Source organism: Acipenser ruthenus, chromosome 1 (assembly GCF_902713425.1).
Source record: "Acipenser ruthenus chromosome 1, fAciRut3.2 maternal haplotype, whole genome shotgun sequence".
NCBI lineage: Eukaryota > Metazoa > Chordata > Actinopteri > Acipenseriformes > Acipenseridae > Acipenser > Acipenser ruthenus.
The window spans coordinates 39,732,043-39,876,221 of NC_081189.1; the positions used below are offsets into that span (position 1 = coordinate 39,732,043).

Consider the following 144,179-nt stretch of genomic DNA (forward strand, 5'->3'; position numbering starts at 1 on the left):
AGCACCAACCGGTGCTATAGCACCTGTAGTGAAAATTCTGGTGGTGCTATCATAGCCAATAGCACCACAAAAAATAATGTTCCATTTCAACTATGAAATGTAACCATAACCTCCTAAAGACCTGAAACCTGAATAACCTGCTCAGCGTGCCGGTGGCGCAGTCATGGCCTGTCCCCGAGGGTACAAGAGGACAGCGCTCGCAGATCTCTGTGCCATTTTTCTTTCAAGACTGACTGACCTGACTGGAGAGCCTTGTTCAGATAAATACTTGTTACTTCTATCTGCTATATATTTTGCATTTATTGTGTTTTTACACAAATCATATGTGATATTAAAATAATCGCTGTAATAGTTTTTTCTATTAACGCATATTTTGTGCACTACAGTCTGTTGCTTGGTATGTCCCACTGCGACCCCAACCCCAGCCCTAAAAACCTAACCTCCAACCCAATACCTAACCCTAAACTTAACCATTAAAAATCCTCTGATGCCCTCAGGACACTTTCTAGTGGATATTCCTTTGTGCTGCCCGCACAGAAGTGAGCAAGAGAGCTGGTTTCGGGTCAACCAGTTTGATTTTGTGTGAAAACAAGTGAGGTACACTGCCTCGGTTGAAATGTCAGTGAGTGAAGTTTTTTCAGTTTGCGCATAATTCCGCAGGTGCCTAGTTTGCTTATGCGTTAATCCGGCCCTGCCTTCCCCAAGAAGCAGTGCCAGGATTCTGAGGGGATCCTCGAGCGTGCCTATTCTTGGCAATTATAATAGGATCCTGGTAGTGCCATTTGCTGAGGTCCCTTTCTGAGAACCACAGGCCCTCACCACACCAGCTGGATGAGCTGTGCCTGGTTAACAGGAACCTGCACCGTGTGTCCAAGCTGAACATGCAGGCTGTGGGTAGGAACCTGCACCGTGTGTCCAAGCTGAACATGCAGGCTGTGGGTAGGAACCTGGCTGTGCTGGTAGCTGCACGTAAGCAGCTTTGGCTTTCCAAATGTTTGGTTATGAATAGTTCTGTTTCATAAAAGCTGTCATACATTTTGAGAATTTTCATATTTGTTCCAGTTGGTACGATACCACTGTAGCGAAATATATTAAATATATTACAACACATATATTAACCTCATAATGTATTAGGCTAATATATTATAAAATACCAGCAATGGTATCAGGGGGAACACGGCTGGCTTGCAGACCACAAACAAAAACAAATAACAGTATAACAATCTCCAATCCGCAGTCCCATGCACGAAAGTGTGCTCTTCAATCTGCAGGGGGGTGCTCTGTTTATGTGGGCTGGCTCCGTGGCTACAGCCCCTGGCTCCTTACTCCTCCTCTATGAACACAAAACAGCAAGTAACAAAAATAAACAAACGCTCTGGCCGGTGATTACATTCTCAGCACAAGGCGGCGTACTGACGTAGCTGCTTCTCTTTTGTACCGACAAACCCCTCCCTGCAATCAACCCGTCGCCATGGTTTCTCCAATAGAGGGCCGTCCCGCAGCTGATTGCAATAGAGTCGTTCCGGGTACTCGCAACTACGCACCCCTCCTAATATGGTTACCTTCCGGTTTCCACCTACCATCAAGGTGGCCCATCTAGGAGGCAGCATACCACCATCCTTACACAGCGCCCTTTCTGGTTGTGAGGGAGATTTACAACATTGATCTTTTCTCTCTTTATCACAGTCATATATACAGGTTTTAGTTAACAATTTCATCCCCCTTGACTTTCGCTTTATGTAAAAAAAAAAAAAAAAATGCAGTTTCACGATTTTATTTTAAACATTAAAACATTAGATCAAACATTAGGTATGGTAATAATGACAAAACTCATACCTCTACTAAGTGTGATTTAGTATTATTAAGTTGGACTAATTTAGAGAAAAGCATAACCTAAGTGCACACAGATTTTGCATTTCTGTGAGAATCATGTGTAGTGTGCTAGGAGGCTGTGTGGTCCGATGGTTAAAGAAAAGGGCTCGTAAGCAGGAGGTCCCGGTTCAAATTCTGGTTCACTCACTGTGTGACGTTGAGCCAGTCACTTAACCTCCTTGTGCTCTCTTTCGGGTGAGACATTGTTGTAAGTCACTCTGCAGAGACACACCCTAGTCTCTGTAATAATAATTTGCCACCAAAACATTATTTTGTATTGTGAATTGTTGCTAGACCGTGATCATGGATGTAAGTAAAAGAGATAATTTACCATAAAATTCCGGAGGGCCCAGCACCGTTGTCACTGGAGGAGGAGCTTGCACCGCTGTTGCCACTGCCAGCATGTCTGCTGCCAGGGTTGCCTTTGCTAGAGGAGCCAGCCTTGCCGCTGTCAGCATTTCCGCTGACAGCATTGCCACAGCCAGCGTTGCCACTGGCAGCATTTCCACTGCCAGAATTGCCCCTGTCAGAGGAGCCAGCTTGTTCGCTGTCAGCATTGCCGCTGCCAGTGTTGCTACTGCTGGCGACACGTCCAGAGGAGGCAGCATTTACGCTGCCAGAGTGTACCACACCCACTGTCGGTCTTTTTGCTGCCAGCATTGCCAAGAGAAGAGGGTCTCGCACCGTGGCCGACCGTGGGCCCATTAGTACCACCATTCAGATACCAGGACCCAGACTGAGACTTTGGGGCCTTTTAAGCGGAGAGGTGGATGTTAAGGCCATGTGTGCTACGCACAAGGGGGGAAGATATAAGAACATAAGAAAGTTTACAAACGAGAGGAGGCCATTCGGCCCATCTTGCTCGTTTGGTTGTTAGTAGCTTATTGATCCCAGAATCTCATCAAGCAGTTTCTTGAAGGATCCCAGGGTGTCAGCTTCAACAACATCTCTGTGTAAAAAAGTGCCTCCTATTTTCTGTTCTGAATGCCCCTTTATCTAATCTCCATTTGTGACCCCTGGTCCTTGTTTCTTTTTTTCAGGTCAAAAAAGTCCCATGGGTCGACACTGTCTATACCTTTTAGGATTTTGAATGTTTAAATCAGATCACCATGTAGTCTTCTTTGTTCAAGACTGAATAGATTCAATTGCGTTAGCCTGTCTGCATACAATATGCCTTTTAAACCCGGGATAATTCTGGTCGCTCTTCTTTGCACTCTTTCTAGAGCAGCAATATATTTTTATTAACGAGGTGACTAGAACTGAACACAATATTCTAGGTGAGGTCTTACTAATGCATTGTAAAGTTTTAATATTACTTCCCTTGATTTAAATTCAACACTTCTCACAATATAGCCGAGCATCTTGTTGGCCTTTTTTATAGCTTCCCCACACTGTCTAGATGAAGACATTTCTGAGTCAACATAAACTCCCAGGTCTTTTTCATAGATTCCTTCTTCGGAGTTACACCCCGCTCCTGTGCGTATTTAGTTTTGTGTTGTATTTGCATTGTATTATTATTATATGATTTAAATGTATTTTATTTGCACAGTTGTTTTAGGTTGGCAGGGAAGGGTTAATTGCCTCCCCTGCCAAATCACTTCACATGTAGAATGTGCCTGAGCACAACTGAATGATTCAACAAGTTATTGAGCTCAGGCACAGCTGCATAAAAAAGGCAGGAACCTCTCAGTCTGGGTTGGGTGTTGTTCAGAGGAGGAACGTAAGTTAAGAGAAACAAATAACAATTGCTACTCGTGCTGGCTTTACATCAGCACAATACTTGTTCATTGTGTTCACTTATTGTCTGTTTGTTTTGGCCATCGTGCCATTTCTTTTGTATAACTGTGTGCAACCGTGCTTCACTTCACAGTACAGTGTCTGTCTCTTCCTGGTCTGACGTCACATACAAGCCATCCTGGTCACAGTGAGTGCTATAGTGCTCGTGGTGCAAATACAGTTTAATTGTGACACAAGTGCAGTGTTGTCTGGGTTTGGTGCTGGCCTTTAGTGACAGCTCCGGACCATGTTAGCTGTCTAATAACAACAAAAAAACAAACACTCACGATTACAATATGGGTCTCCTTCTGGTTTAGCGTTAACCATAACAAAGGAACAGATCACCTCGCTACATCCCCTTATATACCGTCAATCATGACCCCTTGGGTTAACGATTGCAACAGCTTCTCCAATCCACGGCTGCCACATCATTTCCCTTCCGGGTCAATGATTTAGTGTACCGTAGCTCCACCCCCTTTTTAGATGGCCGACTTCTGCCTAACCCTGGGAATGAATTGTCTGGCCATCCAGTCCAAGGCATTCTGTTCCCTTTACACAGCACCCTCACAGGTCGGGAGGGAGATTAATCACCAATAACACCGTGTAACAATTTTTTTTTTTGATTGGTTCCTGGGTAGTAAGTGTTATTTCCTAATTGCTTATGCCTCAAAAGTATAGAAAATGGCCATTATTCCCCACAAACTTTGCTTTTGTGACCAGGACATTGATATTTTGAAATTTACCTATTTTCAATGAGAAAACGGGCGAATTTGTGTCTTTTCGTTCACATAAAGTCAGAAAAAAACAACATATGAATCCAAATTAACATGTATTTATACTAAAGTAATACAAAAATGACTACAAAAGATTTAGAAGTGAGTAGTTTTTTGAGATTTACGATTATACTGTAAATCACTTTCACGAATCAGCCCCCAAATGTAGCCTCCCATCAAGTTCTCGTTATACTGTCCTTGGTAGCGGCGTTCAAAGTCCAGTATATCCTGATGGAAGCGCTCGCCTTGCTCCTCCGAGTATGCTCCCATGTTCTCCTTGAATTTATCAAGATGAGCATCAAGGATATGGACTTTGAGAGACATCCTACAGCCCATTGTGCCGTAGTTCTTCACCAGAGTCTCAACCAGCTCCACATAGTTTTCGGCCTTGTGATTGCCCAGGAAGCCCCGAACCACTGCGACAAAGCTGTTCCAAGCCGTTTTCTCCTTACTAGTGAGCTTCTTGGGGAATTCATTGCACTCCAGGATCTTCTTTATCTGTGGTCCGACGAAGACACCGGCTTTGACCTTTGCCTCAGACAGCTTAGGGAAGAAGTCTTGAAGGTACTTGAAGGTTGCCGACTCCTTATCTAGAGCTCTGACTAATTGTTTCATAAGGCCCAATTTGATGTGCAGTGGTGGCATCAGCACCTTCTGGGGGTCCCAGCCGTACTCATCATACTTCAAGGCGTCCAGCAAGGTCTTGATGCTGTTGTAATCCTCTTTGAGGTGCACCGAGTGAGCCAGGGGAAGAGACGGGTACTTTTGTGGGGAATAATAGCCATTTTCTATACTTTTGAGGCATAAGCAATTAGGAAATAACACTTACTACCCAGGAACAAAAATTGTGTTACATAGTGTAATCATTCTGTGTCTGTCACAGTGTGTTACATCAGCAAGCAAAGGTTTTAGAACAGGTGGTGTTAATTGGTGTCAGCTTTTTTGATGATTTTTATACATACATACATTTTGATACAATTACAACTTTAAAGTACTTTAACAAGGAGCTAAATAACTACTATGGGGTAATGCGACACTTGGCAAAGTATACATTCTGTTGTATGTACTATGAGAAAATATGTTAATGAAAAGAGCCGCAGTATAATAATTTAAATATTTATTGCTTCTTCTTAGTGAGATCTCTATTGCGAGAGTTGTGTGACATTTTTTCAAATAAATAGCGGGAGTTGACTTGTGGTTTGCCCGAAGGATAATGCCTATACATGCAAGGGTGCAAGAACCAAAATATCTGTACAATGCATTCTGTTCCGTCTTCATTTTACCTATTTTAATACTGTTATATATACAGTGACTATAGAAAGTCTACACCCCCTTGAACTTTTTGAGTTTTGAGTTTCATGCATTTAAATGAGGATTTTTTTCCACTTATCTACACACCATACTCCACACTGTTAAGGGGAAAAAAAGTTTTTATTGAGAAAAAAATTATATATTAAAAATACAAAACTGAAAGATCATAATAGGATAAGTCTCCACCCCACTGAGTTAATACTTGGTGGAAGCACCTTTGTCAGCAATTACAGCTGTGAGTCTGTTGGGATAGGTCTCTACCAAATTTGCACACCTAGATTTGGCAATATTTGACCATTCTTCTTTACAAAACTGTTGAAGCTCTGTAAAGTTCCTTGGGGAGCGTTGATGGACAGCAATCTTCAAGTCATGCCACAAATTTTTGATTGGATTTAGGTCAGGGCTCTGACTGGGCCACCCAAGGACATTTACCTTTTTGTTCCTTAGCTACTCCAGTGTAGCTTTGGCTGTGTGCTTTGGGTTGTTGTCATGCTGAAAGGTGAACTTCCATCCCAGTTTCAGCTTTCTTGCAGAGAGCAGCAGGTTTTCATCAAGGACTTCTCTGTAATAATAACAATAAACTTTATTTTGTATAGCTTGGGATATTGTTGTCACATGCACACCAGTCTTGGACATAAAAGCCTGTAGCTCTTGCCATTGGCCTCTTGGTAGCCTCTCTGATCAGTCTCCTTCTTGCTCGGTCATCCAGTTTGGAGGGATGGCCTGATCTAGGCAGGGTCTTGGTGGTGCCATACACCTTCCACTTCTTAATAATCGTCTTGACTGTGCTCCAAGGGATATTCAAGTCATTTTGATATTTTTTTATACCCATCCCCTGATCTGTGCCTTTTAAGAACTTTGTCCCAGAGTTCTTTTGAATGCGCCTTGGTGCTCATGGTTGAGTCTTTGCTTTGAAATGCACTACCCAGTAGAGGGAACCTATAGGAACTGCTGAATTTATCCTGAAATCATGTGAATAACTACAATTTAACACAGGTGTTTAGGGAGGTTGTGTGGTCCAGTGGTTAAAGAAAAGGGCTTGGAGGTACCCGGTTCAAATCCCACCTCAGCCACTGACTCATTGTGTGACCCTGAGCAAGTCACTTACCCTCCTTGCGCTCCGTCTTTCGGGTGAGATGTAATTGTAAGTGACTCTGCAGCTGATGCATAGTTCACACACCCTACTCTGTAAGTCGCCTTGGATAAAGGCATCTGCTAAAATAAATAAATAAACTTAACTTGGTGTGTGATTTTGAAGGTGATTGGTTACACCTGAGCTAATTTAGGATTGCTATTACAAGGGGGGTGGACACTTATCCAACCAAGCTATTTCAGTTTTTATTTTTAATTAATTTTCTATAAATGTCTAGAATATTTTTTTCACTTGGAAGTTGTGGGGTAGGATGTGTAGATAAATGAAAATATATATATATATATATATTTTAATGCATTTAATTCCAGGCTATAATGCAACAAAAGGTAAACATTTTGAAAGGGGGTGTAGACTTTCTATAGTCACTGTATATATGTATGTGAGAGGCAGTTTAATCCCATCAGATTCTTTAGTTGGGCCCCCAGCTTTACCCCTAAATAAAAAATGTGTTTCTGTCAAAAAGTTTTTCATAATCATGCAGTAGCCCCTCGCTAAACTGTACATTGTTGTACAATGCAAATAAAATATTTTAAATTAAAACTAAATGATTTTAGCATTTTTAAAATATATATATATATTTTATTGTTAATATCTTGGCAGCCCAGACAGTTTTCACAAAATAGATCATGGTGCTGCATTGACAAGTAATGATACTTACAGGAGGACAGTCAATTCTCGTTAATACGAATTTCAAAGGACCAGCAACACAATTTGCATTATACCACTGACATAAAGATGGCTGTGAGTGGGCGTGGGTGGTGACATCAGCATCCAGGAAGCAGTACACACCAGACTGAATGTACGGGGAAAACGACCACAGTCGTATATTTATTTAAATAATAAAACAAACAGTTTAAACCAACACTAAATACAGAACACAGAAGAAAAGGGCACATGGGCCAAAACAAAACCGGCACAGACAATTAGTCTTTCTTAAATATAACGAGTACCTCTTGGGATCTCTCCTTGGTAGCATTCATATTTGTTCTTGCTTGTCTCTCGCTCTCTAACCCCTCAGAAACTCCTCAGAAACTCTCCACCTAATGAGCCTGGAGTGTGTCTGTTGTATTATATGGCTGGAGCCTTAATTATCCATGAATTCAATAATTACCTTAAGGCTCCAGCCACATTCCCACAAGATTTCTTGGGACGGGGATCTAACCCCATCCACGGCAACTATACTTTATGAAACTGGCTTTTTTGTCGGTCTCAAATAATAAATAATAATGACAGATGGTTTCCATCCACCCGCACACAAATACATATAATAACAATACTACTACTACTACTACTACTAATACAAATAACAACAATATAACACAAATAATAATAATAAAAGGTCATTCCACCACTGTGGGGCGAGGGTGAAGGAGCGGGCTCTGGAGGCAGGGGAGCGTAGAGGAGGTACAGCCAGTCTTCTAGTGCAGGAGGAGCAGGAGAGGTTGAGTGGGGGTGTAGGGAGAGATTAGGGTCTGGAGGTAGCTGGGTGCAGTCTGGTCAAGGCATCTGTAGGCGAGTACAAGAGTCTTGAACTGGATGCGAGCGGTGATCGGAAGCCAGTGGAGTGAGCGGAGCAGTGGAGTTGTGTGGGAGAAGCGAGGCAGAGAGAACACCAGGCAAGGAGCGGAGTTTTGGATGAGCTGGAGCGGACGGGTGGCAGATGCAGGGAGGCCAGCCAGGAGGGAGTTGCAGTAGTCTAGGCGGGAGAGTACTAGGGCCTGGACCAGGAGGTTGGTTGCGTAGTTGGTGAGGAAGGGTCGGATTCTTCGTATGTTGCTCAGGAAGTAAGTGCGTATTGGAATAATGGGAATAAGAGAGACGGGTCCAGGGTGACTCCAAGGTTCTTAGCGGAGGAAGAGGGAGAGAGTGTGGTAGATTCCAGAGGAATGGAGATAGAGAGATCAGAGGAGGAGGAGGAGGAGGGAAAGAAAATGAGGTCAGATTTAGAGAGGTTGAGTTTGAGGTGATGCGAGTGGATCCAGGAGGAGATAGCAGACAGACAGGTAGAGATACGGGAGGGGATGGTAGAGTCAGAGGTGGGGAAGGAGAGGAAAATCTGAGCATCATCAGCATAGAAATGGTATGTCTTCTCAGTATTAGTATTAAAATAGTTCTTTACTATAAGTTGTTTTAGTAAGCTTCTATATTTAGTAATCAGAATTATCTAAAAAAAAAAAAAAAAAAGTATTGACGAGCATTACAGATACAGATATTGATTCTGAAAGATTCTATTCTGAGTGGTTGTGACAGAGAGCGAATGAATCCTAGTCAACAATATCCCTCCCGATCTGTGAGGGCGCTGTTTAACAGGAACAGGGTTCAGGGTTGAGGGTTGGTCCGGCAGTTCATTCCAGGGTCAGTCGGAAGCCAGCCAACCAGGAAAGGGGCGGAGTCACAATGCCCGAAGTAATCGCCCTAAAGCAGTATGCGATGTGTCAGTCATGGATTGGAGGAGACGTGACTGGACTAGCTATTGCAGGGTGCGTGACTAAGGGTATAATTGGGAAAGTGACGATGTAATCTGTTCCTTTGATGTGGTTAAAGCTAGGACTGAGAAAGGAAACAACCTATTAGTACTCGTGAGTGAAGTGTTTGTCTTGTTTGTAACTGTATTTGTCTTTGCCAGACAGCTAATACAAACCCGGGAGCTGCCACTTCAAGCCAGCGCTAAAACCAGGACTGCACTGCACCTGTACTTACAATACTGTTCAATCACTGCACCTGCACCTAGAGCATGCACTGTCCGGAGACGTGTCTGTATCTGTGTTGTGTGTCTGTGTTTTGTATTACTGTTTTGGAACTGAAACCCCTTGGTTCATATGCTGGCAATACCCTTAGTTGGGCAGAGCCACCATTCTTATTTCAATGGTCAAGCTGACCAAAAAGAAAATAAAAGCACTGTTTGAACTGTGAACTTTGTGTCTGTCATTGTCTAGCACATCTGCATCACCACTACACCTGTGCACTGCAAACCACTCGTTCACAGTGGTGTATAGGGTACTGGCGTTTGCACTACACCTTGCGACGTGGTCAAAATTTTGCCCTTTATAATTTGTATCTGTGACGAAGTGCCCGCCCCTGTGTGTATTTTCTGTTTATATGTTACGTGTTGTGTGTAAATGTTGGTGTATAGCGATGGCTGCACGGGATATAAATGGGTGTGTGCAGCACGAGTATTTAAAATGTATAGTTGTATTTAGGCACAAGGATTGCACATCACTTCACGTGCAGATAAAATGTGTATAATGTGTGTCACGGGATTGCACTTAATTAATTCACGTGCAGTTGTACCGAGATTCCAATTGAATGATTGACTAGCAATCGAGTCTCGGCACAACTGCATAAAAACAGCATTTTTTCACTCACTCGGGGTTGGGTGTTCGAGAGTGGAGAACGGGTGAGGAGAAGGAGGAAAGTAGTCAAGGAAAGTAAATTAAACTAAAATAACCATTTATTTCACTCACCGTGTTTGTTTGTCTCCGTGCACCGTTTACTGTTTAGTCCGTCTTGTTTATATATTTATTTTTGGCATAAGTGTCGTGTCCTGTTTTCTGTTCTGTCTGTTTAAACCTTTTATTTCGTTTAATAAACGCTGAGTGCCACCATTGCACTCAGCATTACTCATCACCACCGTCTGTCTGTGTATTCCTTTCTGGTCTGACGCCACCCACTCCGGCCGTCTTTGTGACAGTATCCTATCTTTTCTTAAAAAGCACTGCTTTTGTGTTAACACAGTTACTTTGGCATGCTTATTTAATGCTTGTCTGTATTTTGTTAAATCCAATGACCAGAAAAAGAGGAAATAATGATTTGTAATATATAAAAAAAACAATATTTAAATATAAAAAAATAAATACTGTTTTATATTTTTATTAAAAGCGAAGCATATAATACATTATAATAAATTATTTTTATAGACAAATGAGACGGCAAGGGTTTGAACTTCATTTTTTATTTCAAAGTTAATTTACAAGATCTTAGATTGTAAAAGCTTCAGTTTTATCTCTCCAACTTGCTGTTACTTATTGGTGGTCATGCCCTAAAATAATAAGAAAAATCATTATTAAAACATAAAAAAAGCATTTGTTTTCTAAATTTACTTTTAAAGTGCAACAAGTAAAGTACTTCTTTCTGGGTGGGATATTGGTCTTGATTTTCCCCCAAAGAAAATAGTTTCAGCAATGATGACTGACAAGACTGGATCCAGTGTGATAACTTTTTTGGTCGCTCCCCTAGGTATTCTTGAAAAATGTATCACATTTTGGGGATTGACTGCACTTTTGAGAAGGCCTTTTTATTAAAGTACTTTGCTTATATTAATGAAGAGGATTAACTGTTCAGTGTTATCAAGATACTTGGTAAACAATGGGCAATACAAGCCCCACCCATAGTCATCCTTTGTAATAACTGGTGTCCCAATGCTTTTAGTGGAGCTGTGTAAAGCTGTTTTTAATATTGTTTAAGGTTAAACTTACTTTTACAGATGCCTCCTAGCAGTAGTCAGAGCTGGAAGTGTCCCCTTTGCAAGTGCCCCCTGACCCCTCTGTGTTGCACGTGCGAGTGCGGGTGCGCTTTCTGCTGCTACATTGAGACCAGGCAGACCAGCAACCCCAGTTTCCTTCGGGGGTGGTACTTTGAAAAACATCTGCAAATAAATCAAGGTTTTTATTTACATTTACCCAAATTTCTGAAAGGCATCACTATAAAGAATGAGAGTTCCGGATGAAAACAGGTATAGACATATGAAAAGAGCAAAACTACAAAAAAAGCATAACATGATACCATGAGAAATTCACAGTGTAAAAAATGGAATTAAACAGGGTGAAAGGCTATTTAACAAGCTACTGACCCAAATTGTCAGTCCCTCCATCATACAACTCTGAGGAAAGAGGTACCGTCAACCAACCACAATAACCTGATTTCTCTACATGGGCAACTCCGGTCTTGGAGGGTAATTCTACAGTAGGTTTAAATAGAGGTTTAATTTGTTCAATTAAATGTCATGAATGACCAGTTTGTTAAGACTGAGGGTGGAACGAGTGTCAGATTTCAATTTGTTTTTAATTATCATGTGCACTGAATATTTAACTTTTCACTGTTATTATTATGAATGTGTTTTGGATTTTTAATATTATTGTGTGTATCACTAAGTTATTTTCTTATTTTTATTATCACTGTGTCTTTTGCTTTTATTTTGTTCACTAACTGCTGATTTATGATGCTTGAGCACCAACACCTGATACAGATTGAGATTGCTGACGCCCGACTCTCACATTAACTATCACAGGTGTTTTCACCTGCCCTAATCTACCCTTCACAGACAATAAAAATAGGCCTTTGACTCACAGGAACAGAGAGAAAAACAAACGAACGGTGCTAAGGGAAGAGGAATATAGACCAGCAAGATCGACCCGCGTACTAGTGGATCACACACCTTTAAAGACCAGGAGTACGAGAGTACGAGAGAGGAGCACGGAGATTGGAAGAGACACAATCAAGGCAGCAACGGGAAGTACCTTACAGGAAGAGCTGTGTGTATCTGTGCTCATGTTTGGCTGCAGAAGATGCTGACGGGTGTCTATTTTCACGTACTCTGTAATACTGTGGCTGCCGTATCCTCTTCTGAGATAAACTGGGTTGGAATGACTAGAGTAAGCTGAGACTGTGTTTCTATATTTTTGATAGACAAATATTGACTATCGAGTGAGCCAGTATTGGGACTGAAATCTAATCTTATAACCAGTTGTGCTGAATAATTACTCTGTTGCTTTGTTGCGCCAGAGCCCAGTTGTGTTATCAGCAGAAGCTTTATCACTGCCGCATGGGAGAATCTGTGAGCCTTCCTGGAGGCAAGAGGGAGTTGATGCTGAATATGGACTTTTGTTTCTAAGCAACCTGCAAACACATTTGCAATCAGTTGGAACCTCCACCCCCCCCACACCCCACACTCCGCACACCCCCTATAAAGATTTACAGAATTAAGATAGAGACTCGTGAGACCGAAATTGACTTTTTTTGTTTTTCTTTTGGCGAAAGATATAGCCAGTTGCACTTGACTATGCAGCAGTTGCATTTACAATTGTTAGATTTATATCTGTTTTCAGCACATTTTGATGAATTCTTTTTAATTGCTAAACCCCAGCTATTAAAGGATTATTGAATAATGTGTTTTAAAAATGTTGCTAATTTAGACTATTCTGTGTTTAACCAGATACAGAAAGGATATTGTATGCTGTGACCTATGAAATGCCACTGTTTAAAGAAACTGGTGTATCAAATCTATTTACAACTACCTTGTGTTGTGTGGTCCTGGGATCAAAAAGAACCTGCAAAGAGGGATCTGAATGAAAGTGTTACCAAGTACTAGATTCCTAATTAACTCGTACTTTTCACGAAGTGGTGTAGTTTGGCTACCTATTGTAATTAGAATAAATATACTTGCCCACTATTTACCTGTCTATCGTGACAAACAATTAAGAACATGGTTAGGAAGGGCCAGAGTTGCCCATTCCTGCTGTACACTGCAGCCAATATTATTATTATTATTATTATTATTATTATTATTATTATTATTTATCATTGCCAGTATGAAGTTTATTTCTCTGCCTAAGTTTTGCAACATCAGTTTGTATACTAAGGATGTAATTATGAGCCTATTTCTGCATGGCTGGTTTATAAATGTCAGCATTTTAAATATGTAGAAATAGAAGAATTTATAAGTGTTCAGCGAAACTGTAGAACTAGATTTATTCCATGAAATGTGCAACTACTTACCTTTTAAGTCAGTCTTTTTTAAAGTCTGGCAGGCAAGACCTTCATAATTTATGGGGCAAAGACAGATGCATTTCCCATCCAGCAGTGTTACTGTGCCACCATTTTGGCATGGCTTGCACTTGCACACATTGTACTCCGCGATGTAATCATTAAGGGCTCTCTCCATATTTTCTTTCTTTATGTTTGCATGTTGCATTGTCACTGGCACTAATGTATATATTGGAGTTGGCTGAAGAAAGAGAATACACAGTATGATTCACAAAGGGCGCACCAACTTCATTACCGTCACTTTAAATGTTCCATAACTTGTAAAATGGTCCAACGTTGATAGCAATGCACAGTTGGATGTATAGAGAGATTTCACAGCAAACCCACACCACTAAACATTAAATGTGTGATCATCACAACCATTGTTCTCCACAAAATCCTCTACAGAAAACACCTCCTTTGTTTATATAGGTATAGTATGATTTGATAAACATGTAATTACAACTAACCCTAACCCTCACCTTAAAAGTCTGATTGTGTCTCGGCTAAAACATACATTTCCACTTGTTTGAGATTTCAGTGCAACGCTCGGTTTATTGTGTTGCACTAAAGAAATCAGCCCTGTGTTAGGCCTTTCATCAATATAAACAAGCTTGTTTATTGCTGTGAACAGGCTGGCTTGTGTGGTGACGTCAGGCCAAGAAATGCAGGACACTGAATGATGGGTGAATGTGCTGGTGCGCCGATTTATTGTAAAATAAATTTTTAAAAAATTTGAACAAAACAAATACCAAACAAACAAAATGGCACATTGGCCAAAATAAATAGACATAGAAACAGTGGACAAAACAAGTATCGTGCAGGTCCTCCCACATGAGTAGCAATTGTTATATTTATAATTCTAATTCTTTCTCCTGACTCTCTCTCTCTCTGCATAGCCCACATTATACCCTGTGCACCAATATACATCCACACCAACAATAACACCCCACATAAAATACATAAATACGCACAGGGACAGGGCACCCCACCACAATTACATATCATGAGAGATTGTTTCTGGACAATCACTGAATAGTACCTTCCGTTACTTACTGTAGTCTCAATCAGTACAGGAGCATCCGATAATGATTTGGCCCACTCTATATAGGAAGACACATCTGCCACACCCTCCTCGTTAATCTGCTTTCTGAAGGAAGCAGCATATGCAACAGTTCCTCCATGGACTAAGGAAAGAGTGTTCTCAATCACACCATTAGTAGTCTTCGTACCTGAAATTATACAATGTTAAATATATGATCTACTACAGTATATTTGATTCCTTATCACTCCATGGGCAGCAGAAAGGATCAAAACGAAAACTACAGTAGGCTCCTAATACTTTTCTACTTTGCTATCTCTTAACACAGGGCAGCAGTGTGGAGTAGTGGTTAGGGCTCTGGACCGGAGGGTCGTGGGTTCAATCCTAGGTGGGGGACACTGCTGCTGTACCCTTGAGCAAGGTACTTTACCTAGATTGCTCCAGTAAAAAACCCAACTGTATAAATGGGTAATTGTAAGTAAAAAATAATGTTTAAAAAATAATGTAATATCTTATAACAATTGTAAGTCGCCCTGGATAAGGGCGTCTGCTAAGAAATAAATAATAATAATAATACTGTATGGCCCCTTCCTTACAGAAAGGCCTCTAGGAAACACGCAAAGGGACCTGCTACAGTACCTCACACAGGTGCCTTTCCTGGTAGGGTATATGCAGTGTATAGTTTTAAGACTTGTATCAAACACTGTTGTTAGCCAAGAAACCTTTGGTGTGCAGCTGCACCTGTTTTATACATTCATTTTCAATCTCATAACCAGCTGTTAACCAGTCATATATTTTATCAGCAATGCATGCTCATGAATAATTTAACATGTATTTCATGATGGGACTATTAGATGTTTTGAGATTCATTGAGCACAAGAGGTCTCCATGAAATTAATTCCAATAAATTAAGAACAAAAAAAATTAAATCCGACTTACCAGTTGTTCCATCTTTAGTTTTCTTGCAGAACTCGGGTTTAATATTAGTTGTGAATGTGCTCATGCTCGCTGCATTAATGTCCATTCCCAAATTAAATCCAAGGCAGTCTTGGACATCTTTAACTTCCATATCTGAAATGATTACGGAACTGTAGTTTGTATGCGTTTTGCTTAACTGATATCTTGATACCGATCCTACATAGTAAAACATGTATGCTAAAAAATTGGGCCCATTGACTCATAAAAGCATGACTCTATTGCGCTGCATTTTGCAACTAACCAAGAACTCAGAACTCTAACTATTTTCTGGTCTGACACTTCTCTACAATAAAACTTTCCATAAAGCAAATTTGTGCTACAACAGCAAGTTGCCATTCAAAACCATTACATTTAAATGGGAATCTTGGCAAGTCAGAAAGAGTTTAGATTACTTTGAACATGTTAGAAATGTTAAATATGAGGAAAACTTACTTCGTCTTTTTAATTCCTGTTTATTTATCACAAAGACAAGATCGTATTGGCCTCCTACTTTCCCAGAAACAGCATAGTGTGTACCATAGTCCTCAAAAAACCTGAAGTATTCCCCTTTCTCATACTCTACTGGTAGAAATTTTAAGTCTTCCACGAATGTGTCTGCAAGCATAAGGTCTCGGCTCCGGATTCTGAAAGTACCCAGCTGAATTCTACCTTTCACTCGCAAAAAGGATTGTGTCTAAATATAAACAAAAGTGGAAAAAAACATTGAATTGTTAGAAAGATCTTAAAAATCTAATTTGCTATATTCATTTGATTTATTATGAGATGACAATTTTAATAATTTGGTGCACACAAATGCCCAAGAGAAAAACAGGACACCTCAGTGACTTCCACATCATTTATAATATCACTTTACTGGTTTAATGCTATTCCCACTAACTCCCCAGTGACTTCTGATGTCACCATATTGCTTGTAGATTTTTAGGAGCTATGTTTGGCTCTGTCTACTCTTTTGTGACACTGCAAGACAGTGATTGGTCTAGCAATATTGTAGTGCTCCATTACTTAAATACTGTGCAAATCCACAAATAGGACAGTTAGTTTAAAAGTTAGAAAAATAATAAATGATACATAAGGTTAGACTTTGTTGAATTACATGTATTATTTAAAAATGATTTTACCTTTTTAACAGAGTATTCATTTAATGTGTTCAAGGTTTCAATCCTATTGAAATTGGCATCCAAATTGATGTCAACACTGCCATTAGCAGCACTGATGGGACCTTCTGTTGGCTTGATCTTGAATGACATCCCCACTTCAAATCCAAGAGAGGTCTCTGTCAAAATATCTTTCACCAGAGAATCTGAATTTTCATATACCTCTTTTGAGAACGATTCATCTGCAAATGTCTTTAAAGGGAACAATATATTCAACCATGCATTTTTTATGAAAACAGACAATTATTCAGACAATTTAGTCTATTTTAATGGTAAGAAATTGGGCTATATTTATAAAGCTATTCAATATAGACAATTGTGCCATTCTGTCAATGTGATCGACTGTCTTGTTTTGATTTTCTGGATAAAAGGATCTGAAATGTAAGACCAGCCTTACCTCATATAATAGAGTTGCAACATTCCAAGGTCTGCGATAATACTGCTTGGTATTTCCATCTCGAACTCTGTCACAATTTCCATTATAGTATTCATTATCAAAAGGATTACTTCTGGGCTCCATTCTAAGCACATTGACGCTATAAGAATGAGAAATTACACCTTTGTTTAATAGTGTTTTAACAAACAATATCAAGTTAAATTACATTTACAGGAGGGCCATTGATTACTGTAAATAGCTAGTGTCTAGTCTGAGCTAAAAAATATATATATATATATATATATTTATATCACTTGGATATCAACGGTATTACACCAGAGCCTAGTGCACTGTTATATAACTTCAATAAATCCACAGCAAAGATAGAAAAATAACTCCTAACTCCTAATTAATCATCCCTGTAGGGTACACAACTGCATTCTATGATTCTGTAGATATAGTTCAATTGTGGATATCACAAAAAAAGAAATTTTCAGCAGTAACTTTGCAAAGCTGCACTGTCAGGTGTCAGTTCATGCAAACCTTATTGGTTTGAAAATGATGCTTGCCGTGTCAGTGCACTGCTATGAATGATGCTTGCCGTATCAGTGCACTGCTATGAATGGTGCTTGCCGTATCAGTGCACTGCTATGAATGGTGCTTGCCGTGTCAGTGCACTGCTATGAATGGTGCTTGCCGTGTCAGTTCACTGCTATGAATGATGATTGCCGTGTCAGTGCACTGCTATGAATGGTGCTTGCCGTATCAGTGCACTGCTATGAATGGTGCTTGCCGTGTCAGTGCACTGCTATGAATGGTGCTTGCCGTGTCAGTGCACTGCTATGAATGATGCTTGCCGTGTCAGTGCACTGCTATGACCATGTTTCCTAAAGTTTACCCATATCCTGCTGTTCTTCCTAGCTCTGACACTTCAATATCACGGTTCTGACAAGGAGGCCTCTTTGGTTCCTCATCACAGTTCTCATCAGAATGATCTCCACAATCATTATCTCCATTACACTCCAGTCTCTTTTTAATACAGCGACCTAATTGTACAAATGAACAAGAGTCACAACCTCCCTCTAATACAGTAATCACTTCAGCTATTAATTGTAAAATATACAAGAGCAATTCACTTTCATTTACCTGAATCACACAAAAAATGTGTTTCTGAACACTGGGGCTCCTCGTGATCACACACAGCTTGAGTTTTGCAGGATTTACTGTCTCCTATTGGCTGAGTACAGACCAGCCCCTTAAACTGCCCAAATGTTTCAACACTCCTTGAACGAAACTGGAGCAACAGCAAAGAATAAATTGATAATTACAGTGGGAAATCATGTGCTGCAAGCATACTGGATTTAACATTTAAAATGAATATTTATGTGATTATCTCAGATAAAATGGTTATTACCACTTTACAAATACTTCCTGAATTGCAATGGGTGAGTTCTTAACTTTTCTTCTTGTATTGATTTTGGAATTTGAGTCTGTTCGCTCCACTGATACAGGTTGATGCTAGGCACACTTTTTGTGTTAGAGTGCTCTGTTAACTAGAAGTTGTAAAATGGACGTGCACAGTTGACTAAATGCTTTATTAGTTGAGAGGTTTGATATTAAGGTCCAACAGTAAGTGCGAATTGACATGTTATAAAATGTATTCAACAAACAAAACTGTCAATGAATATTGTGAGTAGTTTGTTAGAAGATATATGTATACATGACTGAATCTTTGATAACTTTAGGAAGAACTTGCCAGACCAATGCAGCTCCCCATTAAACATTTTCAACCAAAACATTTTCCATATTTAATCTAATGTGGCATTATTATGAGAGCGGTTGTTCTTGTCTTTCTCTTACCATTTTTTTCGAACATGGATCACATTCACTCCACTCTGACCAGGGGCTCATTTTACAGTCTACAGCAGCAGGGGCATTGACCTCTCTAACCGTCCTTCTCAAGGGTTTGGATTCCTGGTCATCCCTGTAACAAATTAATATTTTCAGTCATTAGATATCAGAGCGGAGCAACTTCACATCATTTTAGTTAAACCATTTTTGTGGTAACAATAACAATCATTATTTGATGCATTTACTTGGTAAAACCTACAGTATTCTGGATGTAAAGGCTTATGGTAAGCCAAACTGAACTCTATACCCACTCTGTATATTTGATGTTCAATAGTTTTGTCCAGAAAATCTGAAATCTGTGCAGCTTAGTCGCCATCAATCAGAATACATAATGTATTAGACACAGCCTGAATCATACAGGTTCTGCATTAGGGGGAGTAGGTAAAACTAAAAATACACCAGAATGCTGGTGATGAGTCATGCTAAATACAGTGCTCACCTGTTATAACACGCCTCGTTATAGTGCAGAATTGGTTATAACACGTTAGGGTCATGGCTCCCATTTGCTCCATAATGCCATTACAGTAGCCCTTTTATAGGCAGAACACAAATAGCACAGTCTTGTAATTATGGCTCCCCACTACGACGTTATAAAGGGTGAGCACTGTAAATACAGATAATTATACACACTGATAAATTACTAAATATTGTACTTATTCCAACTACAGTATGTGTAAATGGGTGTTTTTTGTATTAAACTGTATTAAGGAATGTGTTTTGTCAAGGGCTGATATTATATCCTTTTTTAATCATTCAATTCAAGGATGTAGTTTATGAAATCTTTTTTATATATAAATGAGAAATATAAATTATTGTCTTTTGCATATTCTCAGGACTCTCCTTTGCTCTTCTTTGCTGTAACGTCAAATTATTTATGTATCAAACCACAGTAAAGATGCTAACAGTATAAAACAGTTGATTTATTAAAAGATGTGTTTTTAAATAAAAGCTTTTGTGCCACAAAAATACATATTAAAGATTTTTTTTTTAAAAGATAACATTTGATTCAGCAAGGTAAATTAATGAAATCTAAAAAACTACGTACAGTCTAGAGTAATAAGTGCTTTGTAAATTAATTAAAATTGATTTTAAAAATGTGTATTTCTTTGTGCATTGATCTATACACAATATATTTCAGATTACATTGCACAATGCATTGCATTAAGGAACTTAATTTCAAAACTATTTTTTTAAAGGAGACAAATCGGTTTTAATGATTCAAAATAGATTAAAACATAACTAAATATTAAAACATAGAATAACTAACTACTCGCCAATGTTTATTAGAACTGCATCATAAAATATTAAAAATACAAATACGTACGTGTCAGGGTCCCCATAAACTAAGATACTGCTTTGCAAAATGCAAAGTGTGCAAAGAGAAACACAAAGCACTATTAGGCTTGTCATCCTTGGAATGTATTGGAAGCAAAAATGTGCTGCAGTACTTTAAAGACAGTTGCCTTTTAATTATTAACGCAAAGCAAACATTAAGATCTCCGCGCAAAAAAAAAAAAAAAGTTTAATCTGAACTTTTTGAACAAGAACTGCTTGTATTTCAAAATGTGACCTTCTGTTTATCGGTAGGCCTGTCTGTTGATATAGTTTATCTACAGCATTTGTCAACACAAAACATTTGTCAATTTTAAAGTCACAGGGCCCTACTACCCTGTAATAGCATGGAGTCGAGTTGCTTTGTGCTAATTTTATAACGTTAGAATCGTACTGTATAAAACTAGTATTTTTTTTGTAAGTGATAATGTTTGTATTCAAGACCTACAACATATTTTGTATGAATATCGTTTATAATGTATTGTCTGCTGACTACACAGGATTCCCTTGGAAACGAGATATTGCAATGTTTTTTTTTCTGATTAGTTAAATTTAAATTAATAAAAAGTGATTGATAATAACAAGTTGTGAAACCCATAGACCACAAAGGCATCATCTAGGCTTACTATAATATTATTATTATTATTATTATTATTATTATTATTTATATCTTAGCAGACGCCCTTATCCAGGGCGACTTACAATCGTAAGCAAATACATTTCAAGAATCACAGTACAAGTAATAATACAATTAAGAGCAAGAATATAGTTTGCTGTTAGTTGCGTAGAATTCAAATAAATTCAAACACAGAACACAGAGCACAGAAAGTTGGCCATCTTGACAGACGTCGAGCCTGAAGGGAGCTAAATACAAGCCTTACATCGGGATAAACAAATGGATTAGAAGGTCCTTGGATCGGTCACCTTCAACTTTATATTAACTTGTTGATGTTTCTACCGGGACAGTGTTTGGCGACTTGGATTAAGTACAGGACCTACAAACTGAGTTTTATAGGCCTGAGGCCCAAGTGATTTCCATTACACGAGAGTAGATGTTAAAACTTCATGCTGATTTGAACTCGGCTCTCGCCAAGATAAGCACCAACTAAGACGTAGCTTTACACTAAACTAATGTGATCCATATGTGTCTCCATCCATTTACGTTTCCTTCCATATGATGATGTAGATATCCTTCTGTCTGGTGTTAATGGCTGAAGTGTAATGCTGGCTCCAGGGATCAGCTTATTTGCCTCCCTGGCGCATCAGCACACACAACGGCTGTGATGTTGGCTCCGGGGATCAACCACAGTGCGGCCTCCCCAGTGCATCAGCATGACAACCGTCTGGATTGAGCTAAGTAGGGTACATCTCTGGGGTTTTCAAGTGGGCACCTTCCATCCTCAGTGTTTCGTCGACTAGCCCACGACACCTCAAGAGGGCTCGACGGTGATTCTGGCGTCCCAGCATCACCCCCCTCCGTCCCCCACTCAGCTCAGCCCAGCTTACTTACCTGTACATCAGCGTTTCTTTCTTTCTATTGTGCTTGAGATCCCCAGCCAGAATCTTTCCGTCTCAAACACAGCCAGTTGCTGCTCCTCTCTGCTGCTTCAGATAAGTTCTTCACTGTGCGACGCAACTCTTGGCCACTGAATCCGACGTCTCTGAGAAACCGGGTTGTAGAGTGTGCCACAAATCCTCGACAACCCACTTGCTCTGGGTAAACCCGAAATCTCCATCCTCGCTGTTCCGCTTCAGTGGCTAGTTGAGCATACCGTTTCTTCCTCTCATACGCCTCATCTACAGCATCCTCCCATGGCACTGTTAACTCTACCAGGTGAACAAGGCGTGCTGATCCAGACCACAAGACAATATCTGGTCGAAGGTTAGTGGTGGCAATCTCAGGTGGAAAAATAAGCCGTTGACCAACATCTGCCAGCATTTTCCAGTCTCTAGCAGCTTCCAGTTGTCCTGGGCGAGGATTGGTTTTAACACCTTTTCTTGGTGGTTGCTCGCCTGGGCGGAGGAATGTTGTCTTTTGTGTGTAATGTTTTGATGGAACAGGTGACAACTTATTGGTCATGTTACGCTTGTCTTCCAATGCTAAGGCCAAACATCGCAGCACCTGGTCATGGCGCCAAGTAAACCGTCCTTGGCTAAGAGCCACCTTACATCCTGTCAAAATGTGCCTTAATGTTGCAGGTGATGAACACAAAGGACATGAGGGATCCTCTCCTACCCAGAGGTTTAGGTTCTGTGGTGATGGGAGAACATCATATGTTGACCTGATGAGGAAACTGATCCTGCTCTGTTCCATTGACCATAGGTCTTGCCAGCCAATCTTGCGTTGTTCCACACTCTCCCATCTCATCCATTCTCCCTGCTTGGCCTGGGAAATGGCCTTTATACACCTCATCCTCTCCTCCTGCTTTTGCACCTCGTTGACTACCAGCTTCCTCCTTTGAGCTGGGGCTGCCTTGTGCCATGTAGGAGGAGTTGAACTGAAACCAAGACCCCCTCTTCCATGCTGAACTTGCCCCATGATATCACCAATTCGAAGGGCAGCCTTTGCATCTTCCACAGCTTTCTTTGCCGCCCACTTTCTTCCAGTTTTCAACACAGGTGCTGCCTCCCTTACGCATTTATCGCGTGACTCTACTAATGTCATTTCCAGTCTGACCTTGGCGCACTTAAACTCTTCGGTTAGAGCAGAGACTGGTAGCTGCAGTATTCCTTTACCATAAAGTCCCACTCTGCTGAGGCAGCGTGGAACTCCCAACCATTTCCTGATGTATGAACTGATTAAAGCTTCCAGCTTCTCTACTGTTGTCAAAGAAACCTCGTACACAGTCAGTGGCCACAGCAACCTCGGCAGTAGACCAAACTGAAAGCACCAGAGTTTTAGTTTACCTGGTAGAGCGCAGCTGTCTATGCTCTTCAACCCTTCCACTGCTTGTTGTCTAACTTCTCCCACACGAACTGTGTCCTTTAGATCCCCGTCGTACCATCTCCCAAGACTCTTCACTGGCTTCTCAGACACTGTTGGTATTGCCTCACCATTAATGAAGAATGTTTTATCTACTACTTTGCCTTTAATTATAGAGATGCTCCTTGATTTAGTGGGCTTGAATTGCATTCGTGCCCATTCAATGTTATTGGTTAATTTGCCCAATAATCGATTAGTGCAGGCTACTGTTGTAGTCATGGTTGTCATGTCATCCATGTATGCTCGAATTGGTGGTAGTCGCATTCCAGAAGCCAAGCGCTCTCCTCCTACTACCCATTTTGATGCCCTAATGATTACTTCCATTGCCATGGTAAAAGCCAGTGGAGAAATGGTGCATCCTGCCATTATTCCAACCTCTAGGCATTGCCATGTAGTGCTGAATTCTGAAGTTGAAAAACTGAATTGCAAATCTCCAAAATAGGCTTTCACTAAATTTGTTATTGTCATCGGTACACTGAAAAAATCAAATGCTGCCCAAAGTAGTTCATGTGGCACTGAACCATATGCATTAGCCAAATCCAGGAATGTCACATGGAGCTCCTTCCTCTCCTTTTTAGCTGATTGAATTTGTTGCCAGATCACACTGATGTGTTCTAAGCAACCTGGGAAACCTGGAATGCCCGCTTTTTGTATTGAAGTGTCAATGAAGCAGTTCTTTAATAGGTAAGCTGACAATCTCTGAGCAATAATGCTGAAGAAAATCTTGCCTTCTACGTTTAATAGGGAAATGGGACGAAACTGACTGATGCTTGTAGAATCTTTTTCTTTAGGTATAAAGACTCCACCTGCTCGGCGCCATGCTCTTGGTACAACCTGTTTTTCCCATGCCACTTTCATCAATTTCCACAGAATTCGTAGAACTCCTGAAGCACTCTTGTACACTCTGTACGGAACTCCATTAGGCCCTGGAGATGATGAAGCCCTTGCTTTTTTCACAGCTTGCTCTATTTCTTTCCACTTAGGTGCACAGTCCTCCATTTAGTATTCTGGTGGATTGATAGGTGGGATGTCTGACGGAATTGACATAGGCTCCTGCCTTTTTGAATCTGTATGTGTTTCCTCCAAATATCTCTCCAGCTCAACCTTAGATGCTTTTAGTGTGCCATTCTTCTCACTGGTGAATAACTTCTTTACAAATTTGAATGGGTCTTTATAAAAGTTAGCTCTCGCACGCTCCTTCTTTTTGTAGCGTTTCCGTAGGCGCTCAGCTCTGCGCAATGTTGCAAGCTTATCTTTTATGACCCTTTGTAAGAGATTGAGTCCCTCCTTCTGACTTTGTTCTGCTCTTCTCCATTGGTTCCTCAGCTGTCTCCTTTCTCTAACTAAGCGTTCAATCTCCTGCTGCCGTCTAGACTTAGTTTGTACTTTTTCCTTCCTTTTTTCAAGTCCAAACCTCTCACTTCCATATGCGTAGATGATGTCCCCAAATTTATCCAGCTTCTTTTCAACTGTTCCACTTAATCTTTCCAATGCAACGCAGAGATCTGTGTTTACTGTGTCCCATGCAGTTTTCTCACAAGCTCTTGGCCATTTAACTCCAGGCTTGTGCCCGTTGAGGTTCTTTTCTCTCTTATGCTGGTTTGTATGACCGGGTTCACAAGGATCATTAGGTTCATCACTAACTGTGTCCACGCAAGTCCTCCTCACATCTATGACAGGGGTGCTGATATCCTGCGAACTGTGGTTTGCTTCCTGTCGCTGGATTTCATTCGACTGACTTGACTGACTTCGTAAGAAGTACTGATCAATGCGAGGCCCTTGTCCCTTCTCCCTCAAGCATTTCATTCTCCCTTGATGAATCTTCAAACCCCTGACCGTTGTCGCCTTGCTCCAGCCGCAGACACAAACCTGGAGTTCCATGTCTTTGTTAACTGCAGATCTTGAACTAGTCTTTTGTGAAGTACTCTCCATACTCATATCCGTTTCCATTCCTAAGTCGTTAACCGTGTTGTCCAACGTTGAGTCATCTTCCGCCCCCGCTCTCGCAGACTCTAGGGGTATTTTTCTCTTTAATTTCTTAGAAGCCATGGGCGGGTGTCTCCAGCATCCTGTAAACACAGAGCTGGATACTGCCGACAAGGGTAGCTAACCCTTACCAGCCCCAATGGGGTCTCTTTCCTCCTGTCAGCTGTCTCTCCAGGCTGTCACAAGGTCTATCCCCTATACTGGAACTATCGTTTTATCAACCTGCTGCTTATTGTCTGGGACTGTTGTGGTAATATATTGTGTGGAGTTGAATAATTGTAATAATAATAATATCCCCCTGAAGTCACAAGTAGCCTGCTAACAATGTTTAATCAATGGTTTTACTTGGTGCACAGTTTTAGGTGTTTTTAGAATAGGTTTTGTATTGAAATACCATTCAAGGTCATTTTGAAAGGGGGGATTTTACAAATTGTCTTATAAAAATAAGTTGTAAAGGTATGTGGTGTAGCAGGAGTGGCAAGAAGTAGACAGACTAAGTACAAAATAATGAGGGATTTATTCAGCCTCAGTTGAAATGAACAGCAAAACAAAAATAGGCAAATTTGTCACAAAAAATGACAATAGAAATATACAACAAAAAATAAATAAAAAGCAAATCAAAATAAACAAGGCACTATGCCTAGTGGACCCAGAGGACTGTTTTGACCTGAAAAAAGAAACAAGGACCAGGGGTCACAAATGGAGATTAGATAAAGGGGCATTCAGAACAGAAAATAGGAGGCACTTTTTTACACAGAGAATTGTGAGGGAACCAACTCCCCAGTAATGTTGTTGAAGCTGACACCCTGGGATCCTTCAAGAAGCTGCTTGATGAGATTCTGGGATCAATAAACTACTAACAACCAAACGAGCAAGATGGGCTGAATGGCCTCCTCTCGTTTGTAAACTTTCTTATGTTCTAGTATTCAGTATACTTAAACTATACTTTTTGTTATTTTCTAGACAGACATTTTTCAAAGCACACTGCTACTAACTCACACAGCTATATACAGCCAACCTCTCTCTGAAATGAGCTACTGCTAGCTATATACACCTTCTGGCCCCATAACTCCTCCCCTGGGCTAAACCTTTCAATAACCTGAAATAAAGTTTAATTTAGAATTCACATTAACTTATTTTAACCAACAGTATTGTCACAGCACAATATCCATGTATCAATTATCAAATCAGTTTCCCATTTAATATGTTCCCCATATACATGTATTGTGCATGTCCACGTCTATATCAGGATACGTACTGTGCGCGCACGCCCCTACTGTGGCTGCCCTCTGCTGCTTCGGAAAGCGCAGACACATTTCATGATATGGTAAGTACGGTTTTAAAATAATTAACCCAAATTGACTGGTAATAGTAAAGAAATATATATATATATATATAAAAACTCTTAAATAACAACTTGCTAGTGCTTGAATATATCCATTGCTCAGAATATGTGCACCTACTCTGCACAATGGACATGAGCAAGCACCGCGTGCAAGGAAAGAAAGAAAAACATTTTTAAAACCGGATTTGTTTCACTCCGTCACATAAGTTGCATTCAATTGTCTCAAATTTCCTGTAGAAAAGAAATCCTTATTTTACTTAACTGTGGTTCCTGTAAACTAATTGGTAATGTCCGGGTGGTCAGTCGAATTCCAAAACAACCTGTGGGCAAAGGGTTATTGTGACACTGACAGAGACAGAATGATTCTTGGTGATAAATCTCCCTCCTGACCTGTGAGTGTGCTGGACTGGATGGCCAGACAATTCATTCCCATGGTTAGGCGGAACCAGGCCTTCTAGAAAGGGGGCGGAGCTACGGTACACTAAATCATTGACCAGGAAGGGAAACTATGTGGCAGTCGCGGATTGGAGGAGCGGTTGCACTCGGTAACCAAGGGGTCATGATTAACGGTACAAAAGGGGAAGTAGTGAAGTGATCTGTGACTTTGAATGGTTAAGGAAACCCGTTTTGTTAAAATTACTTTTGTTTGTTTGTCGTGTCTAAAGAATTGCTTGTTTGTTATTAGACGGCTAACATGATCCGGAGATGTCACCAAAGGCCAGCACTTACCCGGACATCACTGCACCATTGTTCACAAATAAGTGCACCACGAGCACTATAGCACTCACTGTGGACTTGTGTTCACACTGTGATTGTGTTTTGTGTTACGTGTGGGTGTATAAGATTGGGACTATTACGGGACCAACCCATGGATTAGAACGGAGCAATACACGTCGCTGTATTGCCTGTTGTCATTATTTACTGTCTTGTCATCAGACCATTAGAATATATGAATAAAACATCATTGCACCTGGATTATTGTTTGTCTGTTTATTAATCACCACAGCACTCCTGCACCTGCACACTGTTAACCACTTTGCCACAGTTATAAAGAATTATAAAAACTTATGCTTACCTGGAATTAACAGTATTAGACCCTGACAAACCAGCTACCATCAAAACAAGAAAAACTGAAGGACATCAAGAAATAAAGTGGAATTCTGAACCTCTTTAGACATGCTTTTTCCCAGCAGTAAATATGGATAATGACCAGCTTTTTTTTTTTTTTTTTATTACGTTACTGAACTAATATTTACTCTTGGCAGTACACCATTAGTTAGGTTCACAAAGGTTACACAGATTGCAAACGCAAAGTCGACAATGCATTTAAGACACTTGCATGTTTTAATTAATAATATTTAAATCATATAAATTGTATGCATCATTTGCGTGCATATGAGCCTTGCATATCTTCTACAGTGATGCAGATTGATACATGACGTACTCGTAAACAATGAAATGAATGTGGTTTATTTTATTTTTTTTGAGACTTGCACCAAGTGACTGCGGGAATGCTTTATGTATTTTTGAGGAGCGCTGCGGATTCGCTGACGGAGTCTGTTGGAAGGCGTGGGCGTGGTTTAAGGACTGGCTCGCTAGCCTGGATTATCTCTGCTTTCTGAGCTGGAGGATACCGGAAATGTGAGAGCTTCTATGGATTGGCCTGAAGGGGGCAGACTCGGGACAGCTGCAAAAGATAGGATATTTAAGACCTTTCATCACCTTTAGGCTTTCCACCACATAATATAAAATGTATGAGTCTTGTTTAATTGTAGAAGTGGCTGAAAAATATTTCCAAATATCTATTAATCACGACACACGGAAAATAATAAAGAAAAAATACCATTTAATAAATATTAATATTGCGATAGGTAATGTTTTCATACAGGAAGGGCCTGGTTTGTAGAGAGAGAGACATCTTTAAAGTGGAAATCAAAGAGAGAAGATGCAGTTTCTTAGGCAGAAAAGAGACTAGATTTGCAGCAGTAATCAGCAATAAAATAGATTTTTTTGTGAATTGAGAATTGCAGAATTTTATATTATTGAATTTCTACTTTGTAATGTAATAACTATACTTGTGTAGAAATGAAATTGCAAAGATAATAAGATAATGTATTCACAAAAAAAAGTTATTTTTATATAATTATTTATTTCTTAGCAGACACCCTTATCCAGGGCGACTTACAATTGTTACAAGATATCACATTATTTTTTACATACAATTACCCATTTATACAGTTGGTTTTTTACTGGAGCAATCTAGGTAAAGTACCTTGCTCAAGGGTACAGCAGCAGTGTCCCCACTGGGGATTGAACCCACGACCCTCCGTTCAAGAGTCCAGAGCCCTAACCACTACTCCACACTGCTTAATTCAGCAATCCTTTAAAAGTAAAAGATTGCTGAATTGAAAATAAAAATCCCAGAGCTTCCCCGTAGCTTGGAAGTTGGAAGTTATTCACAATATTTCCATACTGTCCCAGGTTAAGGACTTAAACATCTGTTCACCTTATTTATACAGCTCTTAATTACTCACTTCTACAATGGTTTGCACCTTGTAAGAAGTGGTGGAAGGTTTTTGGAGGGTCAGCAATTGCCCAAGTGCAAGGCAAAATCCTTACATCTCATTGTAATGTTTGCTCCCTCTTAGTATTGCAGATCCCCACCCAATGTTATGCTCTTTTCTTCATTTGAATGCATTTCAATATCATTTAAATGGATTATGATGGCAAAGTGCTAATTTGATAGCGGGTGCAGAACGGCAGGTGAAAACCATTCTCTACATACGCCACATTCTTAGTGACTACAGTCCCACTTTACTCCAGATAAACACGGTTTTTGGCAGCAATATGGGTGTTTTGCAGCCGAAAATTATTTTACACGTATCCTTACATCGGCCCTTGTATACTTACACCCATAACCATTTTCTAGCAACAGATTAGAAAATATCTATTCCCATGTACCACTCCCAATTGTCTTTTTAACAGTATATCCTGTATGTCTTACTGAATGGTAACAAACACTGTGAACAGTATTGTCAATTTTACATGGTTTTGTATAAAATGCTTTTTTTTCTGAAAAGAACAGTATTGTGTAATATCAGTGACAGGGAAGCATACTTTATCTATTTTTGGTATTTATGTCTGAATATATAAAAGAAAAATGTGTTAAAATACTAGATACTTATCCCAGACCTAGTGCATTTGTAGCCTTAATGGATAAAAAAAATAAATAAAAAATAGCCCTGTTAAAGAAAATACAAGACAAAAACCACACAGACATAAATTGCAAAATGTGAAGTAATTCTATGAGTTGCCACAAGGTGGCACTCCAGCAATCAACACTATTTGTGAGATGAATGCAGTCATCCCTATCGCTTGCTGAATGAGATCTGACTGTCCTGTGAGTCTTTAAACGGTACTCTTTTCCTCCAAATGGTAAGCCATGAATGACTCTCAGAGTTGCTTTATACTGCATATAATGGTCCTAGTCTCTGCTGACTCTATTCTAGCTCACTGTTTGATCTTGACTTTCACAGTCACCAGTATAGAAAAAAAAAGAATCAGTACAAGGCTTTAGCCAGCCATGAAGTCACAGAGGCACTACTTGCTGTAATTGACCAGGAATGGAAATGATGTGGCAGCCACGGATTGGAGGAGCGGTTGCACTTGTTAACCAAGGGGCCATGATTAACGGTACAAAAGGGGACGTAGCGAAGTGATCTGTTCATTTGAATGGTTAATGAAACCTTTATTGTTATCATGAGTGTTGTGTGTGTTTGTCATGTCTAAAGAATTGGTTGTATGATGTTATTAGAGAGCTAACACGATCTGGAGCTGTTGCCAAAGGCCAGCACTTGCCCGGACATCACTGGACTACTGTTTGCAATTAACTGTATTTACACCACGAGCACTATCGCTCACTGTGGACTTGTGATTGTGTTTTGTGTTACGTGTGGGTGTTTAACTAAGATCGGGACTATTATTACGGGACCAACACGTAGATTAGAACGGAGCAATACACGCAGCTGTATTGGCTGTTGTCATTATTATTTACTGTCTTTTGTCATCAGACCATTAGAATATAAAAATAAAACATCATTGCACCTGGGTTATCATTCTGTCTGTCTATTAATCACCGCAGCACTCCTGCACCTGCACACTGTTAACCACTTTGCCACAGTTATAAAGAATTTCTAAAAATGTATGCCTACCTGGAATTAACAGTATTAGACCCTGACAAACCAGCTACCATCAAAACAAGAAAAACTGAAAGACATACAAAAATGAAGTTGAATTTTGAACCTCTTTAGACATGCTTTTTCCCGGCAGTAAATACGGATAATGACCAGCTTTGTTTTTTTTGTTTTTTTTTTTTGTTTTTTTTGAGAGATTACATTACTGAACTAATATTTACTCTTGGCAGTAAACCATCAGTTATCTTCACAAAGGTTACACAGATTGCAAACACGAAGTCGACTGAATTCATTTGAGACACTTCTTGCATGTTTTAATTCAATAATATTTTTAAAGCATATGAAATGTATGAAAATCATTTGCGTGCGTATGAGCTTTGCATGTCTTCTACAGTGATGCAGATAGATACATGACGTACTCGTAAACAATTAAATGAATGCCTTTTTGTTTCTTTTGCAAGGTGGTCTTTTAAGATTTACACAAAGTGACTGAGGGAATGCTTCATGTATTTTTTTGAGGAGCGCTGCGGATTCGCTGACGGAGTCTGTTGGAAGGCGTCGGCGTGGTTTAAGGACTGGCTCGCTAGCCTGGATTATCTCTGCTTTCTGAGTTGGAGGATACCGGAAATGTGAGAGCTTCTATGGATTGGCTTGAAGGGAGCAGGCTCGGGACAGCTGCAAAAGATAGGATATTTAAGACCTTTCATCACCTTTAGGCTTTCCACAACATAATATAAAATGTATGAGTCTTGTTTAATTGTAGAAGTGGCTGAAAAAATATTTCCAAATATCTATTAATCACGACACACAGAAAAGAATAAAGAAAAAATACCATGGCAGGGTGGAGAAGGAGCGGGCTCTGGAGGCAGGGGAGCGTAGAGGAGGTACAGCCAGTCTTCTAGTGCAGGAGATAAGAGTGCAGGAGATAATTAATATTGAGATAGGTAATGTTTTCATACAGGAAGGGCCTGGTTTGCAGAGAGAGAGAGAGAGAGAGAGAGAGAGAGAGAGAGAGAGAGAGAGAGAGAGAGAGAGAGAGACTTCTTTAAAGTGGAAATCAAAGAGAGAAGATGTAGTTTCTTAGCCAGAAAAGGGACTAGATTTTCAGCAGTAATCAGCAATAAAATAGATTTTTTGTGAATTGAGAATCGTGGAATTTGATATTATTGAATTTCTACTGTGTAATGTAATAACTATGCTTGTGTAGAAATGAAATTGCAAAGATAATAAGATAATATATTCACAAAAAAAGTTTTTGAAAATAAAAGATTGCTAAAGTGAAAATTAAAATCCCAGAGCTTCCCCGTAGCTTGGAAGTTGGAAGTTATTCACAATATTTCCATACTGTCCCAGGTTAAGGACTTAAACATCTGTTCACCTTATTTATACAGCTCTTAATTACTCACTTCTACAATGGTTTGCACCTTGTAAGAGGTGGTGAAATGTTTTTGGAGGGTCAGCAATTGCCCAAGTGCAAGGCAAAATCCTTACATCTCATTGTAATGTTTGCTCCCTCTTAGTATTGCAGATCCCCACCCAATGTTATGCTCTTTTCTTCTTTTGAATGCATTTCAATATCATTTAAATGGATTAATGATGGCAAAGTGCTAATTTGATAGCGGGTGCAGAGCGGCAGGTGAAAACCATTCTCTACATACGCCACATTCTTAGTGACCACTACAGTCCCACTTTACTCCAGATAAACACGATTTTTGGCAGCAATATGGGTGTTTTGCAGCCGAAAATTATTTTACACGTATCCTTACATCGGCCCTTGTATACTTACACCCATAACCATTTTCTAGCAACAGATTAGAAAATATCTATTCCCATGTTCCACTCCCAATTGTCTTTTTTAACAGTATATCCTGTATGTCTTACTGAATGGTAACAAACACTGTAAACAGTATTGTCAATTTTATGTGGTTTTGTATAAAATGCTTTTTTTTTCTAAAAAGAACAGTATTGTGTAATATCAGTGACAGGGAAGCATACTTTATCTATTTTTGGTATTTATATCTGAATATATTTAAAGCAAAAGGTGTTAAAATACTAGATACTTATCCCAGACCTAGTGCATTTGTAGCCTTAATGGACTAAACAAAAAAAAAAAAAAAAACGACAAGAAAAACCACAGACATAAATTGCAAAATGTGAAGTAATTCTATGACTTGCCACAAGGTGGCACTCCAGCAATCAACACTGTATTTGTGAGATGAATGCAGAGTCATCCCTATCGCTTGCTGAATGAGATCTGACTGTCCTGTGAGTCTTTAAACGGTACTCTTTTCCTCCAGATGGTAAGCCATGAATGACTCTCAGAGTTGCTTTATACTGCATATAATGGTCCTAGTCTCTGCTGACTTTATTCTAGCTCACTGTTTGATCTTGACTTTCACAGTCAGCAGTATAGAAAAAAAAAACAGAATCAGTACAAGGCCATAGCCAGCCATGAAAAGTCACAAAGGCACTACTTGCTGTAGTCTGCAATGACAGTAAAGACTTTGAAGAGATATCAGCGGGACTTGGGGATTAATGTGCGCACACAACGAGGGATGAAATGTGTTTTTATTTGCGGCAAATCAACGTGTAAAAGACCTAAATATTTAATTACTAGTATGATTTTAACTGAGGCCTGTGCCTCGGGTGCCTCATAGCTGGCTACAGCCTTGCAGTATCATTGTAAATGCATTCAACACAAATGGACGCTACCTCTATAAAACTTTTCCATAGTAAAATAAGTTATAGCATGATAAAGCATGGGTAAGTATTGTAAAGCCCAGAAAGGTATGGCAAATCTTATGAAAAAAAGAGACATGGCAAAACATGGTTCTGTAAATGTATGGTATAACCATGGGGAAAGCATGGGAAGACTGCAAAATTACTGTGCAAGTGTACCATGGTAAACATTTATAAGGGTAAGGGTAAATTTACTTACTTCACACCCTACTTTTTGGAATAGAATAATTATTCAGCTGAATATTAATACAGGGTCAGGTTTGTATTTTCTAAAAACAATTCTGCCAACCTAGCGTTTCCCCCAGTTGATCTGAAAATCTTAACAGTTAGCCAGTGAAATTACAAGCTAGGTCTATGTATTCTAAATTTCATCATTTAAACCTTGCAAGCCGAACAAAACAAAAAACAGTAATACATTTTTAAAGATGTGATAGATGACATTATGAGTTTTCCATTTGTTTAGCACTGTACAGTATTGTTTTTGTGTATATACTCTGCACAAAAATATCAATACAGGGGAAGAGCTTTAAACCTCATGTGAAAAGTAAGGAAGCCACATAAAGAACTTTTCAGTTGATTTACTTAATTGATGCAGGAAAAGATTCAAGTAAATGGGGGGGGGGGCTTGATTGTAGTCTTTAAAATATTAAAAGGAGCTGACAAAGTTCATCCTAAGCAATATCTTAAGCACAGCACAGAAGCCAACAGAGGACATAGTTGGGGGAAAAAAAGTGGGTAGGAGACACCTTTTCACATAGTGGTGAGGGGATGGAATGGGTTACCTAGTCATTTTGTCGATTCTGAATCACTGAGATCCTTTTTATTTTTTTATTTTTTTTATTTTTTAGGTGAAACAGCTACTAACCAGATCGGCCAAGTGGCCTCCTCTTGTTCGTAAAAATGAAGGGGCCCGATTGTTGGGACCTGAGCATTTTCATAATGCAACAGTGTAGTTTTGGATAATAATAGGAATGGGTGTAGGACAAGTAGAATTCTTTCCAACTTTTTAGTCACATACAGTGCCATGAAAAAGTATTTGCCCCCTGTCTGATTTTCTGCATTTTAGCACATTTTCCACTTTATATTTGGTCAGATTTTTTTGTGGGTTGTAGTAGTATATAGAGGGAGTCTGAGAGAAAAAATGACACCAAAGTTTGGTGCTTCTTTAATTTGTTTGGTGTGCAAGGTAATCAAACATGCAATCAGGTGTGAAAAAGTTATTGCCCCCCTAGTTAACTCAACCCAATCAAAGGGATAATTAGGGTCAGCTGTTTGAGTATTTTGGTTAACAACCAGGCCTGATTTGGGCCAGCCCTGCCCAATATAAATCTGACTAACTTTGGCCCTTACCATCAGAGTGAAGTTGTCAGCACACAGGTTCTAGAGGCACATCATGCCATGAACAAAATAAATTCAGTCTGGAAAGGGTTACAAAACCATTTCTAAGGCTCTGGGGCTCCACCCAACCACAGTCAGAATCATATTGTCCAAATGGAGAAAGTTTGGGACAGTAATGAATCTTCCCAGGAGTGGCTGTCCTGCCAAAATCTCTCCAAAGGCAAGGCGTAAAATCGTCCAGGAAGTCACAAAGAACCCTAGAACAACATCCAGGGATCTGCAGGGCCCTCTCGCCTCTGCTATGAGGTCAGTGTTCGTGACTCCACAATCAGAAAGACACTGGGCAAAATTGGGATTCATGGCAGAGTAGCAAGGCGGAAACCATTGCTCACTAAGAAGAACATAAATGCTCGTCTCAAGTTTGCCAAAAAGTACCTGGATGATACTCAAGAGTTCTGGAACAATGTTCTATGGACAGAAAGTCAAAAGTGGAACTTTTTGGCCGACATGGGCCCCGTTACGTCTATATATATATATATATATATATATATATATATATATATATATATATATATATAAAGCATCAGCGTATTGTCTGGTGTGATCAGATTTGCATGTTTTATGTTGAAGCAGATAACACTTTAAAGAAAACAAACTGTAACCAACAGCTGAAGTTCAACAATACTTGAGTTTTAGTTAAAAAAAAGGACAACCTGTTTCTTCATCATTCTATTCAAATCATGTAACTTTTTTAACTCTGCTAGCTCAAGTTCCTCTACATATACATATAGAATAGGACACTAGAGTGCTCCAGACAAGCTTGAAGCAGCTCAAATTGATTTATTTAACTTATTAAACCATAATATGGATGATAACTCACCAATAATGTGTAAGTAGTTTATTAAATTACTACACTGGTTTATTATTAGAGGAAAGCATGATATGTTTTCTAATTGTGCTATGAATATGTATAATTGATAATTGATGTAAATAGTGTTTGACCTGTACTTTTACCTTCTGTTACTTATGACCAGGGCCCTTTATTTTACATTTTTTCTTTAATAGTTAAAATAAAAAACAAGGTGGAAATCCAAGGTAATATTGGAGGAGGATGAATGACCATGTAAAGCTGATGAAGTTAACCAAGGCCTCAATTAAATCACAATTATGGTGGTGTCATACACAGTATAAAGCATGGTAATCATTTCACTGAGGCTCTGAATCAGTACTAGAAATATTTGCTTCACATTTTCCTTGGTACTGCTTCTTACAGTATACTTCCAAAAAGTTAATTCTCACTTGTTTGCTTTCCACGACAAATTCAAACCCTCAGACAGTAGAAAAATGCAGTTGGCTATGATATAAAAAGGAAAATCTACTTTAAAGGGTCACATGGGAGCTGTTAAAATTAGATAAGAGCACAGACCTTCCTTTAGGATGTGAGGGATTGTGTACAGGAAAAGAAGCCTGCTGATCAAGCAGTCATGTGACCTGTTACAGGAACCCAGATGAAGTTTTAGTGTGGAGCAATGGGATTTCACTGATTCAGGGGTGAAAACATCTGAAATCTCAGTTTCACATTGAAATATTCTCTGGATTTACAGCCACAGATAGAATTGTACAGCATTGCGAATTTGGAGTGCTACAGGGTGAGGTAATTATGGACCAGTTGATAGAACAAACGTGCTGTGTACAACTGAGAGAGCGCTTGTTATTGGAATCAGATGATTTAACATTGGGGAAAGCATTGGAGATTGGAAAGCAAATAGAAGCTGCATTAGCAGGGACGTGTAAACTATCAGGCACCTCAACTGCACAATCTTTTGACATTACAGCCCAAGTACCAGTACAAAAAGTACAGGATAACCCTCAACCACGTTCCAGGCACTGCTCTAATTGTGGATCACTCAGACATGCAGCCCAGTCCCCTGGGTGCCCTGCAAGAGGCCAGCACTGTAGGAACTGTCAAAAACTGCACCACTTCACCCATTGGTGCCAATCATGCACCCACCCCACCTGCTACCGCACCCAGCACTGCACCCTCATCACCAGTAGCAATTCATTCAGTGTCCCAGCCAGCCACTTTATTCAGAACATGTGCTTGCTACGTGAATGATACTAAATAAGGCAACTTATGGTGACTTTTTTCACATATTCCTCTGCAACAGACACCCAGTCTCTCTCTTGGCTTACGGCCACACCAAAATCACAGTTCTGGGCACTGTCTGCCTCCCGGTATGATACAAAGCCCACATTGCTAACCTATCAGTTTTTTTACATCACCGTCGCTGGTACCAACCTGATGGGACTGGGCTGGACTGGATTTCACAGCCTTAACTTCAAGCTGTCTGATCCCTGTGGTACCATATGTTCCCTGCATTGTTTGAAGGCTTGGTGCACATTACTGACTTTGTACACCAACCAATAGTTGACCCTGCTACACCACATGTCATCCAGCCCCTACAGAGGCTGCCTCTTTCTCTCCGTGACCAAGTCTCTGCAGAACTGCAGTGCCTTCTGGACACCGACATCACTGAACCCATTAATGGGTCCCCTTGGATTTCAAACCTGGTCCTTACCCGCAAAAAATATGGGGAACTGTGCGTCTGTGTGTAGACCTACGTGCTGTCAACAAAGCCATCATACCAGATAAATATCCCCTGACAACGACTGAAGAACTTACCACACATTTCCATGGCTCCACCGTTTTCAGCAAACTGGATCTGCAACATGGTTATCTACAAGTGCCACTGGCACCTGTTAGCAGAGACCTCACAGCCTTCGTCACACACACATGGGGGTTTTCAGATACAAATGCATGCCATTTGGCCTCAGCTCCGCCCCCAGCTGCTTAAAAAAAAATTATGTCCCTTACCCTCGATTTACTTGAATGACATTCTGGTGCATGGGTCTACGCAATCTCAACACGATACTCATCTACTACACGTTTTCCATCATCTATCTGCCCATCACGTGACTCAGTACTGAGAAATGTCTGCTTGGGGTTCCAGAGATCGAATTTGTGGGGTATAAGCTCTCAGGACAAGGCATCACCCCTATCCTGTCTCCCGTGGACGCCATCCTCGCCCTCCTTGACCCACAGTCAGTATCTCAGCTGGTTTCTTGGAATGGTCACATATCACCTCTGTTTCCTCCTACAGTATGCCTCCACTACGTCCCCACTACGCCACCTCCTAAAAAAAGGATGTACCTTGGGAGCGGACCTATGTTTGTGGACAGGCCGTCCAAACCATCAAGCACCAGATCACATCCATACCTACGCTCACACACTTCAGTCTCACAGCTCCCACAATTGTTACCTGTGATTCCTCAGCAGATGCCCTGGGTGCTGTGCTGTCACAGCTACATGTGGTTTTTGCTTCACACGCCCTCACTCCAGCGGAACAAAAGTATTCTGTGGGCGAGAGCAAGATACAGCACCACTGGTCAGCTCCTTTACAAATTGTCAAGAAATTGGGACCTGCCACCTACCACCGGCATGATGGGTCACATTGGCATGCGAACTGACTGTGAAAGGTTCCTGCATCCACAGAAATGTTATGTTCAGGGTTCACCTGTTTGAGATTAAGGTCACGGTCGTAAGCCAGGTTGTTAGTGTTTCCAGTGTATAGAGAGAGACAGCTAAGTGGATTGTAAATGACAAAGTGCAGTTACAGTTACAACTGACTCCTGTGTTTTCACTATATCACAGGTGTCAAATTCGAATGATGAAACACGTGCATTATTATACTGGGATTTAAATGTAAAAAATTGTTGACAAATGCAAACAGGATGTAGAAAATGGGCTTAAATGAACAGTCATAAACAGTATGCAAATAGGATTAAAGCTAAGATGTCTGGCTGCCTTGCACTTCCTGGTACTGTTCAGATTAGGTAGGATAAGCATCCTAAGGGAGTGGATTGTGAAAAACAAATAGGACAAACTCAAAAAATATAAATAAACTTTCTCCAGAAGTGAATGAAACAACCATTCCATTTGCACAGACAGCTTGTTACCAGTGACCCATTCATCGTGATGGAAACAGCATGCCCAAGGGAGATATATTTAACGCAGCTGTATCCCATTTCAGGAACCATAAGGTTTATGTCTACACTATTTGACTGGCGAAATTGTTAATTTTTGTATTTATGGGTGCAAGCTTGCAGTCCACATATCTTAATGAACAGATGGTTGGTTGTTTGCATGTTTGTTTGTATAACTTATGACTTTTTACTTGGGAATAACTTATTGGATTGATTTGATAATTTGTATACACTTTAATGGTGGGGTAGCAAAACAGGAAGAAGCAGATTGTTATCACAAAGTGTTCCCCCAAAACACTGAAGACACCCAATCACCCATTTGCCCCATAATGCCATTCCACTATGACTTGCATTCTCATTATAAGCAGGACACAAATAGCACGGTATCTTACTTGTGCCTCCCAACTACATAATTACTGAGGCGACTAAATTTAGAGTTGCAGTTTTCTAATATTTCCTAAATATACAGATTTAGAAAATGTATTTTTTTTCCTGCCATGTTTTATCACTTACATATTCTTAAATAGTTTTTTGCAGTGACAGAAAGTGAAAGCCAAATGTCTCTTTGTTGGAGGTGATTTATGTAGTAAAGGCCTAGGTGTTTACTGTAGATATATAGTAGATGTAAGTTCCAACACAGCTTCATAAGCACACACAGAAAATAAACACTTTTGAGTAACATACAATACATTCTCTTTATGTGTGTAAAATATGGGTCAACATACATATGTCCAAGATTCATCAAGTTTGGTTGTTCATATGATGTATAACCTACAATTGTTTTTCTTACTAAAGGGGTAAATATTTAATTTTAAGAAAATATCAATGATACAGAATCAAGCATCCTTTGATTGCACTATACAACAGTGAACTTATATTAGATGAGAGAGATAATAATGTCATTTAATTAATTCATTTAATAGCAGAATATTTAATTTTCACTCAAATGAGGAGAATGGCAGGAGATATGAGCATGCCAAAAGAATATAATTCTGCTCAATGAACAGCAATAGCATCTCTGTAAAAATAAAAAAAAAGTGCAGTATGGACAATATGTAAGCTGCCCTTTGCTGACACGGCTTAGACCTTCATTTTTCTTTGTGGAAAGTTCGCCAGCACACAAACATGTGCCTGACACTTGTGGTTAAATCCTGACAGTCTACAACCAGCATATATGCTTACATATGCCTGTTTGCTTCCCCCAGATTGAGACAGGAAGGCAGGGATAATGAGAAGGGATGCAGTGTGTATACACAGGCATACCGTAGTAATTTCAAATTTCACTGGAAAGCCTTCCTGTTTTTAACATTGTTCTGGGAAAAAAGGAGGCTACAAAATTCAGCTGATTTAGAGCAATTGTAGATACATATCTGCCTGGGAGATAAAAATTGAAAAACAAAGCCACTTTGTAATTTACTGTATCAGATACTCAAGAAACATCACTGGAAGAAATTCTGTTGTACAATTTAACAAGTCAATGAAGATGGAAGTATCGTATATAACTTACTAAAAATGTAACACTTCACTTATAGAAGTTTTCTATAGTAAAAGCATAGCAAAGTGTGAAAAAGCGTAATGAAAGCATAATTAAGCAGAGGTAAGCACTGTAAAGCCCAGAGAGGCATGGTAAATCATGGTAAGAAACTTGACCAACCGTGGTGAGACTATGGTAAATACATAGGATAACCATGAGAATAGCATGAAAAAACTGAAACATTATAGTGTAAAAATACCATGATAAACTTTTTATGAGGGCTCATGCTTGGTACGCATACGTATTCTGTGATTCCTTAGGTTCAGTTTGCTCATGGATGTCATGCTACATAAATAAACCCTTTTGTGACAGATTTTTGCAAAGCTGTTGCAGCCACAGTGTCACCATTTGAGATAGTGATTTCATATTTGCAGGGTTTATAGTTAGTTCACAGTTGTGTTCTATGATTTGGCCAATACAGTTTCATTACAGGTGGTGTCCATAGACATTAACCTTTTCACTTGTTTTTTAACCTCTGGGCATATCAATACAGACCAATAGAGATTTCTTTCAGATTTCCATTTTAATTAATATTTAAAAAACATTCAATCTTATGACATTATACAGGGACATGGGCATCCGCAGGGGAGGGCAAGGGGGGGGCACTCTGCACGGGTTTTCCAATTAGTACTGGCAGAAGATGAGCTGCCAACCTCGCCTCTGCCAGAACACATTTAACAATAACAAAACAAAAACGCATGGCTACGCCGTCATATATATACACATAAATACAATAAATAAATCATAATACAAAGTAAATACAAAATATGCACAGGGGTAGGGAGTACCCCGTTCTAAAATAAACAATACAAAATCAAAACAAAACAATAACATGGCAGATGGCACCTCGCTCGTCCTCCACATACAAAAATACAACTATACATAGGGGCGGAGGGGTACCCCGTTCTACCTTAAACACAAAAATAAAACTAAACAAATACATTTATGGTAGGGCTTTGCCCTGCCCCCTTCTCATTCGCAGGGCTCCTAGCCCTGTCACAACAGGCTACCATTAATATATTAGAATGCAATAGTATTATTCTGACTGAACTAAATTTGACCCCTTTTTCTGTTCATACAAAATCCAGTTGAAGCAGGTTTTAAGACAACCTACCTTCTGGCCTATTTTTAGTGTTGATTAATATGAAACACTACCATAAGCATTTTCTAATACTCATTATTTTAGACCACATTTTGGCTTAATTTAGTAAACCCGTCCTATGCTATGTGCCCCCATCTCTTCTTGTCAGGTTCTAATCAATTTTTGTGATATATAGAAAAATATTTATTTTAATATAAACACCTACCTTGTGTTATTCAAAAGGTATTTCGATCGTTAATATTAACAAGATCACTCATTATAGAGAGGCACTTGGCTTTTAAATTGCTGACCATCAGAAAAAAATCCTCGCTTCATCGGCCAAAACCAATGAGTCATTTCCAGCCTGCTTGTACTGCAAGCAGGTAAGAACAAGGTTACACAATTAGTTGTATTCCTGCAGCAAGTTCACTATTAAAGTTACAGTTTATACTATTTCGACTTATTGTATTGCTTTTCCAAATATAACAATTCTAATGGCTGTATTATTTCAGTCTTTCTAGAATATTTACTTGTAACTCAAGGGCTCATTTTAGATCAAGTCTTAACAATAGAAGCCCCGCGGCGGTCATTTTGGCGGTTTTTGGTTTTGAAATGTAATTTTCTCCAGTCGTGTAGCACATATGGGGCTGTGCGTTCGTGTACCTTTCTGTCAGTATGTATTAAATATTCTCACAAAACATAAGAACATAAGAAAGTTTACAAACGAGAGGAGGCCATTCAGCCCATCTTGCTCGTTTGGTTGTTAGTAGCTTATTGATCCCAGAATCTCATCAAGCAGCTTCTTGAAGGATCCCAGGGTGACAGCTTCAACAACATTACTGGGGAGTTGGTTCCAGACCCTCACAACTCTCTGTGTAAAAAAGTGCCTCCTATTTTCTGTTCTGAATGCCCCTTTATCTAATCGCCATTTGTGACCCCTGGTCCTTGTTTCTTTTTTCTTGAATCAGATCACCTCGTAGTCTTCTTTGTTCAAGACTGAATAGATTCAAGTCTGCATATGATATGCCTTTTAAATCTGGGATAATTCTGGTCACTCTTCTTTGCACTCTTTCTAGAGCAGCAATATCCTTTTTGTAATGAGGTGACCAGAATTGAACACAATATTCTAGATGAGGTCTTACTAATGCATTGTAAAGTTTTAACATTACTTCCCTTGTTTTAAATTCAACACTTTTCACAATATATACGAGCATCTTGTTGGCCTTTTTTATAGCTTCCCCACATTATCTAGATGAAGACATTTCTGAGTCAACATAAACTCCTAGGTCTTTTTCATAGACTCCTTCTTCAATTTCAGTATCTCCCATATGATATTTATAATGCACATTTTTATTGCCTGTGTGCAGTACCTTACACTTTTCTCTATTAAATGTAATTTGCCATGTGTCTGCCCACTTCTGAATGCTGTCTAGATCATTTTGAATGACCTTTGCTGCTGCAACAGCGTTTGCCAATCCTATTTTTGTGTCGTCTGCAAATTTAACAAGTTTGCTTAATATACCAGAATCTAAATAATTAATTTAGATTAGGAGTAGCAGAGGACCTAATACTGATCCCTGTGGTACACCACTGGTTACCTCGTACCAATTTGAGGTTTCTCCTCTAATCAGTACTTTCTGTTTTCTATATGTTAAACACTCCCTAATCCATGGGCATGCATTTCCTTGCCTACTGTGTTCAGTCTGAGGATTAATCTTTTATGCTGGACTTTGTAAAAAGCTTTCTGAAAATCTAAATAAACTATGTCATACGCTTTGCAATTATCCATTGTCGATGTTGCATCCTCAAAAAAATCATGCAGGTTAGTTTGACACGATCTCCCTTTCCTAAAACAATGCTGACTGTCTCCCAGGATATTGTTACCATATAGGTAATTTTCAATTTTGGATCTTATTATAGTTTCCATAAGTTTAAATATAATAGAAGTCAGGCTTATTGGTCTATAGTTACCTAGGGTAACTTCAAGTAAATATATATTTATTTGAAGTTACCCTAATCCTGAAGCAACTACATACTGAATAGTCGCCTATTCACTTTGCTTTCAGTCGCTCAGTCACTCGCGTGTTATTGTTCAAGGGGTTAACTGACATTTTAGGGGGTCTGGTTATACCTTCATGTGGTCCAATGCCCTCACTCACATTATATTTATCTTGGACTCTGCTGTTTCTACTCCACCAAATGGAGTAACAAGTTCCATATGTGGATTTTTTTTTTTTTTTAACACATTTTTTTAAAGCACAGAAATGTTTTGATGGATTGGAGCACAGAGCGGCGGAATACCGTTATACACCTCATTTAGTGTTTGACAAGGCAGGCACTGTTAAAAGCTGGGCATAAGGCCAGCTTTCTCCACCTAATACTGCACTAACTAGACTTAGAAAAAATACAGAGTTTTTACAGTATTGTTTCTGGGTTACATAAATTTGGAAGCCAGACTGTTTTTGTGTTCCCTTGTGAAACAGCAGCAGAGGAAAACACACCGTAAGCTTTGAATCATTGTGAGCTTTTATTCATCTCTTTGAAAGGAAATACCAGGAAAAAATAACACAAGGGAATAATATAGCACCTATACCAGTGTATTGGGAGACTCGATCAAAACATAGATAAGGTAGGTAGAACTATTGTCATGATCTGTGCAGGTGTTGGGTTGTACTGTGTTTATATCTTAAGGCTTGCGTTTCACAGCCGGCACCTACACAGTCTTAAGGCGTTTTTCCCTTTTAATAACAAAATAACTTTGAATGATTTTGAACAGTAGTTTTAGTAGGACATTTTAGTGGCACTGGAAACAGAACTCTGTTTAGTTTAGGAAAATGTAAACCTTGCTTGTTAGTCAAATAGCTTTGAAAAAAACAACGTACAGGTTCTCATTATTCATTACTATTTATTGTATGTATGCATATATGCATTTAGCTTTCACTTTTTGTCACTATTAATTACAAAGCCAACAATACTCTATAAAGATATTCGTGAACAAGGAAAACACAAATGCAAAAGGCAAACCTCTTTAAATATAGGTGTGTGAAGTAACAAAACTAGTAAGACTAGTAAGAAATAGGTCTTCGTCTTAAAGCTATGAAGATTGTCAAGTAAGATTTCAAGTCAGAAGTGCACAGCATGTGTTTCATATTTTGGAACAACATGCACTGCCAGATATCATTGAGATCATTTTATTTCCTTTGTACCCTGGCTGGTTACCAGAGAGAGAGAGAGAGAGAGAGAGAGAGAGAGAGAGAGAGAGAGAGAGAGAGAGAGAGAGAGAGAGAGAGAGAGAGAGAAGAGAGAGAGAGAGAGAGAGATTAAATTCATAACTTAACCATTCATATATTATTCAGTGTGGCAGAGTGTCTCGTCCCTTTGTTTATTATTTATTTCTATTTTGATACACACACATATATATATGACGGCGAAAGCCAGTATTATTTGTTATTGATTGTATATATATATTTTAAAAACCTTGTGAGGATGCGTGACTGATCAGCTACTGATTATTTAACTAGCTGACAGTCACGCATCCTTATTAAGCTCGTGCAGACTCTGGCCGAGGGGTAATAAGATAATATTATTATTATTTATTTCTTAGCAGACGCCCTTATCCAGGGCAACTTACAATTGTTACAAGATATCACATTATACAGATATCACATTATTTTACATACAATTACCCATTTTTACAGTTGGGTTTTTACTGGAGCAATCTAGGTAAAGTACCTTGCTCAAGGGTACAACAGCAGTGTCCCCCACTGGGGATTGAACCCACAACCCTCCGGTCAAGAGTCCAGAGCCCTAACTACTACTCCACACTGCTGCCCTAGTTAGTTATCCCCTCTGCCAGAATATAAAAGACCTGCAGATTGGCTGCACGATGAGAGACGAGAGACGAGATCCGAGATCAATAGAACAATTGCTATATTTCGAATATACTTGTTTTGTTTTGGCCCTAGTGCCCTTTTTTTGGTGTTTTGTTTTGGCCCTAGTGCCCTTTTGTTTGCTGTTTTGTTTTTGTATGAATCTTTATTTTTGTTTATTTAAAATAAACGCGCTGGACCTGGCAGCCATCAATTCCTTCATTTGTACAAGGAATGCACCGGGGAAAATATCAGTAGGAGAGATTTCATCTTGAAACTAGCCACAGCGCTTCGCCGAAACATTTCGATCAGAAAACTACAAGGCAGCAGGCTGCTGTAGCTCAACCTAGATTCAGTGCTGCACCAAGTGACACACACAAGAGAAAACATGTTACTTTCGTTTTTACAGTTTTGTATGTACATATACCTATTTACACAATAGTTTCTTTTGAAATGTTTATTTCATTATAGTTTTTCATTTTTTGAAGTAGTGCTTTATATGTGGGAAGTTAGAAAATAAACCCTTTTATGATTAATTGTTCATTTAAATATGCGTTTCGGCTGTGCAGATGTTTGATATGACGTGCTTGAATAATGAGTTGTATCTGATAGTTTGTCTTTCATTTTAGTATTGATGTTGTTTAAAACATAACCGTCGTAATGACTGCCTGCGACGGTTTTAGGTACGAGTATAACAACAGCAGTTCTAGTGTTAAGGACCAAGTGTTTTTCAGTGGGTTACTCCCCCAGGACCAGGGTGTTTTTTTTTTTGGGGGGGGGGGGGGGGGCATATTTGACTCTCTTATAAAAAAATCAATTTTATACAGTAGAATCTTGAAATTGGTGTCCTTTTTTTCAGAACACTCTGGGGAACATTATAAAGTAGAAACCATAAAAACATCTTTTTTTTCTGACACTATTTAGTGTTTTGTCTTTTTTCTTTTAAGAATACTTCTGGAAAGTTTTGTTGAAAAATATTGATGTTTGGGCCAATTACAAGACATTGTTTCACATAAGTGATTTTATAACTTTAGGCCTTTTGTTAAAAAACAAACACAACACATAGTTTAGAACAGAACATTTATTTAAAACATACTGAGAACACCTATATTATATAAACTGAATCACTGTCAAAGAATTCTGATTCACCGGAATCAGACGCCAGTATGTCTGCCAACAATGATCTAATCGTCTTGCCATCTTGAAAAGAAATTCTGTAGAGTGGAAATGTTTATGTTATTGTGTGGATATCAATTTCTGTACATAAACAAAGAACATATACACAGAATATTCTATTGTCAAAGCAGTATTTTACAAACAGCAAGAACCACAGAATAAATAGTGCTAACTACAAAACGCTAACTATTATAAGCAGTAAAATTGCAATGCCATAATAAAATGTTATTCTCAGGATCTTTATAAGCAGTAATGGACACTACTCTCGATTATTTTCTCAAAATAAGTATGTATAAATAAAAATTGTTTTTCATTACTTTATCAGTAATACTGAGAAAATGTAACTGATATAAATTCTGTTCATGAAACATCTGCTGCCCGATTGTTTCTTATATTTATAAATACAGTGAAAACATATATATATATATATATCTATATATATATATCTATATATATATATATATATATATATATATATATATATATATATATATATATATATTAAAGAATAAATGTTCTAATATAATTAAGTCAAATACATAGTATTTACAGTGTTTTTTCTGTTTTATTTTCTTATTTCTAAACAAGTTCCGGTGATGTTTTGTTCTGCATGCTGCTGAAAACTTTCTTTCACCCATTAAAATGTAAATGTCCCTCTTAGTGACGAAGAAAGGAGTTTCCCACGTATACAGCAAAGTATGGTGGCCCAGAAAGTCAATACAATGAAGTGTGTTTATTGTGTTTACCTGATAACAGGCCCAGAAAGACACTTCAGTATGTTACACGATCATGGTCCTGTGACGGCACTCAACGCCCCTGTGTATTATTATTATTATTATTATTATTATTATTATTATTATTATTATTATTATTATTATTATTATTTATGTATTTAAAATATGACCGTAAAAAGCCCTTTTGTTTAAATGTAGGACGGGCGAAAATGCCGTCCGCTATTTGTTTTGTTTTGTTTTGTTTTGTTTTGTTTTAAATTCCTCGTGAAAATGCGTGACTGTCAGTGACTGATTATTAAATTAGCTGACAGTCACGCATCTTTAGTAAACCCGTGCAGAATGTGACTGAGGGATTGAATAGATAATTAATAGCTGGTTAATTCCTCGGTCACCACTAGGGGGGGAGTGATTTGGAAAGTATAGGAGAGAGCACAAATGTTACTGGTGTCTGTATGAAAAAGGTACTTGTGTGTTTGTGTTTGCTTTGTTTTGGCCCTTGTGCCTGTTTATTTGTATTTGTTCTGAAAGTCTTTATTTTGTTACTTTGGTATTTACTTAATAAATACGCTGCACAGTGGCGTAGTTATTGCCCCCGCATTCCTACCTTTTGTGTTATCCTTCCTGGTTCTGACATCACCACCCACACCACACCCCTCACATCTTCGTGGGACAAACAGCGCCTCCGGAGGAGTCAGGCCAGGACTGGTAGTTTGGGTGTTTTTCTTTATTTTTGCATTTTTTTGAAGGAATGTTTTTTCCCCCTTTTTTCTTAAAAAAAAAGAGAAAATGGGAAGAAAGAGAGGCAAGAGACGGCAGCAGCAGCGACCGCAGCAACAACAACAACAACAACAGCAGGAGCAGCAACGACAGTAGCAGCAACCAGAAGACCTCTCCAGCATCTTCCCCTGGTGCACCTGGTGTGGGGAGGTGGACCATCGCTGGAGGGAGTGCCCAGATGGTCCACCATCGCACTGGTGTAGCCGGTGTGGGGAGTTTGGGCATGGCTGGCCGGAATTCCCCTATGCGCGGGGAGCACCTGGACCAAGTGTTGCGGCTGGATGAAACCGTGTCCCAAGCGCTATGGGCAGAAGGTGGCCTGGACGCATTTGTGGAGGCCTGGCAGAGTAAAAGGGGACGGTGCTTGCTATGCAAGGAGTATGGGCACGGCGTTGCTAGCTGCCCACTCCCAGAAAAGGGGGGGCCCGTGTGTCCAGCGCCCAAGAGGGGGAAGTCTTTGTTTCCAGTGCCCAGGAGGGGGAAGCTCGAGCGTCCAGCACCCAAAAGGGGGGAGACCGAGCATCCAGCACCCAAGTAGGGGGTGGCACCAACATCCAGCACCCAAGAGGGGAAAGCACGAGTGCCCAGTGCCTGAGAGGGAATCGCGCCAGTTCCTGGTGAATAAGGGAGAAGCCTCACCACCTCCAGGGAGAGAGAAGGGGGCTTGCTGTCTCCAGCACAGAGATGGGACGGCCTGCTATGCCTGTCTCAACTGCCAGGTGAAGACTGCCTGCTGTCACAGTCTCCACCTCCAGGTGAAGACTGCCTGCTGTCCCGGTCTCCACCGCCAGATGAAGACTGCCTGCTGTCCCATTCTCCACCACCAGGTGAAGACTGCCTGCTGTGCCTGCCTTTGCCGCCAGGTGAAGACTGCCTGCTGTGCCTGCCTTTGCCGCCAGGTGAAGACCGCCCGCTGTCCCAGCCGTCAATGCCAGGGAAGGATGCCCTGCTGTTTATGTATGCATCTCCAGAGGGAAGTCACGGGCTGATCTCGATTCTGACTGAGGAAGACAGTCCGTGGGGTGAAAATCTGTGTGTTTGTATCTGTCAGTACAATCACACAGATACTGTACTGTACGACAAAACACTTTACTTACTTTGTGTAGTTAGTATAGCAGGACTTGTGGTACCGAAGCTCTTCTATAATTATGTCCTCTCCATGAATTTTCTTTAGTATATTTCCATTGCATATTTAGCCTGTGCAATCTCGAAGTTTGGCAGCTTGTTGCTGGTTTGACAGCAGTGTAGTTTTACTGTATTTCTTTTACCACTTCTGTCGGTCTTCCATTTCGACTTCCCACAGAAAATGCATTCGTTCTGGAAGAGGTTGCCTTGAGAAATGTTCACATCACCTTTTTCACAAAGGGTTCTTTAGACAGGTGAACACAGGTTAAGTCTTGATCCTTTGCTTTACAAATTCGAGCACTTTCGATCACAGTTTTTTTTGTGAATCTGCCGATTAAATGCTGCATTACCTTTTAGAGCAGGGGTTCCCAACGCTGGTCCTGGAGGGCTGGTGTCCTTCCCAGGTTTTTGTTCTAGCTTCTAATAAGTGCTTAATTGGTCCAATTAAGTAATTTAGAGTACAGCTGGAACAAAACCCAGGAGGGACACCGGTCCTCCAGGACCAGAGTTGGGAACCCCTGTTTTAGAGGCTTTACGTTCTCATCAGCCACAGAAACAACGTGAAATGCACTGTGGTAGAGAAGCATCAATGAGCGCTGCCATGTTGTTTACTATTTTCATGCGTGGCCTGTGATTATTTCATTTGACTTAACCACCAAAACAAATAACCTGAGAATATTGTTGTATGTAGGAACTAGTCCCTCTGTTTAAAGTATGTTTTAAATTTTATGTGCAAGCTAATTAACATAAAAAAAATGTTTTTGACACAATATGAGATTTTGGCAACCGCAATATGAGATTTTCTGTCGGCATCTCTGTTATGCCTTTATTAAGCTCTGTACGCAATCCTGTTAACCTTGTAGTGTCTTATGTTGTATGCTTGTAGGCAGACCACGGTACCCGAGAAAGTAACTGTAATATTATTACTCCCATTAAAAATCAAACTAAAAAATATAGCGTTACACATCCCCACGTGTTTCTACAACTGTTTAAATAGCATACCTGTAATTTTTCTTTTCATTGTTAATATCCTGACAACATTTTACACTTATAACTTTAAAGTCTGTTTCAAAGGTCTTTTCAAAATGTCTGCTCTAGTGCACTGATAGTGTAAGGATTATGGCCCACATTGTCAAACAGGTAACACAGCAATAACGATCCATGATGTTGTATGGAACAGAAAAGCCTGAGGACATGTCGTTATGTTGTTGTTTTTTTTTAATCACTCTTCCTGCAGTGATTTAGAGCACAGATCTCGCACCCCAGTGCACTAGAACGGACATTTTGAAAAGAGCTTTGAAACAGACATTAAATAACCCTGCTATTTACTCTTTAAGTAGCACATTACCCCCAGCTCTGATAGTAAATATACATGAAACTGGTAATTATTTGTGCCCTATCGAAGATGGTCATATATTTATATTTGTAACTAGTTTCTCTCTGTTAATAGTTTAAACCTTCCCAGTTTCATGTTATCCATTTATACAAGATCTAGTTTGGTTTACACATCTTTTGACTTGGGTCTACAATAGGCATCTGAATCCTAACAATGCCACTAATCCATGGTCGTCAGGGCATGGTTGAAGTTTTTTTTTTATGCTTTAGAGCTATATTTCTAAGTACTAACAAATATATTTTTGCATTCCACAAGCCCTCACATATTTGTCATACCCCAAGACTGTGTTGTTGCCTTTTGTTTTATAATTGTTCAGTTCATCTTAGCTGTTTCCAGACAGGAAGCATGTTCTCCTTTAACTTAGTTATCAGGGCGTTCACCAGACTACGGTTTAGATGTAAATGATGTGGGCTTCCTCTAGCTTGGCAGTTCTAATTGTTTTTGCTAAATCTGCATTAATAGAGGGTGAGAGCAGATCACCCCCAGCTGGTCTGCATATGCTGGTTCTGACCCACAGCTCCAGGAGGGGGACATTCAGCCACTAGCAGCTCTGGCCTGAATTCTTAGTTCATGAATGACCACAAGCACATCCTGTTTAGTTTCTCCTTAAAACAGAAGTTAAAACTTCAAAAGGAGTTACCTTATTTTCAGCAATGTGATATGCAAAATAACTTCTCCCTAAATTTGAAGCTGAATTTTACTTTAACACACTGAAAAAACATTAATCTGGATACGAACCAGAAAAGAAATGTTTGAAATGTAATAATAAATACTGTATGGCTTTCAACTCTGAAAGCATGAGTTCTGTTCCATCTTATGTGAGACTGTTTTGTGCCTTGTAGCACTGCAGTTCGATTAATTTTTGTATTGAGTTCTGTGGTTGTGGCAATTTCTGAGTTTGAATTATACCAGCTTCTTTTTCTTGGTGATGGGAAGGCAATTTCTTCATTTGGGCAGGAACAGGATATCTAACTGCATCATTTTAACCCCCATATAAGGTTCAGAATGTGGCTATAGAGTTGAGATTTTCTGTGTATATCTTCATTACCGCAAATTAGGAAAAGCAAAAAAATATATACAATTGTAACATGTGTGCTTACTGAGGTTATTAAGGCTCTTGGCTCATAGGCCTCAACAGATGACAGTACCATTGGTTATGGAGGAGCCATATAAATATGCCTTGGGTTATTTGAAAAACAATAAAATAAAATAAAACAATTCCTAAATGTCACTCCAGACTATTTTAATTGAATTTTGACAAAACAAACATGTCCTGAGATCGGAAAATACTTAGAAATCAGGATACATGCAGTCTGGATGCCCTTTCTCATTGCTGGATTTGTTACTTCAGAAGTATTGATGATGAGCAACCCTATATTGTCTTTATCTTTGTTAATGCCAACATTCAGTCAGTGTTTTCTTTTTTTTTTATCGTTATCGTTGAGCATGGCCCCACCGGGTGGGTATGATATAAACAACCTCATGTACATATCGTGGGTGGTGTGTTGACCATGGGGTGAGGTAACAGTGAAGAGCAATGCCAACATCAATTGTAACTTGTAACTGGAGCTAGCCACTGGAAACAACCACAACAATATAAAATGATCTGCAGAGGATGTTAACCTCCTGTAGTCTTTTGAAAGTGCTGATGGAGAAAAGATGCTGAAAATGTATACAATTCTGCACACAGCTAGAGGATCACCTTCTTTTTGATGAACTGGCTGAATTATTTTCTTACCAGTCAGTGCCCCATGCTTTTTATAGTTATTATTAGTGTGGAATTGTTACACAGTTTATAGTGAGAGACAGATTAAGTTCCACTATGAGGACTGTTCTGTGGCCTACAAGCCGTGTTACGTTTTCTAAACAACCTTTTTCTTTATATATGTGCCAACGAACACCAAGAGGCCTGACTTCCTAAGTATATTGTATTACAGCACAGCATCCAGACAGTACCGTAAGCTATAGAAAGGCTGTCAGCTCTCATTGTTAGACTTTCTGAATCATGGGGAAAAAGCACTGCATGATGGTTTATATTGGGAAAATGTGACACTGATGGACAGCAGAGTGCTGAGCTGGAGGATGGGGATATCATAGAGCCTGGTTAGCTGCAGAAGTTTTCACTGCAAGTCCCTGTGGTGGAGTTCTGGCCCAACGCTGGAACATTAGAGCTGCTTTTGCAGCGACCAGTGTTTATAGTTGAGGGAGCCCACAGCTGGTTCTAAATGAGCAAGAACGGGAAGAAATGATGCATAATGCTCTGGTATGGTGCCCTGTCAACTAAACAGATGCTCAACTCAAAATGATTACTAAATCATTTTAAATAAGTGATAACATATAGTATACAGCTATATTGTTTGAGTGATTATTCTTTTCCTCATTGAATACACTGAAAGCTACATTCAAAAGGCTTCAGTTACAGTGACCTGTTTATGTTCTTTAGTGAACTTGGTCTATTTTGGTACATAAGGCATAACATTGTTCAGCTTCTAGGCATTTTGTAAGGTTTGAAAAAAGGGCACAAAGTTTAAGATGTTAAAACATTAGTTTTCAAGAAGCTGCACCCTCAATTATGTTCAAAATAAGTAAATTATCTCCTCTTGCATGTGGTATATTCGAATGTGTCCTTTTTATACTGAAAATTAACATGGTGGGCTGGTTTTGATATCCCCTGATGTGGGTTCCTTTTTATTGGGGTTTCAATCAGCCGTGTTGCTATTAAATCCCTGGCTGAAAACTGGTTGACTCATCACTCAAATATGAATGAGTAACAGTCTGTAGCTCATGAAATACAGAGGTTATGAAGTGAAATTAAAGTCAGGTTGGTAATAATCACAAGTTTTCTGCTTTGGCTAACTACTGCTGAACGGTGGGTGGGGGTATATACAGGAACTCCCTGCTGGTCCTTGATCCAGAATGTACTTTCTAACTTTGGATGAATAGCTCCTCAGGGACTACTGAGCAAGCGCATTTGTGCAAAATAGAGCAGTTGTTTTGCCATCATTTCTCCACTGATTGTAAACACTTGCTGTGTAAAATTCTGAGTTGTGACCTTTGCCTTTATCCAACAGGGGACACAAAGACTGATTAAAACTCAGGAATTCAGCTAACTCTGTAAGACAGTTTTCGATTTGCAAGATACTTATTGTATAAGTTCAAAAGAATGCAGAGGATGTAATGTATTCCTTAACCCTTTTCAACTGGACCTCTTTTGTAAATGCCTTTAGTTGCCTTTTGGAAATACAAAGGCAGGACATTTTTAGAGAAAGTGTATCACGTGCCTCTCAGGGAGGGGAAATCCGGAAATGGTTGGAGGGTGCGGCTGCACAGGAAGTAGTCCAACTACGTTAGTTTGAATTTCACCCAAAGATATTTATATTATTTTACCAGCTGTGTTTCCACAGCAGCATGTCAGTTCTTTACATTTGGAAGGAGGAGGACAGAGAACAAGGTATGCTATAATCACACACAACGGACCACAATATATCAAACAAGTAATTTATTCAAGGAGTTTTCATTTTAAAATTAAAGTCAGGGCAGCCATTATACACAAACTACAAAACTATCAAATAAAAGCAAGGTCAAAGGACTCATGCTTTAAAGTGTATGTGACAGAGAGTGAATGAATCCGAGTCAACAAGCTCCCTCCCGGCCTGTGAGGGCTCTGTACAACAGGAACAGTGTGCCCCAGACTGGATGGTTTGACAGTTCATTCCAGGGTCAATCGAAAGTCGTCCATCCAAAAAGGGGGAGAAGCTACAATACTAGAAGTCAGCGCCCTACTGCGGTAGGCGATGTGTCAGTCATGGATTGGAGGAGACGTGATTGCACTCGCTACCAACGGGGGCTTGACTGAAGGTATATTGGTGTGTGTCTGAGCGGTCTGTTCCTTTGTTATGGTTATGGAAAGCCCTGTAAAGGACGAGCAAAACTGAAAGTAACAGTGAGTGCTTTGTATTTGTGTTTGTTATTAACTGTTTATCTGTAATTATAAAATGGCTTGGATAAATTAAGTGCTGTGATTGGCTGAACAAGATCACATGACCATGTGGTAATAATTGTCTTTCTGCACGGCTATGACATCATAGACCAAAATACTTAACTGATCTATTAATATTACTACGCCTTAATAGTAACAATTACCTAAAAAGTATTTCTGTAGGTAAAAATGTCAACATACAACTGAAACAGCATTTAAATCACTCAACAATCTATTTTTTTTCATCTCTGTCACTAAGTATTACAGAAAAATTGGCAAATATACTGTGGTATTTATTTAGTCAGAGAACAGAACAAAGAAAACTCTGAGGCAAGCAGCCAGTAGCAGTAACACTATTCAAAAGCCATCTGAGAAATCACCATGCAAGTCTCACTCAGCATGTAATATGCAGCAGCAGCATCTACTTATTAAACGAAATATCGCCTTATAAAACTGATTAGCGAGTATGCAATGTTTAAACTCGACACAACTGATACATCTCACCACTACCCTCCAATTTCAGAAACATATTTAAAATAAAATTAAAATCTCTCCTGCTCTCTGCTGACACAACCGTTGGGCTTTTAAACAAGGTCGGTTTCAGTATAGAATTCTATTGTGTTCACCGCGGACGGGAAGGACTGCAGCACTGTGCAAACTGACACTGAAGTCATTTAGTCCACATACCATCTAATGCTGGTTTACAATCTAGGGAAATTATGCCGGTTACTGCCCATCGGTGTGAAAACAGCCTCAGAAATTACTGGTCAGCTTCTCTTGAAGGCCGCAAAACCCATCGGGCTAAACTAAGAAAAAAAACAAAAGTAATAAATAAAACTGGGCACCTGTGCGGTGTTGTCAAATACACTTCTGTCTCCTGTGTCAGTGAATACCCACACCCTTCCACACAATTTATAAGCGAAATAACCCACTCCAGGGAGTGCAGTAAGACAATTTTTACCGCACTTGCTGGATGGTTGAAGGGACTCGGCCTGCGGCCACATGCCTCACAACGCACCCAGGGCGTGCGGTAAGAATTGTCTTACTGCACACCCTGTCATGAGTTATTTCTTACTTATTAGATGGCTAAGTAAACCGGGAGCTGTCGCTGTTAAGCCAGCATCCAACACGGATTACCATCACTGAACCAGTCACACTTAACTGGAAGCGGGTAGGAGATGGGTAAATGGAAAGGGAGAGACCTTGTATTGTTGATGTGGTTGTCGGTAAAGTGAGTACCCATGCATTAGTGGGTATGAGCAGACCTTAATTCGGACAGCTCTCTTGGGCGGTGTGTTATGGCAACCACAAGGCCATGTGGCGATCTCCTGTATCCATGGAGACACGGCGACATATCCCATGCTAAAAACATATAGTATATCGGTAGGACCGATGCAGCGTTACCTCGTAGTGGGAGTAGTGGAAAGGCTGCCACATCCAGTAATTTGGGGCCGGGACTGGCCACAGTATAAACAATTAATTAAAGATGCAGTACCGACCGCACATGTGAATGTGGCAGACAAGCAAGGGGAAACGATTGGTGAGATTTTCCCCTTACTGACTTGTTTTCTTCCCATTTCACCGCGTAACATTTTTTTTTTTTTCGGTTCCTGGGTAGTAAGTGTTATTTCCTAATTGCTTATGCCTCAAAAGTATAGAAAATGGCTATTATTCCCCACAAACTTTGCTTTTGTGACCAGGACAGTGATATTTTGAAATTGACCTATTTTCCAGAACATTCCAGATAGATTCAGTGCTGAGTAAACTTGGAGTAACTTCTAGAACTTTCTAGAACTTTCCAGGAATATAAATAGTAGTATAAATACAGGGGCCTTAAGCCCACCAGTTCAGTTTAGTTCCAGCTGCCTAAGTGGATACATATCTGCATTTTTCTGAGATGGCATCAAGAGGCTGCAAGCATCCGGCAGATGCATTTTGAGACTTCAAAATGGTGGCATTCCTGATGGGTCTCCAAGGCGGTTTTACCAAGTTTCCCTGCTATCTTTGCCTTTGGGACAGCAGGGACACCAAGGCGCACTACTACAGGCGGGACTGGCCACAGCGGACCGAGTTCTCTGTGGGGAGGAACAACGTCAAGTGGGAGCCACTGGTGGACCCCCGGAAGGTGCTGATGCCACCACTGCACATCAAATTGGGCCTTATGAAACAATTTGTCAGAGCTCTAGATAAGGAGTCGGCAGCCTTCAAGTACCTTCAAGACTTCTTCCCTAAGCTGTCTGAGGCAAAGGTCAAAGCCGGTGTCTTCGTTGGACCACAGATAAAGAAGATCCTGGAGTGCAATGAATTCCCCAAGAAGCTCACTAGTAAGGAGAAAGTGGCTTGGAACAGCTTTGTCACAGTGGTTCGGGGCTTCCTGGGCAATCACAAGGCCAAAAACTATGTAGAGCTGGTTGAGACTCTGGTGAAGAACTACGGCACAATGGGCTGTAGGATGTCCCTCAAAGTCCATATCCTTGATGCTCATCTTGATAAATTCAAAGAGAACATGGGAGCATACTCGGAGGAGCAAGGCGAGCACTTCCACCAGGATATACTGGACTTTGAACGCCGCTACCAAGGACAGTATAACGAGAACATGATGGGAGACTACATTTGGGGGCTGATTCGTGAAAGTGATTTTCAGTATAATCGTAAATCTCGAAAAACTACTCACTTCTAAATCTTTTGTAGTCATTTTTGTATTACTTTAGTATAAATACATGTTAATTTGGATTCATATGTTGTTTTTTTTATGTAAACGGAAAGACACAAATTCGCCCATTTTCTCATTGGAAATAGGTAAATTTCAAAATATCACTGTCCTGGTCACAAAAGCAAAGTTTGTGGGGAATAGCCATTTTCTATACTTTTGAGGCATAAGCAATTAGGAAATAACACTTACTACCCAGGAACAAAAATTGTCTTACATAGTGTTATCAAGGGGCAGTTATTATATAGGGTGAACCCTGCCACGGGCACAGGACAGCCTTTGCCCAGTGTAATATCACAGTTATTGTATAGTTCCACCAGTTGTCTTAATATTCAATGCAAAGTTTAATAGTCCTATTCTGACAAGCAGGCTCTAGTGGTTACGTCAGACCAGAAACGAGTACACAGACAGACGGTGGATGAAATGGTAAATGCGCTTGCTTGCGCCGGTTTATTGGAAAATAAAAGGTTTGTACAAAACAAAACACAGGACACGGCACTTGTGGCCAAAATAAACAGACCAACAAAACGAACAGACACTAACAAACAGGGACGAACACTAAACAAATACGTACTGTGCTGGTCCTCCAGCACCACGTAGCAATTGCTTACTTTTTACTTATTTTCTCTCCTCACTCTCTCCCGTTCCTTCGCCCAGAACACACAACACCCCAAGTGAATGAAATGTGCATCTATATATACTGTTGTGCCGGGATTCAATTACTAATTAATGATTCACTTGAATCCCAGCACATGAATTAATTATGTGCAACCTCGTGCTCGTATATTAATTATTTTAAATGCACGTGAAGTGATGTGCAATCCTCGTGCCTAAATACAATTATACATTTTAAATAACTTGTGCTGCACACACCCATTTACATCCTGCGTACCAACTACAATACACGCAATATACAACATATAACACACAAATGCACACAGGGGCGGGGCACATTGCCACACCTATATATAATATATATATATATATATATATATATATATATATATATATATATATATATATATATTTTTTTTTTTTTTTTTACACTACCGGTCAAAGGTTTTAGAACACCTCCATTTTTCCAGTTTTTGTTGAAATTTACGCAGTTTAATGTCTCAATGTACTCTGAAATTAAAGCATAGAACAAATAAACAATTGGAGATAAAAAAGAAATCATGGAATCGTTTTGTTTAACAAAATTTAATCTAAATTTTTTACTCATCAAAGTAGCCACCTTTTGCAGATATAACAGCCTACAATGGAAATCAAATATTGTTTGGAAAGTTCTTCCCAACACTGTTGCAGAAGTTCCCACAAATGTGTTGCACTTGAAGGTTGCTTTGCTTTCACCCTTCTGTCCAGTTCATCCCAAACCAGCTCGATGGGGTTTAAGTCTGGAGACTGTGCTGGTCATTCCATGATTTGAAGCCTACCGTCTTGTTCTTTTCTTCTAAGGTAGTTCTGACATAGCCTGGAGGTATGTTTTGAGTCATTATCTTGCTGTAGGATGAACCCCTGACCAACTAGGCGTATACCAGAGGGTATTGCATGGCGCTGCAAAATGCTATGGTAGCAGTTTTGGTTCAGGGTGCCACTCACTCTGTGCAAGTCGTCGACTCTGGATCCAGCAAAAGAGCCCCAGACCATCACGCTTCCTCCTCCATGTTTGACAGTTGGTGTCACACACCGAGGAACCATCCTTTCGCCTACTCAACGGCGTACAAAAACCCTGCGTGATGAACCGAAGATTTCAAATTTTGATTCATCGGTCCACAAGACCTTCTTCCAGCCTTCAGTAGTCCACTGGCGGTGCTTCATGGCCAAGGCAAGCCTCTTTTTCTTATTTTGCCATCTTAGTAATGGCTTTCTTACTGCCACTCGACCTGTCAAACCTGTAGCTCGAAGTCTTCTCTTCACAGTTGAAACTGAGACTTGCTTACTTCGACCAGTGTTAAGCTGTGCTTGAAGCTGTTGTCCTGTGAGCCGCCTATCACGCAAGCTGTTGACTCTCAGAAACTTGTCTTCTGATTCTGTTGTGGCTTTGGGTCTGCCAGACCTCTTCCTGTCAGAGTTTCCTCCAGTTTCCAAGTGCCTTTTGATGGTGTAGGAAACTGTACTCACTGACACCTTGTCTTTCTTTGCAATTTCTCTAAAGGAAAGACCTACACTTTTAAGGGTTATAATGGTCTGTCTTTCTTCCTTTGTTAATTGCCTTTTTCTTGCCATTATGAGAGCAATATACTACTTCCTGCAGTACAATACTGTCCAAATAATGCTTAAGAGGGTGTAGTAACACAGTCTGTTCCAACACTGCTTTTATACAGACAGAGGGTTTGTAAGTAATCAACAAAAGTTGGGACACCTGTAGGAATTGTTAGTATCAACTTTCAAGGCTTAATTTACTTCCATTGCTGCAGAACAGCTGTAAGTTGTTAACCCATTACTTGTTCCCTGAAAAAGGCCTTTTTGTATAACTCTGAAATGTACATTATTTTCAGTTTTTGGTCACCTAAACTTTTTTTTTTAACCTCTGGCAGTTTACCGCTTACCTTTGTACCATTTCAGGTTATTCACTGGCCTTGAACTGCTTAAATTTCAATAAAAACTAGAAAAATGGGGGTGTTCTAAAACTTTTGACCGGTAGTATATATATATATATATATATATATATATATATATATATATATATATATGTAAGAGAACCGCACCACTCACGAGTTCGTGCCCCTTTAAAAATACGACCTAGGACACAGGAATTTTCTACGCGATTGCGCTATTTTTTAATAAACACAAAATAAACAAACACAACAAAACACAAAATAAACACCTAACTCCGTTTTGGAGCGCTGACTGTACAGGTAAGTCCCTGACTAACTCGCAGGATGGCTAAGTCGTTTACCTGGCACCACAACACAAAACACAGGCTCAACACAGCACTTACTATATTTCTCTGGACTACTCGGAAGCAGAGCACCTCTTCTGCCTCCTTCTACTTAGCAGCCATGAGCAGACTAGCTGCCTCTCTTAAATACCCTGCACCTGGTCCCAATTCTAAATTACTGCCCAGGTGCAGGGGATAATTAAATAATAAAACAATTAACAAATTAAATTCAACGATAAACCAAAACAATTAAACTAAACAAATGTGCATTCCGCACATGTATTCCACGCAGGGAGGCTTTAACCCCCTCCCTGCTGTGTATATATTATATATATATATAGTCATGCATCTAAAAGAGAGGTTTCAAACTCAGTATACTCTTGTAGGAAAAGTGCACCTTCAGGTCACCTCCACTAAGGCATCCTCCCATTACGCATACGCACACAAACAACAAAACATACTATATCCCAGTAAGACTGCATAGAGTAACACAAAAATGAATGAATGAAAAATGGTCTGGTAAAAAAAAGGCATTGACTGAAAACTTAAGGTCAACTGTTGGCGGCTGCATTTGATATATAGCTCCATCCATACTATGAAATGTTTGGTTTCATTTACTGCTCTAACAAGAAGCTCATTATCCTTCAGTGTGAATTGTTCCTTTAATATTGACTACTGCGAGCCTTCATGCTCCTCAGAAATGCTGAATTGAACTTGTGAATGTGGCCTTTATCTGGGCCATCCCCCCAAAAAAGGACTTGTGAATGAAACTTAAAAAAGAGATGTCAGATACAGTGATTAATAAAGAATGCTAGCTTATTCTGTAACACTTCAAACACATTTTCACTAGTAAACATTCCACCTATATACACATATTGAAGTATTTTTTTCTTTTTGTTTCCTTTTAAAAAAAAAAATAACCACACATGTTATTGCCAGGTATATTGAAGTCAGAGCTGCTGTTCAAACAAGCGAATGAAAACAAGTTGTTAATAGTGTTGCATGTACATTGCCATAGTTACTGGACTCCACATTAGTCTAAATAAAGTGTGCCCTCAGCAAGGCAGCAAAAAACAGACTGCTGCACTGTTTATAGACATGTCTGGAATGCCCTAAATGTCCCGGCTTTCAATTAAAGCTTTTACTTCTACTTCAGCTGTAATATTTGGACCAGACAAAACTTCCCATGCCTTATCCATTTTGTTTAATTGAAGCTTGGGCCTAGAACAAAGCTGGTCTCATCGTTACCTGTAGTGCTGGGATATATATGTTTTGTATCTATGTATGACAGAAACCTACATTAGTTTTGTGCAACTTGTATTTATGACTAAAATAACTTAAAAATACAGCTTACAGAGGACGTGTAAAAACTATTTGCAAGCAGTAATACATAGCAAAAATTACACAAGAACAGCACCTAAAATGAATGTCTGATTGTGTAATTCTTTCAAAATCTATAGTCCTGAGTAGTTAATGCCATACTTCACTAAACTGGTCTGCCATTAACATGCTGCTTTACTTGACCCTCTGTGTGTCTTCAAACATACAGTCCACTATGTACCACTACTTCAGTAATCCTACAACATGAAGTCTTCTTATTGTTATTTCAGCATTTTCCAGGACATCTTGCATCCCTTTGACAGCACATGTTCAAAACAGTAGTGCATTCTATTCTGTAAACACCCCACTTGCTATGAGTTTTTACTTGCTTTTATTTTCTGTGGTTTTTATTGGACTTTATTCCTTGGTCATGATTTTTCATGGCATGCACTCACGCACCCAAACATGTTTGCGTTTCTATATTTGTGGGGACTTCTCATTGACTCTCACTATATTTTTATTTACTATTTCTAACTCCAGTCAGACAAAACTCCACACAGGGTGAAAGTCAACAACAAACTAAATATTTTGGCACTTTTATTATTTTTTTTGAAGGCATATTTAGTTCTTAAAAACATGTTTTACAAAGTGGGTATGTGCCCACAACGTCGTTTTTTCAGGAGTTACTATCTTTGTGGAGACATTTTCTCAAATTTTGTCTGCACATTGATAGTAATACCAACCCACATACACAAGCACACACACACAGAGGACTTTACTGTGTGCAGAAAAATAATCCTCCTGAAAGTACCTTTCTCTTCCTCTTGAAATAATGCAGGTCTTAGTTATAGTGGTTGTACTTTGATTTTGAATTTTGTAGAATATCTCTTCCTGAGTCATCTGGATATTGTCACATAAGCTGGAATACTTCTATGAGGATTTGGTTAATAACAGTTCTTAGTAAGTTCAGACAGCTTACATATTTCCCTGACTGTCTTCCTACCAGGTTAATTTGTATACATACTGTACAATTTGAATGGGAGACTTTTTGCTAAAAATATTCAGATGGCAAATTTGCCAACAGAAAATGTAAATACTCAAGAAGATATGGCACAGTTTCCTAAGTGATAATATCACACACTGTCAGCACACCACAGGAAGCACCGGGACTGTGGGACAGGAAGATATCTTCATCCATGATTCTCCATTGATAAGCAAATCTGTATATCCTTCCTACAACCCTAATGAAATAGAAATGAACATAAGTAAAGCAAAGAATGTAAGCACTGGTAATGAAAAAATCTGTTTTAGTAAACAGACAAGCTGGTTAAGCCAACACTTGCTGTTGATAAAGAAGCATGTGAATGTGATACTGCTGAATTATTTGACTGAGTCACACAGTTTGAAGCAACCAAAATAAACCTGCTTAAAACAGACGGTTGTCTAGAAGTTTAGAGATAAGCAGAACAGGGGTTTGCTGTATTCACACTGACAACAGCTAGGCAAAGTGGTGGCAGCCATTACATTTTAAGGGTGCACTGTATGATATTTCTGGAACATTAAACGGGAACTAAAATCATAAACAATATACCTGCTGAAAGATTTGAAGTGTTTTTTTAAAGTCGCCCGTTGCCATCAGCTAGAAAGTTGATCAGTAGGATAATCACCTGAAGCCTACCGGCTGATCAATGATGAGACCTGGAAATCAAGGCCTCAGTCAATCAGTCACCACGTCTATAAATATGGTCCAGGATGTTGAGCATATTTTGGATGCAACATGCCCATCATCCTACTACATACTCTTATCACAGTTGGTGGCAGGGATTTATTGCAACCTTGTGCGTTCCATACCGCAATGCCTGCTGGATGTGTTTGAAGCAAAGGAGGGCCACATGCCTGGTATTAAAATCAGGGTGTGATATGTTTGCAAAGGCCAGATGTGATGGGGAGAAATATACTTTCAACAGGCCAATAAACTGAAAATATCGATCAAGACATTGCTGTGATTCACACGTTGTGCTTTTGTTACATTGGGCTTACGTAAAAGGGAATAATGTTTGTTTTTGTTATAGTTTCATTACTAATAAGGTAATAACAACATACCTGGAAAAAAATAATACGATAGAAAAAAACAGGGACTGAAAATATTTTCTATTTAATTATTTGGGGGTTTTTTTGGAGGGGGGGGGGGGGTTCTCAGAAAAAAAACATCATTTGGTAAAAAAAAAATTATATTGAGCACAGAAAATATATATAATAACTTTTGAAATGTGTATCTTTTTCAAGCACGTGCTAACAGTCGCAAATGTTTATTCGTATTACTTGCACCAGATTTACATTCCTTGAAGGATTTTGTTTATGTGACATTTTAATGGTTCTGTGTGTCCCAGACCAGGGGCATCTATTAAAATAAAACACATAACATTTTGTGTAAGCAATTCTTAGTTATAGCTGCAATTTATTTATGCTTTGTCTAAGCCTACTACATAATATTTACAAAACCTTGGCCCTGAAAAGTACAGTGCAGTATTTACTGAGACATAAGCATCTGTGATATCAAACCTTGGGCATTGTTATCTTTGACAGTTAAAAGAGTATAATGAGTACCCCATTGCATACACATACAGACAATAGGCTTTCACCATTACTGCAGTTCAAATAGTCTCTTTAAAATAACTGTAGTTAAAAAAAATAATTCCCTAAATGTTCTTCCCATGAACATCTATTCATTAAATACTGTAGGTCTCAAATGTGCAGTTCTGAAAGAAACACATGCATTACCAAACATGTGCTTTATTTTTACTTTAAAACCTGAAATGTAGTACTAAGGTAAGTTAAAGAAAGTTTGCAAGCCATGCTTTTAGACGGTCTTTCACTTCCTGGGTCATTTCATCTGGAGGGTGAAATAGTCCCTACCCCTTCACTGCCCTCTCTAAAGATGTTAACATTTTCTTGTGTGACTGCTGGGAGAGACGTCTTGGCAATAAATAGAACCATAAAAAGGTCCTCTTAGTTCAGCTATCCCTGGAATATCATATATAAAAGTAAGTGTCACAAAGAGACAACCTCCATAGGATGTGGTAATTTAGGATTCTTCTGAAAAGCATTACCAAAGGAAACTCAAAGAAGCCAAGGGTCAGTAACGTTCTTCCATCTTCCACTCAAATCCATGTTATAGCACCCATTGCAACACTTAAAGCAGAAGTTAACATAACAGACTTTTCCAGGGTTTTGGGCCTATGACACAGAACATGAGCCCCAACCTACTTTTCTTGGAAGAGAAACACAATCTGAAAGTATCCATTGCCTGACCCCCAAACAGCTCATCTGTACAAACTGTTTCTGTTTTTAATGTTTGTTTTGACCAGTGTGGTAGTGCCTACTCTTACCCGACACAAGTTTTGGATTTATTTTGAACACTGGGGCACTGTTAGAAAACCATTGCATTCAGCATTTTTTTTCCACCGCTGTTTGTTGAATTCATAACATTTAAGAAGTCCCTTGGAAAGACTTTAGTAATTATTACCATCTGTTTCTAAGCCGTATCTGTTACATTCTTCTGCACTGAATGCAATAGGAATATAGCCTGTATACGCCAGCTATTATGAAACATGGCTTTGGCTGTGAACCATTCATTTCCTCCAGAATGCAGACATACCAAAGCTCTCTTGTTAGGGATATGCATATGTCTAGCTGCTTTTAAGGTGCAACATGCTGATTTTACATTAGCAAATTTATATTCTTTAAGATTTTATTAAACATGCAGACTTACGACTGGTAATAATTATGTTACAATAACGTTTCATTTGGACACAGCTATTGAAAAAAAGTCAAGTATTTATTACGACTACGACTACTACTACTACGACTACTAATAATAATAAAAACGAAAAACACGGTATTCTGCAGCAACTGATTGCACTCGTACTATAATTGCTAAGGGGAACGTGTTAATAACGATTGGCGCACAGAGAGTTAATACTTTGACACAGCAGCAATTCCGCAATGTGGGGGAGTAACCCGGCTCAGGCAGCAGCAGTAACATCAGAGCACATTCCTGGGCAATTCTTAGTTGCCAACATCTGATTAGAACCATATCTGAGAGGCTGAGATTTTGCCTTAATCCGCACACGGACGGGATCCAACTATACACTCACCTCGACCTCGTACTGTCAATTCATCAGCCACCTGAGAGGGAACGAGGAAAAGGAACATGTAGAATCCAGCAAGGAGACTGTATTGCGGTCGGTGAGTTATGTGTGTATTGTAAAACAAAAAGTAGCGAATTCTTGCGAACGTGTTTAACAACTGTGCTTGCCTGCATACTTACCGGTACTGTTTTTGACTGAAAATAAACATCTCGAAGCACCACTGTTTACACGGAGCGTAGGACTGCACGGGGTTGTGTAGCAGAAACTGGAATGGTGAGGGTTTCACAAAAATTCGAGGAGCATAAAGTAGTGAGGTTTAAAACCTGCCAAACAGATACATTATATTTCTAAAGTTAAATAAGTGAACTTTTCTTAAACATACTAAACTGCTGTAGCTATTGTATTTTTGGTAACACTTTAAAATAAGTGTTCATGATTATTTCATGTGTGTTAAGGGAAATGTTATGAAGTATGTCATGAACTCATGCTTGTGACTTGAATTCATTCGGAATTTGAATTTAATTTGAAATCAGACACTTATTTTAAAGTGTTTTTTCTTTATATATCAAGACAACTGGTGAGCTGGTGATCTGCAGAGTTTGGAATAGGAACACACGATTTCCTGCTGGAAATCATTTTAAAGAAAAGGCAATCAGAGTTGATCAAATACCTTGGTTGTCTAATGCATTTTAGTGAGATGCTTGATATTTTTTGTAATATGTGTAAATCATACTTTTTTGTTGTCGCATAAGGCAAATAAAAAGTGCACAATTTTCCGATTAAGACTATTTAATTGCTACCAGGTTTCCCATGTTTGGTTTTCGATGACATTTGCTTGTAGAAGTAAGGACTGTGCAGGAAAGTGTCAGCTACAATTAATACAATTATCAGTGTTCAATTGATTCATGCAAAAGGGAATGTTCAAATGAACAGCCTCTGCTTCAGATCAAGGGGTTAGAATGTTGCACGTTTATATCGCAGCACCTATACTTACTCGTAGGCTGAAATCAAGCATGGTTTGAATACATTCTATGTTATGTTATGTTGTGCATGATTTTAGGTTACAAGAAAAAATTGGTATACTCCAATAAGCTTGGGACAAACCCTTTACAAATTACATATCGTGCTGCAATCTTTACAGTTATTTGGTCCTATTTAAAGGCTGCTATAAGGGTAACAACCATGATTGAAATATAGTCACAGGGTATACTATTTTTATATGCATTTCAACAAGATATGTTTGTTTTATCAATTCAATTATATTGCTATTCCAATAACAACAATGCTCATTAATATAGCAAAAGGTAAAGGTCCAATGTGTTACCAGATCTTGGCTATTGTATGTCACCTTGTAGTTCATTATGTTCCATTTGTGTGCTAGCATAACGTTTAAAAAGAGCTCTGAAGAGTGTCTTACACCCGCTGGGAGGGTCGTTGTTGTTTATATTCAGGTGATTTATTGTAGTTACAAGGCTGGCTGGCAATGTCTGTCTGCTGCCTTTGTTTCAAAATGCCTTCTGAACTTACAGCTCAAGTTTTCATCTATGGGATTCAGATACAATTGAGAAAACTAATGATCTTCACGGCCACCTTGGCCTGGGATACTCTTGGACAAAGTGTTTTTTTTATCTGGGTAATGTACTGAATGGATTTTAATTAAGTGTTTGGGTCTACAATTTATTTAATAACTCTAAGTAGATTAGATTGTAATCTATGTTTGTGCATTTCTTGTAACAACAATGTTTTTATTATCTCAAACAACCACAACTAGTGTAAATACGTCACTCCATGTGCTTGGTTGAGTATACATATTCATATCACAATTTTAAATAGTTTTCTTTAGAAGCCTTCTGGGCAAAAATAACCGGTGTAGTTGGAAACATGTTGGCAGTTTTAAATCTAATGGTGAAGTTTACATTTTTTTAAAGTGGTACTGAATTGAAAAATATGAAGGCATAAAAATTTTGGGATTCATTTTTTTGTGATTTATAGTTTTATAATTAGTGTTCTAGTTTGGTCTGACTTTACTAACAATGATTCATATTATGAGTTCTTAAACTGAGAAATATGTAGTTCCTCTTTGGGAAGTGTGACTTCTTAATGGATATGCTAGGTTGTCAACATAATGTGGGGCTTTTGTTAAGTTTCATCTTAATCTTAATGTTTTAGAACCGTATACCAGTTATGCTTTTGTCAACATCCCAGGCCATAGATTAAAATTTGGTCCAAATTGTGTTTTGTTTTTTTTTCTTATAAGAATGTCTGAAATGGCGTGCCTTGCAATTTTACATTTTTCACTTGGCTCTTTTTGTTGGTTTTGGTAAATGTTCAGCATTTTTGATGAAAACAAATTCTCTTTTCAAGAAATAGCTTGTTGTGATGTTTTATTTGCTGCTAAGCAACTGCACAATTCAAAGGATATGTGAGTATATATGCAATGTCTTGCTTTTGCTTTTTTTTTCTTTTAAATACAATTTTAAACTTAGAAAAATCACATGACCAGGTGCTGGATTGCACAGTCAGAATTACATTGGTTTTAAGCAGAAGAGACATAAGTCATGCCAGGTTCTAGAATAGGTTCCCAATTGTAGAGGGTATCGCACCATTCATTTCAATAGTGATTTGTTTGGGACCCAAAAATCATTCCAAATTATAGAGAGTGCCGATTTGAGGGAGGCTGAATTAGACCGGTTTTACTGTACCTTCATATCCTTTTGTCTGCTGTTTTTATAGCATCTCTGGTTCATGTTCCTTCCCCTTCCTTCCTGTAGCATTGGACCTACATAGTTGTTTTTTTTTTTTTTATCTATACATAACTTTTTGGACAAGCATAGAAAAAGCAGCAAAAAAATCTGTTGTCAAAAGGGATGTGTTTCCATTAGTGTGATACACTGTACCCTTTGGTATGGCCCTGCTGTGAATGATGATTTCCACCCTGGGTTCTTGGGTTCGTTTTTTACTTGGCTTTGCCTGCAGACTTTGTAAAATAGGAAAGCTTGCTGTCTGTACATTTGTCTGTGGCAGGAAAAAAATATTGTTTAAGATAGTTAAAGTGTAAACCATAATAACTTCAATCGCACTAGGACAGCTGATACAGCACCAGCTTTTTTTATTTTTAATTAGTTACCCATGTAAAAATCTTCCTGTCACAGGACAATGACATAGAGCAAAGTAACAAAGGCTTAATTTAACCTGACTTACTAAACAACTAGGGTGTATAGTAACAGCTAATTACTTAAAGAAGACGGGTTATTCAGCTTACTGATGAAATACAATGACAATAAAATATATTCTGTTGGAAAGTGTACAGTATGTAGGGTTGACAAATTGCAACATTGTGCTGAGCTAGTCATTTGTTTTTATTTAATTGACAGAAAGGCACTTTCCCTACACTGCCGCTCAGGCCATCACCCGATCCCTGCCAGCTGCTAAGAGCGTACAGTATTCCTTGCATTTGCAGCATGGTTGTATAGCTGGGCAAACATCTATTTTATCATCTACAACACTGGTATGCCAATATTGAAACATGCCTCTACTCTGTGTTGGTATGAAGACCATTCTTGGTGATTTGTCAAGATATTTTTAACAGTGTTAAAGCGACTCTTGGATATTTTTTTGACACTGGTAGCAAATTCAGTACAAAGTCACTGTAGTATATGCTGCTGCAATGCACTGTAGCCATTCCATATAGTAGGTCTGCTTCAGATGTAGTTGAGTCACTTTGACATCACCTCACAGGTATATCTCTCAATGCTCACTGTGTTATAAACAGTAGACAATTCAGAGGAAAAACTGAAATCTCATTTATCTATCCCAAAGTTTCAGTAAAGAAGAAATGTTCCTTGGGAGGATCTTACTGGAAAGTAACTTTTTTTTGTTCAGCAGAAAGCAGGAGGGGATGCTAATACAGTTCATTTTGGACCAGTATGGAGAAAAGGGCTGCCCTTTAGTGTAGTACCTTGAGTTGCTTATCAATTAGAAGTTCAGCTGCACTAAATGAGGACACAGCTTGCAGTGAAGTACAATATTCTGATTTTTATGATGGGTATGCAGCACCCAGGTCAGAACTATATGCTTGATTTGTTGAATTTCTATCCACTGGGAACCCACTGTGTCAAGGTCAACAACCTGCATGGCAAAATACTTTTATTTTTTATATACAGGCCAATTTAGTTTTATGGTCTGAAGAAGTTTGCTCTTTCTTTTACATGAAAAATGTTGGGAGAAATCTCCAGCATGTTGTGTACTGTAATTAGAAGTGGCTCAGAAGTAGCAAAATAAGCAGATTCTAGTGTTTACGTTTTCAAGTTTTTACATCTCTCCAAACTGTACACCATTACTTTTAGCTGCAGACGGAAATGGATTAAAGACTTGTTTACTTTTGCACCTGACGTGTGTAGGATTAGAGCAGAATTTCTTTTCCTGTGAGATTTCTGATGTAAAAAGAGTACCTGCTTTTGTTCCTGGCCTAAAGAATCAAATAGTTGAGAAAACAGTCCTCTCTAAATATAGTATATGGCATAGCTTTTTAAAACAGCGTAACACCCATGGAGCTGACATGACATAAAGGACTGTGTTTTTCTATGTCTGCTCTGCTGTTGCCATCACACCATGGTGAGTCTTCACTTAAATCATACTTTAAATGCTTTACCCCCCTTCAACTCTAATTATACCAGCATCTGACACGACATGTTCCCAACTGCTGAAAATAGCAGCATAGGTTGTGGTTGTTATTTTCTTTTTTAATTGAAGAAGCTTATACTTTCCTGAATTCTAATGATTTCACACTTCTGGTACTGTATTACAAATCTCTTTTTAATCCTAGCGCACTGTAAACTAACAGAGACCAATTTAATTGTATACACTATTAGATGAAACATGTAGACATTCACACAAACTTCAAATGTGTTAATACAAGAACTTGGATGTCTTCACTGTATTTTAATTATTAGTCACAGATGGATTAATTATGCGTAGTATTTTGTTACAATAAGCTACATAAGTAACCTATAATTATAATGTGTAGAGTGATGCTTTTCTGATTTATGCACATGGCCCTATTGTTGGTCACAGTTTTCAACAATGGTGCTAATTCATGAAGCTCTATCATATGTGTTCACTTGACATCATTTTATTGATGACCTTGAGTTTGTGACCTTCCCATGTTTCATTAGTTTAATACAATTGAATTCATGGTGTTTGTAAACAGTGGCTGCCCTACCAGGAAGTTAACCACATTCTGCTATAAAGACACATTGTGCCTGTCCTGAAACTCCCTTTGGGTACTGTAATATATTGATGGATCCTGTCCTTAAATTAACAAGCTCAGCAGTGAAGTTTTTAAGGCTTGTAATCTCCTATATTGCTCCTTACAAGCGCTGTTCAGGAGAAATAGGTGCACAGTACACTTACTGGTATAAGATTCAAGAGTTGTATGTAAAGGATCTGGCTGTAATCAACATTGTTGTGATTGACTACTTGTCAGGGTTCTCCCCGGGCCTTATCAGATCCGATCCGCCCGTCTTGCAGATGCTACTGTGCCTTTAACAAGGCTTGATTGTGCTTCTACCAGACTAGATCACTTGCGCGTTGCTGGGTGAAAAAAAAAAAATCTTGGAACCACATGACAGCTGTGTTACGTCTAGACACATTTAACCAATCAGAGAGTTGAAGGGGCGGGTTTTCTGTGTTAAGCACTTTGATAGGCTAAAACGATAAAAATGACTGCTAAAAAATAACCAATTATTTTCAAAGCAAAAATAGTGACAATGAATGCAGGGTTTTCAAAATAAGCCGGCGATTGGCGCAATCCACTGCCTAATGCTATATTTGCACCAGCTGTTTTATTAAAAAGAATATTAAGATTATTTTCGGGTATTATCATTCAGTCCATTTTTTGTAGTATTATTGTACTGTAAGGTGATATATAATACATAATAGCTATACATATGCACCAAAAAAAAAGAATATTCCTTTTGTTGTGATATCGTAACAGTATGTACCGAGGTGCTTGAGAGATGGGGTTTCATATATAGAGGCTGTACACCTTAAGAAGAAAGGCGTGATTCAATATCAGCTGACATACAAATGCTTAAGTGCAGAGGTGCTGGATTATTACACTCCAGTTTCATGCAACGTCAGTGGAATATTATTTGAACTGGTGGTAATAGGAAATGGTCCCAGCGAATTTTTTTATAATTAAATCTCCTATTTTGAGAATTGTATTTGACTAAGGGGGTGGGGGAACATCATGCTAATGGAATGCAAATAAACATAGGGATTAAGCGAAATGGCAGACCCATTATAACTGTATTGTTCCAGGCAATATAATAACAGTGCTTGTATATCCCAGTAAGACTTTAGTGTTATTAAAATGCTTATATATCTTACTATAAGTGGCAAAAAGCACTTGGGACCTCCCTTGTGAATTGATTGCTTAAAGCAGGTGGTTATTAAATATGGACCTTCTCTACAGGTAGGGGCGATGCGGTTGAGTACTGTAATTAGAGCAAAGATACGTAGTGAGTGAATGGCTTTATACAAAGCTAATTGTTTCTTAGAGCATGGATAGACATTTATTGTGTTGCAAAAGGACACACCTAGCCCACCCAGACCACCATGCAGTTATACTGCAAAATATGTAATTGTAGTCAGCCTGGGATGACAGTGCATCACAGCGGAGTTAAGTTATGTGCCATGGTTCAGTTCAAACACGGCACATCTCGGTTTCATTACTATAGTTCCTGTACTGATGGATAACCATTACGTTATTTTAATGCCAACAGAACTTGCATCCCACCACCTTCAACCAGAATACTGTATCTGCGTCAGACCAACTGCCACAGAGTAGATAGAAGGAACTGTCAATGTTAATATTGTTCTAATAGTATAGGAAATATTTAACCTTTTTTATGCCAAAGCATTGTATAAATGAAATGGTCCCTTGTTAATGAGTAGCACAATCTCTTGCATTCAGCTACTAATGCTGGCAGCGTGTAAATGTTCCCTAGGTAACCGTTGACTTTCCTCGATTATTCCATATCTGCACTGAAAAAAAGATGTCCATATCCTAATATCAGTATAAACAAGTATTAGTAGCTTTGGAGCAACAACAAAACAAATACAAAAATAATATTTCACAGTATGTCTTTTAAGCCAAAGTTCAATGTGGAAAGGAAGCTGTTAATGTCCAGTAACCCATAACAAACAACTTAAATTGCATTCTAAGTTATTTTTTGTTTGTTTGTTTGTTTGTTTGTTTTTTACTGGTTTGTAAAATAGACTTTGGATTAAAGGCCTAGATAAATTTGGCCTGGGGGGTTATTTAACTTTAAATCCACACATGCACACTGTATAAATGCACTTATTTCCACTTAAGAAATTCAATAGTAGAAAAAATAAATGTTCTGAAATGTATTACCTCTATCAAATCACTATCCATGGCTTTGACACAGTTCTTAATATATTTTTACTCAGTTTAAGAATAAATGTGGCTTTTTCAATCGGATTCAAACTTAATTTACTAACAGCTCGATTCAAACACAGTTTCCAATAATTATCAGAGATTTTTGGGGTTTATTTCTATGTAGTTGATACAGTGTAACTACAGTATTAAGGTGCTGCTACTTTGTTTATTGTGATGTTATGCCGTAAAGGATTTTACAGAAGACTATGTAAAGATATTGGGCCGACCCTCCGTACCTGTATATCGTGCTGACAATCCCCGCTATATATCTTAAGAGCTGCTCAATGAATTGTGATGTAGCATGTGTGACAGGGCAGAGGCCCTGCACACTGGGGAAAATGTGTGTTTTGTGGCTGCTTTGCAGAGCCACAGTTTAAATGAAGTGTTGATTGTTGTATTAACGTAATTAGGCACACCTGCTAGTAATCAAGGAAGGTGTATTTAATCAGGTCTGTAAGGTGTGTCAAGGCTAAGATGTTAAGGCTAAGGCCTGAGAAGAGACCTGTGTGGTTCAGACCTGGAAAGGTATGTGTTTAATGCATGTATTTGATTTTGGTTGCTGGTAAACGACTTGGCCGTCCAGTTATAGTTAGAACTTGGGGAAAAGTTTAGTAAGCACTTCTTGGAGGAGTTAGGCTTTTGTTTGGTTATTTTGTTTTGCATGTAAATAAATGTTCAGGCACTGTAATAACACCTTATCGGTTGTGTGATTACTCCTTTTACACCAGAAGACTGTGAAAAGGTCCCTGAAAGTGGCAAGCTTTACCCCAGTTTGCCACACTTGTTACCACTGTTTTCCTTCAGTTGCTGTATATAACCCATGGTGATCTACTTTTGCATGATTGGCTTATGATTGGTTGGGATGGGAAGGTTACAGAATATCTTCAGAAGTGTTTGTCCAAATCAGATTATACTTGGCCATTTTTTTAGTAGAAGAGGCCGTAAGTGTATTTCTTTATTTAGTTTAAAGTCTATTAATCTTTAAAGTATCTGCTGTACATTAACATCTCATCATATTTTAAATGCATTACAATACTTAGTGACATTTATCCATCTGTCCCGTGAAACCAGTCTGTACAGCTTGATCTCACCAATATTAGACTGGAGATCTTAGAACAGTTTAGGTAAATTCTTTGACTAGAAGTCTTTATCAGTGTCTCTTATTCAAAACCGTTGTCAAATCATTTCTTTCTGTTTAGTATGACTCCATGACAAACTATGTAGTTATGGATGAACACATAGGAGTTAGACTGGAGTTTTATATGTGTTTAATTAATACAAAACAAACTATATAATATAATCATTCTAAATTGTATATAAATATCAGAAAGGAATTTTGGGAAACTATACTCAAATGCCCTTGTCATTGGTTCAGTGGGTGAGTAAGTTGAATTTTAAACATTTGGGGATAATTGAGGTGATTTATCTACTGTATTTAGTTTAGTTCTATCAAATAGTTAACTGTAAAATACTCTGTCATACAGTAAGGTAACACAAATGCAAAATAAATAAATATAAATAAATACAAAAAAAAAGTTAACACCATGAATATTGTATTAATTTTACAGACATCATTTAACATGTCCTAGAAAATGAACTAGTAGTTATGCCAACTGTTGTGGTCTCTTAAGAAAATAATGACATTTAAGGACTAATTCCTCATGATTTTCAGAAATAAAAAACAAATAAATGCCTGCTCTTAATTAACTCAAATGACAGTAGTACTTTCTCTATGCTCACTCTTTTGGGTAGTTTGTCATTTGAAAGTTAGTTTTAACTTTAACCAAATGTGACACTGGCAGAACACACATTAGGCATTCCTTGCTCCAATGACCCCCCCCCCCCCCACAATCTATCACTAATTTAGTTGTCTCCCCCCATGTCCTCTTAAAACACATCAAGATTGATAAATACAGTGCATGGTTCATTAGTTATTGGATATAACCACAGTACGCATTGCTGGCAGAACTGCAATATGTATATTGAAGGTTATAACTTTGAAGACGGCTGTGTACCTTGGACTGTTTACATACTAAGCAAAAGAAAATGAATTATAGAATCAATAAAGTTGAATAAGCAACTGGAATATACGACAGATATTACTTAAGGTTGTTTTTCAAAGTGTTCCATTGTTAGTTTTGCCCTTTTTATCTTTTAAGGCTCGAAAGTAACAATGTGTGTTGCTGGTAGGAGTATTAAATGAACATTCCGATCTATCACTTGCTAGCAAACGAACATTTTTATTGCAATGTTTTCTTTTCTTCACAAAACTCTGGCACTTGTTTGAATATTTGCCCTAGTGACTCTTAATAGTTGTTTGTGAAATATAAACTTAATCCTAAAATAATACTGTGTGGGTATTGTTGTGTCAGCATCTACAGTCAGGGGGAAGGACAGGAAGTTAAATAGCTGGCTAATTATAATTATTAATAATAATTAATAATTAATAATTATTAATGAATTATAAATGCCAGCCCATTAATGTTTGGGGTGACACTGATATTCTGAAGCGCAACTGTCTCATTTTACCCACTGCTTCATGAAGTAGTCACAGGATTTTCTCTTGAAATTAAGATGGTCAGCAGCATAGCGACAGAATTATTAACTTTTTTTACTAGATCAACCTTTGAACCCATTCCTACCTTTGCTCTGAAAACTAGTTCTTTCCCTCAGTCACCACAGAACTGTAGCAGCTGGAAGCCTCCTTGGTGGTGAGTTTAAAATCCAAATGAAATGCTGATGGTAAACTATACTCGTGTTCAGCAGACTGACATTTAGTGCCCCAAGTCTTAATTATAATAATAATTTCAAGATAGTTTAGATCGGATTAAGGATTTTCTTGGCTGATACTGCCAGTGTTGAAGAATCAACAGAATATAGTTGTGAAGTCTGTTCTATAAAGCATGTGATTTTTAATGTCTGGGAAAGACTGCAATATCTGAGCTGTCTTCAAGAAAAACTGTTTAAGGGCACAGAATGTATTTTTTAAATGAATCACTGTTGATTTAACAACCACGCTGTGGTAGAAAAAGCATTGCTTTGGGACTGATTGTTGGAAAGCTCAGCCTCTGATATGGTCCAGTGCATTGTGTTTTTTTTTTTTTTTTTTTTTTTGAAGGTTTAATTCCAGCTTGAGCAGTGTTGTACAGTGGCAGCTTGCGTTGGTGTGTGAAAGCCGGTCAGGGTGCAGCACTCACATGACTGCATTAGATACTGTAGGACTTGCTGCTATTCTCTATATTCAGATTCTTTTTTGACTGACCCGAAGCTGTTTCCATAAGAGAGTAACAGCTGTTGCTCTTTACGCTCGGCTTTTTCCTAACAGTTTCTAATAATAGAGTCCCTTAATGTAGGTGTTTTTTTCCCCCAGTTACATACTTGACTAGTTGAAGGATGTCATGTTAATTTACCCATCAGGCTAAAAATAAATTTAGTGTTTAAATCGGCATCGTAAGCTAGCACTACATTTAAGTAACTTCTCTGCTGAAGATGTCTGCTACTGCCGGTGACCAGCAACCAGTTGGGGATTGGAGTAAATATTTACTGGCCTCTTGCTGGGTTTTCAGCAGGTACAGAAAATCCCATACAATATTTACAGCAAACAAATAACTTCCTTGAATAGACAACAAACAGTTGTCTTTAGAATGTAATAGCATTTTTTTTCTTGGTCCAGCTTAACCACCTCCTAATAAAAATATGAATTAATGTGTGTGTGGTTTATTTGTAGAGCTGGTGTGTTGCAGACTTACATTTACTATGGATAAACCAGACCTATTATGCACTTATGAACAATGACTGTTGTGATGAGGATACATAAAGATAAGGGAAGGCGGTAACTTTGCAATGTGGCTGCTGAGCTGGAAACTGCTCATGAATCACTTCCAGACAGCTCCCTTGATTTCTGTATCCTACACATTTGTTAGGTTGTTTGTCTTCCATTCTTCTTCAGCCAGTCTTTCATACCATACAAAATTATTGTGTTTGTTTTTGGTAATACGTTTAGATCCAAGAATGCAGCTCTTATTGGAAACAACGGCTCTGAATTGTGCCAGCAGTAAAGCATATATACAATGTGGGAGAAGATATTGAGAGTAATAACTGCAGCTAAGTTTTTTTTTAAAAAACTGAATAAAAAAATTGCAAATGTACGGTTTTGCCACAACAAAACAATTTTGAATTGACTGTACCTGTAGAGAATCAGTTTTTGTAAATAAAAAAAAAAACGAAAAAAAACAACTTTGTAATCTGTGATGTTAGAAAAGAGCAAATTGTTGGCCTAACCTATATTTGTATTAGCCTGCATCTTTTTATAGTTGTTGAACTCGAACATAAGCCAGCAAAACCTTTTATTTCATGGATGGTTTGACCTTTTAATTTCAGCTGCAGCAAGATTTTGTCCAGCATTTGCCCCGTCCACTTGAACCTCAGTCACCTTTGAAGGAGATACTTGTATCAAAGCAGGCATGTAAGAAATAATCTCAGATGCTTACAACTGGTACCTAATGACATTTTAGTGACCTTTTGGTAGGATTCCAGTGCTGCAAGGTTAGTCTGATACACATCCGTGTTTTGTAGGGGATTATTCAATGTGAAATGCCTGCACACGTAACTGTGCCCCTTTTCTCTCCACAGGCTGCGTTGAGTATGTGTCACTGCTGAGAGTCGCTGCTTTGAACCTAACTGTATAGGAGGTGCTTTCTGTTTAGACGTTTCTGTGGAGTTTGTGAGGCTGGCCTCCAATCATGTCAACAGAGGTAGAGACAAACATAACCAACCAGGCCGACGTGGCCCCTGTGAAGACTCCGTCAAAGAAAGAAAAAAAGAAAGGTAAAGAGAGAACTCTATTATTAATAAACTTTTATATATGATACACATGCATTTAAATATTGTGCAATGTATTTGTCAGGATTTATTTTTGAACTTGACCTAGAAACACAGCTCACTTTGAGCTGGGATGCACCAGTGAGCCGCTACAGTACTTTACTGTGTGTGCTTTGTGTTGCTGCAGTTCTAGAACAACCAAATGCTACCTGAAGTTTGAATGTATAGTCCACACCTTAATTCACAGCATAGAGAAAATAAAAAATTTGAATATGCATGTCACTTGTTTAGTTTTTCTTGGTAGCACACAGTAACTGCTCTAGTATGCCATGTGTGGCATAGAATTTTAAACCGTGAAAGATAACTATGAATACCATTTACATAGTAGTTTTTACCCTTCCCTTACCTTTTTGTATGAAGTTGTTTTTTTCTTTTTCCTGGTCTTGAAGTCATGTGATTGTGACCTTTTCTTGGCTACCCGCTTCATGGCAGAGAAGCAGCATAAACACAAATTGTATTAATAGTTTTGCAATGAGTCATGGATGCTGTTCATGATACTATTTTCACTCTGCATTACATGCAATACAAAAATGGATGATGTGTTCAGCCCCTCAATTGGGTTTCACCCAGACACCTTTTGTTACTTACTCACCCAAATGAAAAAAGAAAAGATGAAGTTATTGTGCCATTTAGAGTTCGCTTGTTCTGCAACCTTGACATTACTCTGTTGCGTAGTTGTCATGGTTGTGTTAACATTAATCAGATAAGATTGCAAAGCATTGACTAGTTTTAGAAATTTGCAACAACTGTGTATACTTATAAAAAGTAAATTAAAAACCTGTGCTCTCTGGAACCTGTCTGAGGACTTGATTTGTGAGTAAAATATTTTCAAACATGCTGAAATCATTGATACATAACAGATCAATTGTCAGATTCACAGCCACACAAGCACTCAAAACTGGTGTCTAACAGACAAGTTAGTAACAGCAGCTACATATCAGAACCAAAGTTCATGTCTGGGTTTATTGAGATTCTGTAGTACAAAAGGTCAGATATGGTCTCTCTTATTACATGGATTTAAGTTTGTGGAACTGCAGGAAAGTGGCAATAAGGGCCTTACTCTTAAAACTTTAACTCATCTGTATTTGTTTTTTAAGTTTGTTTTGATGAATTAAAATAATGCTTGCTATGAATACCAGTCTTTTAAATAGTAATAAACTTGCCAGGATCACACAGTAAAGGTGGATTATATGACAGGGTTTCTTTCTGTTATTGACTTTAAATCTGTATGTCCAGGAAAAATCAAAGCCCTTATCATATAACAACTGTTACTAGAGAACACATCATTGTGTACTTGGAGACAACTGCCTCACTTGCTAGTATTAAAACCTTAACGCTGTTTCAGATTTTATCCACTCAAAGGAGTGTTCTTTCTGTGTGCACTCAATGCATCTTGTATTTGCGCTTAAATATGTACCAACATTTTACACTCGGGTCAAGCCATAATACTTGTTTTTTGGGGATTTGCTGACAAGACAGCTCCATGGTTCTTTCTCGTATTTAAATATTTGGAAGTAGGTGGTGAGGAATTTGGTGACCAGAGGGGTTTACTGTGTTTACAGTACATGTAAATAATTTCAATTGTGGACACAGCTCCAGGCCTACCCCACACTGCGCCAATGCGCTTCACCCAGAACATGCAGGAATTGCTCCCTGCTAGGACTTCTTGCTATTTAATGAACTGAGGAGTTCTAAAGGCAGTCTGTTGGTGGCTCCAGTGGCTTTTATTTTATTTATAAATGCTTGTCATCCTTGTACTGTATACACATTTCTGAGGGTTGTCATTTTTTTAAAGGCTGAATCAAGGTTAAAAGAAACAAAAATATGATTACCCTAAGAGAACCATTGGAATTTGACAGACAACTGCAGTAAGCTTTCTCCGTTTATTTAAAAAAAAAAATCCTGTTTCTAAATTTAACAATTTAGATACATACAGTAAAGTCCACAGACTACACAGCTGTACTTTGTATACCGTGTCGGTTGCTTTATCTGCTTTATCTGTGACTGGAATGTGACCAGTGTGTGGTGAATGAGCCACACACAGAGACACCACAGTGCTGCTCTGTAGTTTAAAGGCAGATTAATTTTTTTGGCAAAGTTACACAGAAAACAGTGTTCCCTTTTACTGATCTGCTCTGCGTCATTAAATTATGCATGTAATAGAATTTAAAACTACTAGGTTTTAGTTGGCTGAACTTTCTGTGCTATAGGCACTGACAGTAACATTTTCATAGGTTGTAATTATTCTGCACTTTTATGTTGTACTTTTCCGGCTGGTTTCACAGCCTCCAATTGGTACTAGTCTTCTACTACCCAATGTTAACTTGGGTAAGGTAGTCCAAGATTAGTGTTCATCAGGGTATGGGAAACTAGCCTTTTGAATTCAAAGGCTTAATTAATGTATTCGTATTGCTGTTTAGATTCACTTCCTGTCTTGGTCATCACATCCTGGTGACTTTTTTTAAGTTTAAGCACATCTGTGGCCTGCATAGGGCTCTAAGAATCATGCCTAAACTCTCAGTACATTAGGTTTTCCAAAGTCCCCCTGGACAAATGTACTCAATTAGTAAATACAGCAAATGTAGTTTTCTTACATTCTCTAGGGCAAAGTGTTGAAGATTACAGAGAGTTTAGACATGTTTTTGAGAGCTCTGTCAATGCCATAGGGTGCTAAACATTTTTAAATAGTCACCAGGATGTAAGGACTGAAAGAAAATCTGAACAAGATAACTGGTATTTCATACACATGCACGTTACCCTTGAAGAAATGTATCTTGTTCTGAACACTTTAAGTGCAAACAGTTACCATGTGCAATTTGCAATATTTCTTGTGAGCAGAAAATAAAACTTGGTGTTACTTTGATATAAAACAAGCATAACATATCACAGTTTTGAAACCAGGTCTTTTTTAGAAAAAAAAGTACAACCCAGACTCGTCTTTTGCCAAATTGTGGAAGCTGTTTTTTTCATGTCTGGGCGCACTTCACATGTTTGCCAATGTTGCGAGTCTGACCTGATTGCTCACATTTCGCCTGTGCAATAGGTCATGCCTTTTCTGACCACAGCAAAAGGGCCTCTTTGGAATGGAGCAGACACACTCAAAGCACTGTGTTGCACACACATTTGTGAATAATGAGAACAGTAAAGCAGAGGGAATAAGTCTGCCCTCAATCTGTGCTTGGTTCAGCAGTCTATTAACCCTTTGCTGTCCTATGTAGGACCTGGTCCGACATTGCAATTTTCCCTTTCCGGTCCAATGTCGGACCCTGTCCGACATCATCAAAAAGATGTAAAAAACAGGTCTCTAGTCGTTTTTTCTTCGGAAAAAGCCGAGAAAACCATTCAATGGCCAAGTGAGACCGATAGGAGCCGAGAGAAGCTGAAAAAAAGGGGGGATATCTCATGAATACCAGCACCACATAGATAACACGGACATAAACAAACAAGATAGCTGCTTCTGCATCCAGTGCTCAAAGAATATCACAGACATTTGCAGAGCTTTTTTTAGATGTTATAGTAATAACATAATGACTTGGATCGCATTATTGAGGAGTTTGGTGATAAAACTAGTGATCAGGAGATGATTTATCGGTATGCACTACAATGAAGAGGAATGTGAAAAATACAGCAAACAAGGGGTGAAATAAATAATAATAATAATAAAAGGGGTGGGGCGGGGCTGGAGATGCAGTACTGAGTGTCCTGTTGATATGCAGTGCCTTTTAAACCTGTTTTACTGTGAAAAAAAATACATTTAAACCGCGCATCTAAAATAAACTGCGTGTGTGAAAATAAATTGGAACTGACACGCCTGAGACGTGCTGAATAAATGGACCGATAAATTAAGTGTTAGCAGTGTCTGAACCATGAGTTACTTTACAATTCATAAAAAAATGATGAAATTAAGTTTCTTTTGTTTCTATTTTCTTAATTTTAGTCCAATCTAGTGTTTTTGGGTGACTGCCAGATAAGTTGCCCAAAGGCTCTGGTGGTTTTCATCATTGAACTCTTTCGTTCTGTGTAGTTGAGTATTCCCTGATGTTGGAAAGGGCTGAGGCTAACTTGGCTGCAGTTGCTGGTAATTTGTGACACTACTACCTCATGGCTTCAGTTGCTTTCATTACATCATGACTTGCATTGGAGGGTTGCTACGAAAAAAATCACATTAAGTGGGAGTCCCTTTAGTGGTATTTCATAGACAAAGGTTTAAATTCTGTCCTCCTGAGCTGTCAGCAAAGGCTTCTACCTGGGACAGACACAAATATAGAATTTAAGCTGTTCACAATGTCGTCCATTATCCGTAATTATTATTTCATAAAGGTTAACATCACAGTACGCATTATCTTATTTGCAGTGACATCCAGCTAACGGCTCCATGCAGTCAATATGCTTGCACGGTACAGCGATTTATTATTCAGCCATGACAAGTGCTTTCCAGAGAGTACAACAGCAACAACTGCAGCTCTATTTATTTATTTATGTATGTATGTATTTATTTATGTATGTATGTATTTATCTATTTTTGTTCTTGAAAAATTTCATTCAGAAACAGCAGCATAAGCAAAATCTTACAATACTGGGAACAGCAGTATTTGAGCTCATGTATTCAGTCTTGATGTTTTTGGGCATGTCCTGTCATGTGGGGATTTCTGCCTGTCATGGTTTTACATTTGAGGGCTGACTTTTAATTGTAGCAGTGTTAGAGCATGCCCATAGTTAATTTCTCACACCGGCAGAATTAATATAGATCCCCTAGAGTCTTGCAGGTAATGCTTTGTGGACTTGCAGCATTACTGTGTGCATTATACAGTAGTACTATGGACCTCCTAGTCAGCTGAATGAGTTTTCCAAGAAAGATGTAAAGCTTTGTGGGGCCTTTGCTCATTTTTGTACACTAATGTGCCTGAAAGTACAGTAGTAAGGTAAGTTACATCAGAGCCATTAAAGTGGGATTTAAAAAATCGTATGATTTGTCTGTTAAGTGTTCCTCATTTTCGGTTTTTATCTAAACACATTTTTCCCGGGAGTTACTGTATTAAAAATAGCGATAAAATTGTTTAAAAAAAAAAAAAAAAAAAAAATTAATTAATTGAAACATTGGTAAACATTGGGAAATAAAATTCTCAATTTTCCACATATAAAGTGTGTATATGATGTGTAGCAGTTCTGGTTTCTGATTAAGTTTAATGTCCCTGGAAAATGTTGCCATGTATGATGAAGCAGAATCTGCAAATCGAGGCCACGTTTTCTCAAGTTAGCTGGTACTTTGCGAATGTTTAGACAGTCACTGTGCTGACAGAGCTAGTATCTGCAGAAGGTATGAACGTGACATCAGCACAGAACAAGCCAGGTTTATTCACCTTGAAATCATAAAAAGAAATTGACAGATCTGGACGGTCCAAGGCATCGGGAGATGCGTCAAAAATCACACTGGATATTTCCATCAATGCGTTCCATAAGTTTATCAACTAAAGCAGGGGTTTTCAACCTTTTTTTGAAGCTGTACCCCTTCTGTCGGGAGGTTTCAGCTGAAGTACCCTTTACAATTTTCGCTCATTGAATGGTACAACAGTTTTAATGAAAGGCAGAATTAATCTGATTAACACATTTTCTTTTTTTCCCTTTTTATTTAATATATAATTTTTCATAACAGTGTGGGACTGACAATCTGCTGGTTAAGACAGAATGCCAAACAGTAGGCTTCATTCTTAAAACTTAATTACAAGTCTTTGGATGCACAGAATTAAAAGTCGGTATTTAGGAATCTCTTTGGAAATGCTCATATTAGCTTTTTATTTGGCAAGGTCATTATAAATAATACAAAATAGTCTGCACTGTAAATGTTTCATGTTACCATTTACTTCCCATCTCAGCATAATTGTGTGCCATTTAAAATGTTTACAATATGAAAAACATTAACCTCAAGATAAAACTATAATAACCAACTATGAAACTTTTTTTAAGCAAGCATAACAAATATCCAAAGGGACTGTGTAACTTTCTGTTGCTTTGCACTTCTTCCTTCGTTTTTTGTTTGCAAGTAAGAAATGTATCCATTTCAAACACAGAAAACATATTCACCCAGCTGCTAATGCTGTTACTAAAATGCAGCCGCGGTAATTAACACAAACTGTCAAAGTATGAGTATTGCGATTACTATTGAAGTTGAATACAGCAAAGATCATGAGCAGCACAGAGCGCTCTCCATAGGCACAATCAGCAGACGCCTGCTTCACCTACATATCACAGAGGAAATCTACTCGATCGATTCTGTGTAAAGCTTCATCATTTTCTGTCAAATATTTACGAGTAAGTAGGCGTTAGGCAGTGTTTTAGCTGCTGTGATGGATACTGTCGCACAAAATCGCCACACCCCACTGCAATAAACAGTGGCTGTCCTGCAAAGCAGAGCTCTGACAAACTCATAAGTCATTTGTTAAAGAGCATATAAAAGCCGCAGAAATGGATTGCTGGTCTCAGACTTCCTTGTTTTAGTTTAAATGTCGCTCACTTTAAATACTTTTATTCTGTCGGCGCAAACATGTACCTCAATGCAGCAGTATTTGCAGCGCTATGCATCCTCTGCTTCATCTGGCCCACTTCTGCTATTTGGCTTTTTGAATATTCATAAACTGATTTCTGTTTTCTCCCCATTCCTCATCCATTCAAAATACTACAATTCTGTTTTAAGTATTGCAATTTAGTTTTTTGGTCAAGCTAGTTACTATGCCCAGCACTTGCCACAATAATCAGACTTTGATTGGTCATTGGCCAACAGAATCAGGTGATAATGTGTTTGGGAAGCAACAGAGAACCAATCATGTGCAATGTTTTGAACGTTATTTGATCCTCTAACATCTAAACGTACCTGCTGTATCCTAGGTCAGTGTAGGGCTGCTTACTACATTGGAGTCAAAATAAAACAGCATTTTAATCAAAATATTTTGTATGCCCTAGAAAATAGTACTGGGAAAATACTGAATAGTAGACTAAATCGGGTATAAATCAATAAAAACCGAGGTTGTTAAAACATTTTTTTTAAATAAATAAAAAAAATCATGTTTTGGTACAATTCGGAATAAACCGGAAATACGGAATGCTAGTTATTCAGTATGTTAGACAGCAAAATGTTAGACTAAGTTAATGTGAATCAATACAGTCTACCACCAACTGTATTAATAATAATAATAATAATAATAATATAATAATAATAATAATAATATTAGTTTATTTAGCAGACGCCTTTATCCAAGGCGACTTACAGAGACCAGGGTGTGTGAACTATGCATCAGCTGCAGAGTCACTTACAATTACGTCTCGTCCGAAAGACGGAGCACAAGGTGGTTAAGTGACTTGCTCAGGGTCAAACAATGAGTCAGTGGGTGAGGTGGGATTTGAACCGGGGACCTCCTGGTTGCAAGCCCTTTTCTTTAACCACTGGACCACACAGCCTCCGTATGCAGAGGTGGCTAAAAAAATAACCTTTTTTTTTTTTCCCCTTCCGTTTTCTTCAAGGTACATGTCTGGTTTGAGTATAACATCAACATTGTCCTTGTGCCAATTGGGAACACAGTAGACGTTGTGCCCTACATACATCAGTCGGCTATTTCTTACCTGTTACGTACCCAATAACCAAATGTTATTTCTAAATTGAAACCATGTTACATTTAAATAATGTGTATGTTAATAACAATCTTGTTGCTGTTAGCTATTTATGAAGATTTTTGCAGAACAAAATGCAGTCCGTCCAGTTGCAATACACAATAATGCAATGCCTATTCATGCTTGTTTTTTCCTGTTAGGTCCGGAGAAGACAGATGAGTTCTTGCTGGCTCGATTCAAAGGTGATGGAGTCAGGTATAAGGCCAAGCTGATCGGTGTGGATGATGTCCCTGAAGCAAGAGGTGATAAAATGAGCCAGGATTCCATGATGAAGCTAAAGGTAGTGCATGTGTAAACCCTTTTTGTAATTAATTGAACTGTATCCAATGTTTTTGTAATTAATTGAACTGTTAGCCAATGTTTTTGTTTCACATGATTTGTGTTTGACTTTTTCTTCTTAGTCAATTTGAGCCCTTGGTTTGAGCACTTGGTGTAAATATCAATGTTCTATAAGTGAAGGTTATTGTTTATGACACCAGTACAGTCTCGTTATAAAGCAAGATCGATGAAAGTAGCTAAGTGGTACATCATTGTGAATGGTTTCTCGTCAAGCACACGCTGTCGGTGCCATAGATCTGGATACTAATATTTAACTTAGAAAACAATTAACACACAACTGGGAAACCATAGTGTTCAAGCCAATGCTTTCACTTTTAATGATTTTATTATTTTGTGTTAGGAATACAAAGATACCACTAGTTATGTTTGTTTTAAAGTTCAACATCAGTTTAATGTTGCCAAAGCTTTCTCTGTAAAACAGATGTTACAATTGAACCTACGTAATGTTCCTTGCATTGAAACACAAAATGGCTAGGCATACCTGTAAGAGCAAACCTATTCTTTTCTTTTTTTCTATATTACACATTAAACATGATGGCAATGTTGTGTTCTTTGTTTTGTAGGGCATGGCTATTGCTGCTCGCTCCCAGGGTCAGCACAAACAGAAAATCTGGGTGAACATTTCCTTGTCTGGTATTAAAATCACTGATGAGAAAACAGGGGTGAGTCTGAAAGTGACTTGCTCTCTACAATAATATTAAACCAAGCTTAAAAATGTACCAAGTCTCATGATAAAGCTGGGGCAACATATTTTAAAAAAAATATTTTCGTTCATTTATTTCGCTAAATAGTTTTCTTAAAAGATCAGCTAGAGAGAGCTTATCACTAATGCAATCATAACAATATAAAAATAATATTGAAGTAATAGTATTAACAATATATGGAGTGTATATGATGGTGGTGACCAAGCTGCTTTTTGTAAGGTCAACCGGAGATCAATATTATTGCTTAACCCTTTAAGGACCGGGATCGTGTTAACACGATAAAAAAAAAGCACTTTGCTTTGCTAACTTAAGCCCGCCGCACACAGCCCGACTCAAGTCGTCTCAACTCATCTCATCTCAACTGGCCGTACACAGTCTGGATGAATCGTATCAGTGTGCGTGCCCTTAACCAAGATTATCCAGATTTCAGTCAGGATGTCTTCAGATTTGAAGATTGAACATGCTGAATCTTTTTCAGTCACAGTTTCGTTCAGATGTGATCAGTCTGTCTGTGTGCGGCGGTTGCCGACCAAGACTGACTGAGACCGATTAGTCATAAGAGTGTCAACCAATGGTGAAGCAGGTTTAAGTGACATGGCTTGTCATGTAACTTGTCATACAAGATGGCGGAATATTGGGAAAAATACATTAGGTAAAAATACATTAGTCTTGAATTGCTCTGAGTGTCCCGAATTCAAAAATACCAAATATGTGCACATTTGAAATATTTTTTTTTAGGTGTTTACTAATCAAAAGTAAATTATCAATTTACCTTTTTATTACACTATGTAACACAATTTTTGTTCCTGGGTAGTAAGTGTTATTTCCTAATTGCTTATGCCTCAAAAGTATAGAAAATGGCTATTATTCCCCACAAACTTTGCTTTTGTGACCAGGACAGTGATATTTTGAAATTTACCTATTTCCAATGAGAAAACGTGCGAATTTGTGTCTTTTCGTTCACATAAAGTCAGAAAAAAACAACATATGAATCCAAATTAACATGTATTTATACTAAAGTAATACAAAAATGACTACAAAAGATTTAGAAGTGAGTAGTTTTTCGAGATTTACGATTATACTGTAAATCACTTTCACGAATCAGCCCCCCAAATGTAGTCTCCCATCATGTTCTTGTTATACTGTCCTTCATTGACAGCTCATCCAGGAGCCTCAAAGCCGTGCATAATGGTAACAAGTACCCGTCTCTTCCCCTGGCTCACTCGGTGCACCTCAAAGAGGATTACAACAGCATCAAGACCTAGCTGGACGCCTTGAAGTATGATGAGTACGGCTGGGACCCCCGGAAGGTGCTGATGCCACCACTGCACATCAAATTGGGCCTTATGAAACAATTTGTCAGAGCTCTAGATAAGGAGTCGGCAGCCTTCAAGTACCTTCAAGACTTCTTCCCTAAGCTGTCTGAGGCAAAGGTCAAAGCCGGTGTCTTCGTCGGACCACAGATAAAGAAGATCCTGGAGTGCAATGAATTCCCCAAGAAGCTCACTAGTAAGGAGAAAGCGGCTTGGAACAGCTTTGTCGCAGTGGTTCGGGCCTTCCTGGGCAATCACAAGGCCGAAAACTATGTGGAGCTGGTTGAGACTCTGGTGAAGAACTACGGCACAATGGGCTGTAGGATGTCCCTCAAAGTCCATATCTTTGATGCTCATCTTGATAAATTCATGGAGAACATGGGAGCGTACTCTGAGGAGCAAGGCGAGCGCTTCCACCAGGATATACTGGACATTGAATGCCGCTACCAAGGACAGTATAACGAGAACATGATGGGAGACTACATTTGGGGGCTGATTCGTGAAAGTGATTTACAGTATAATCGTAAATCTCAAAAAACTACTCGCTTCTAAATATTTAGTGTAGTCATTTTTGTATTACTTTAGTATAAATACATGTTAATTTGGATTCATATGTTGTTTTTTTCTGACTTTATGTGAATGAAAAGACACAAATTCGCCCGTTTTCTCATTGGAAATAGGTACATTTCAAAATATCACTGTCCTGGTCACAAAAGCAAAGTTTGTGGGGAATAATAGCCATTTTCTATACTTTTGAGGCATAAGCAATTAGGAAATAACACTTACTACCCAGGAACAAAAAAAAAAAAAAAAATTGTTACACAGTGTTATCAATCTACTAGCAGCCTACATTTTCTTACTGAGCTAAAACAGAAGTAACCGGTGCGTCAATCTCCAATAGGTCACAAATCACAAGTCCCTAGATCCACACGCTAAGAAAAAAACGCCAAAGTCAAATAAAAATCAACAGGTTGGATTTTATTTACCACAGGCTAAAGTGTAGTAGACAAACTATACTAAAAGTGAAACACTGCCTGAAATGTTTGCACGGGGAGTGAAAAGTTGATATGGTTTATAGATTTTTTTTGTGAATTTTTATAGGAAGAGTCAACTACAGCCAAAAAAACGCATGGTCCTGGGGGAGCATCTCGCTGAAAAATGCTTGGTCCTGAAAGGGTTTAAACACATAAGTTTACAATATATTTTTTTGGTGACATGATGCTAAACCCATGTGTTCTCTCTCCACTTTTTTAAAGGTAATAGAGCATGAACAGCCAGTCAATAAGATTTCCTTTATTGCTCGTGATGTTACGGACAACAGAGCGTTTGGTTACGTTTGTGGTGCAGAGGGACAGCATCAGTTCTTTGCTATAAAGACATCCCAGCAGGTACGTTGTGTGTGTGTGTGAATGTGTAAGTATATCAGAAAACGTTAGGTTATTTACCTTAACCCTGTTTCCCTGAAAGAGAAGACCACCACCAACATTACTTTTGGGATATGCCTGCCACAGGTCAGGTATTCACTGAGCATTTTATGTCAGAGCTGCTGACAGGCCCTTCTGTGGGGTGACATCCTCAGTCCCGCCTACCGAGGGATTAAACAGTCAACCGACGGAGACCATTTTCTCTTTACGGGTTACGGTAAGTAACCTAACGTTCCCTTTCAATTCGAAGACGACCACTAACATTACTTTTGGAAAAGTATACCAGAGCAGTCGCGAGGGAGAAGGAACTGCAGCAGATGAGGAACCCATCAGAACCGCGTAACCCATGGATTAGTGGTGCGAGCGTGCAATCTCAAGGACCCTAGTGCCTAATGAAGGCAAGGAAGGATCTACCACATTAAGGTGGTAGAACCTGGAGAAAGTAGCCCACACTGGTAGAGTGTGCGGCTACCCGCCCAGGTGGGGGCAAGCCGGCATTCTCATATGCAGTTGAGACTGTCCACAATCCAGTGCGACAGTTGCTGCTTCAAGAAGGCCTGTCCTAGGGTCTGTATACTGTGACAGACAGAGCTGGTCAGAATGACACAGAGCTCTTGTTCTATCCACGTACCACCTCAGTGCCTGCACCGGGCAGAGGGAGTTCAATCTCCTATCCTTTTCCGAAGAAAACTGAGATGAATGAAGAGACTCCAGTTCCACAGACTGGTTCATGTGGAAGGCTGTGGTCAACTTAGGGAGGAAAGCAGGGTTTGTACGTCGTGACCTCCTGCTACCATCGTCCCAAATACGCATACAGTAGCTGTGCACCAACAGTGCCTGTAGCTCACTGACCTGCTTTGCGGAGATGATAGCCAAGAGGAAGGCTTCTTCATAGACAGATACTTCAACTCTATGAATTGGTATAGGCTCAAACGGGGCCTACCGGCATAGAAGGTGACCTACCGGCATCCAGCAGTTCTTGCAGAAACTGCAAGATAATTGGCATAGGGCAAGATACTGGGTCATGACCTCTAGTCAGACACAAGTCCTGAAAGTATCTCCACTTATAGGCGTATAACGACCTAGTGGAGCCTGCCCTAGCGGTCTGCAACATGCCCACGACCGCATCAGATAGCCCTAGGGTTGACCAGCGGTCCTGTTCAGGGGTCGGACCCATAATTGGAATCTGCCTGGTTCCGGGTGCCAGAGGGTTCCTTTCATCTGACTGAGGATATCCAGCCGAAGCGGGATCTCCCAGGGCTGGCCTTGTAGGAGCTGGCACAGAATTGAAAACCTGATTCTCCTGGGCCACCAGGGGGCCACTAAGAGAACTCAAAGATGCTTCCTTGAAAAGTGAAACAGAGTATTTCCTGTGCTCGGGACGAATACGTGAATATGCGTCCTTTAAGTCCACAGTAGTAAACCAGTCACCCAGCCGACGAGGTCTACTCAACAGCGGGGCAGGTGGAGGAAGACATGGCTGACTGACTGGCTGGTGTGTGTGTTTGTGTGTGTGTGTGTGTTTTTCACAGCACTACACAGGCAAAGCGGGGCACACAAATAATATTTATTTTTATTTCTCCCAAGCTGCGCGAACGACAGCCGGCGGAGACACTCAACGGTGGGGATACGGCAAAGCCCAGCCCCGGCGGAGGAACGATGTTCTCCCTGAGAGCGTAGGCTGAAAAGACAACACACAGACACACACTTAATCAAATATTGCACAGGAAGCTGCTCACACACGACAAACAGTCTTAGTACAGACAGTCTGCAACGCAAGCGAGACAGGCTGTGAAAGAAAGGAGCAAGAAAGAAATTCAAAATTAGAGCCGCTAATTCCACGAAATTGGCAAGCCAGCTCTCTGCATGAATGCAAGGGAACTGCAGTCGACTCAGAAGAGCTCTTTCAAAAACACACTCAATTTAGTAATATAGAAGTTTACCTTACCGTAGGTGAGAGGCAAACGAGAAAATGGTCTCTGCGGGTTGACTGTTTAATCCCTCAGTAGGCAGAACTGAGGACGTCACCCCATGGAGGGGCCTATTGGCAGCTCTGACATAAAATGCTCAGTGAATACCTGACCTGTGGCAGGCATATCCCAAAAGTAATGTTGGTGGTCTTCTTCGAATTGAAAGGGAACTTGCACATTTAAACTTCTCAAGGCAACACTCGGACAACTTGACTGGAAAAACATTCTATAGTATGTAAGCTCATTTCTGAACATGATGATAAATTATAAGGTGGTGGTGTTTTTGTGTTTTTTTTCTTTTTTTATGCAGTCTTTTAGATGGATGTTATTAAACAAGAACATGTTCAGGTACTGTTTTTATAGTGGTTTGACAGTAACCAAAAAAAGCAATATCTTGTTTCTCTACAGGCAGAGCCTCTGGTTGTTGATCTGAAAGACCTTTTTCAGTTAATCTTCAATTTGAAGAAAAAAGAAGTGGAGAGTCAGAAAAAGGTTTGTATTTAACCCAGCTCTCTCTCTCTCTCTCTCTCTCTCTCTCTCTCTCTCTCTCTCTCTCTCTATATATATATATATATATATATATATATATATATATATATATATATATATATATATATATATATATATATATATATATATATATAATTACAGTGCCATGAAAAAGTATTTGCCCCCTGTCTGATTTTCTGCATTTTTGCACATTTTTCACATTGTATTTGGTCAGATTTTTTTGTGGGTTGTAGTAGTATATAGAGGGAGTCTCAGAGAAAAAATGACACCAAAGTTTGGTGCTTCTTTCATTTGTTTGGTGTGCAAGGTAATCAAACATGCAATCTTCAGGTGTGAAAAAGTTATTGCCCCTCCCTAGTTAACTCAACCGAATTAAAGGGATAATTTAGGGTCAGCTGTTTGAGTACCTTGATTAACAACCAGGCCTGATTTGGGCCAGCCCTCTCCAATATAAACTTTGGCCCTTACCATCAGAGTGAAGTTGTCAGCACACAGGTTCTAGAGGCACATCATGCCACGAACAAAAGAAATTCCTGAAGACCTCCGGAAAAAAAGTTGTTGATGCCTATCAGTCTGGAAAGGGTTACAAAGCCATTTCTAAGGCTCTGGGGCTCCACCGAACCACAGTCAGAGCCATATTGTCCAAATGGAGAAAGCTTGGGTCAGTAATGAATCTTCCCAGGAGTGGCCGTCCTGCCAAAATCTCTCCAAGAGGAAGGCGTAAAATCATCCAGGAAGTCACAAAGAACCCTACAACAACATCCAGGGATCTGCAGGGCACCTCTCGCCTCTGCCATCCGTCCGTGAGCTGAAGCTGAAGCGAAGCTGGGTCATGCAGCAAGACAATGATACGAAACACACAAGCAAGTCTACATCAGAATGGTTGAAGAACAAGAAATTTAAAGTTTTGGAATGGCCTAGTCAAAGTCCAGACCTAAACCCCATTGAGATGTTGTGGCAGGACCTGAAACGAGCAGTTCATGCTCGAAAACCCACAAATGTCACTGAGTTGAAGCAGTTCTGCATGGAGGAGTGGGCCAGAATTCCTCCATGGCGCTGTGAGACTAATCCATAACTACAGGAAGCGTTTGGTTGTAGTTATTGCTGTTAAAGGTGGCGTAACTAGTTATTGAGTCTTAAGGGGGCGCTTTACTTTTTCACACGGGGGCATTGGGTGTTGCATAATTTTCTTTAATAAATAAATGAAATATGTGTCAATTTTTTGTAGTATTTGTTCACTCAGGGTCCCTTTTATCTAATATTAGGTTTTAAGATCTGATAACATTCAGTGTAAAAAATATGCAAAAATTTAGAAGATCAGACAGGGGGCAAATACTTTTTCACGGCACTGTGAATATATATACACTGTACATGGCAGGTCTTCTATTCTGAAATAATAAACCAAGTGGGAAATTGAAGGAAATAATTCAGACTATTTTAAAGCCCAACATCTGTTGACGCTTGTGTTGTAGGAAAATAGTGCCCCCTAGTGAACCTCTTGAGAATATTTTTCAACAGAGTGACCGCATATAGTCAGTCCTCCTATTCTACTAAATAATACAATCTACATTTATAAATGACTTAATAAAACATTTTATGGTGGCTGGTTAAAAACAGAAAAAAAAAAGCAATTTGGAGAGGGAAGCATTAGGTAAAGCTTTTTGAAGAATTTGTATTAAAAGAAAATAGAGATTCAATATTCCTTTATGGCTGAATGCAAACAAATTACATACAAAACCCTTACACATGCTTTCTGTGTTTAGGATGAAGCAGGCAACAAGCTGTCAGAGGTAGGCATTACCTTTGTAATACCACCACTGTGTTTGTTACTATATGTCAGTATTTTAATTTATTTACTGTTGACAACATATTTGTTTTCAGAATGGTGGAGATGCCTTGCTGACTATTGAAAACCAGGCCAATAAAATGAAAGTAAGCAGTTAGTCATTGTTCACATTATAGTATTCTTCCCATTTTAACTGTGAATTAAATATTAATTAAATGCATTGTAGTGTTCAGCTACTGTACTTGCTTAGTTTCATTTTTGGTCTATGCAGGCTGTTCATATTAAACCACATATTATATACCATTTTGGAATCTTTTTGGCTCTGAGTAAAGGTTCAAGGCTATTTCTCACCATAGAGAAACAATGTTATCCACTGTCAAAATAAGTCTGAACCATTGGGCCATGCATCAGATTTGTCTTGCTTCCACCAGCTTACCTCTTATTTCCCCTGTTCAATTCTTTGTTACAGGGTGTTGAACAGCTGGATCTGTTTGGAGACATGTCTACCCCTCCTGACCTGCACTCCCCTTCTGTAAGTGCTATGTGAAAACTATGGAATTGTCCAGGTTTAAAACTAAAGTGTGTCTCCATCAGCTGTGAGGTAGTCTTCATGAATGTTTCGGCAGGTTTGAAACACAGATGACTCAAACTCATCTGGGGAACACATTTAAAATCGGGTTTCTTGTTGAATAGATACAAAATACATTCTGCATTAAAAAGTAAAAATTGCAGAGGCTTCACTTTGGAAAAACAAAGCAAGTTTGGTGAGAGGTGAAACTTAAGGGACAGCAGTAAGCAGCTGTGGTTTTTCAACACTGTTCAAATCCATGTCCCAGTTCAAAAATAAAACAAAAAACAATACAAGCCAATATAGGACATGTAGAACGCTCAGAACCATTGCATATCATAAAAAGGGAAGGTCAAAAAATGTTTTAGGAGTGCATAAATTTACTCGCAGTGCTCCTCTAAACAACTTTTGAGAATAACCCCCTAAGACCCAAGTAATTGCTGGCATTTAAAAGAAACCAGAGTACCATCCCATTTCATACACTGCTCATTCCTCATACTTTTCCATTCTCTGTACAATGTACCTTGTCTCTCAGTTTGTTTTCACTCAGATCTTGATTCAAGATAAATCGACAGTTCAGGATTATTTATTCAGACTGGATTGGTCTGAAGATCAATAGGAAAAATCTAATATAATTTCTGTAAACTGGAATGGCAGGGATGCAAAGTAAACTCCCCCTCAGTTTTTCTTTCTGGTGCCTTTCAGAACATAACTATAATATATTATAAATAAAATATCAAACAGAATGAAATTTCAATGTACCAGTTGTAATTCAGTAATATGAGAGAATTGGTCAGGGGTCTGAATACTTTTGCAAGGCACTGTATGTATGTATGTATGTATGTGTGTGTGTGTGTGTGTGTGTGTGTGTATATGTGTATATATATATATATAATATATATTGTGACAAAGTGGGGGGAAGTTTTGTCACAGACTTCCTGTCGAACCACGGTCTTCTATTGTAAATAATTGATTCCTTTGACAACGCAAGTTTGGTTGAACGAGACGGCGCTCGTATGTTTATTATCAGTCTTTGTTTCGGCAGGTTGTTCAAACACTGACATACATATGACTTTTCCAAACAAAATAAATTTAAACAAAGCAAACGCCTACCTCCTTCATGGAGGTCTACCTAAACTTGTTAGAGACTAAACTGAGTCCTCGGACGGCTAAGCCGTTTACCGAGTCATAAACCTAATGTAATTGTTTCTACAAGAGAATTACAATGGAATTACAATTTCCTCAGCAACACGCCAGGTCTGTGTGCAGGACTGAGCCTTGTCACAAAAAAACCCTCCTTGTTGCTTCAGCCCAGTTTAAATACCTTTAGACAGGTGTTATGCAATACAAGCAGATGCTAAAGTTTATTTTTTTTAACAAATAAAACTATATTTAATAGGAACGCAGTAGTAACTGGTGGTAGCACAGATAGAGAGCGCTGTTCCTTGTTGGCAATTAAAATCTTAAACTGTAGCCTTTTATAACTGAAGCACAGGGACACATTTAACGATTGTAATGATCTGTAAACAAGTCATGAAAAAAGCTACTAGGCCTAATTGCTGTCAGTGCTGTAAGGGTAAGGCAGCCTATTCATAATTCCCACTATGTTGAAAGTTAAACATGGGGTCGCAACAGGGTGAGTAGAGCACCAGTCATGAGCTCGAGGCAGTGTGAGGAAGTCTGCTCTCTTTTACCAATACGTTTGGATGACTGAACCAGGACATTATTCAATGGTTCACTTTTATTGAAAAACTGGTAATGAAGAATGGTTGTAAGGGTTTGGAGATGTTTCATTTTGTAAATATTGAGAGCGTGTGCAAATAAAGTCAGTATTTTGACAGGAATGTGATTTCTAGTTCCGCACAACAGTTTATCAATTTCGTATAAACTCCTGTGAATGTTTGTTGCATGCATGCACGACTAGAAATGCAGAATCTTATGGAATGTGCAGTATCTACTTTCAAAAACCATTGCATTACAGATTCTGCATATTGTTTAAGTTATGTAACAATGCTATTTATGAATTGTTTGTCATTGTAAGAACCAAGAGATACTGCACATTCACTTTACTCTTTAAATAATGACAATTTATTACACTTATGAGATTACATGAAACCAATTAAGACTGTCTCTTTCTTTTTTTGATGATTAGGAAAGTAAAGATATCCTATTGCTGGATCTATCTACTGAAATTGACAACAATCAGAACTGTGTAAAAGGAAATCCCTTCTTAGAGAATTGCATCACTTCCTGTTCCTCTGTCCCTCGGCAGAGGCCGCAAACAAGTGTATTACCTGACAATCCCTTTTCTTCCCAACTGAGCTTTTTTCCTGCACCAATTCCTGACCCTTTTAGTGATGATCCTTTCTCCAAAAATGACCAATCGGCACACTCTAACTCAGTAATTTCTTATAAATCTTCTAATCAGAACAAAGAAACTTCAAATCACTTACTTAGTGGCCCAAAGGTAAAGGGTGCCAAGAACGGTGACACCGATTTCTTTGGTCAACAATTTGATCAGATATCAAACAGAACTGTCATGCAGACATTAACGAATGGCCAGTGGCCCTTGGAAAATAAGGTTGCAGAGGTAGCAACGTGGACTCAAAATGGGATCCTGGAAAAGGAGCAGAATGGTCTGCCAAACACAGCCACGCAAAACTCATTTGTGGAAAGATCTGGCAAAATCCCACCTCTACAAAATGGTGTGAAACAAGAATCTCAGATGAAGTCGGATCCTTCAAAGTCTCCTTCATGCGATTCTGTGATAATTAGCCCTCCACCGCAAAGCACAAAGCCCGGACGAGGCAGGAGAAACGTCAAGGTGAAAGCATGACCCCAGCTTCTCTGCGTTGCATGAAGCCTGTTTTTGTTAACACTGTGCCAGCTGTGTGATTTAAGTTGCTGCCCTAGACTTTAGGCAGTCAGTGAGGCTTCTGTGGTAAGCTAAATGTAGCATCTGTAATTGATTCTAACCAGCTTTGTCAACTGTATAAATAGTGACATCCGGTTTGTAAAGCTTTGTTGTGTCTGACATTTTATATGTTATGCAATTGTAGTATTAATATAATCCTGAGGTCTGAGTAGAAGGTACATTGTTAACACTCTCTATCTATTTTTAATGCATCTGTGCTGATCAGTAAGGGTAAGTGCACTTTGTGTGGATGTTTTTAGTATTTTTAATAGAATAATCATCACTATTTATAACTTACAACCAATTCATTTCAGCTATCATTCTTGTCAGAAACTGGTAATTGGGAGCAGTTTTTGTGATGTAACATTCAGATTTGTTTATGTAAAACTTGTGCTCTGTGTTGTACACTGTTGTATATTGAGTCTAACCAACAAGCATCTCAAGAGCAGCATTCAGTGAGTACTAGGCTTGCAAATGACTGAGTTTCTCCCTCTCTTTGACCCAACCTATGTATTTCCTAAACAGTCTCCTACAAATGACCTCTTTGGATCAGACCTTTTTGCTCCAGTCAACCAGACACCAACTCCATCTCCACCACAGCCTGAGGCCCAGCAACAACCTGCACAGACCAATCCTCTAGATCTCTTTAGCAACAGCACACCCACCACTGCCTCAACTTTGGGTGCTTTGGGTGAGAATTTTAGGGAACTTTCTTAGGAAACAGCCTCTAGGATTCATTACGTTTTGTAATGATAATTCTCATCTAAAAGTTTACTCGGTTGTTCTTGTCTGGGTATACTGCTCCTGGCTAGATCAGAAACGTAATAACTTTTTCTTGATTGAGACAGTATTTTGTATTTGTTATTCTAGCCTTAAAGGAAGAAGCTGACAGTTCCAATTACTTGGTTCTAAATCTTAAGGTTCTGGCATTTACAAACAAAAAAGTTCACACAAATAAGTTTTTACTCAAAGCGCCAACTTCCCAATGTGTTGGTATATTTAAGGGAAAGTGTGTTTTGAAAACAAACATTGGAAGTGATGGGCACCAGTATCGATACTGTGATATGATTGATATCGATAATAATTTCCATATCCCGATATTGTGTGATTTAAAAAAAAAATAAAAATTCATGTACGCTCGCAGAGACACTTTGTATTGCTAATACTGCTAAAAATACAAACGCAGTATAATCAAGTTTATTTTATATTAAGATACAACAAACCCTATACATTGTCAGTCTGAACCAAACTATTGAAAGAAAACAGTAACTTGAAGTAGTATAAGCTCACGATAGGGCAGCCATTTTATCCAACTCATCCTCTGACGCAGTCATGTGTTCCTATGTGTAGATTGTTCTTCTGTTCACTCACTTTGCATTTAGTTAATTGATAAATACAATCTATTAACATGTCTATTTTTGAAAGCATTCTTACTTTACAGCATTTTGTCACATCTGCCTAAAACTTTTGCACAGTACTATATATATATATATATATATATATATATATATATATATATATATATATATATTATATGTGTGTGTAATTATTGCAATTGCGGTTTTATATTTTTCTGTGTTTTGGAAAACTTCGATATCGGAATACATTTTACATATCGTTGCCCACCATATATACTTTTTTTATTTTTTATTGGCCATTTTATCAAAACTGGTAATTTCTTTGACCACGATTAGTAACATTCTCAGTGTGTAGGTCAATCATAATACAGTTGCTTATTTATATAAACTGTCTTGGGTGTAGAGATTAATGTTCAGATAAACTCTGGAATTGTGGACCTTGGAGTTGCTCAGTCCATTTGCCACTCCCCCATTAAGGTGATTTCTGTTAAAAATGAAGATAAAATGGGGTCAATTGCAACCAACTTGTAGATTTAGTATGGAGCTGCTTACTAAGTTGTGGACTAGCTAATACGGTACAATCTCAGGATCATCCCCAGCTGCGTAGTAATTTTGTTCACCATCCATTTTTTCGTTTCAGTTGGTACTACATTAGGGACTAGCTGATCTCCATCTCTCCGTTTATTTTTTTTATTTATGTTCCCCCCCCCAGAAGATTTCAAATTATTTTATATAAACTGTTCACTGTGAATAGTTCAGTACCATTTTGGGATTTTTCGTATTTGTTCCAGTTATTACGATACCACAAAGTCTTTATTATTATTTATTTCTTAGCAGACACCCTTACAATTGTTACAAGATATCACATTATTTCACATTATACAGATATCACATTATTATTTTACATACAATTACCCATTTTTACAGTTGGGGTTTTATTGGAGCAATCTAGGTAAAGTACCTTGCTCAAGGGTACAGCAACAGTGTCCCCCACCAGGGATTGAACCCACAACCCTCCAGTCAAGAGTCCAGAGCCCTAACCTCTACTCCACACTGCTGCCCTTTATTCTACAGAAATTGCTAGACTAACATAGTATTGTGTTTTAGTGTCCTCTAGAGGGCAACAGCAGTTAATTTGGGTTTGTTGCAATTAAGACAAATTTTAATGCGTAGCTAAGGACTATCTTGAGCTGCTTAGTTTGTTGCAATTGGTATTAACTTGCATACTAGTTTAGTACCATCCTCAGTACTAACCACGGGATCATCCCCAGTTAGTACGCTCCTTTCAGTTTGTTGCAATTGACCCATTGTGACTTGACTGTGGTGAAATTTTAACCCTCCTGATAACCGCTAAATCTTTGTTGTCTGTTCACCAGGAGCATTATCACTGGGAGCTCCTCCAGCAGTAACAACAGCACCATGGGGACAGTCCCCTTCAATGTTCCCTCCGCCTAACTCCATGGCCCCAGGACAAATGATCAGTTCCCAGCCTTTTGGTCAGCCTGGGATCTACGGTGCACAACCTGTCCCTGGTTGGGGGCAGCAAGCAGCACCTTCCCCACAGCCCCCTGGCTGGGGTCAGCTGGTGGTCACATCCCCACCCAGAGCCTGGCCCCAGTCTACACCTTTTACAAACCCCTTCCAACCCAACATGTTCCCTGCTGCTATGCCTGGGCCCATGGCAGGGATTACCCAGTCCGGCCCTCCACCCCAGCCCCCTCCAAGGCCTGCTGCTGTGAAAGAAGCACCAAAGGTGGAGAACAGTGCTTTCAGTGTCCTGGATCCTCTGGGAGAGAAGGAGAAGAAGAATGTTAAAGAGATGTTCAGGGACTTCCAGCTGGCCAAGCCACCAGCAGTTCCAGCCAGGAGGGGTGAGCAGCTAGCTGTGACCAGCGCAAGTGGTGCCTTCTCACAGTATTTCACCAGCAGAGTAGGCCTTGTCCAGGATGTTGCTGATCACGATGACTTTGATATCAATCAGATATCAACTAAAATCAATGGTAAAAAAAAAAATTATTTACTACTGATCTGCTTAACTAAACGCTATCCACTTTCAAGCATATAAAATATAAAATTAAATAATTCAGAAACTCTTCCCTGGAGTTTATTGCCATTCACCATGTGGGTTCCATATTCCAGTAGCTGAACATTGCCTTTCAGGAAGTCTATTGCTTCTTGAAGAATTTAAGTTTTCTGTGTGTTCCAGGTTTCACCAGGATAAACCAGATGGTACTGTCAAACAAAATAAAATCCAACCCTTAAATGTACTTTCTTCTTATTAAACAACAAGTTGCTTCCATTTATGGTTGATATGTCTAACAGCCAGAGTCAAAAACCCCTTTCACACTAGCGCTCCTATCCAGGTTCTGGCTACCCGGGTCACAATCCCGTGTTGTGTGAAACCACGTACCTGGGTTGTACCCGGGTTGACCCTCGGGATGTGGGTCGCCACGCTTTGACCCCGGGTAGAGAGACAAAATCCATGATTGTAACAAACAGCAATGTCTGTGTGAAGGTTTCACTTCCGTAAGCAGCATTTCTGTTTATTCTGTTTAGCAATATTTTTGTTGATTTTGAGACACACCATGAGCCAGATAGCAACAGGGATGAAGAACCATTTGCTCAATCCAGAGAAGCTTGGATGGAAGCATCTGTAACAAGTTGCTTCCGGGAAATTGCATACAGGCATTTGTTGCTTCTGTCACCCAGGTAGTCGCTGCTTTTTCAAAAAGCAGTGTGAAATCACGCAGTCTGACACCGGGTTGCGACCCAGGTAGAGCATGCCAGTATGAAAGGGGCTTAAGATCTTTCACCATTCAAATGGCTTTTCTTCTAGAAAAGTCAACCAGAACATATTGTTAAGATAAATAACCTCAGGAATTACAAGCAGTACATACGCTCCTGAAAAAGTTTAATGAATTTATAGCTTCCGTTTTACTTTGGACCACAATATTTAAGCTACTGTAGAGTGAATGGCATTACACTACAGATGAAACATATTGTATGGGATTGTTTCATATGCTTTATATTTAAAACTTTCATTTTTTCCTTCTAATGTACTTTTATCCAGTCATTGCCTTTTTAGCTGATTTTATTTGGCATGTATCCCGACGTGTTTGGTCTGTGTAAAGGATGGATTGAAGATCTTTTGAACAGGAACGCGACTTGAAAATATCTCCCTTTTTAGAAATGTGTTATGGTTAAAAGATGTATCCAATGGATTCTAGTTAACGGACACATCTAAAAGTTTTGACACGTTGGTGGAAATTTACAAAGGCCTTTATTCATGTGCACCACAGAGAAGAAAAAAAAAAACGGTACTGTTACAAAACCAGAAATATCCAAGTCCCTTGAATGACATTCTTCATTTGTTTATTTCAAGTTTTGTATCTTCAATGGGTGGATGTTTTTCTCTGTTCAGAAATAAATTATGCCCATGGCAATTGCTAATGGCTTTGTAAATGTTCTCCATTCCAGAGTGTTCAGCGTTGTATAACAGAAAAAATGAGGTAGATGTCAGTAATGATCAGAGGTCTATGGCTGCAACGTTTTTCATCTAATTGGGGAGAACGTGCACAATGTCAGTTCAGTAAATAAAGATCAAATTGTGAGTTTGTGTTTAGAGGCAAGCGCAAAGGAAATCAGTTTTTCATTTTATTGTAAGAGATGTGCTATACTGTTACTGTATCTAGGTATCTAAATACTCTAACTTTCCAGAGCCACCAAAGCCAGCACCTAGACAAGCTACTCCATCTACTTCGAACCCTGCACAGAACCTCTTTGGGGATCCTTTTGGGTCTGATCCTTTTGGTGCTCCTGTCCCCATAACTGTGAGTATATAATAAGCAGTACTTTTTTATGGTCCTGGGGAAGTACTTTGAATGAAACATACAAAATGAAATGGGGTTTGGACTCTTTTTGTCATAGTTTAATAACATGTTGGAATGCAACAAATTACATTCATTCATTGATTAATTCATGGACTGCATGTAGCTGTGTACCATGTGTTGTGATGTATTGCAAATAATTATATTCTACATCAAGACCGATTCAGAAAGTCCAGAATTAACTTTATTTTGAACTAAATGGCAGCAACCTAGTGCAGTTTATGTTGTGTTTTTTTTTCAATATTTGTTATTTCTGTGGGATTTATATATTGTTGTTTGACATTTATTATATACCATGATTACTAACTTTTCAAGTGATTTTTTTTTTCTAAAATAGTTCTTAATTTTGAGTGTGACGAAGTGAGGTTGGGAAGCAAATTAAAATTGTGCTATGCACTGAAGCCTGTGCAACACTGATATGCTTCCCCAGCTCACCAGAAAATCAGCCTTGGTTTTCAAATGCAATGGCAAAGAATCAACCCCCCCCCCCAAAAAAAAAATGGATAGAATCATACATACATAATAGGATACTGAACATGTAAGAAATAGATATTAGGGAAATATAGATGATATACAGTATCCCTTTAAGCTTGGCTTGTCACCTTTTTAATGACTGAACTCTTAAGCTTCCATTACACCACCAGTGTTGCAGCATTGTTAAAACTTGACTCTATTACATTGGCCTCCAGAAAAAAGGAAATTGAATGGAGGTGTAAACTCAAGGAACATATTTTCAACTTGTCTAACAAATGTCACTTTCTGCTGTTGTATGTATTACAGAGTGTTCCAACCCAGCAGCCAGCTACAACCAGTTTATTTGGGGCTGGATTTGATAATCCATTTGCATGAAGACCATACTGTTTCCAGCTCCATCTACTTCTATGTGAGTCTCTTTTCAATGCATTAGTTAAAGCTCCACCAGCTTTTATTTATTTATTTCTTTACTGCCATTATTCTGAAGTGAAAGCATGTGTACATAAACTTCAAATGGTGTCAGATTACTATTTGCCATCATATTTATTCTTTAATGTTTGCCATATATATATGGTAATTGTGCAATTGCCCATCTTTCATCATGGTAGTCCATCGTTTTTACCAATGCTTTACCATCCTTTTACTATGATTCATTATACTTTGCCATGCTTTTGTCGAAGTAAACAGAGAAAATATAATTCACTTTTATAAGGACTCTGTCTTTTACTGTTCATTTTATAAAGAATACATTCTTATATAATAGTATACAACAATAAGGTGTTCCGATAGTCATAACTTACAAGTCTCCTGATTGAAATGATACAGTAATTGAGTCCTAGAATGTAGCTGTTGTATCCAAACTTTTTTTTTTTAAGTGTTTTTTCTTTTTCTTTAAGGAAACAAAGTGATGCTGCCAATTTTTTTGAAGACAAAATTGGGTTTACCTAGAAAGCTATCATATCAGGATTTATGTACAAGTCACCTGTCCCATTGCCACACAGTGATAGATATCTCAAGACCTTAGTTTTTCGTTGCTCGATACCATTGTGACCCATGCTTATTGAATCACATACACAGTCAAGGTTTTGCAGTTCATAATTTCAGAACTGATATTCTGTTTTATACTGTGCTGTTTGTCATACATCTTTTATGAATGTGAATACTATTGTCAACTAATAAGGAAGAGGGGCCCGTACATTGCTCTCAATGTAAAATGCAATCGACTTGTGTTTGTAATATGTTTGACAGCAGGCACACAAGCAGGTATTATAGCGCCAAATAATCAACAGAATGAAGTGTTAAAATTGGTTTACAAAAAATTAGCAATGTAGTGTTTTTTTTTCGTTTTTTTTTTCTTTCTTGAGTTTTGGATATGTACTAAGCTGTAGTCTTTTTTTGTGTATTTCATTTGGATGACCAAGCTGATAAGAGCCTAACCAATGCATTTTAAGTTTGCATTGGCAACCATTGCACACAAAGGGCAGTACACAGTTACTGAAAATTTATAATAGAGCTTTTTTTAAAAACAAAAAAAAACTGCCCCTGTAAGGTGTCTCAGGAAAATGGGATGTTGAGGGGAAACACACAGATGTACAGTAATGTCACACAACTTAAGGAAGCCAAAACTCTGATCATGTATTCTGTACAAGCAAACGTCTGTGCATAATATTAGTTATTTGCAGGTGTAGTCCTTTCTCTCTCTTCAAAAAACTACTAAAGTGTATGTGATTCCTTAAGCCACAGACCACTAAACATACACACTGTGGTTATATTTTATATCAGTTAACATGCAGTATTAGAACACAATAAAGTGGTTTTGCAATTGGGTGCTTGGTATCTTTTTTCAAACCAAAGTAAGACCAGGGTCTAATTAAGTAATGTAACATTTATTGCACAGTTGTGAAAGCACTTTGCTCTTACTGTAATAAATACAGGTTTAACTGGAAAAATCATGGAAATAAAATGTGTAAATCAAAATTAAGCTTATGTATAAAAAAGGCCAGCTATATCTGTAACGGAAGTCTGGTCCGTCAGCTCTTTTATTCATTGTTTCTATTTGTGTATAAATCTTCTGTTGTGCACTACCCTCCTTTATCACAGATATGGTGTAACTGTTTTACAGTGAATTTACTCTCTAGTCATTACAATAAACTGGAAATGTAGTGTAATTGACAGTAAAAGTTAGAGCTGTATAACACAATTTATATTCAAGAAATGTGTATTATAATCTTCTGTTATGCCTTATAATAAAGCAGTAACATTGTGAATGATTTCAGTCTGGTTGCCTCAATTTATTCAAATAATAAAGGTTAAAACACAAACAAATAATGAGTAAATTATTAGATCATGAAAAACGGAAGATAGTGTTCTGCTTCAACTTATGTTTGTACTTCTGGCTCGGCTCTCAAAGTGAATTTCAACATAGGGCCCAGCAGACTTCAGTCAAAACCACCTAATTCAGCACAATTGGAAGATTCTGTTTGAGAGAGGCTGAGGTGTTCATGCCAGGATCCAGCTGCTATGAGGTGAATGTCTCATGGTGCAGCACTGTCGTGCCTGATGGTAACCAGTGTCCTTGACTCTCAAATTTCATTGCCACTAAATGTAAGTAGTTTATCATATCATGACTCCCACTTTAATTCACTACATGTTTGCTTCTTCAACAAGGATTATAATTCTAAGGACAAGTCTTGCCACTTAGGCTATGATAACAAATGAAAAATAAAATGTTGGTTTGCTGTAACCCGTCCTATTTTTAAGAAGATAACGCGCCCGTCCACGGTGCCAGAATTGTGCAAATGGTTGGCTCTCAATCTAATTGGGCATTTTTGGGATGAACTTCAGTGAAGCATTCGTTAACACGATCCTCTTGTACCTTTCTGCACTGATTGACATCCCTCAATACACCTTCCAGTACCTTGTGGAGTCTGTGCCACATACTATCAAGGCAAACCGTGACTCATTTGTATTGTTTTTCTTTTCATTTGTCTTCATTATACCAGCTAAATTTCACTTTTCATTTCCATTCTTTCATTCTTTTAGCATTTGAATCTTATAATAAAAATATATTTATGTATTTTGACTACAACTTTATCATCACACTGATGACTCTAATTTTGAAATTACAGCTGTGGTGAGGGATATATGTTTACTGACATTTTAGTTTATTTCAGTTAATGTTTTATACATGGTGACAATACTGAAACCATGTCATAGCTGAACATGATATGGTAGGAAATTGTAGTTGAAATAAAAAAAAAAAAATAGATTATGTAATGGCAATTTCCATTTCCATATAGTTTCAGAATTTGTGGAGAAAAATGACATCAAATATCAAGAGAAAAGGTATTGTGATTTAAAAGAAAAAAGGATTACGGACTATATTCCGGATTACAAATGAAAAATTGTTTGTGTGATGGCTGTCATAATCAAGTTTGGACAATTTCAGGCAATCAAGTGGTGTATGACCTTTTTCCACTAGGTGGAGAAATAATCCCACAGTTTGTGTTGGAAAACAAAACTTCCCAATGATGAAACATTATCCATGTGACTTCAGAAGGAATGCCACAGATGCTGTGTATTTCCAAACAAATATCGCTGTCCAATAAGGCAGTTCTTAATTAAAATAGCCTGTGAAGATACAGTATACCAAGAATTGAAATAGATCAGGGGTCATTTTCTAATTATGCCATATGAGGGGTGTTGCTAAATTTCTTTACTTAACTTAAATATCTCAATGTTCTCCAGTTTTATTAAATGAAATAAAACTTTTGAATTAGAAAAAGTGTCAATTTTGAACAATAAACTGACTATTCCATGAACTGCATTAGTGGTGTTTAATGTCTTTGCCACTTTTCTAGTTTTGTAATGTTATTAGGTATTAAGTGTCCATTAACTATCAACTTGTTATAAATGTCAGCTTGTATATGGTGCAATCAAATAGAGTAGCTGTGTGGTGTTCTGTAAATGCAGAGCTTTTCATTTGATCTGTATTGTGTTCTTTTTTTTGTAATACACAGATACACAGCAGAGGGCACTCAAGTACTAAGATGTTACATACTGTAATGCAGATTCAGTACATATGAACACATTGTTTAATGAAAGTTTTAATGAATCATTTCAAACAAGTTACTGATGACGGCATAAAAACAAACAACTCAAAGTCATAATAGGCAAGAAAATCACAACCACTATCTACTTAAATGAACAATTACAATCTGCAGTATTAAAAAGATGTTTCACATTTTCGTCCTCCGTCTGAACAAAAGGAGATTATATATATATATATATATATATATATATATATATATATATATAATATATATATGCATGCATCTATTCTTCCTCATTTTTAAGGCGACTTATAGTCTTCTATTCTTATTTTCATTTTCCCTTTTTGGGGGACGCAACGCTTGCTCCCCAGCCTTGGAGGCTGATCGGTTTGGTTTCAACTCTGAGGGCAGCTCTCCGTGAGCCAAGGGGAAAGCATGTCATCTTCCTTAAGTCACAAGCACTTAATTCCTATTTCAAGTCCCAGGGCTTACTCCTCACAGCCTTGCTCCAGTTCTGTGAATGTCTAATTGTATCAAGATCTGCCATTTTATTTGTTTCACTCTCTCTTCTGTTCCACCACAAAACATGTAACACAGACCAAGTAACACAGACATGTTCGCCAAGCTTCTTTTCTAATCAAGAGAGCCAGTGCCTTTATGACCTCTACTTCTGATTTATAAGCATGAGGGAGAAGCCAAATTGTTGGGGTTTTATGACTAATTGGGGTGTATGATTGAAAAACAAACTTGAAATAAAATCAGTTGCTTAAAAATATGCAATAAGTGCTCCATTGAGAGTAGTTTTTGGATAGCCTGACAACCCGTGGGAATTGAATTAAGTTTGTGGTGCCTGATTCAAGGGGTGGGAATAACTTCATGGTAAAAATAGCTATTACAATTATGTATGTGTGTGTGTCTATGAAGGTATGTAATAGAAATTAGTTAAATTCAAGGAAAATGACCATAACCCCAAATGCAACAAAGTGGAGAATATTCTTCAAATTATAAAAATGCAACTCTCATCTGTTGTTGTATTTTAAAGCCATTTACTGCTATTATGCCATACAGTGTAAGCACAATTATTATTTATTTCTTAGCAGACGCCCTCACCCAGGGTGACTTACAGTTGTATACAAAATAAAATACATATCAAGAATTACAGTACAATTAAGAGCAATATACAAAATACAATGACTTCAGTCCTAATAAGAGCAAATACAAAGCACAGTACGATTTAATATTGGGGCAGTTCAAGAGCAGATAACAATGTTGATAGTTACGTCAGGGTTAGATACAAGTGCAAGTGAAATACAAAATGCTACCAAGTGCAGGATTAAATACAGTAAAATAGGGAGCAGATAAGTTGCTATATTGTCCAGAAGGTGACAGGTGTTGTCTGAAGAGGTGTGTCTTGAGGAGGTGCCGGAAGGTGGTCAGGGACTGGGCAGTCCTGACTTCCATAGGAACGTCGTTCCATCACCGCGGGGCGAGGGTGGAGAAGGAGCGGGCTCTGGAGGCTTAGGAACGTAGAGGAGGTACAGCCAGTCTTCTAGTGCTGGCGGAGCGGAGAGGTTGGGTGGGGGTGTAACGAGGGATGAGGGTCTGGAGGTAGCTGGGTGCAGTATGGTCAAGGCGGTGATTGGGAGCAAGTGGAGTGAGCGGAGCAGTGGAGTAGCTTGGGCAGGAGAGGCAGGGGTCCAGGGTTACTCCGAGGTTCTTGGCTGAGGAGGAGGGAGAGAGTGTGGTAGATTCTAGAGGAATGGAGATAGAGAGATCAGAGGAGGGGGAAGATGTGGAGGGGAAGAAAAGGATGTCAGATTTAGAGAGGTTGAGTTTGAGGTGATGCGAGTGCATCCAGGAGGAGATAGCAGACAGACAGGTAGAGATATGGGAGGGGATGGTGGGGTCAGAGGGGGGAAGGAGAGGAAGATCTGAGCATCATTAGCATAGAAATGGTATGAGAAACCAAAGGATGCGATGAGGGGGCCCAGGGAACGCGTGTAGAGAGAGAGCAGGAGAGGACCCAAGGCTGATCCTTGCGGGACTCCTGTTGAGAGAGGGTGAGGTGTGAAGGTTGAGCCGCGCCATGTTACCTGGTAGGTGCGGTCGGAGAGGTTGGAGGAGAACCAGTCCAGAGCAGTGCCAGAGATTCCCAGGTCAGCGAGAGAGGATAGGAAAATAGGGTAATCAACAGTGTCAATGGCAGCAGAGAGATTGAGGAGAATCAGGACAGAGGAGAGAGAGGCAGCACAGGCAGAGTTTAGTGAGTTAGTGACAGACAATTGAGTTTCAGAGGAGTGAGCAGAGCTGAAACCAGATTGGAGAGGGTCGAGCAGAGAGTGGTTAGACAGAAAAGCAGAGAGCTGGCGGTGTACTGCCTGCTCTAGGGTTTTAGAGAGGAAGGGTAAGAGGGAGACAGGACGGTAGTTCTGGAGGGAGGGGGGGTCAAGGGTAGTTCCTTTGAGGAGGGGGGGTGATAGAGGCTTGTTTGAAGGCAGAGGGAAAGAGGCCAGAGAGGAGAGAGGTGTTGAGCAGGGGGAGATGAAGGGGAGTAGAGCAGGAGCAGCAGCTTGAAAGAGGTGAGTGGGGAGGGGGTCCAGGGCGCATGTGGTGGGTTTGTGGCTCTGGAGGAGGGAGGAGAGGTCAGAGTCTGAGAGGGGAGAGAAGGAGGAGAAGAAGGGTGAGTTAGTAAGGGAGACAGAGGGTGTTGGGGTTGGAGCGGGAGGGGGAGGGGGAGGGAGAGGTGTTAAAGAGTTTGTGGATATCAGACATTTTAGAAGAGAAGAAAAGGCAAAGTCATCAGAAGACATATAGGAGGAAAGGGGGGGGGGGGGTTGAGAAAGGAGGACAAGGTAGAGAATAGTTTCCGGGGGTTGTGAAGGATTGGATAATAGATTGGAAATAGGAGCGTTTAGCAGAGGAGAGAGAAGAGGAGAGGATGGAGCGGTAAAGGTCTAGGGCAGTAGGGAGTTTGGTTCTCTTCCATTTCTTTTCAGAAGGCCAGTCCCACCTCCCCGTCCAGTGAGACGTGGAGTATGGGACAGAATGTGGAGAGAGGACAGGGCAGCAGGAGTTACACTGTTATCAGGAGAGAGCCAGGTTTCAGTGAGAGCAAGGAAATAGAGAGAGGTGGGAGGCAATTACTCTTTATGGTAACCTCTAATCCATGTTAACTGTTAACTGTAAGTAATCCTAATCAGATCATATTTTGTGTACAAAAATAACACTAAAATAGTAGTGTAAATCTTAGAACATATTTTATTTTACATTGTTTTTACAACATGTATCAATCAAAAATATATTATTTGTATGCCCCAATTAAACTTAAAAACATTACACGAAACATTTTTTCTTCACTACTAGCTCTGTATTTTTTTGGTTTATTTTTAAATCCACACTTAGATTTCAGAACATTATAATCTTTGTCTTTACAGTTTTACTTAAAACATGATTTGCATTAGCTTCTCTTACAGAGTAAATAAACCTACATTGACTAGTGTTAAAGTCAAGTTTGTCTTGGCTTTTTTGTCAAGAATCTTATCCTACACTTTGCACCACTGTGAACTTTCTATCTCACACATCTGATAGTTTCTGCACGTCATCTTAAAGTGTTAAAGTAAACAGGAATTTGAACAAAAAAAAACTGTTATGTTTCTCTTTAGTGTGACATACAGTACCTGTACAATGTAACAAATAACAAACCCCAAAAATGAAACCAAGCACCACAAGTATGTTTGGGGAAGAAGAAGCAGAGCGAGGAAACAAAAGAAAATATGAATTCTGTTTGCTTACTTATTTGAGCAATATTCAGGAATTGTATTTATTTATTTATTTATTTATTTATTTATTTCTTAGCAGACGCCCTTATCCAGGGCGACTTAGTCATAAACAAAAAGTACATTTCAAGAGTCAGAGTACAAGTATTATGGAGTAGTGGTTAGGGCTCTGGACTCTTGACCGGAGGGTCGTGGGTTCAATCCCAGGTGGGGGACACTGCTGCTGTACCCTTGAGCAAGGTATTTTACCTAGATTGCTCCAATAAAAACCCAACTGTATAAATGAGTAATTGTATGTAAAAAATAATGTGATATCTTGTAACAATTGTAAGTCACCCTGGATAAGGGCGTCTGCTAAGAAATAAATAATAATTAAAAGCAAGATAAAATACTTAACCTCCTTGTGCTCCATCCTGCAGGTGATATGTTAAATCAATGTCCTATTGTAAGTGACTCTGCATATAATGCACAGTTCACAGTCTACCTCTGTAAAGTGCTTTGTGATGGTGGCCCACTATGAAAGGAGCTATTTAAAAATAAAGATATTTTCATCACGCTGCTCATATTTCTAGCCTTTGTTGTCTTGGCACATGTGCGCTGATTGCCTGATCATCATGTTCGCTAACCGGCTGTGATCCATCCAGACATTTTTAGCCAATCATAGCCAGTCCTGGCTGATGGCTGGCTGCTACTGCGCATGTGCACAGCAGAATTGTGCACTCGCATTTCTGAGCGAACATAATTTAATGATTGGTCAGCACAAACCAAAAAATAATATGGACTGGAAAACTGCATCTAAGACTGAAATAAACAGTTTTAAGAAGTTTCTTTGCTGAAGTGAGAACACCAGCTGGCACACAGTATTCAGTTAGCAGCTACACAAGCTTGCGAGCTAGCCTGAATCGTTTTTTTTTTTTTTAATTCTCCCACAGTGGGACAACCTATAAACAAAATTTACCTAATACTAATACACAATACATTTAAATAATACCAAACATAATACAAATAATACAAACATAATACAAATACACACAGGGGCGGAGTGTACCCTGTCACACATGGCTAAATTAGCAATGGGCATCTTTGCCGTGCAGCTATACAAAAAAGGACCGGATGGGCTCCCTCTAAACCAAAAAATGTTCTTATTTGGAAACGTGGGAAACTCACTGCTTGTGAGAGGACTTTAGCTTCCAATAGTGGATGTCCAGCACTTTTTATAATCATCTAATCATAATGTAGCAGGTGACAAAACTTTTTTTTTTTTCCCCTCAGGTTAATCATCTACCGTAACATAACTGTAGTTCATTAACAGTGTTTTGCTAATAAATGACACAAAATAAATAAAAAGAAAATGTGATCTACTGAATGGCTTACAGAGACTACAACCCAGATATCTTATTTAACAAGACAATTGAATTACAGCTTCTAGTCTGTAACAACCAACAATTCATCAGAACAGGAAATTAATTTTGGTTGGAAATCATTTACACTTGACTACTGCAAATGCTCATCTTTCCTTAGCTTGTGGCACACATCATGCACTGTAGGTCTAAATACTAACAGTAACCCAGCACTTTATAATACCATCGTACCTCCTGTATATGAGATACTACATCTTTGACATAAAAACCTATAACATACTTGGGTCTAATATATTTATTTATTTAATTTAGTGTGCCCAATTATTTTACCCCCGGTTTTCTGCCCAATTTGGAATGTCCAATTATGTCATCAACTAATCGCAGCAATTCCCCACAAGGCTCAGGAGATCTGAAGGTTCAGTGGGCGTCCTCTGATCCCACGACTGAGCCAGCTTCCTCTTTTACTCCCAGGGACTCCAGAGCAGATGTCAGTGAGCTACTGGCTTCTGGAGGAGAAAGGCCAGCCCATCAGGTGTCTGTTCTGAGCTCACTGGGCGCCTGGCCAGCAGGGTTCGCTGTAGCGCGATGAGGAGAAGCAGTCCCTAACCCATAACCTCCATAACCCACGGGAGTGACAGACAGGGTTGCCAGAAATTAAAATACTTTTTAGCTGAAAGTCAACCAAATACCAGCCCAAAAGTAGCCCAATATTATGTTGCCTAAACACACACACTGTGCAGCTACGGGTAGCAGAGTGGTCATATAGGTTAGTGCAGTTGAAACTGTGTAAGCAAAGGTCTTCAAAGGAAAAAAAAAAAAAAAAAAAAAACTTTTGTAGACTAGTAAAGCCACATGGCTATTTTAATTCAAAATACAATTGCTTTCCCTATTATAATGTATATTATATATCAATAAAACTGAATTTAAAACATAAATGTCTAACCGGCCTGAATTCTGATGACAGGTCTGTGTGAGGAATGCATGTTAAAAAAATTCAATAAAATGTCCTTTATGTATGAACTGAAATTTTTAAGTTTTAAACTTTCATTAAACTATGACATCTGAGAGACCACTCTCTCCACGTTTAATTCAGGATCAGACTCCCACTCTTTACTATATATTTTATATCAGTATAACGCAACTGATCTTCCATTAACAGGCATGCTTGAAACATGCGCTACCCATAATGCAATGTATAGCAGTACGTCATATCCACAGATAATAATTGTGTGTTATTATTACGATGTTTAGCAACAGGTACGTAAACACTGAGGGTTGTGTATCATATAGCTTAGTATTTTGTTTAAAAATATAGTTCAAATTTTAAAACCATTCTAAAATATCCAAATGTGATACCCGCAAAACTAGCCCAAAAATTAGGCATCCGCCCAAAGCAATTTTTTCGCGCACAATAAAAAAAAAAAAAGAAACAAGCCCAATTGGACGTAAACCCGTCCAATCTGGCAACACTGGCGCCACAGCCAATGTGGTGATCCCTTCAGAATCCCCAGTGAAGACAGGTGACTCCACAAGCCAGGACGTGATGCAGCACTGTATGACTCACCCTACACACCACACGGCTGTGCTTTTACCAAGTTAGCCACTGGGGAACCCCCTCCTGGGTTTAATCTCTTGTTTTTGATTAATGTTTTGTGAAGGTTGTTCCCAAGCCTAAAGGTTATCAGTGGAAGAAAATGCCACGTCTGCTTTGCATCTTAAGCTAAAACATATTTTGAAGGGGATAAGCTTCAACTAAAAATCCCTTTGGGATAAGCATAAACAACACCATGTACTTTCTGAAATACAGTGCACAGAAAGTTTCCACTTGCAGAAGAATAGTAAAGAATAGTAAAAATACACCAAGAAATTATATTAAACATTATTGTGATCCATTGTCTCTAGTGGTGTTTACTTTACTTAAAATGTAGAAAGTTAATGTTAAGGTTTATTTATCTATTCAGTAAGAAGAAAAAGACCAGTTAAAATGTGGGTCAATATATTTTCTGAGAAGAACAACGTCAATTACTGTCAAATTAAATCAAATTTTATTTGCTTTCTCCAAAACACCAAAATTAATTTAAATATATCATATATTTGCATTGAAAACATTTCTTATTTGTGTTTTTTATTTAACTATTTTTATTTCATCATATTATGAGTTGCCTAACATTGTACACAGTTAATCTCTTAAAGATAAGCACACTCTATCTTAGGCACAAACAGTTTATTCTCAATAAGAATGCTTTATTTGTTTTGTTACCTGCCTCTCCTCACAGGGCCATTACATAAGTAATGAGCCCAGGAGATCCTGTTCCAGTTAATAAGTCAGTCAATGTCCTGTAGACTGAATCAGTTGTTCTCTTAGCTGGCTCAGGTTGGATCACACTGTTATAAAATATACAGTGTAGCTTTTAAACAGGTAGAGACTTTTTTATGTTTTGATGAAATATTTTCAGATAATGATATTTTTCCCCTTGGATAGAGGAATTGATCTTTCTATAGGGATCCTGACAGTTTTGGTGTGATTTCAGGGAGTGCTAAATAAATAATATCACAGGGCAATAAAGACAAAGCTAATCCCTTCATTATACTGCTGTAAAGGTTATCGATAGGTTCAGTTCTTAATCACCATCTTTAACCTTTTCAATATTTTAAAGAGTTCACCTTTAATAATGAAAATGTGTTTATACAATTCTGATGAATATAACTGCTCTTATCAGCAGTTTTAAACAAATATAGTTTTAAGTGAACAATAAAGTCTGGATGCTGATGCTATCAGTTGACGGACGTATTACACTATGTAACACAATTTTTGTTCCTGGGTAGTAAGTGTTATTTCCTAATTGCTTATGCCTCAAAAGTATAGAAAATGGCTATTATTCCCCACAAACTTTGCTTTTGTGACCAGACAGTGATATTTTGAAATTTACCTATTTCCAATGAGAAAACGGGCGAATTTGTGTCTTTTCGTTCACATAAAGTAAGAAAAAAACAACATATGAATCCAAATTAACATGTATTTATACTAAAGTAATACAAAAATGACCACAAAAGATTTAGAAGTGAGTAGTTTTTCGAGATTTACGATTATACTGTAAATCACTTTGACGAATCAGCCCCCAAATGTAGTCTCCCATCATGTTCTTGTTATACTGTCCTTGGTAGCGGCGTTCAAAGTCCAGTATATCCTGGTGGAAGCACTCGCCTTGCTCCTCCGAGTACGCTCCCATGTTCTCCTTGAATTTATCAAGATGAGCATCAAGGATATGGACTTTGAGGGACATCCTACAGCCCATTGTGCCGTAGTTCTTCACCAGAGTCTCAAGCAGCTCCACATAGTTTTCGGCCTTGTGATTGCCCAGGAAGCCCCGAACCACTGCGACAAAGCTGTTCCAAGCCACTTTCTCCTTACTAGTGAGCTTCTTGGGGAATTCATTGCACTCCAGGATCTTCTTTATCTGTGGTCCGACGAAGACACCGGCTTTGACCTTTGCCTCAGACAACTTAGGGAAGAAGTCTTGAAGGTACTTGAAGGCTGCTGACGCCTTATCTAGAGCTCTGACAAATTGTTTCATAAGGCCCAATTTGATGTGCAGTGGTGGCATCAGCACCTTCCGGGGGTCCACCAGTGGCTCCCGCTTGACGTTGTTCCTCCCCACAGAGAACTCGGTCCGCTGTGGCCAGTCCCGCCTGTGGTAGTGCGCCTTGGTGTCCCTGCTGTCCCAAAGGCAAAGATAGCAGGGAAACTTGGTAAAACCGCCTTGGAGACCCATCAGGAATGCCACCATTGCAGCCCCTTGATGCCATCTCAGAAAAATGCAGATATGTATCCACTTAGGCAGCTGGAACTAAACTGAACTGGTGGGCTTAAGGCCCCTGTATTTATACTACTATTTATATTACTGGAAAGTTCTAGAAAGTTCTAGAAGTTACTCCAAGTTTACTCAGCACTGAATCTATCTGGAATGTTCTGGAAAATAGGTAAATTTCAATATATCACTGTCCTGGTCACAAAAGCAAAGTTTGTGGGGAATAATAGCCATTTTCTATACTTTTGAGGCATAAGCAATTAGGAAATAACACTTACTACCCAGGAACCAAAAAAAAAAAAAAAATTGTTACTCGGTGTTATTTATTATAAGTTCCAGGGCCCAGGTACCATACAGAAGGCAAATGTAATAAAAAGGTGAAACTCAGTATGATTCTAACTTAATTTAGCTGTGCTTCCAAAATATACCTGGATGGATACATTATACAGTAGCTATGATAAGAGCAGTTATATTCATCAGAATTGTATAAACACATTTTCATTATTAAAGGTGAACTCTTTAAAATATTGAAAAGGTTAAAGATGGTGATTAAGAACTGAACCTATCGATAACCTTTACAGCAGTATAATGAAGGGATTAGCTTTGTCTTTATTGCCCTGTGATATTATTTATTTAGCACTCCCTGAAATCACACCAAAACTGTCAGGATCCCTATAGAAAGATCAATTCCTCTATCCAAGGGGAAAAATATCATTATCTGAAAATATTTCATCAAAACACAAAAAAGTCTCTACCTGTTTAAAAGCTACACTGTATATTTTATAACAGTGTGATCCAACCTGAGCCAGCTAAGAGAACAACTGATTCAGTCTACAGGACATTGACTGACTTATTAACTGGAACAGGATCTCCTGGGCTCATTACTTATGTAATGGCCCTGTGAGGAGAGGCAGGTAACAAAACAAATAAAGCATTCTTATTGAGAATAAACTGTTTGTGCCTAAGATAGAGTGTGCTTATCTTTAAGAGATTAACTGTGTACAATGTTAGGCAACTCATAATATGATGAAATAAAAATAGTTAAATAAAAAACACAAATAAGAAATGTTTTCAATGCAAAAGCAAATCTTTTTCACCACTTGAAATACAGTGTGTTCATTCCTTTCATTGCAGCTAACTTGTGAAAGATTACTGTAGACATTTTGGAGTTTCTCATGCTATATCCATGCCTATTTTATAAATTTTGTGAGCTTTACAATTATTGTTTTACAGTGCTTTAGCATAATCATCTGTGATTGAGCATGTTTGCAGATGCTTTGCAGTGTTTTCACTAAGCTTTACTACACTCTGCTCTGCTTTTCCTTTGGTGTATAGTACCTTAGTAAACTTTTAAAAGAGCTTGACGTGGAAATCAGGGGCTCCCAAAAGGCACATCCGGTAAAGGCACTCCGTGTGGAGTGCAGGATATGCCCTGGAGATCGCCTGTTCGAATCCAGGCTATTCCAGGGGGCACCGCACAATTGGCCAAGTGCCGCCCGGGTTGGGAGGGCTTAGGTCGGCCAGGGTGTCCTCGGCTCACTGCGCACCAGCGACCCCTGTAGACTGGCCGGACGCCTGTGGGCCTGCCTGTAAACTGCCTGGAGCTGCATGGTCTTTCGACGCTGTAGCTCTGAGGTGGCTGCATGGTGGGCCTGCAGAACGAAAAGAAGCAGATGGCTGACGGCGCACGTTTCAGAGGATGCATGTGTCTGTCTTCGTCTGTCCCGAGTCAGCGCGGGGGTGGCAGCGGTGAGCCGGGTTGAAATAAAAAAGAAGTGGGCTTTCCGAATTGGGGAGAAAATGAAAAAAAAATGGTGATTCCAAAATTTAAAACAGACTTTCATTGAACACAAAAGAAATACACAGATCATAAACCTGAATAAAAAAATACATATGTCATCACTTTCTCAGCCCACGCCTTCCTGTAACATACCCTGGGAGGATTCAATCATATAGGGGATCAGACGTCTTTAAACTCTGTATTGAACCTACACTGTGGTCTAACCTTGCTCTCCCAACAGGCCTATTTCTCTGTGTTAGCAGACAGATTATAAATTGTTATGATATTGAATACACTCTCATCTTAGTTTAATATAAATATAAAACTACAGCAAACATATGTCCCATTGATTGTTTTAAAACAAACAATCAAATAATTAAATACTTCCAGTCAAAAAGCACAATTGTGCCCTAAAAGTCTGTAAAATTGTCAAAATTGTGATTGCAGGCAATCTACTTGTAAAGCCTTTTATACTGTATCCTACTGAATTATAGATTCTCCATTTAAATATTATGTAAAAGAATATTTGAAGCTTTTGTTTAACTAATTTGTGACTTGTGTTATACATCTGATTGGATGATGGATTTCAATTATCATTTATCAAAAATGCTGTCTCCAGATTCATTAAATTAATTTTGCAGGTAATTTATGATTGACAAAAAATGTTGTGAAATGAATGCAATCTTAACAGTTTTCCCAGAATCTGATATCGTACGATGCTGGTATCATGATTTACAGGTGAGGATTTGTCAAAATTGGTTGAAGGAGCTTACGTATATTTAAAGTAATTTGCTTTAAATCTGTTGTAGCACGTTTACTTAACTGTACATTAACCTCCCCGGTCCCGAGACCAGGTTTGTGAACAGAAAATGAAATTATTTGCTTTACATGAAACCACAAAAACATAATAAATTTGAGACCAATATTTGGGTACACAAAAATATTGAGCATTCAGTATACTGAACATTGGTAACTGTAGTGATTTATTGATGGATGTGGTGTTTTTAATTATATTATTTTATTGTATGTTGTATTGCTGATGAAAACCGCACTGGCGCTGTTCCGTCTCTGCCTCGGGACCCGCCACCATTCCATCTGACTCGGGAATCGCTGCTTCACTGCTCACATGCTGGATCCGCTGCTGGTGAGTCGCGTAGCCGTCTGTTCCGTCTCTGATTCCGGAATCGCTGGCTGCTCGCTCTGCTTCCACGCTGGATCCGCTGCTGGTGAGTCGCGTAGCCGTCTGTTCCGTCTCTGACTCAGGAATCGCTGGCTGCTCGCTCTGCTTCCACGCTGGATCCGCTGCTGGTGAGTCGCGTAGCCGTCTGTTCCGTCTCTGACTCAGGAATCGCTGGCTGCTCGCTCTGCTTCCACGCTGGATCCGCTGCTGGTGAGTCGCGTAGCCGTCTGTTCCGTCTCTGACTCAGGAATCGCTGGCTGCTCGCTCTGCTTCCACGCTGGATCCGCTGCTGGTGAGTCGCGTAGCCGTCTGTTCCGTCTCTGACTCAGGAATCGCTGGCTGCTCGCTCTGCTTCCACGCTGGATCCGCTGCTGGTGAGTCGCGTAGCCGTCTGTTCCGTCTCTGACTCAGGAATCGCTGGCTGCTCGCTCTGCTTCCACGCTGGATCCGCTGCTGGTGAGTCGCGTAGCCGTCTGTTCCGTCTCTGACTCAGGAATTGCTGGCTGCTCGCTCTGCTTCCACGCGGATCCGCTGCTGGTGAGTCGCGTAGCCGTCTGTTCCGTCTCTGACTCAGGAATCGCTGGCTGCTCACTCTGCTTCCACCCTGGATTCTGGAACTCTGCTTTGCATGCCTGCATTTCATGAATAGCTCTTCATCTTGTTTAATTTTAAAATGCTTTATTCAAATAGTAAAAGGTACACAAAATAACAATCTTCAATACAGGAATCAAAACGATCCCTAGGTCTGACTCCAGACACCGAGCTCAATAACAATTTTTGATTCACATTTCCAGGGGTTAAATATCCCTAGCTCCACCCCTAGTCCGTGTAGCAGGCAACCTATGGAAAGTAATCATCCTTATCAAAACTCTCTGATTGGTTAAAATCCTACAGAGCTTGGCTCCACTTAGTCTGGGCTCACACTGCGACTAGATGGTTGTCAAGTGTACCGCAGCGTGTGTGATTAATGCTTTTGCATTGTTACATTCAATCGTATTGTACATTGTGGGGCTAATTACGTTAGTTTGTTCAATAATTCATTTAAACAATTAATTAATTTGAATAATTACAATAGTTCAAATTAATATGTGTTAATCAACTTGAATGAATACTATATGACCATTACCATATTAGATCACTGACTAAACACAAACAGTCTATTAGTTATCTGTTAAATAATCTGAATATTCATTCACGTTAATTAAGACTTCATCATAATCATTTTAATGACGTGTATAAGATCGAGGAATTACAATGAACACACAAAACACCCTCAACCACAACAAGGTAGGTTCAAATATCTTATCAGTTTATTAGATAATAATATTAATGGTACAGAAAGAAAAAGCTAAGAGGCTCCTAAGTGGCACATCCAGTAAAGGCGCTCCGTGTGGAGTGCAGGATGCGCCCTATAGCCTGGAGGTCACCGGTTCAAGTCCAGGCTATTCCACTGCTGACCGTGAAAGAGAGCTCCCCAGGGGCGGTGCACAATTGGCCGAGCGTCACCCGGGTGGGGGGGGCTTAGGTTGGCCAGGGTGTCCTCAGCTCCCCACGCACCAGTGACCCCTGTAGAGTGGCTGGACGCTTGCGGGCTTGCCTGTAAGCTGCCCAGAGCTGCGATGTCCTCCGACGCTGTAGCTGCATGGCGGGCCTGCAGAGTGAAAAAAAAGCTGTCGTCTGAAGGCACACGTTTCAGAGGACAGCATGTATTTGTCTTTGCTGCTCCTAAGTCAGCATGGCAGTGAGCTGAGCCTAAAATAATGCAATTGACTATTTCAAATTGGGAGAAAAACTGGGTAAAAATCAATTGGCGACTACTAAATGAAAAATAAAAAGCTTAGAAAATCATTGTGAGGTAACAGTTCACATACACATCAATGCAGCACCAGTAAACTTATTCCTTGAATGTATATGCTTCTATATATGTAGTTTCTCAATAATGCATTTAACTACAGTACAAGTGGAATCCTATTGCTTTCCTGACATCCAGTATAGATTCAACATTTCATTCTAACACAGTACATTAACTCCTCTGTCTCAATCTCAGTCCAGGCTGTGCGGATCTGCCAGCAGGTGATGACGTCACTCTGCTGACAGTTCCCTCAGCTCAACTACACAGACAGTGGCCCTGCGGCTACCGCTCACAGGCGAAATAACTCTAGTTAAACCCAAGCATTTATCACTAAAATGCAAAACAAACCTTGTTCAATTACTTCTAATAACATATTGCAGCTAACGCTGGACTACAAATGTTTAATAACAATTACACAAGTATACTTTCAAACAAGCACTTAATATGACAATATGAGTTAAACAGCTTAGTTACTTTTTAACAACGTTCAAATACTGAGGCTTTTCATATGCGCATTAAAAGCACAATTTAAGACAACTATTTTATCAACTTCTATGTGTTGTAATTACACTTAATTACTCTAGTTCCACAAGGGAAAGGTCATGAAATTATACTCAATGGTTCCTTGAAGAAGACCCAGAAGTCTGCAGAATAAATCTTCCGTTGTAGTTACATTTTCACTTTGTTGCAACAAATCTTCAAACCCAAGTTGGGGCTCCTTTATCTTCAAAACCCAAGCTGGGGTTTTCGTACACTTCCCTTGTGTTCCTTTATCTTCAAAACCCAAGTGGGGGTTTGTGACAAGCAGGCTGTAGTGGATGATGTCAGGCAAGAAAGAATCACAGAGACAGGCAGTAGTTGCAGTGAATCTGAGACGCTGCTGCGCTCAGTGTTTTATTAACACAAAGAAAATAAAAAGGTTGAACAAAACAGAAGACAGGACACGGCACTTACACCAAAATAAATAGACAAACAAAACTGACTAACACTTAAACAAACGATGGACTAACAGACAAACACGGTGAGTAAAAATAAACAAACAAGTATCGTGCTGGTCCTACCAGCACGCAATAGCAATTATTTCTTACTTTACTTTACTTTCTCTCCACACCCGTTCTCCACTCACCGAACACACAACCCTGAGTGAGTGAAACGTGCATCTATATATACTGTTGTGCCGGGATTCAATTACTAATTAATTATTCACTTGAATCCCAGCACGTGAATTCATTCTGTGCAACCCTGTGCTCATATATTAAATACTTTAAATGACGAAGCGAGGCAGGCATCCTTGGGCGAAGCGAGGCAGGCATCCTTGGGTGGTGCGAGGCAGGCATCCTTGGGTGGTGCGAGGCAGGCATCCTTGGGCGGTGCGAGGCAGGCATCCCTGGGCGGTGCCAGCTGGTATTCACCCTCTGCTGGTGGAGGTGGGAGGGGCAAGCTGTCCTCCCACGACAGTGAAGGCAGAACCAGCAGGTATTCACCCACTGCTGGTGGAGGTGGGAGGGGTAAGCAGTCCTCCCATGATGTTGGAGGCGGAACCAGCAGGTATTCACCCTCTGCTGGTGGAGGAGGCGGAGGCTGCTCCTGCTGCTCTGCTCCTGCCGGTGGAGGTGATGGAAGCAGAGGCAGCTCCTGCTGCTCTGCTCCTGGCGGTGTAGAGGCAGCTCCTGCTGATCTCCTCCTGGTGGCAAAGGTGGTGGAGGCAGAGGCAGCTTCTGCTGCTCTGCTCCTGGTGGTGGCGGAGGCAGAGGCAGCTCCTGCTGCTCTCCTCCTGGTGGTGGAGGTGGGAGCAGCGTGTAGTCTCCTGGCGACGGAGGTGGGAGCAGCGTGTAGTCTCCTGGCGACGGAGGTGGGAGCAGCGTCTAGTCTCCTGGCGACGGAGGTGGGAGCAGCGTGTAGTCTCCTGCTCTTGCAGGGGACTGGTGCGGTTCTCCCTCTCTTGCAGGGGACTGGTGCGGGTCTCCCTCTTTTGCAGGGGACTGGTGCGGCTCTGAAGGCGCAACCAGCAGGCACTTTTCCTCTGCTGGTGGAGATGGGGACAGCAGGCTTTTTCCCTGCTGATGGAGATGGGGACAGCAGGCATTTTCCCTCTGCTGGTGGAGATGGGGACAGCAGGCATTTTCCCTCTGCTGGTGGTGATGGGGACAGCAGGCATTTTCCCTCTGCTGGTGGAGATGGGGACAGCAGGCATTCTTCCTCTAGCCCAGTGAGGGTGCAGGTAGGCGTGGCTCCTCCTACTTGGAATTCAACCTGCTGGGGCAGTCCCATATCGGCAGCCAAGTAGTTGATCACCACGGCTGCCGGGTTCACAAAGGGCACTGGGGAGTAGTGTTGTTCCCAGCGTTCCCAATGTTCCCCATCTCTGGCCCACAGCAGGTGAACAACCTCCGTTCCACTACAGGTCTGACACCCAGTCCAGCATCTCCTCAGAGGATGGGAAAGGCTCTGTCTCCTCCCTCCTGGGCTGTGGATGCTCCGGGACCTCTCTCCACTTCTGCTGTTGCTGTCTTCTGCTGTGTTTTCCCCCTTTTTTTTTTTTTTTTTAACAGTACTTCTGACCTGAGTCTTGGAGGCGCTGTTGTCCCAGTTCTGACACCACGTGTGACAAGTTGGCTTTAGTGGTTATGTCAGACCAGAAAGGAGTACACAGACAGACAGTAGTTGCAGTGAATCTGAGACGCTGCAGCGCTCAGTGTTTTATTAACACACAGAAAATAAAAAAGGTTGAGCAAAACAGAAGACAGGACACGGCACTTACGCCAGAATAAATAGACAAACAAGACGGACTAACACTTAAACAAATGATGGACTAACAGACAAACACAGTGAGTAAAAATAAACAAACAAGTATCGTGCTGGTCCTACCAGCATGCAATAGCAATTATTTCTTACTTTACTTTCTCTCCACACCCATTCTCCACTCACCGAACACACAACCCTGAGTGAGTGAAACGTGCATCTATATATACTGTTGTGCCAGGATTCAATTACTAATTAATTATTCACATGAATTCCAGCATGTGAATTAATTCTGTGCAACCCCATGCTCATATATTAAATACTTTAAATGCACGTGAAGTGAAGTGCAATCCCTGTGCCTAAAAACAATTATACATTTTAAATAACTCGTGCTACGCACACCCATTTATATCCCATATCTATACACCAACATTAACACACGCAACATACAACATAAAACACAAAAATACACACAGGGGCGGGGCACATTGCCGCAGGGTTTCACACATAGCCTGTGTGTTTTCTTCTTTTCTTGAATGCTTTCCTTGCGGGCAGACACAGTCTTGTTATGCTGTGGTTACGAGTGGAAACAGAAGCTGGTATCCAAGCAGGGAATGGTTCTTATTGACACATAGATAAACTGACTCGCAGACGTCTCTCTTTCCTTCCAGCAGGAGTCTGACAGGGAACTTTCTTGGATGTTCGTTTATTGCAGGGTACAGAATCTTCTTGCAGTCAAGAGGTATACAGTTTAATGCTATCTTCTCTTATGAAGCCATGTTAAACCAAATCGGAAACCAATTCAAAGTTCTGGCTGCAATTTGCCACTTTTTATAGGATTCACATAAAGACCTATACATTACCCCTACTGTCTTCCATTGTGTTGGACACTGGGTTGCTTCACCCTGCATGGGAGGAATACATTATCTAATTATGACTTCCTTCAGCTGTCTCCAGTTTTCGTTTCCTCCATTATTATTATTATTATTATTATTTATTTCTTAGCAGACGCCCTTATCCAGGGCGACTTACAATTGTTACAAGATATAACATTATACATTATTTCACATTATACAGATATCACATTATTTTACATACAATTACCCATTTATACAGTTGGGTTTTTACTGGAGCAATCTAGGTAAAGTACCTTGCTCAAGGGTACAACAGCAGTGTCCCCCACTGGGGATTGAACCCACAACCCTCCAGTCAAGAGCCCAGAGCCCTAACCACTACTCCACACTGCTCTCCTGTAGAGACCCTTTGTGCCGGGTTAAGTTAAAGTCCACTGGTCAGAGAGCTCACTACCCCCTCCTTGGTGCTGTGTGCTCAGAAGTTGCTCCAGTCAATAGTTCACATGCTTCCCTGCATACTGTGTGCTCAAGAATGAATCCAAAAGATTAGTTCACATATGAACTTATATCAAAAATAGTTATTAATTCCAGTCAATTGTGCCTACAACATAATTATAACAAACCAACATTCAACATTAGTGTCTGATTACAACATTGTACAGTACATACAAACTAACATTCAATTGTGTTTAAGGATTACAGATAATACTGTCTTTAATACAGTGTTTTACCGGGTATTGTCAATAGTGTGCAATTCCTGTAATATAGTAATAATAAAAGATAGCTCATTTGCTTACAGTAACAAACCCATAAATGTTGAACAAACCCATATTAAGTTAAAAAACCAATACATGTTAAAATGAACCATGAGTTCCCACTGTGATCAAATATGCCAATAAAGATTACCTTTGGTCATCATTACTTTCATTCCCACATTGGGAGCGGGTAGATTGGGGCCAGTTGGCACTCAAAAAAGTCCAAACAGAAACAAAATCCTTTATTAACAATATTTTACACTGGTAAATGAAAAAACATTGAAGCAGTTTCTGTTAGGCTGCACACAAAGGAAGACATTGCACTGTGTGCACTTTATCCTGCTTGTTTTGCTGCAGCCTGGTTTTCTGCACCTTTGAAAATTGTTGCTCTCTGTTCCCACGACTGGGAGATGTAGTGCCCCACTCGTCTCACGTCTGTGTTGGGGAGAGGCTGGCGTGAAGTGCAGACAGTCTCACTGCCGTCATCAAGACTCCTCTTCTGGCCCCTGGCAAAGATCAGAGACTCTATTTGACAGAGATCGAATGGTGCTTGGTGTTAGATCTCCCTCTCGACCTGTGAGGGCACTGTGTAACGGGAACAGAGTACCCTTAACTAAATGGCACGACAATTTATTCCGTAGGGTAGGTGGAAGTTGGTCATTTAGGAAAGGGGCGCAGCTACGGTATCCAAACTCAATGACCCAGACAGTAAACGGCGTGGCATCTGAGGATTGGAGGAGCGGATGCACTCGTTAACCTAGGGGTCATGAGCAAGGATATAAATTGGGGACTTAGCGTACGTGATCTGTTCCTTGGTAAATGGTTAGTGCTAAAAACCTACAAGGAGTCTGTGTGCTGTTTCGTGAACCATGAGTTTTGTCTTGTGTCTGTTAGTGTTTTGTTAACTGTCGTCTGTTTTTAATAAACTACCAGTTGCATGATCCGGAGCTGTAGCGAAAGCCAGCATAAACCCGGACATCACTTTCACCACTGCATTTCACAGAGAACTGTATTACACCACTTGCACGTATTCACTATCACTAAGAACTGTGTTTGTGTTTTGTGTTTAGTGTTGGTGAGTAAAACTGGACTTTTTGGTTACGGGTCAAACCCAGGGAATTACAAATACCGAGTGATACACGCTGCTGTATCACTCCAACATTATTATTTACAGGTGTTTGCCATAAGGCTCTGGACATTGTTAATTAAATCAATAAACACCCTTGCACCTGGAAATCATTGTCTGTCTGTTTTATATTTGCTCTGCACTGCATTCACCTGTATTCACTAACCACTTTGCCACACTCTCCCACATAAAGTCAGAAGTCCAAGAGATCCATGATGCACTTTTTCACCACATCAAAGTACTCGTAATCCTGAACCAGGAATTCACAAGGGCCAAATTAATAAAGTGGAAAAGACTCTCACGGGCCACTTCTTGGTCCTAGTACTGATTCTGTAAAATGAAATCATGTGGTCAAATTGTATCACATGTGGCCTCTTCACCTGGACGTAGCCCTGGTCTTTTTTCGAATACCGTGTCACCTGGGTCTCGTGCTGAGATCCATGGACGGTGGACGTCACCACAACAGACCATCCATTTCAGTGCCAGTGACTCACCAATTCGTCATAAGATCTCTGCCCCCGTCTTACAGTGACTTGTTAGTGGCGAACTGCTGCTGCCTTTCTCTCAGTCTGTTTGTCATGATGGTCCCGGTTGCGAGAATTCCTTGGTCTTTGAGCTTATCAAGTAAAGGAATGCTGGTGAAATAGCGATCAAAATACAGCTGCGTACCTGCAGTTAGGGGTTCTGAGAGCTTCAGCACTAAGGAACTGATGCCCAGGCTTGGTTCGGGAGTCCCATTTGGCCATTGACGCTCCTTGGTAGATGAGGAAGTCTAGAACCACCCCTCTGGGTGACGCCAGAACATAGTTAGCCTGACCGGGTTAGGTTTCCCTGGAATGTACTGGCGAAAAAATGTGGTACCAGAAAGCAGGATCATCTGCTTGTCTACACGTACATTTTTTGGCCAAAGAAGTTTCACGCATGCGTCTCGAAATTGTTTCAGAATTGGAGCAACTTTCCACAGCTTAGTAGTTTTCTTCTCCACGGCTGTGACGTCCAAATTGTTAACAAAGTGTTAATGATTCCTCAGCTGAAACAGCCTGTCCCTTGGAATCTGCGTGATGGCGGAGTTCTTAAGATTTGGCCGATAGCACAATCTGATTTTAGGCAAATGCATACACCCCAGAACTACATGGGAGCCAACTAGTTGTTTGATTTAATCTGATATGGTGGCAAAATACTGTTTTGGCTCAGATAGATTGTCAATAACCCAAACTAAATTCATAATAAAATATATTTATATATGTATTCAGTTGAATCCATTGAATCCTTATGCTATACGATAGGCTTTGTTATTATTGATTCATTTTGTAGGCTGACAACCAATGGCTGATGAAGAAAGGTGATGACAGATATATTATGTATTTGGTACCACTTAACTAATAATGGTTTGCAGTTATAGATTCAACTACAGTACTGTACTTAACAAAAAATAACAATGCATCTATTATTAGGTACCTAATTTCAACAGCACTAAAGACTAGATGTTGAACTGCAATAACAGTAAATTCTAACTGTCCATTATGACTAAAAAAACACTCTAAAAGCATTATTTCTTAAGAGCTTTACATGCGATATCTATGTAACTGTCAGCATAAGTTTGATGTATGCAGGGGGTGAATTTCCAGGAAACAGTGAAGGAGTTATTCCAACAGTGTGAACAATATCCATCAGTCTGTCACTATGTCAAGCAAAACTGGGAGAGCATTGATAATTTATGGGCTGATTTATGGCCGCTGCTACAATCATGGAGATTCTAACACAAACAATGGAATTGAAAGGTATAGTATGACCAAGTTTTTTTGTTTATCAATTCATGTCACATTACCTGCATTAAAATATTTTTGATTGTTGCATTTCCCCTGTTCCATGTATCTGGTTGTTGGTATTATATATAAACTCTATTTTATCTGGTGTTAGAAACAGATGATTAGATGACCCCATAGATGTGCTCCTAAATAAGGCAGATCATTACTTTTCTGTCATTAGGCACTTGCAGGCAGCTGATCGGAAACAGAATCGTGTTGCTGAGAAATTTGTTGAAGTACTGCAATGTGCTTCGAGAATGATGGAAAAAGGTTGGATTAGCAAAATCTGTCTATCAAAGGACAACATATACCATTATAATGTCCCATCAAAATGTACCTCTGACATCACTTACAAGGTATGCCCTGCTGAATGCTTCTGTAGTTGTCCAGTTGGTGCAATAATAATAATAATAATAATAATAATAATAATAATAATAATAATAATAATAATAATAATAATATATTTATTTTATATATAGCACCTTTCATAGTGGACCACCATCACAAAACACTTTACAGCGGTAGGCTGTGAACTGTGCATTATATGCAGAGTCACTTAAAATATGACATTGATTTAACAGGTTAAGTGACTTGCTCAGCGTCACACAGTGAGTCAGTTAGTGGCAGTGGTGGGATTTGAACTGGTGACCTTCTGGTTACAAGCCCTGGACTTTAAGCACTGGACCACACTGCCTCCAGTGTATTATATGCATCAGAGATTACTACAGCTGTTGACAAATCAATACAGTCACAAGTTCCCAAATTTGGAAACACAGATTATTTTAATAATTATAATAATAATAAAAACTTTCCAGTCTTCTTCACTAAAGTAAAAACGGGCTTCTGTTATTTTGAAATACCACTGCTTCAGATTATTACTGGTGCTTAATATCATTGCATATGTGCCTAACCCATGGGGCAGAAGGGGCACGTGCCCCCCCACTTTGAATATGGGGGAGTCAAACTATATATTTTGCCCCTCTGCTTTTTTTTGTTCGTTATATATTATTATTATTTATTTCTTAGCAGATGCCCTTATCCAGGGTGACTTACAATTGTTACAAGATTTCACATTATTTTTACATACGATTACATTATTTTTTTACACATTATTTTTACATACAATTACCCATTTATACAGTTGGGTTTTTACTGTAGCAATCTAGGTAAAGTACCTTGCTCAGCAGTGTCCCCCACCTGGGATTGAACCCACGACCCTCTGGTCAAGAGTCCAGAGCCCAAACCACTACTCCACACTGCTGCCCTGTTGTTGTGTTTGGCATTTAACATAAAATATAAAAATGGAAATGTATTCAGAGGACAGGCCACATCGATAAACAATCACAATAAATTCTCCCTACACGAACATATTGATTTGACCCAAGGTCTGCACCATGGTTAACATTAGCTAACTTTAAGAAAAAAGGTCGTTAAATGAATGTGAACTCGGCAGGTGGTCAGGATAGACGACTGCACGAAATATTAATATTTAAATATAGGCATATATGTTTTATGTATGACTCGCAAAAATATCTGAAGGAAGAGACCATTATTAAAAGAAAAAATTAAATAATGTTGGGTTTTAGAATTAAACATCAACAAACGAGTACAACTGGGTCCTCTTTTTATACTCTAAACCCCTCCCCTGAGATCAGTGGAACACCAGTCAGTGCCCTGCAGGTGTTCTCAATATACACTTGACCTGAGTGACAGGGAATTGTATGCCTATACTGTTGCTCCGTATAAAGATGGCGTCCCTGGGAAGCGTGAAATACATCACGGTCACGTGATCTTTGTAAGGGGCTCTAAGTGTTGGCCCAGAACCCTCTAGCGTTGGGAGGTTGGATTCCAGTCCAAGACCTTTTTCTCTCATCACATGCAGGTATTGCTTAACCTCTTTACGTGGTACACCAAGGTCTTGCATTGTAAATGGTACTGAAGCCATGAATTAGCTGCTGCCAAATCAGCCATGTGCAAAACTACTCTTACAGTCCAGTCTAGCACTATACCATTGGCTGCAGCTAACACATAATTCAAGATCCCCTCAGGATTTGGTTTTCAGATTTCTCTACATGTCACACAGCCAATTCTTCAAGATCAGCTCAAAAAACAGTAATTCAATTTCGTCATTCACATTATTTTTCTAACCACAGGCTAGACTAACTTACCAGAAGGGAATTACTTCAGTTAAGTTATAAAGAGCCATCTCTACACGTTTTTACAAAAGCTGCTTGTCGCCTTATAATCTATTATACTTGCTTCTCTAATATATTGCTTCCAACCCCTGATAAACTGGATGTTCTATCACTCTCACACACCAATCCTCCAGATCAACAAACCATCTCCACGGATCCAATAAAAAATCTATTCTGATTCGGAAATTATGCTGCGGGACATCTAAGATATACTCCAACCATCTTCCAAACCACCCATCACAAAGGAGTCCTGGAGTTCTGTGTGGTACAGTGGTTAAAGAAACATGCTTGTAACCAGGAGGCCCCTGGTTCAAATTCACCTTGGATAAAGGCATCTGCTAAATAAGCTAATAATAATAATAATAATAATAATAATAACGTTCTGTGCTCAGGATGCTTCTCCCTATTCAATGATGTTGTAACAGGATGGCTGGGTGGATAGAGACTCGGAGAGAGTAATTGCAGGGTTTTTTTCTGCAGCTTGCCATAGAAAAAGCATCTAAAAGCATGCAGGAATAATTTACATTGGGAGAATGGGTGGGGGGGGGAACCATCAGTTCATACTGTGATATCAAAGACTTCACTCTATTTTGTATTATGCATTCATATGATTTCTAACGTGTCTTTACTTCTGATACACAATAGGTTTCCTGGGTGGCTGTAAAATATTAACTTCTGCTTTTCAGTACTGACCGTAAAATCCTTAGTTAGACAGATCTATTACCGTAAGCTAACATGAATTAACCACATATGACAGTTTTGTCAATTTCTTTGGGTTCTGCTTTCTCGCTCTTCCATATGCTTTCATCATCGGCTGGATATAGCAAAGAGAAGGCACAACTTCCTTTCTGGGATGCAACATTTCTCACATAGGTTCCTATATATTAATAACTGTAGAAAATGTTTCAACACTGTAAATGCTGTTTATGTGACTTCTGTTGCTTTAATTTATGGATCCACGGAACCATATCATTTATCCAGGTTTAGAAAGAACCATGATGGTAATAAAAATGGGTTTTATCACAGTCATTTGATCAATATTGTATTTGGAAAGTTACCAGTTACGCAATTTTGTGGTTAAATGATCAAGAAATATGCCTGAATTTATGTTAATTGAAAGTATGTCAATGTATATGGGGTTTAAAACCAGCTACTATGGTTAAGGCATGGTTCTTGAAGGAGTGATATGAATTCCAGGACCACAGCCTGGTTGCCCTTCTTTTGTAAGTTTGAACTTAAATATTTAAAGTTACAATATAAATATACTGGTTTCCGAAATCAATGTAGTTTAAATAAAAACTATACAAAATAGATGAATGCCATTAAAATATATACAGCACATTCACCTTGTTGCATATACTGTATTTTGATGTATATTTGAATCTGTGTCTCAAATAATGTTCATGTGAAAATTGTATGTAAAAACTGAAAATAAAGAAACTTAATTGACTATAATACAATTTTCATACACAACTAGGGCATCAAAAATGATAAACAGATTCACAGTGAATACAAGTCCTCCAAATTCTGCAATAACTGTTTTGGTATCACACAAGTCCCAGTGGAAATTGAACAGCATACATGCGCCCCGTGGGAAAGACCCTTGTGTAGATGTTTTGCAGGTACACAGCTGTCAAAGTAAAGCAACACTGATATCGTTTTCACACTCAGTCATAATTTGCTCAACTTCCACGCAAAAGTCTTGAGAATTTGGCAGAGGGACAAGAAATATGAATAGGAAACAGTAATATTAAACCAGGAATATGAGTCAGACTGAGTCAGTTTCTGGTGCAAGCATGGGAAACTGAGAATGTTTTGCAGCACACTGGGTTTTCAAGGCAAGACTTTCAGTAAGGGATAAACAACTATACGTGTTGAATCAGTAAAGAGTATTCACTGTTTACGAGTGCCGTTAGGTACGAGAAAATGTGGATTGTTTTCTTACCAAGTGTGGCAGAGCAAGAACTCTGTCTGTAAATAGTGTGGGTGTTTGTGTGTGCTTTGGTGGTGGTTGGCTGGGATTGGGTTAATTCCTGTCCTTGCCAAAAACATGTGAGAATGTGGCTGCTCCCAAATGGAATAATTGGTGATAATTGGGAGCAGCCACATCCTATAAAAAGGAGAACCCAGGGCTCCATTAAGAGAGAGACTGCAGGAGAGCTGGAACCATAGAGAAGGTACAGTGTTTGAATTCATGTATAAACGTATATGAGTTTTCTGTGACTGGTAAACAGATTTTATGTTTAAAAAGAAGATACAGGCCTGACCTGTTTAAAAATCTACCTGTGCTTGTTGGAGTACTGTTCTTTTACCCAGACAATTGAAGACAGTCCTGCATGTGGCAAGCTCAACCTGTTTGTCACACCAATTCAACACTTTGAGTTGTTTTATGGCACCTAATCAATTTCTTTCTAATTGATACTTGTTTGATAATGAGATTAAATTGATTGCTAATTTAGTAATTTGATTTGTCTTATTTTGTTAAAATGTTTGCCTGTTTGAGATCCCACTTACAGAGAGAAACATGTCTGTTGAAAGTGAATATAGTGAAGAATGTTTAGATGTAGATGCAGTGTGGAGTAGTGGTTAGGGCTCTGGACTCTTGACCAGAGGGTTGTGGGTTCAATCCCCATTGGGTGACACTGCTACTGTACCCTTGAGCAAGGTACTTTACCTAGATTGCTCCAGTAAAAACCCAACTGTATAAATGGGGAATTGTATGTAAAAAAAAAAATAATGTAATTGTATGTAAAAATAATGTGATATCTTGTAACAATTGTAAGTCGCCCTGGATAAGGGCGTCTGCTAAGAAATAAATAATAATGTAGAAAATGAAAGTGGGATTAGAAAAACAAATGCAAAAAAGAGGAATGTGAACAGCAATGGAAAGTCAAGTTATTTGTGGTTTAAAAACGGATGGACCTAAATATCATTGTCGGCGATCAGTTTGAGAAGTAGCCTACTCGGACAAAAACTTGTTTGAACAATAAAATGTTTACAGCTAATGTCTGTGCAATTCATGGAGATTTATTAATTGCTGTTTTTCCTGACCATGTCCAGAAAAAAATATGAAGTTAGAAGGGGGGATGTTCTGTGGAAGTGAATTTGTAATTATGAAAAACATCATGTTAATGTATAATTGTATTGCTTTCCTTATAAAACTAAAATCGCAAGCCCTTTTCTAAGTGTTACTATAGACTGAGTATTAAGTATAGCAAGTGTGTGTAATCAAGTCTGTTCAAGGCTTTGAGGGGTTCTGGGTTAGGGACTCAACCTACGGTCTCGTGGCCTATGATGTCCCATAACCCCTCGAAGCCCTTAACAGGCTTGATTATTGACACTTGCCTATACTCCATTATTTATTATATATGGAGAGTTGTAATTGACCAAACACAAATATTGTAACGCTGAAGAAATTAATGAACATTCATTGTAAAGCTGAAATGTATTTTACTGAGGATTGTGATAACTATTAATGTTAATTGATGGATACTGTAGAAACTTGTTTCCAAGCGAGTTGGTATTCAGAGACGTGTCTCCCCACATGAGGCTGTGCTGCTCCTTTTGTCCAAAACGGTAAAAAATACCATGACCAGAAAAAATACCATGTCCAGGAATGCTGCCAGGTCTGCCATTCCGACTGTTCCTGAAGTGAAATGCAGATCTGAGAGTGTCGGCACTCTGAGGAGCGTTTCCCTTCCCCTCTTTTGAGAAACCATTGTTTTGCGTGTATTGCCTCGTTTTTAGGAAAGCAAGGCTGTTTCCAAAGTAGTATTGTGTGGTCATAGTTTCTTTAGGTTTCTCTCTGTGCTGCCGAGTATGCCCCTTAGGGTGTGGCATTTGAACTCGCTCCTGTTTTTTCTTATGAAAGCGAAAATAAATTGACAGGTGGCTGTTCTTCCACTGGGAGCTGCAGCAAATCTTTTTCCTCGGGGTGATGACGTCACTGCCATGGTCTGTAATTGATTTACAGGCTACAGTAGTGATGCATTGGTCTTATTCCACACACTTGCATGGTAGTAACAAGACTGTAAGCTTCACCAAGCTCTATGAGGAGATTACAACTCCATACATAATACTATAATTGTTGAAATGATTGTGTAATAAAATGGCTTTTGCTTTTCTGTTGCATTGTTCTAACTGTGGTTTCATTGACAGTTTTCTGTGGCATAAACTGTAGATTATTCAATCAATATCTGCCCCACACTCCCCACAGACACTTAGTTAGATTTGTAGAATTAATCGGTTAGAGCAATGGGTGACATCATAGAAATGTTTCAAACATTGTTCACAGACCATAGCCCTCTGATAGGATATGACCCATTATCACAAAGTTGCAATATGAGTAAGAGAGGGACAATAGTACAAAGTTAAATGCATACTTTAAAACCTGTGACCTTGGTGTTCCACGCTGGTGGACAGTTTTTCTGTTAAAATATTTCATTAGTTGTGAATATAGGACAGTAATTTGGGGTGTTTATCTGGGACCCCTTATAATGGGTGAATGCTAAAAGCTGTTCTGTTACACTGTATCCTCTACTTTTTAGTAATTTGATGTCTTGCCTGCTTATATGTGTTCTGTATGATTTTTCTATAGTTTTATGCTTGGATCATTATTTCCAGCATCCCTTTAAAAAGGCATCTCCTCCAACTTTTACTGGGGTTAGGCTGAGAACAACACACTTCACTAACAAGCTGGCCACTGTAGTTAGACGTGAGCCTACTTCAATCCCCAGCCCCAAATTTTATTATTATTTTTTTTTTTTAAGATGATTTAGATGGTCTGTCTTCATACCACAGTATCCCTAGTGGCACTGTGTTGGCGGCTGGATGAAACCACAACATATTTGGGCATAAGAGACAGGAATCCCTGGGATAATCCCTGGTCTAAATAAGCATGGGAACTTGATTTCAGGCTGCTTTGCTTTTTTTTTTTTTTTTAAATAACCAAAGGATAACCTTTAAAAATAATGATGTATTTATGCTGGTGTAGTTTGAGACTTCATTGCATGTCATGCTTTGGTGTATCTTGCAATGTAGAATTTAAAAAAGGAATTTGGAGTGAGAAGATATAAATGTACTAATTCAGTGTCGGGCTCATGACTGCTTATTTTGGGTATGGGTGATTGTGACAGAGATCGAATGATTCTTGGTGTTATATCTCCCTCCCAACTTGTGAGGGCGCTGTGTAAAAGGAACAGAGTACCCTTAACTAAATAGCATGACAATTTATTCCTTGGGGTAGGTGGAAGTCGGTCATTTAGGAAGGGGGCGGAGCTACAGTACCCAAACTCAATGACTCGGCCGGGAAACGGCATGGCACCCGAGGATTGGAGGAGCGGATGTGCTCATGAGTGAGGGTATAAATAGGTCGTAGTGTAAGTGATCTGTTCCTTTGCAAATGACTGGAAAACCTAGAAGGAGACCGCTGTGATAAACTGTGAGTTGTGTTTATTTGTCTAGTAAAAACTGTTTGTTTTGTTTCTAAAGACTACTAACACTATCTGGAGCTGCAGCCGCAGGCCAGCAACAAACCTGGACACCAGCACTTCTATGTTCACGCACTAAATAAACACTGTGTTTGTGTTCTGTGTGGGTGAGGAAAGAACCTGGACTTTGTTTTTGGTTTCGGGTCAAACCCGAGGATTACAAACCAAGTGATACACGCTGTTGTATCACTTCCGTCATTTATTATTTACAGGTGTTCACCCTAAGGCTCTGGACATTGTGTAATAAATCAATAAACGCCCTTGCACCTGGAAATCATTGTCTGTCTGTTTTTGTATCCACACTACTCACACCTGTAACCACTCACCACTTTGCCACAGTGACGTTAGGGTTTATTGATTTTAATGATATGGCCACTGGTTTTGACTTTCAAGGGGAGAAGGAAGCCACATCTCTGAAAGAGGTACAGACCTGGTGATGCCAGCTCAGCAGGGGGGGGGGACCCTGATGAAGCCGCCGCCACCACCCCCAACAAGGGGGAGGGGAACTGCTTGCAATAAAGTGGAGGATAGGGTTGCAACTTGGATTGCGTTGTTTCAGACAGGTGAGTTTACTTGAGGTTTAAATGACATAGGGAAGTGATTGAAGGAGGGAACAAGCATTCATGATCTCTACCCCAAATCTCAGTTTAGGCTTCTAAAAAGGGCTACCCAACTTGACTGCAGTAAATATTTTTCTGAATATGCCCCTTCCCCTATTGAAAAGATTTGAAAGAACTAATTCTTAAGACAATGAAATATGCTTTAGTAGCTAGCTGTGGTCGCCTGTTACTGTCAGTGGAAGTTGTGAAACACAAAGGAGATGCAACATCACTGACAATTGGCACATACTTGGCACACATTGTTCTTCTAGACAGGAAGGACATCCAGAAACCACAACTTCTCAGTCCAGCAGTGCATTATGTTTTGTATATTTAGTGCTAAAAAAAATGTGAACAAACTGACAGCGCCATTTCTTAGGTTGCTCCTACAAGTGGAATAACATTTCAGATTACTAATGCCCATTGTATTCTTTGCTGTTTTTTTTAGATATAAGAATGTTGGGTTACTTACCGTAACCCTGGTTCCCTGACAGAGAAGACTATCACCAACCAATACTTTTGGGATGTGCCTGCTTTAGGTAGGTATTCTCTGAGCATTTTATGTCAGAGCTGCTGATAGGCCCCTCCGATAGGTTCACTTCCTCTTTTGCATCGAATGCGAGTGATGCGACCTAGCAAGGTTTGGTGGGTGTCTTCTCTTTCAGAGAAGGGTTAGTACGGTAAGTAACCTAACATTCCCTTTCAATTTGAAAACGACCACCAACCAATACTCTTGGGAAAGTATACCAGAGCCGTCGTGAGGGAGCATGAGTGGACAGCATAAGAGGGACGCCTTTCTACCGCCAACTAATGTTGGTGGTGTGCGCTTACAGCCTCAAGGACCCCTGTGCCTAATGAAGGCTTAGAGAGATCTACCACATTAAGTTGGTAGAACCTGGTGAATGTATGCGGTGTAGCCCAGCTAGCCGCAGTACAAATATCAGTCAATGAGGCACCTCGAAAGATCCCATGATGCAGCCACACCTCTGGTAGAATGCGGAGCCACCCTCCCAGGTGGGGGTAGGCCGACATTATTTTACACAGTCGATACTGTGTCCACAATCCAGTGGGCCAGTTGTTGCTTCGAAAGGGTCCTAGGGTCCTTTCACCATAGCAAACGAAGAGCTGGTCAGACTGATGCAGCACTTCCATCGTATCCACATAACCTCTCTGGGCAGAGGGAATTCAGTTTCCTATTCCGAATTAAAGGGAGGGGGATGGAAGGTTTCTAGTTCCACTGAGTGATTCAAGTGGAAAGCTGTAATCATCTTAGGTAGGAATGCAAGGTTCGTGCACAACGATAGCCTGTTTTCATTATCCCAAACACGCACACAGGAACTGTGCACAGACAGAGCCTGCAGTTCACTGACCTGCTTAGCGGAGGTGATGGCCAATATAAACACTGTCTTTATAGAGAGATATTTCACCTCTATGGAATGTGTAGGCTTGTGAACAAGTGGCTGAGTGGATACAGCCAGAGAGATTTGTAATCCGTTTGGAAAAGGGTTTATTTATATTTTCCAGGGGTAAATAACAAGGGGATTGCAGTCCCAAATAATAAACAATATCTGCATGTGGCAAAGTGGTTAATAGTGTACAGGTGCAGGTGATTAAAGAACAGACAGATAATTGTAATCCAGGTGAAAAGGTTTGTTTTTGTTAGTTGTTTTTGTCCAGTGCCTGACGACGAAACAAACAATAATGATGGTAAGTAATACAGTAGCGTGTATTACTTACATTTATAATCCCCTAAGCTAGTCCCGAAATAATAGTCCCGTTCTTGTATCCCCACATTACACACAAAACAAATGCACAAGTCCGGTTAGTGCGTGAATTAGTGATTGTGGTGCAATACAGTAGTACAAGTGAAGTGCTGTTCCGGGTTTGTGCTGGCCTCTGGCGGCAGCTCTGGAATGTGTTAGTCGTCTAGTGAATATACACAGACAGTACAAACAAACACAATTATTTCACCAACAATACGGGTCCTTCAAGGTCAATGACACAACCAAAACGAAGGAACAGATAACATTGCTTCGACCCCTATTTATACCATCACTCATGCTTTTTATGATCTGCAGCTGCCAAATCATTTCCCCTCTGGGTCAATGAGTTAGTGTACCGAAGCTCCGTCTCTTTTCTACATGATCGATTTCCTGTTACTTGGCGCCCTCACAGATCGGGAGGGAGATTTACTACCAAGAATCATAGCACCGAGGCACTGAAGCACCGTGCACACCGAGGCACCGAAGTATTAAGGGCTGAACATGCACCAAGGTACCGAAGCACCAGGGGACAGCTAATGTAGAGGTGCCTACCCAACCGCGTGTAGTCAGCCACTGGGTTAGCGCAGCGCGAACGACAGCCGGCAGAGTCATTCAACGATGGGGTGGCAAGCCGAGCGCCGGGCGGAGGAACAGGGTTCTCCACATTTTAAAAATCTTTATAAAAACATACCACACAATGAGCACATGCTAGACCAAAACAATATCTATGAAGAACTAGAAAAAATGGAATTAGCAATTGAAGATAATCAGAATCCCCTAGACTCCCCTATTACTGAGCAGGAGCTAAAGGAGAAACTGCAGGCCGTCCAGACTAGGAAACCAGCGGGCCAGACAGCTTCCCCAATGAGATGCTGAAACATTACTATAATGAAGGGTTATAACTTCTTCAAAGTGGTGTAGGGGGTAAAGTATACAACATTATTAAATCAATGTATATAGAAAATAAAAGCGGTGTTAAGATTAACAATAAAAGAACAGAATTCTTCACACAGGGGCGTGGAGTGAGACAGGGTTGCCGTCTGAGCCGAACACTGTTCAACATCTATATCAACAAGTTGGCCACAGTGTTGGAGCAGTCTGCAGTCTTTGGCCTCACTCTACATGACAAAGAAATTAAATTCCTGCTCTAAGCAGATGACCTGGTCCTGCTGTCCCCCACAGAGCAGGGGCTACAGCAGAGCCTGGCACTGCTAGAGCAGTACTGTCAGATCTGGGCCCTGGCAGTAAATATGGACAAAACAAAAGTCATGATATTTCAGAAAAAAAGCCAGATCTCAGGGAAACAAGTACTTCACTTCACCCTTGGAAAAAACACTTTAGAACACTGCACAAACTACATCTACCTAGGCCTAAAAATCAGGAAGCTTTAACCTGGCAGAGAATACACTGAAAGAAAAAGCATGCAGGGCATTTTATGCCATTGAGAGAAGACTTCATATAAAGCTTCCCATAAAAATTGGGCTCAAAAGTATTATCCGACCCATTGCCCTCTATGGCACTGAAGTGTGGGGTCCGCTCACAGAGCACGATTATACAAAATGGGACAAACACCCAAGAGAAGCCCTGCATACAGAGTTCTGCAAAAGTATCCTGCAAATACAAAGGAAAACTCCAAACAATGCATGCAGGGCTGAATTAGGCCAATACCCACTATTGATTAATATACAAAAAAGAGCAATTCAATTTTGGCTTCATCTAAAAGACAGCAACCCAAACTCTTACCACCATAAATCCCTGCAATGCCAAAGCCCCTCAGACAGCACCACTCCAACACACACAATCCATCCGAGTCAACCAAATTATAGCAAAACATAAACAAGAATACCTAACCCATTGGGGGACACACACGAAAACACAAAGCAAATTGGAATGCTATCTGGCCCTAAAAGACACTACACCCTGGCTGAATACCTGACACAGGTACAGGCTCAGTGAGGACAGCCTGGCTATCGAGACTTAAAGAGGACAGGCTTTGTGACCACTACCAGCTGAATCAAGTCGAGACAGAGATGTACTTTTTACTGCAGTGCACAAAATATAACAAGATAAGGGAAGCCTTCTTCCCAAAAATAAAACATCTCTGTACAGAATTCCCAGACCTGCCAGACCCAGAAAAACTCCCCATCCTCCTCAGAGTGCAGACAAGCTGTGTAGAAGTGGCAGCCCAGTACACAAGCACATGTCACAGCCTGAGGGACAGAGAGTGAACACTGAGGCTCCTCACACAGGGAGGGACGGAGGGAGGGGAGAATAGTATACATTATTATTATTATTATTATTGTTGTTTGAAACCATTACTTCAAATGCTGTATTGTTGTTTTTGATGTTGAATATTCACGTGTATTTTGTAAACTGTTGACTGATTGTATGTGAATTGATGGATGTAAAATGACAATTGTAATCAATGCTTTGGCAATACCCAATACTGGTCATGCTAATAAAGCAATTTGAATTTGAGAGAGAGAGAGAGAGAGAAAGATAATTTAAAGAATAACAATTGCTACTCATGCGGGAGGACCTGCACGATACTTGTTTACTACTTCTTCCACTGTTTTTTTGGCCATCATGCCGTTTTGTTTATTCAATGATTTGTTTTCTGTTTAAACCTTTTATTTTCAATAAACCGGCCTAAAAGCGCAATTCACTCACCACTCTGTGTCCTGCATTTCCTGGCCTGACATAACCACCAGCCAGCCTATTGACAACATGTCAGTGTGATATTCTATTTCATACACAAATTGGAGTTTGACACAGTATTGAGAAACTAACCTAAAATACCATGTTTTGTACATGAGACACGTCATGCTGTCTAGCTCATTTAGAATAAAAGTAAATAATAATAATAATAATAAAGGTTTTTCAAGGTTGGCAGCTGGTAGCATTTCTGGTCAAAACTAGTGATTACAGTATTTGATCCTAGAAAGTATAGGTAATAGTGGCCTGCTTTGTTATTCAGTGATGGTGACTCAAGGAAAACAGGATTTAAAAATGATTGAAAACATCATGTTGAACAGACGGGAAGCAGGGGATCAGGATTCCAACAAGCATCCAGAAAGTATTATTTAAAGATTAGTTTTAAGCAGAGATTAAGCAGAGAAGTAGAGGTGGGGAGCCCCTGGAGGGTCACAGAGGGGTATTGTAGTGACCACATCACAATAAATAAAATAGACATTGCATTATGAAACTAAGGCAGATCAAAATAAGTCATGTATTACCAGTTTATAACATAAACATTGTAAAAAAATAAATAAATAAATAAAAAAGAAAGATAGTTGGTGTTGCACCAACCAAAAGTCACTTTAAAGGGGGTCCCAATTAGAAAGAACTGAAACCTGCTTGTTTAAGGTATCGACTTGACACTTTAGTTTCTGAATTACATTTGATCAGTGTTTACACACAGCTGTAATGTGCTTATATGCCAGTTCATCTAAGATACATTGTATTGTGCAGCCTTTCACGACGTCATGGAGTTTAGTTTAGCAGGAATGTTTTACCTGCAGAGCTGGCAGTGCTGTCTACTAAACTACCAACACCTAATAACTTAAACTACGTTTGGTTAATTAAAGTCCAATAGCATTAGATATTGATAGATTGCTTAGGCAAGCCAATGTCATAAGGCGTCATTGCTTGTTAAGATATTTAAGGGATTGATCCAACTATGGCCAGGTTTCCATGCAGCTTAGAAAGGCATCACTCTCTCTCTCCAGTCATTATTTGTGTGACATAGCATGCACATACCACGCAATTTCCACACACTAGAGGAAGTGCATGTCTCAAACATTGTATGACTTTAAGAGATGGGTAAATTGTCTCTCTGGCGCTAAAAAGCTGTACAATTCACCAAAAACTCAGTTGTGTTTTTTTTGCATCGTACATTATGCTTACGAGACTTGTGACGTAACCTTGTGCAACTTTCCTAAGCACTGCTTTGACCAAATAGGAAAGCATGAGCAAGATCCTTCTTGCGTGTTGGGGGGGGGGGGGGGGATCTGATTAACATCTGGCCTGTGTGCATTGTCATCTGCATTTGGAACGTGAATTTCACTGGCTAAAAGAAAACTACATGAAAACACACACAACCCAAAAGTACTACCAATTTAGAGGGGGAAAGAGGTGAGACTTATTTTTCTTTTTCCATGGAAATTGCCCCAATGCCTGTTCTAGCACCTTTTATCATTTGTTGACTCGAGTTTATGGCTAGACCATCTAGACAATTAGTAAAAGAGTGGGCAGCAGTTGGAGTAGTGGTTAGGGCTCTGGACTCTTGACCGGAGGGTTGTGGGTTCAATCCCAGGTGGGGACACTGCTGCTGTGCCCAACATACTTTACCTAGATTGCTCCAGTAAAAACCAAACTGTGTGAATGGGTAATTGTATGTAAAAATAATGTGATATATTTTAAATTGTCCTGGATTAGGGCGTCTGCTAAGAAATAAATAATAATAAAGGCTCCTCTGTTTTTCATTTTCGATAACTGCCATATGGTATTTGTTACATACGCTGGAGCCATGTGAAGGGCTTGTGGAATACATGAACAGTTTTAAATTGCATTATGCTAGAGTAGATGTGCCTGGCAACCATCAGAGCCTTAATCTATGTAACTGCCAGGACCAGGGAATGAATTTAATCTCTCGTGCTGATTGATTGTGATCGATTTTAAAGAGAGTGGACAGGGAGCTACTGATCTCTAGTCACTAATAATGTTTCAGTTAAGCCAATACTAAAGTTGTATTAACAAGCCAACATTAAACATAGGATGACATTTGATTACATGCTTGAGGGGAACTCATGGATTTCATTGTTTAAAGAATGTGTAAAAAAAAAAAGTGTTACTGTAGATTCACAGTAGTAAGGCCAATTTCAGTAACCCAGTGAAGTAATATCGGTTCGACATGTTAACGTATTTCACATCTCAGCTTTCAAAATATCAAGCAGTTTTTGACTTGACTTGGATTTCTGAGAGTTGATATCACTAACACATTTTGGATCCCTGACTTGATTTGTAGACTCTGTTGTGACCCAGCCACTCTCGTCACATATTGGCACACATTTGAACCAGGCTTGGCTGTTTCATGTTTATTCCTATTTCCTATGGTTACAGCTTGAATAGACTGGGTCCATGTCTTTATTGCTGCTGTTTTCATATTCTTTTGGGCTAAAGGCATATGAAAGCACCAGTAACATATCATCTACCTTATCCTGATGTTCAATTTCCTACCTGTTTAATGTTATATTATTATTCTGTATGATTAAGTGTAGTCTTGACAGGTCCAAGTCTAAAATAGCTACTTGAGCTTCCCCAGATTCTCAAAAATAAATAGGCTACATGATATATTTCTGAATATTTTACAACAAAATGTGTTAGATTTTTTTCTGTTAAATCTAGTTATATAAAGTTATATAAAGAAGGTCCTTTACAAGTTTCATTTCAATTGGACATGCAATTATATAGCTACCGGCAAAATGACATTGAGAAAGACAGTCGGACGGACAGGCAAACAGCTTCTATATACCCTGCGATTATGAAACATTATATACAACACATGCTGAAGAAGGGCCATAGTTTTTGTGTGGGTAAGCTGTTCTCTATGCATATGCGTATGTATGCCCACCTCCACTCTATTCCCAGACAGGGAGATACATCACCAGAAGGGGATACCATCTCTAATCTCTTTTTAACTGCATTTCCTTGTTGCCTCATCTAATTATTGATTTAGGACAACATTCCACAAATCTATCTCTTAAACTAAGAATTCCATATAAATACAAAATAAGTTAAAATCATAACATTTTTATTATCCCTGGATGGGGCTATCCTTTTGCAAATACTTTTATTTATGTTATTGGCTGTCACTCCTGCCCTGTGTTATGAGTAAAGACCATGCTTTTGGGGGCATACTTACTTTGAAGGTTTCCCAGGAAA

At 39.3% G+C, this 144,179-nt stretch overlaps 2 protein-coding genes across 10 annotated transcripts; one reads left to right on the top strand and one right to left on the bottom strand.

The window, feature by feature from the left end:
* Positions 1–10,821: 10,821 nt before the first annotated feature.
* Positions 10,822–20,585, bottom strand: c9 (complement component 9). The gene is made up of 12 exons (XM_059025073.1): positions 20,472–20,585; positions 19,097–19,220; positions 18,383–18,530; positions 18,135–18,282; positions 17,258–17,396; positions 16,825–17,052; positions 16,139–16,379; positions 15,668–15,799; positions 14,743–14,918; positions 13,660–13,888; positions 11,361–11,530; positions 10,822–10,924 (listed from the first exon to the last, which is right to left on the bottom strand). Exons 1-11 carry the CDS (start codon positions 20,555–20,557, stop codon positions 11,376–11,378), a joined length of 1,806 nt encoding a protein of 601 aa, XP_058881056.1. The 5' UTR covers positions 20,558–20,585; the 3' UTR covers positions 10,822–10,924; positions 11,361–11,375.
* A 23,593-nt stretch (positions 20,586–44,178) lies between these two features.
* LOC117421212 (disabled homolog 2-like) lies at positions 44,179–105,365 on the top strand. Of its 9 annotated transcripts, none has more exons than XM_059025086.1 (16): positions 65,604–65,937; positions 77,686–77,850; positions 77,938–78,132; positions 85,989–86,128; positions 86,751–86,849; positions 89,461–89,592; positions 92,007–92,090; positions 93,872–93,898; positions 93,990–94,040; positions 94,364–94,426; positions 96,615–97,286; positions 97,902–98,067; positions 100,111–100,734; positions 102,452–102,564; positions 103,402–103,504; positions 103,992–105,365. In XM_059025086.1, exons 3-15 carry the CDS (start codon positions 78,048–78,050, stop codon positions 103,468–103,470), a joined length of 2,325 nt encoding a protein of 774 aa, XP_058881069.1. In that variant the 5' UTR covers positions 65,604–65,937; positions 77,686–77,850; positions 77,938–78,047; the 3' UTR covers positions 103,471–103,504; positions 103,992–105,365. The 9 variants fall into 9 exon arrangements, with proteins under 9 accessions (XP_033891209.3, XP_058881112.1, XP_058881069.1 ...); XM_059025113.1 differs by having other exon boundaries at positions 77,686–77,770; XM_059025107.1 differs by lacking the exon at positions 65,604–65,937 and adding an exon at positions 73,792–73,830.
* The last annotated feature ends 38,814 nt before the right edge of the window (positions 105,366–144,179 follow it).

Bases quoted from the DNA above. Each gene is read 5' to 3' on its own strand.
- c9 (XM_059025073.1), bottom strand. From the start codon at position 20,557: ATGACAAGCCTAATAGTGCTTTGTGTTTCTCTTTGCACACTTTGCATT. The intron at 19,221-20,471 runs GTACGTATTTGT...AATTTGTTACAG, and splicing joins GTTTATGGGGACCCTGACAC to GGATGACCAGGAATCCAAAC. The intron at 11,531-13,659 runs GTAAGTAGTTGC...ATTTATTTGCAG, and splicing joins AAAAAAGACTGACTTAAAAG to ATGTTTTTCAAAGTACCACC.
- LOC117421212 (XM_034035318.3), top strand. From the start codon at position 78,048: ATGTCAACAGAGGTAGAGACAAACATAACCAACCAGGCCGACGTGGCC. The intron at 89,593-92,006 runs GTACGTTGTGTG...GTTTCTCTACAG, and splicing joins CTATAAAGACATCCCAGCAG to GCAGAGCCTCTGGTTGTTGA. The intron at 102,565-103,401 runs GTGAGTATATAA...TATGTATTACAG, and splicing joins GTGCTCCTGTCCCCATAACT to AGTGTTCCAACCCAGCAGCC.